The sequence below is a fragment of the Xyrauchen texanus genome, chromosome 14 (assembly GCF_025860055.1).
Source record: "Xyrauchen texanus isolate HMW12.3.18 chromosome 14, RBS_HiC_50CHRs, whole genome shotgun sequence".
Lineage (NCBI taxonomy): Eukaryota > Metazoa > Chordata > Actinopteri > Cypriniformes > Catostomidae > Xyrauchen > Xyrauchen texanus.
In genome coordinates, this window is record NC_068289.1 from 17,007,408 (window position 1) to 17,151,586 (window position 144,179).

The 144,179-nt window shown below is 39.1% G+C and overlaps 7 protein-coding genes across 12 annotated transcripts in view; 2 read left to right on the plus strand and 5 right to left on the minus strand.

The window, feature by feature from the left end:
• Positions 1-39,578, minus strand: part of LOC127654861 (disco-interacting protein 2 homolog A-like) — a 201,834-nt gene extending 162,256 nt beyond the window's left edge. For 2 of the 3 annotated variants that reach the window (XM_052142366.1, XM_052142364.1), the window contains exon 1: positions 39,109-39,577. In XM_052142366.1, coding sequence (XP_051998326.1) covers positions 39,109-39,232 — 124 coding nt within the window. In that variant the 5' untranslated portion in view covers positions 39,233-39,577. Of the gene's footprint in view, positions 1-39,108 lie in introns of all 3 variants that reach the window. The other variant, XM_052142367.1, reaches the window with a different exon arrangement.
• A 1,021-nt stretch (positions 39,579-40,599) lies between these two features.
• LOC127654635 (CASP8 and FADD-like apoptosis regulator) lies at positions 40,600-48,708 on the minus strand. 2 transcript variants are annotated; one of them, XM_052141858.1, is made up of 10 exons: positions 48,605-48,708; positions 47,747-48,048; positions 47,547-47,652; positions 47,303-47,438; positions 46,965-47,032; positions 46,811-46,874; positions 46,152-46,198; positions 45,226-45,301; positions 41,865-42,375; positions 40,600-40,974 (listed from the first exon to the last, which is right to left on the minus strand). In XM_052141858.1, exons 2-10 carry the CDS (start codon positions 48,031-48,033, stop codon positions 40,845-40,847), a joined length of 1,425 nt encoding a protein of 474 aa, XP_051997818.1. In that variant the 5' UTR covers positions 48,034-48,048; positions 48,605-48,708; the 3' UTR covers positions 40,600-40,844. The 2 variants fall into 2 exon arrangements, with proteins under 2 accessions (XP_051997818.1, XP_051997817.1); XM_052141857.1 differs by having other exon boundaries at positions 45,226-45,304; positions 48,605-48,707.
• A 6,044-nt stretch (positions 48,709-54,752) lies between these two features.
• Positions 54,753-61,894, minus strand: LOC127655048 (NADH dehydrogenase [ubiquinone] 1 beta subcomplex subunit 3-like). Of its 2 annotated transcripts, none has more exons than XM_052142641.1 (3): positions 61,808-61,894; positions 58,461-58,602; positions 54,753-55,094 (listed from the first exon to the last, which is right to left on the minus strand). In XM_052142641.1, exons 2-3 carry the CDS (start codon positions 58,592-58,594, stop codon positions 54,944-54,946), a joined length of 285 nt encoding a protein of 94 aa, XP_051998601.1. In that variant the 5' UTR covers positions 58,595-58,602; positions 61,808-61,894; the 3' UTR covers positions 54,753-54,943. The 2 variants fall into 2 exon arrangements, with proteins under 2 accessions (XP_051998601.1, XP_051998602.1); XM_052142642.1 differs by having other exon boundaries at positions 58,461-58,599; positions 61,808-61,887.
• A 242-nt stretch (positions 61,895-62,136) lies between these two features.
• Positions 62,137-64,316, plus strand: ybey (ybeY metalloendoribonuclease). Of its 2 annotated transcripts, XM_052141735.1 has the most exons (4): positions 62,137-62,548; positions 62,795-62,926; positions 63,025-63,093; positions 64,174-64,316. In XM_052141735.1, the coding sequence occupies exons 1-4, from the start codon at positions 62,339-62,341 to the stop codon at positions 64,258-64,260; spliced, it is 498 nt and encodes a 165-aa protein (XP_051997695.1). In that variant the 5' UTR covers positions 62,137-62,338; the 3' UTR covers positions 64,261-64,316. The 2 variants fall into 2 exon arrangements, with proteins under 2 accessions (XP_051997695.1, XP_051997696.1); XM_052141736.1 differs by lacking the exon at positions 62,795-62,926.
• Positions 63,536-95,778, minus strand: LOC127654534 (ubiquitin carboxyl-terminal hydrolase 37). The gene is made up of 24 exons (XM_052141733.1): positions 95,510-95,778; positions 94,312-94,552; positions 94,022-94,184; positions 88,556-88,650; positions 88,353-88,468; positions 88,091-88,168; positions 87,903-87,991; positions 87,728-87,821; positions 87,453-87,608; positions 87,241-87,372; positions 84,040-84,163; positions 83,734-83,939; positions 78,620-78,737; positions 78,402-78,481; positions 77,463-77,627; positions 77,340-77,387; positions 77,133-77,250; positions 70,077-70,284; positions 69,357-69,517; positions 66,578-66,638; positions 66,352-66,467; positions 66,193-66,262; positions 65,921-66,059; positions 63,536-65,668 (listed from the first exon to the last, which is right to left on the minus strand). The coding sequence occupies exons 2-24, from the start codon at positions 94,483-94,485 to the stop codon at positions 65,587-65,589; spliced, it is 2,793 nt and encodes a 930-aa protein (XP_051997693.1). The 5' UTR covers positions 94,486-94,552; positions 95,510-95,778; the 3' UTR covers positions 63,536-65,586.
• LOC127654535 (E3 SUMO-protein ligase ZBED1-like) lies at positions 90,003-91,351 on the minus strand. The gene is made up of 2 exons (XM_052141734.1): positions 90,968-91,351; positions 90,003-90,700 (listed from the first exon to the last, which is right to left on the minus strand). The coding sequence occupies exons 1-2, from the start codon at positions 91,346-91,348 to the stop codon at positions 90,308-90,310; spliced, it is 774 nt and encodes a 257-aa protein (XP_051997694.1). The 5' UTR covers positions 91,349-91,351; the 3' UTR covers positions 90,003-90,307.
• A 150-nt stretch (positions 95,779-95,928) lies between the features above and the next one.
• LOC127655156 (insulin-induced gene 2 protein-like) lies at positions 95,929-105,244 on the plus strand. Its single transcript, XM_052142801.1, has 6 exons — positions 95,929-96,015; positions 100,477-100,786; positions 102,844-102,968; positions 103,683-103,849; positions 103,927-104,026; positions 104,216-105,244. Exons 2-6 carry the CDS (start codon positions 100,540-100,542, stop codon positions 104,255-104,257), a joined length of 681 nt encoding a protein of 226 aa, XP_051998761.1. The 5' UTR covers positions 95,929-96,015; positions 100,477-100,539; the 3' UTR covers positions 104,258-105,244.
• The last annotated feature ends 38,935 nt before the right edge of the window (positions 105,245-144,179 follow it).

Below are 144,179 nucleotides of genomic sequence, written 5' to 3' on the forward strand. Positions count from 1 at the left end.
TGAAATATTGTCAGAAGGTCCCTCCTGTCTGGAATCGGCCAAGGCGAGCCGTCGAGGACAGACATTATCTCCGAGAACCAAACCCTGTTCGGCCAGCATGGCGCTGTAAGAGGCAAGACACTTGCTGGCGAACTCTGGCCAAGACTCCCGAGAACAGAGAAACAGGGGGAAACACATACAGGGGCATTCAGGGCCATGTATGCACCATCGCGTCCTGACCCAGGGGGGCTGGGTGACTCAGAAAGAAGTATAGGGGACATTACGCTGTCTGTTGAGAGCCGAAGAGGTCCACTTCTGCCCTGTAAAATCTCACCCAGATTTGTTCCACTAACTTGGGGTGGAGTTTCCACTCCCCTGTTGGTATTATATATATATATAACAGTCTCTGTCATTTTTTAAATACAATTCACTGGTGTATTTCAGGCTTGTTTATACTTAAGTCCCACGTTATGCACAAAATATTATATTCTGGTTATTATTAGAATTTTCTACTGTGCATTATAATGTTTTGATTTCAGGTGTGTGAAAATAATGTGGTCCTGTCAATTCAAGCAACTTCTCTGCCAGCACTAAATCCTGCCTTCCAAATGTTCAGATCTACACATCAAACACACCAAGTGAAAACATGCTTCGAATACAAAAACAAGAAATACTATATATTAACTGTGGCATAAATCAGACTCAATGCCAAAACCAGAGAGCATGAATCTGAACATGGCTTGCTTATCCATGCGTTCAAGTTTACCTCCCATCACACAGGCATTCCAACATACTGAGGTGTTTCTGGCTCAAGAAAAGATTTTTATTTCTGCGATGTGTGCACAATAAATTTAATCTTTACTATAAAATAACAGCAAACTTTCTATTGCTCTTAGATTACTGGGAACCTTAAGGGCTTTTTCCAGTTCTGAGCATTCCAGCTAAAGCCAGTGTTGAAAGCAAACAGAGGATCGCACTACAATTTAATTGCTTTAACAGCGGATGGTGGCAAGATGGAATCTAATAGGGGTTCCTCATTGTCCAATGCTCTCAGTAACACAATCAGAGACTGCAAGAGGCTAATGGCGCCACATTACAAATGATTTTTCCAAATGATGAGGAATTGTATCTTTATGTTGTCATCAAACACTCGCAATTGCCTCTTATAAGCTTGGTTACAATTATTATTCATTTAAGGGGTTGTGTTGAAGATGTATTTTGGTTTCTCTTCCAGACAACAGTATTATGGGAATTAAAGGTTTGTAACTAGTGGTCAACCAATATAGTAAATAAAAATCAAATAGTTAGAATATATTTATTAGAATAATTATAATAATTAATATACATAAAATTGCACCAAAAAAAATGAAGAATCTCGTATTTAACACTAGGCCTATATTAACTCAAAATTTCACACAAAATTTTAACTTGTAAAAAAAATATATATATTTAAATGGTAGATGGCAGTTTCGGTTTAATCACCCAATTTTAGTTATTCATTTGCACATAGATAAATTGTTAATGTATAAGGAAGAAGGAAATAACAGTACACACAGTAGACCAGCAACCACAGATAGCATGTGCGCATAATCAATCACATTTTCTCACAAAAGACAGAATCAAACTAATTGTTTATACAGTGCATAGTGAATAAGACATTTACTCATAGCACGCCCAGTCTCATGAGCTTGTGCAGATCCAGCAAGCAGCAAATAGCTTACACGGATTGGATCACCTGCTTGGAATGTCACAGACTGACACAAAGCCACTTGAAGATGTGCGATAGCTCTGTGAATCACAAAAGGATGTGTTTAATAAGTAAATATATAAAATGCACGTTCAGGTCCAGCATGTCAGTGAATTGCGCTGCTCTATTTACACACACACTCGCGGCTATTTTTAGCCTTCACAGCCGTGCGCAATATTTAAGCACTACTCACGAACAACATCTCAGATGTAGATGCTCAAAAGTTTGGTTCACTTATAATATGCATATAGAACTGCACTGGAGGTGCATTTTACCAGAATTTGAAGAAGCGAATTAAACTACTGTGAACTTGCCTACAAACAGACATACTTACAGGACTTCCTGGAGAGTTCAGAATGTCAAAATAAAAGCCAGATGGTTTTAAAGTTAAAGGTTCACGATTGAGATATATTACAATATATTACTATTATAATATATTATTATTATTATCATTTGCTTACAAATGATAATAATATTTAAGTTAAATGGGTTCCAAAAAATAACTTGTGAATGAAAAGTGAGCTGATATCTTACTAAAGTAAATTGAACAAAAAAAGAGATCTAAATCCTTTAAAGTCCAGATACAAGTTGAAACAATTGTGAAAAAAAAAAAAATGGCTTCTTTTCAAAAGATTACTTATTCTGGAATTACTGTTAATTTTGCTGCTACATTATCCAGTATACTAGTAAATAATAAAGTGTTTCTTAATACGCTATACATTTATATTGAAATAATGTGTAGTTAGAGGTTTGTGTATCTTTACATATTAAAGAGTAGGCTGCACTCAATTAGTTCCACACAGTAATGTAAAGATATTTTAAACTTATTGTGCATAAAAACAACACTGGCATTAGATCAGGATCGGACGAAAAGTGGTAAAGGGGCATCCCTAAATAATAGTTTTGAATCTATTAATTGAAGTGGACAGTTTGAACTGATTCATGGAAATTAGGCTAACAGAACTCAACAACATAAATGCAATTTTTTCCCCTCAGTTTAAATAGTAAAAACATTGCTGTCTTCTTAACGCTCTCTTCTTCGTCACCAGACAGGAAAGAATTGTGAAACTAGTCAAATAATAGTCTTTAGGAAACTTGATGACCAAATGAAAAATCTTGCTTACTTTTATTTCACCAGCACAAAAAACATCACAAAAATATATATATTGATTTATACAGTGAATATTCTATTTCTCACCCACCCTTAATAAGCATTTCTAAAAGGCACTATGAGAATAAAATGGAAAATTGTCATTGAAACAAGAGGAGTTTGAGTCAATCTTCAAGCTTCAACTTGTTAAAATAGCATTTCTTACTCTGCACCTCAAACTGACAGGATATTCTTTAAAAAAAAAACATTTGAATAATATTTTGCTGAGGCAGCTGGGTTGAGTCTGTTATTCTACTTAAGCAGGCTGTGGACTGGTAAAAGGCAAAGCCAAAACCTCTCTCAATAAACAAGCACAGGCCGAGAGGAAATCAGAACTCTTAAAATAACACACTCAAAAATAAAGAGTTATGGGCGAGTCAGTGAGCAAATACAGTGGCAGAATGAGTGACTGAATCCATAAAACAGTGACAGTCTGAGTCAGATAGCTTGTCTAAGGGTCTCTTGGGGCTCCAGAGGGCAGCAGGCTACATGCTGACCCTGTATAAAAGTCAAAGGTCAGGACTGTGGTTAAACCTGCTCCCTCATTTATGTGTTTGTATTTGTGTGAAGATGTCAACTGTGAGGGCCCCTCTGAGATTTTATTTTTTAATTATTATTTTGATGCTTGATAAGATGAGTTATAACTTTTACAATTACCCATCAGGTTTGGGATTTGAACAAACTCCAAACCCAATCTTCAAGTGATATCATCAATATCTAGACACCAGAATATCTTACTTAGGGGTACTTGAATGCTCTGTTGCATATGCAAAAACAAAACACCACTCAAAACACCTTCCCAACCACATAGCAATACCTTGGTAATCACCCAGAATAACCTAGTGAGCACAAAGCAGTGCTCTAGTAACCATTAATAAAACCCTAGCAACACCCTGGCAACAACCCACAACAATTGCATTGTGGTGGTGATATGTATAATCTCTAGTAAATGTTTAGATTTTTTTTTCCCTGGCTAGTATAGGACTTGCAGTAACCATTAAAAGAAAGTGTGATGTGTTCCATTGGGAAAGTAAGATGACTTCAAGGGTAATCCTGATCAATAAACAATTCGAGCTGCAGAGGATGCAATACTCTGAAGAACACTCAAATTCACACACATACAAATGCATGCGCACAGGTACTGTGAACATATCTGCTAGCCAAACAGGCTCTTGTCACGCTTATCAGCTGACATATACACAAAGAGGACAGATCACATCAGCACAAACACACATACAGTGGTAAGATCAGTGAGTGAGATCTAGCCCTTAGCAGAACCATTACACTCTGTCACTTCATATGTCACTGAACAACACTGAATACTAGAGGTGTAAAGGTTTCGGTTTTTCTTTTGGTTTTAGGGTCGCGGTTTTAGTACGGTTCTCTATTTGCTATGTTAAGGAAAAAAATATATTACTGCCAAATCCAAAGTAAGGGTATTCTATTTGGTAAACACTGGGTGATGTCGGTGTAAATTATTAATTATATTGATATATTACTGGTATGCAACACTCACGTCGTTGTCTGCAAACAGTGCCTGTTTTATAAAAGTTTTTTGACCATCGCTGTTGTAATTGACTGCAAAAAGAAAATGTTCCCAAACAGGATACTTGATTAACGCAGGAGTTTCTCTATCAGCAGCTCATTTTCTTCGCATGCCATTCTCAACTACACACAACATGTGCAGAACTGCGATGTCATCAAGTTGACCCACGTGAAAAACAGACGGTGCTTATCCATTCAGGTGTATTAGCAGAGGCTGGAACTGCACTTGTCTTTTTGACTTTGTTTTCTTCGCCAAACCTTGTGCATCAGATCCTTCATTAAACTTGAGGTGAACCACGATGCTAATGTGTACCGAACCATGGATGGTGAACCATATGGTTAGTTATTTTAACAGAGAACCGTTACAGCCCTACTGACTACCATCTCCTGACACATACCACAGACATGGGAAAACCGACTGACATGGGATGTGCAAAACTACATATAGCCTATCTATATTATTCTTGAGATGTCAAAAGTGCCGGTACTTCCAACCTGGTCTTATAAAACCACATTCATGTCTAGTAAATGTTTTCAGAAAAATATTTATGTGACTCTTTGTAGGTATCATGTTCGTTTTCTGATTATATAAACATTAGAGGCTAACAACAGCAATGTATTTTATTCCCTTTAATGTAAATCACATGCAAACGGCAGGTTATCAGTTCATTAACACTAACTTTTCGCCCTGTGCCTTACAAAAGTTCCTTACATATCTAATGATATCTAACCACTATTACTATAGTAGAAGACTACATTTTAACATTTGCATTACATCTCAACAACAAATCAACTACATTTGCAAGCTTGTTCAATTGCACGGTATATAAAGAACCGGGATAAGAGTACTAAACAGCATGTAAGTGTCATTGAAACAGCAAATAATGATGCGGTTGCTTCAGAAATCACACTTTTCAAGTCACATTTGCTTTCAAGACACTATCGTTTAGGTTTAATGTTTAGGGTAGGGAGGTCCATTTGTTGATTGAAAACTTGATAAATCATTAACATTGAAAACATAATCTGTTTTTTATCTGAAATTTGCTTTTATGAGACTTTCAGTTAGGTTTAGGTTTAATGAAGTTGGTTTTGTTGATGTAAAACTCAGAGCATTAACCGTATTAACCTTATCTGTTTTGGAGAACAGTTCAATCACTTTTAGCACAACACAGTGGACGCTTCACCTCAAAACTGCCTTGATACATGTTAAAAACGGCATTATATAAATTAGCCACATTAATTAATCGCTGCAATAATCGCCGAATAATTGTTCTAATAATCGATCGATTAATCGCTAATCAAAATAATCGCTAGTTGCAGCCCTAGTACGGACCCTCTCCATGTACAATAAAATAGCTTTTATAAGGTTACTGATATGACTGATTAATCTAACGATTATTAGAACGATTATTCGACTATCCACCGATTACTGAAAAGATTAATCATTAGCTCTTAACCGATGATTCAGCTTGTGACCCGGCTTAAAATGTTGGATTAAATGTGCTTATTAACACTAAAGAGGAAAAAAAATCATCTTTTAAAAATACCTCTAAATGACATTCACTGAATTAAAGGGAAAAAAAAATACTTTTTATTAGTTTAATTCAGTAAACAAATTCACTGCAAAAAATCCTATTGTTATCAATTGTTTTCTCTTGTTTTCCATTCAGTAAAAACAAAATATATGTATATTCAAGACCTATTCTCTAAAAGCAAGTATGAACTTTAATAAGAACACATTAAATATAGCTGCATTTAAGATGTAACGCCGGGGTGTTTCCTTTAAAGAGCTCCGGCTCCACTTATTCCACAACGAGAGTGCTTCTGAATTTACTTATTTGTTTATTTTTTATATATATAATTCCCTCATTCTTTGCAATCTACATCACCTGAAGCTGTTTGGAAAGTTTAGAGTGCATTTGGACAGTGAGCTGTGTAATTCTTCCTCTCCTCAGTCTTGCACGAACTGCAATGCTGCTCTCGCGCACCATCATTGCAGTTTAATGTGATCCCATGTTATGTTAAATGAGATCAAATGACTATTCGAAAATGGAAATTTTTGTCGGCAATTTTTTAATGTCGACGTTGCCGATAATGCCGACTAATCGTTTCAGCCCTACTAGCTATACTCAAATTGATTGAGGTCACTACACTACCCGGTTTGAGGTCACTCTTTTCAATGAGGTAAGAAAAGCGTAGTTAACGTAACAGGCCCTGATTGTTCAAAAACCTGGGTAGCTCAGCAAGTAAAGATGCTGACAACCGCACCTGGAGTTGCAAGTTCGAATCCAGGGCATGTTGAGTGAATCCAGTCAGGCTTCCTAAGCAACCAATTGGCCTGGTTGCTAGGTTGGGTAGAGTCATGTTGGGTTAGCCTCCTCGTGGTTGCTATAATGTGGTTCTCGCTCTTGGTTGAGTGTGTGGTGAGTTGTGCGTGGATGAATAGCGTGAATCTCCACACGCACTAGGTCTCCGCGGTAACACACTCTACAAGTCACGTGATAAGTTTGGACCCCCTCGAAAACGAGATGTTTCATCTCAAGGGGTTATCCTCAACAATACAAATTCAAATTCAATTCAAGTTTCACAGATTGACTGTCTCAGAAGTGGAGGCAACTGAGATTCATATTCCGCTACCCGGATTGAGGTCACTACGCCACCAAGAGGACCTATAGAGCATTGGGCATACCAAATTAGGGAGTAAAGGGGAGAAAATCTCCCAAAAATAAAACTTCCCTTCAGCACTCTCTACACGCTGGAGAGACCAACATCTGTGGGAGCTGTACAAACACACCTCTCTCTCGGCTTGAGCTTTCAGATCTGTGAGTCAGATAGGCCCTATATGGCAAAGACCTGGGGATGAATAACTAAGCATATCCATTCCCATCAAGCATTCAGCTTGCGGGCTGTTTCCTCAACTGCAGCAGCTGCTCCTAAGAGAGAAAGAGGAGGGCGGTGGAGGTGAGCCTGTCCTCATGTACACTGCATGACCCTACAGTTTGGCCTCAGGCCCATCATGCATGTTTCTCCAGAATTCTGGGTTCCCCTCATAGAGAACTAATGCTGCAGAACTAATCTTCTCCGGCTCAGCCAGGGACCTCTGTCCGAAATGTAGAGCAGCTGCAGGGGATCTGACAGAACAGGGGGGCTGTTTGCTTCCATAACTCTCTCTTTGATATATGGCTACAAATACTAATTTTATGGATTTAACTTGGAAAGGGTTGTGCTAACCTCAAGACAACTCTGTACATAACATACAACATAGACACAGAAACTGCCTGGATGGGCTAATAACAGGACCAAGCCCTCAAAATGCATGATCTCAAAAGGATTCCACACGTGACCTTGAAAGGGCTATATCTTTTAAAACAGAGTTTTATGCACTATGACAACATGCAGCAACTTTACAAATGCAATACTTCTTACCCAGTTCAAAAACACTACTAAATGAAGTTGCAAAAATTTAAAAAAATCATACCAAAATCTTTGTGGTTGTGATGTCACAGCCATGAAAACATTAACATGACTGCCATCATTTACATGTTAGCCCGCACAGTCATTGTAAGATACTATTTTTCATAAACCCTAGAGGATCCTATTATTGCAGTTTGTATACAGTAATAACAGAATCCATCTGAAGGATTCCAACATTAGAAATTAGTGGCTTAAGTTAATTTCCAACAGTTTGAGCCATTCATGTCAGCATTTTGTGAATCCATCACAATTTAATGCAGAGGGTTTTTTTGAAAGATGATGCAGTGCAAAGTGCATTGGACAAGTCAGCAAACCCATTACGCATTTCATCTGCAAAGGAGTTAGCCAATCACGACAGAGGTCATTTACATATACACTGATGAGCCAAAACATTATGACCACTCACGGGTGATGCAAAATATGTTGATCATCTCCTAAAAAGGCCACATGTCAAGGTCTGGGTAGATTAGATGATAAAAGAACAGTCAGTTCTCATAGTCAACATGCTGAATGCAGGAGAAATGGGCAGGAGTAAAGACCTGAGTGACATTGACAAGGGCCAGATGACTGGGTCAGAGCGTCTCTGAAACAGCAAGGCTTGTTGGGTGCTCCCGGTCAGCAGTGGTGAATGCCTACCAACAGCGGTCCGAGGAGGGACAAACCACAACCTGAGACTCATCAATGCGCTAGGGCAACGAAGGCTTTCCCATCTGGTCAGAACCAATAGAACGTCTACTGTGGCACAAGTCACAGAATATTTTAATGATGGTTATGTAGGAATCTGTCACAACACGGTGCATCGCACTCTGCTGTGTATGGGGCTGCGTAGACGCAGTCTGGTCAGAGTGCCAATGATGACCCCTGTCCAATATCAAAAGCACCTACAATGGGCATGTGAGCTTCATAACTGGGCCTTGGAGCAGTAGAAGATGGTCGGTCACCTGGTCCGATGAGTCCCGTTTGCTTTTACATCACGCGAACGGCCATGGACGGCCATGAACGTATGTGTGCGCTGTTTCCATGGGGAACTGTTGGCACCAGAATGCATTGTGGGAAGATGACAAAGTGGAGGGAGTGTGATGTTCTGGGAAATGTTCTGCTGGGAAACCCTGGGTCTGGCCATTCATGTGGATGTCAGTTTGACACATGCCACCTACCTAAACATCGTTGCAGACCAGGTACACCCCTTCATGGCAATGGACTCACTGATGGCAGTGGAATCTTCCAGCAGGATTGTTTGGGAATGGTTTGAGGAAGATGATGAATTCAAGGTGTTGCCCTGGATTCCAAATTACCCAGATCTTAATCCGATTGCGCATCTGTGGGATGTGCTGGACCAACAAGTCTGATCCACAGAGGCTCCATCTCGCAACTTACAGGACTTGAAGGATCTGCTACTAATGTCTTGGTGCCAGATACCACAGGATACCTTCAGGGGTCTTGTAGAGTCCACCTCTACAAGACCCCTGTTCAGCACTGTTTTGGCGGCACGCGGAAGACCAACAGCATATTAGGCAGGTGGTCATAAAGTTTTGGCTCATTGGTGTAGAAGTCTTAAGGGTAAAGTAGCAAAACAGCCTATTTAATTCTAAGACTAAGATAGATGGTGGAAAATTTTAATGAAAAACTAAATTTATTGCAAGATATCTTTATAGAGATTATAACTAGGCTTCATGGAAAAAATAAAGTATGGTGAGACATCAGTCCACACTCTATCAGACTTTGCAAGCCTGACTTAAGCACTCTGACAGTATCTGACCACAACATTCAGCATTTCTACCACAGCGAGGAGAGAGCAAGATACTGATTGAGGAAAGGCAAGTGAGAAGAGATAGGAACAGAGAAAAACAGTGAGATAAAGCAGCTGAAACATCTGATCAAATAAAGGACAGTGTCTCCAATTTGTTTGTGTTTTTTACTACTTGTTATTACAGAGATTAGAGGCAAACTCTAATATAGCACTTTTCCATGGCACAATATGTGTTCTAGAGAAATTGCAAAACAATGATATTATATTTATAATTATATTGGGACAGATTTAAAACTGTAAAGGGATGCATCGATCGGCCGATAGTGCTTAGATTCAGGGGCGATCTTTTTTAAATGCAGCACACAATCACACACTGCTACTCTAAATAATAAGCACTTGCTCAGCCCTCGGAGCATGACAGTGCAGTCACTGGAGGTTGAATTATTGGCCATTCTAAGTATTTGTGAGTTTACACTTTCAGACATGTTGTATTCAGATGAATATGCTGGTTTGTTGTTAAAATGTGTATGAATTACATGTGTATGAATATTAAAGTGCTCATTTTCAAGGGTCGTAATGCTAGTTCACTCATGACGACTCTGATAGATTTAGCATGCTAATGTGCATATGACATATTGATAGGATGTTGGTCTTGGTGGATTAGATCTGCTAATGCTGCTGCTGCTGCTGCAGAGCAAGAGCACAGAGACTTGCTACTGCTATTACAAACAAAGACATACTGTGTTAGCATAAGACAAAATGCAAGACATGCTGCATCAAGAATGTATAAAACATGCTGCTGCATAAACAGACATACACACAATCCCCAGGTAGCAGATCTAGACAGGTGGAAGCCAGGGTGGAGGTGAGTTTCAGAGAAAAACTCTTGCAGCGCTCTGCAGAGAAATCAGGCCTGTCTGCAAAATAGAGCAATTTAAATGTTACACAAAGAGAGAGATGATGACTGGCTAACTGATTACATGTGAAGGACCAGTCAGCTTACACTATGCAAGCCGATTGGCTTAACATGTCACATGTACACCTGTAGCGATTTTTAAATAATCATCTGATCATGGTTTTTTGATCGAAGTGTGGTTATTTGTGATAACTGCAATTATTGTGCACTTAAAATTCGAATTGGATTTAATTGTGCAAGTAAGGGAACTTTAAGCCAATAAAAATAAATGCCATGAACGGCGCATTTGTGTCTTATTCAATTGAACTCCAACCATCTCACTGAGTCACACCGAGGACCGCACTGAGAGCAGCTCCTGAAAAGCGTGTGCATATTAACCGCTTCAGAACCGTTGCGATGCACACGCCATCTGTGGAGGTCTGCGTCAAACTCCCACGAAAATATATACAAGGATTTTGATTGTGAATGCAAAGCACTCCGGTTTTACTTTCATTTAACTTTCATGTAATGTCAGATGCTCTTGGTCAATGGGGTTCATACACACTGCGTTAATTAATGACATTTAGTGACAGAGAGGAGGAGACACCCACTTCTTCTACAGCATTTCTGTGAAGATGATAACATAAAGAAACCCTGAAGCTTAAATATTTTCCTACATGCAAAATAAGGACTCATGGGTTTAATCAGAGAGCCTTAAATCTGCACTACGTAACTTTGTGCTCTCTAGCAAAATGAGACTGATAGCAAAGTTGCTATTTGCAATAAATGCAAAGCATCAGTCATGCGAGGAGCCAATCCACACTCCTTCATCGCCAAAAAATAATAATAATACGCATCTTAAGAATTACCATCCCGATCATTATGACCCATTTATGAAGCGAAAATAAAAAAACAGTGCCAGCGAAAACTCGTCAAGAGCATCTTCTGCAGACATTTGAAAAGGCCAAAAATAAAAATCAGCAGCGACCTCCCCAAAGGCAGAAGCTCTCAACAAAATAATTATTGAAATGATTGCCCTTGATAATCATCCCTTTAGCGTGGTGGATGATGTAGGCTTTCACATATTGATTTACTACTTAGAGCCACAGTATGGCTCTAAGTAGTGCCTAGCCATCGCTACTTTTCAGATGTGGCCTTCCTTGAACTGTATAGTGTCATCTATGTCAACATAGAGAAGCTCCTCGCTGATGTCACTTCTGTGAGCTTTTTCAACCTTTAAAAGACGGTTCTACACTCGCAAGAGTGCCCGAGCAGCAACGATTGCATCCACGTTTGAAGGTATGATTGAGAAGTGTAAATCCCCAAAGAGAAGGTGCATGTAGTGCTACGGGACAATGCATGCAACATGACAACAGCAACGGAGGAGTTTGGTGTTCCAAGTTTACCATGCATGGCACACCCACTGTAGTTGGCAGTGAATGAATGTGTCCTATCGCAAGCAGCAATGTGGATGTTGTGGCCTAAGGAAGAAGAACATTTCAGGCATTCGCAACTTGCATGCAGTCGCCTACAAGGGATACAGAAGGAGCTCGGGATGCCAATAAAATGACTTCAACAAGATGTCGTAACTAGGTGGAATTCGACATTTTACATGATGCAAAGCTTGGTCAAGCAGAAGAGGGCACTAGGAAGTTTTGAAAATATTATCACACTACTTGCCCTCTTTGAGCAGCTGACCAGAGAAATCAGTTCTGCAGCGACCTCTGCAGCTGATGTGATTCCCGCTGTTATGGCACTGATTCAGCTGCTTGGCAAGATCAGTGACATAGTCAGGCGTGCAGACAGCCAAAACTACCCTACTGACAGCAGTGAGTGATCGTTTCAATGGTGTCTAATGCAAACCACTTTATTTACTTGTAACCATGCTAGATGCCTGATACAAAGACCGGTATTTAAAAAATGTGTGCTACTTTGTAGGTATACGCATACCTGCATGAAGCCCTCCGGAAAGACAGTCCGTTGGAATACTGGAAATCCAGCCAGGCCCATTTTCCCTGCACATGCTTGTGCAGCACGCAAATACCACCAGGCATTGACATCGCACAGGCATTGACATCGAATGCCTGTTTAGCACAGTCTCTCATGTGAAAAAAAAAAGGAATCACATTGATGGCGAAAAAGCAGAGATGCTGATTTTTGTTCAGAAAAAACGATCTCTGCTTAATAAGGAATACGCTATAGTCAGTTTTAACATCGTTCATTGGTTTAGTTTTTACAGTTTAAAGTAGCCACTGTATGCTCCTATTTTTTTATTCATTTCATTAATATACTTACATTAAAATTACAGTGCTGCTGATGACCCAGCTTTAAGCTGTGCATCTTGGCCGAGTCAGCTCATTCATGGTTCATGTTTTTTTAACCTCATTCATTGTTCTCTAAATTTACATTTATTCATTTAGCAAATGCTTTTATCCAAAGCGACTTACAAATGAAGAGAACAATATAAGTAAATCATCTAACAAAATGGGCAACAATGTAATAAGTTCTGTAATACAAGTTTCACATAGCTTAGAGCAGTACACATAGCAAGGACATATAGCAAGGACATGCATTTTTTTTTTTAAAGAACAAGAATAATGGGTTAGGTGTTCATGAAAATGATGTGTCTTTAGCTGTTTTTGAAAGAGGCTAAAGACACAGCCACTGGGGCAGAATTAGGCAGGTCATTCCTCCAGCGGGGAACGGTCAAGGTAAAGGTCCAGGACAGTAATTTTGTGCCTCTTTGAGATGGCACCATGGGGCGCCGTTTACCCGCAGAACATAGGCTTCTGGAGGGCACATAAGTCTGAAGAAGTGAGTTGCAGAACTAGTGGTTGTTCTGTAAGCAAGCATCAATGCCTTGAACATAACATGTGCAACCATTGGCAGCCAATGCAATTTGATGAAGAGAGGCTTGATACATATTTTCCCCACATGATCAACTTTGGCTACATCAGCAGAAAACATTTTAAGTTATTTTAGAGGCAGAAAAAGTTATAACATTTCAAAGATAGATCATTGAAATCATTTTCTGTAAAATAATGTGCAATGATTAATTGTGCAAAATAAGTTTAGGGACATTTATTTAAGTAAATACAGTCCATTTGGACAGTCCAGTCTTAGAATGGTGCAGCTGCCTTAATAAATAAAATATTCACAATTATTAAGCTGACTGGCTCTGACTGCAGTTAATAATCTGACATGAGCCTCTCTCTTTCTCCCTCTCCTTCCTTCTCATGTACACCCAATTATTATCAGAGCTCTCATCCCTCAATCCTTTCTCTCAACAACCAGGTATTCCAGATCCCTTCAACACAGTCTAGATTTTCAAACTGAAACCAGTACACGTGTTTGTTACAACGAGGAAGAGGCCCCCAATCAGGCTAATCAGCCCGGCAACCATACCTCTCCTCGGCTGACTAGCCCGATTGGGGACCAGGCGTGCCAACTCACTGCCCGCCCTCCTTCTCGTCATGCTGTTTTAAAAACAGAAAGAGCATCTGGCTTCTCTCTCCCCTCAATTTCTCTATCTGGTATGTGCAATGCCTTTGCCAAGGTGAGTTTTTGTGTTGGCTGGCTTCAAACCCAAACTACAAACATAACTAAAGTCAAGGCTTTGTTTTCAATGCACAACTAGACACAATCTTCCGCTCTTGTGCCTTGCTATCAAGAGAGGACTTTGGCCGGCTTCTCTATAGAGCTGATTGGACCGGACACATTCCATAGATTTTCTGCCTGTTTGTTTTGCATGAGCCCCCACCCCGCCCAGCACTTTGAGATAGACCTCACCTAAGAACACTCACAGAAACACACGTCACCACAACATGCTTAGAGTAGGCTTATTTATTAATGAATACAATCAAAGCGATTTCTTCCAGCCACAACAAGAAAAAAACAACACAGTCTATAGATAATAGTCTATAGATAAGAAAATTCATTATAATTTGTACAACGTGGCAAAAACATACAACATTTATTCACATACATACATACCAACCAATCAACAAACACAAATTCAAATCTGTACTATACAAGTGCTGGGTATTGATACAGATTTCCCCATTCGGTTCTGAATCAAATGCTATTGATTTCATCCCAATTTTTATTTGTTTCAATATCGATTCATATGGGAAATAATGGTTATGTTTATTTTACTTACATAGGAAAGAAATTCTCTTTCGGCTAATGCTGTTCATTATAAAGAGACCTTCTAACCTTCTAGACAACCCTTCAAGGTACAATTTGAAAATATAAATTTTACAAATGATATTATATCATTAGTTTTACATCATATTGGTCACATTGTAGCTTTTGAAAAAAAATTCAAATTCAGCGTATTCCAAAAATAAATGTCTTGAAATTGCAAATAATATACTGCATATAAATTTTTGTTGCATTTTTATTGTTTACATGCATACTTTTTTACTATTTACAAGTATTTACATTGACGTGTTTAACACATTTTAAATCTGTACTGTCTCTTTAAGACTACCAGCATCAGCCAGTGAGCGTATATTAACGTGAGTGGAGTTGCGTGGTTTATTAAGTGCATCCGTGCAATGTGTAATTAGAATTAAATATTTCCTTTTTTGTTGTTTTTAAATCAATAACTGACTGTAAAGAACAGAAAAGATTTTAAAAGAGACATTTTTCAATGACAAATGAATTGCGTAGATCTTGTCTTTGGACACACATTCTCTTTCTTGCATGGTGCACAACAGTAGAACTCATATGATTTGTACGAGCCAACCCGTACAATTTCTTATGATTCCGAACATCTTGTACTATTCTTTAAACATGTTATAAGATCGGGTTGACAAAAAATTATAATTGTATTTATTTCAGAGCAGCAGTCAACTTTTCAGGTATGTTGGACTTGAATAATTGAAAAGAATGTCTCAAGAATTTTAAGATTGTAAATTGCCAGTTAATTATTGAAAATCAATTAAAACAATTCAAAGCATTTCCGGTGCCTAATCAGATCTCATAACAGGCTTTGAGTTGTTTTTACTAATTAAGCAGAATGAAAATGTTATGAATTTCTGGCAAAGTTCAGAGGACACACACAGACACTTTGCACTCTGATATGCCCATGAGAACAGAGTAAGATCTCAGACACAGTAAGTACCCCTCAGCTGAATTTAGACACAGAGTCCAGTCCTGTTGCACCTATAGTGTGATAATGGATTTTCTTTGTGGACTCAGACACAAAAGACCCATGTGTGAGCAGAGTGCTGGCCATTCACCCAGAAATTTCATACATGGAGAACATCTTCATGCATCCCAGCAGTCAAACTCGACATAAGGGTCGCTTAGCACAGCATTCATAAGGGAACGTGTCAATTTTAGCACTCTGTAACAGTTGTAACCTTCTGGACCATTGTTGGCTTTAATGAGATGTAAGACTACAGATCAATCAAGCATATGTCCATAGACTTCCAAAGACTTTGCAGGGCTCAACAATAAGATTTTTTTTCGGCTGGCTCTTTCAGGCCATACGTTAACATTTTTACTGTCACAACAAATACAGTTAAGTATTATATAGTTATTTAAATAGATAGATCAAGTTAATTAATTGACAAGATATGAATTTATATTGTTAATTAAATAGTCATTTTAGCAGCATATTTTCATGCAAAAAGTATGTTTTTATTTTTTTAATTACGTCTGGCAAACTTATAGATTTGGTTTTCTGTGTGTAACACATGCACACAAACACGCTGGTAACTACCAAAGATTATTTACATGAGACTTGAAATGATCCGTTTTTTCTCTGCTTTTGACATCAAAACCTAGTGCGACCCACGTCCACCAAGCGTGGGCATTGTATTTTGACTTGGCTATATGCAACACATAAATTAAATGAATAAAAACTGACTGAGTACTGTTCACAAGACTCTAGACTGTCATTTAAAGCTGCGTTCACACTGCCATCTACTTTACTGCTGCATGTCGCCAGTGGTGTGTATGGAGAGTCTGAACAACACTGTTTCTTTACAATTAATGTTATTTTTAAAATATGAGGATCACGTGAGCTCTATCATCTTCTCTCGTATTGGCTGTCGCTCCCGAAAGTCGCTCTTCATTTGCATAAACTTAAACATTTCTCAACTTTGTTGCGTCGCTGGACACGCCCACTTCCAGTCGCCAACGGTCGCCTTTGCTTGTGTTGCCGGAAGTCACAAGCTCTCATTGAAAGTGAATGAGGTGAGGTAGTTTTGTCACTGCGTGTCGCTGGCAGTGTGAACGCATCTTAAGGGTTAAACTTCTGCAGCACCGAGTCACATACCACAACAACATGCCGTCGATTTCCTTGAAGTGCTCCTACCGACGCAGCACCAACAAAAGTGCATCTGGTAAGAAATCTCTTTAAGTTTTTCATTGAAACCTGTTTGCATTCCTATATATTTACTATGCATTTTCACATTGAGAATAAATGGGTTCATCCAAAAGATGAAAAAATGCTTTCAGAGGCTTTATATGGAGTTATGATGAAAATAAGATGCATTTCAAACTATTCTGAGAACAGTGAAGACAGACAGCACACTGGAGATTAATTCATTCACTAAATAGGGAGCAAGGGAGCAACGATTCATCCTAAAGCTTTCTACGCAGCTAAGTGCTTTCAATCGTAAAATCCAACCAAAAGTTGTGTTTCAGGCAGCAGATGATGTTTGGACCACTCAACATGTTTGGCAGACATGGGACAATGGTAATCGGTACATAGATTCTGAATTTTACATGGTTGGCAGAGATTGGATAATGCTGGACATTACTTTGAATCTGAATTATTTTTCAGCTTTACAGAAAATCAGCTGTAATGTCTGTAACATCTCAAAAACATCAATAACAAACATTACTGCAAACATAATAAACAATTTAATTAAAAATGTGTATAGTATACTATAATTCCTATAGCTTGGTGTTATTTAACATTTCACAACACAGTCTCACTGTCCACATATGTGAACATAAATTTTTAAGAAAACTATTTGCTCAAGGAAAGAAATTTAATTTGGATTTTTTTTTTTCATGTTTATTAGGTGCTACAGTTACAAATCAAAAAGAGAAAATACACACAGCAGTCATGCTGGGTTTACATGCAATGCAGGTAATGTGTCAATCTGCCTGTGTCAACCGGTTTATGCTTAAAGCATTTATGTCCTTTTCCCTACATAGTACCCTATGATTTCTGCATTGTGGAAAACACGGGCGAAATTCAGTCAAAAAATGGAATTAACTATAAAACATGGAATTTCATGGAATTCATCATATTTGGTATTAAATTACTGTATAAATCCACAATTAATAAAATTAAAATAGTGATATATCCTAGTGTGATGAATAAACCACAAAAGGCTGAGATTTACGGTTTGCATGAGCGGCGTGCTTCAATAGTAAGTGAATGTGTGAAGCCACTATTATAAACTAATTGCAACATTAACATCATGTGCACGCTCTGTGTATTATTAACAAAGAGCAGAGCACTTATTCACTGTGAAGCGCGTAGCACATGCAGACTATATATACACTCACCTAAAGGATTATTAGGAACACCTGTTCAATTTCTCATTAATGCAATTTTCTAATCAACCAATCACATGGCAGTTGCTTCAATGCATTTAGGGGTGTGGTCCTGGTCAAGACAATCTCCTGAACTCCAAACTGAATGTCAGAATGGGAAAGAAAGGTGATTTAAGCAATTTTGAGCGTGGCATGGTTGTTGGTGCCAGATGGGCCGGTCTGAGTATTTCACAATCTGCTCAGTTACTGGGATTTTCATGCACAACCATTTCTAGGGTTTACAAAGAATGGTGTGAAAAGGAAAAGCATCCAGTATGCGGCAGTCCTGTGGGCTGAAAATGCCTTGTTGATGCTAGAGGTCAGAGGAGAATGGGCCGACTGATTCAAGCTGATAGAAGAGCAACTTTGCCTGAAATAACCACTCGTTACAACCGAGGTATGCAGCAAAGCATTTGTGAAGCCACAACACGCACAACCTTGAGGCGGATGGGCTACAACAGCAGAAGACCCCACCGAGTACCACTCATCTCCACTACAAATAGGAAAAAGAGGCTACAATTTGCAAGAGCTCACCAAAATTGGACAGTTGAAGACTGGAAAAATGTTGCCTGGTCTGATGAGTCTCGATTTCTGTTGAGACATTCAGATGGTAGAGTCAGAATTTGGCATAAACAGAATGAGAACATGGATCCATCATGCCTTGTTACCACTGTGCAGGCTGCTGGTGGTGGTGTAATGGTGTGGGGGATGTTTTCTTGGCACACTTTAGGCCCCTTAGTGCCAATTGGGCATCATTTAAATGCCACGGCCTACCTGAGCATTGTTTCTGACCATGTCCATCCCTTTATGGCCACCATGTACCCATCCTCTGATGGCTACTTCCAGCAGGATAATGCACCATGTCACAAAGCTCGAATCATTTCAAATTGAACATGACAATGAGTTCACTGTACTAAAATGGCCCCCACAGTCACCAGATCTCAACCCAATAGAGCATCTTTGGGATGTGGTGGAACGGGAGCTTCGTGCCCTGGATGTGCATCCCACAAATCTCCATCAACTGCAAGATGCTATCCTATCAATATGGGCCAACATTTCTAAAGAATGCTTTCAGCACCTTGTTGAATCAATGCCACGTAGAATTAAGGCAGTTCTGAAGGCGAAAGGGGTCAAACACAGTATTAGTATGGTGTTCCTAATAATCCTTTAGGTGAGTGTGTATATATATATATATATATATATATATATATATATATATATATATATATATATATTAAATCATAATTATATAAATATACTGTATATATCATAATGCTTGGTTTAATAAGCAAAGTAGCACCTTTAGTGAAGGAGGTGAGAAGTAAAGCAGTCAAAAGCATCTGGTTTTCCACCAAAACGCCAAAATAAAAGCTCCATTTAACTAGAAGCGTGAAATTTAAAACAATGTGACAGAAATACAGTACTTCTGTATAGTAAAATGTCATATTCAGTGTAGTAGTAGTAATAATAATGATAATAATATATCAATAATAAATACATTATATTTAAGCAATATATTAAGCAAGAGTTCCATCACTGTTTTCATTAATACTGTGATGCTCTACTGTGCAGCATTTATTACCAAATAATAAAATAAAAGAACAAAAAACTCACATTTTGGTTTTTGGATTGTGTGAGGATCGGTATGCTCTTCATTTAATAAAAAATAATGCAATGGTATGCTGAAAAAAATTGTTCTGTTTTAATTTGATTAAAATTATATTAATTAATTTGATTATTACGTTTTTTAATGATAAAATGTAATTATATTTTAAAACCCAGAATTCAGAGAAAATAAAACTGAATACACGAAATTTGGAAAAAAAATAAAATGCAATTTGGAAATATTTTTAAGGATTACATAGCTACATAAAATAACCATTTAAGGCATTTACACTAACTTCTTAAGCTAAATAAGCATTAATATGTAACATGTAAACATGCTCAGTAATAAATTCTGCTGATTAAAATATTTCACCAAGGTAACATTAGTTAAACTGGCTGATACGTATGAGATTTTGGTCAAATTGCAAGAATGACAGGATAGTCTTGGAAGCATCAGTTAGAATGGGTTGGAAATTCTAAACAAATCAGTAATCACACCCAAATGTTTAGCATGACATACTGCTTGCTACTGCTACTGCTTTTCCATCAACGGGCCAGCAGGCCGTCATTATTATTGAGGCCTGCATTGGAATCATTGATCACTGAAATTCTCAAAGGAGCTGCCATGCTGAACCTTTGATGCAAAGCCACATGGGCATTCCTAAATTATGCATAATATTTACCCATAAACTGTGAAGAGGGTAGAAAGGCAAACATCTCATTGGTTCATTTGGGTGAGGTCATGTGTCATTGTTCATAACAAAACGTTTTCTCTGCTGGTCCATTCAGGCAGACAAAGACTGGTTTTATTGTACTCAATAATCCAATGTCAAATAATGGTCTTTAGTGGACTGGTTCAGATCATGTGTTCTACATTAGTACAGGCCTACACTGGAGCCGACCAAACACAGGCCAAATTAAACCGTGAGTCTGCTTTGGAAAGGTGTCCTTGACTACCATCCAAACAACTCACAGGCTTCAGTCATGATTTGGCATGAGGAATACAAGTGTCAGAGACACTGAAAACAAAGCGATAGTTTTTATATATATATATATATATATATATATATATATATATATATATATATATATATATATATATATATATATAAAATAACTGACAAACCAAAAATGTGAGTTGAGATGTTTCATCCTTAGAGCTGTTAAATTGAATTTGGCCTCTGTTCCTCTTCCTGTGGTTCTCAGTGGTGATTATAGAGCCCATGAGACTGCTTTCTGATTGGTTTTCTTGTTGAGCTGTGGACCAATCAGAGGAAACCATGTGGTTTCTGTACCCATCTGAGGGGTTGAAGCAGACAGATGGAGACAACAAGGGATTCTGGACAGTGGACAATCATTGGTGTCTGCTTCTGCTGAGATCAAACGATGCTCATTTCCTTGTGGCAGTGTGACTGAAGAAAACTATGTTTAAAGACATGATCAATATCTGTCCCTCTGAGAACATCCTTTTGCAAAATCTTCAACCTCACTATCCAAACATACCTGTAACATTTAAAGCGTGAAGCTCACAAAACCTGTCAAGGACATTTCCGGGTCGTATTTCACTCATATAATAAATCATAGTTTGCCAAATAAAATGATGTAAATATTTTTTTGTATTGAGAAATAAGCACATTTTCTTCCATCAATTCTCATATAGTAATGTGTAAAAAATCTAATTCTCATTACTGCACTGTGAAAAAAAAATATTGTTTTATTGATTTGTTGTGTTAATGATCAAAAAAAAATACTGTATTACAGAAACATGATTCTGATGAGAATCAGCAATGAAAATAATGAGATTTACGTTGAGGTAGTGAGATTTTGGGGGGAGTGAATGTGCTTAATTATCATGAAATATTGTCACAATGTAAAACAACTTAATGGTTCTAAAAATAGGCTTATTTTCTTTTGTTCTTTTGATTTTAGGACTTTTCTCTTGATTTAAGCATTCAGACTCTCATAAGTTGGGAGTGATGCCATATACTGTAGACGAAAAGCCGCCCATTTTTATGCTCTTGGCAAAAACAATGAACCTTAAACATGTTTTATTTTTCAGTCTTGAGGATCAAAGGAAAAGTGTATTAAAACTCTTGTTCAATCTCACATAAGAAATGGACCCCTCTGATGTGACAGCAGTAGTTAGCTGAAAGCCAATGCAGAATCTTGGGAGTGAAATTAAAATGTGCACTCCCAATCTGCTTTGGGCTTTCAATCACACGCCCAGGACTCATGCCAGCAATAAATTAATCCACTAAAGAATACTGCCCCCAGTTCTTTTCAAGAGCACTGAAAGCACAAATTACATCCTCAGAGAGCAGGTGTAATAAAATAACACAAGCGAGCCAGAGAGTGTGTTTGAAGAGATGACTGATAATGAAAATACAGCATGAAACTGCTACACACTGGGTCTGATCTGCCCAGCTAGACCGCATTTTAATTCACCATGCATGATTCAACGCGAAGGCCATTACAAACAAGAAAACTATGCTGTCTTACAAGATAACATAATTCTGATTATAAATAAAACAGTATTTTATTCAAACTACAAAGAATACAAAAAAAGCCCCATCTGATTAAAAATGATATTATCACATGCATAATAAAGTATTGTGCTGTTGAGTGTTGAAGTAACACCATCAAACCAGACCAGGCTGAGCAGACTGTGAACTTAAGGGAATATTCCAATACAAATTCAGCTCAATCGATAGCATTTCAGGCATAATGTTGATTACCAAAAATATATATATTTTTGACTGGGTTACAGTGAGGCACATACAATGGAATTGAATGGGGGCCAATCTGTTACTGTTAAAATACTCACTGTTTCACCAAGACGTAAACAATATCCATTTGGCATATGTTGCCATCCATTTTTAGCTCTAGAGAAAATTGGTTCATGCTTTTATTAGATGCTATTAGTTACAAATCAAAAAGGGAAATGGAAAATGCACATAGAATTCACACACAGGTTTCAGAAGTTTAAACTCGTTTAAGATGTTTTTTTAAGCAGGAAAAGCTACTGTTAATAAAGGTTAGACAAAGAAACTGGTAATAAACCAATAATATGCATATAACAAACTGCTATAAAGGTCTACACTCCTCTAAAAGTGCTGAGAGATTCCATTAGCCTGGGATGTAGACAGTATTCACAGTCACATTGTTAAATAAAACATGCCTACCAAAAAACAAAAAGTGCACAGAAAAACGAGCATGCCTGTTGAAGAGTCATGTGGTATATCTTAAATAAAATAAACCCAAAGCTGCTGCAATGTATTTCTATATTGCTTTCACGTAGCACAGTAAATTAATTATTGATATTTAATCTTACAGCATGAAATGAAATAAGTTAGCCAAAAAATATACATCAGTGAAAAAAATGATAAAACCTTAAGCCGTCTGTGACCTAGCGAGGCATGCAGTGGAATTCTTGAATGTTTATAAGGGACTTGCTTCAACAAACAGAACAGCCCAAAAAACAACAAACCCAGAAATAAATACAAACACACAAACTCTCTTTCTCACAAAAACACCTATACACAACTGTGCAGTGTGCGGCATTAGACTCTGAAGTCTTCCCATGCTTTCAGGCACAAGCTTAAAAAATGTATGACCCCTTCAGAAAATCTATTCTCCACAGCCGCAAGCAAGAGCTGTGTATATCGCATGAGTTCTTGGATTAAACTAGCATATTACAGTTTATATAACTGGGATACTGTTTGGGTGTGATTCGGCAGCGAGGGACAGGCTTTCTTTTCGGCAGTTGGGACATGGTTGAATCCCAGAACAGAAGTGTGGCTCGGAGTTTAGCCAACATCTGTGTGGTCAACTTCATGTGTTTAGCATTTTAGAAACCTGAAAGTAAGTAATCATTGACAGTAATGTAAGTAATTCACCCAAAAGCCTTTAGGTATTTATTTGTGCATTTGGACGTTTATTTGTCTTTTTGTGTTTATTTTTTATTTTATCAGTTCATTTTCATTTATTAAAGCAAAGTAAAGTTGTATGTAACTTGCTTAATGTTTTGATATTGAGTCAGTAATCTTAAATCATATTTTGCACTTAAAAAAACTGTTAATTTAAAAGTTAACAAATGTTTAGGTTAAAAACATTTCCGTGTACTAATACTGCATTCCATTCAACGCGAAAATCAGAATTTCCAGCTTCCTAGTTGGAAAAGTACAACAGATCGCCACATGACTTGCCACGTACAGAAATTTTCAACCAAAGTAAATGAAAAACTAGTGGTCTACAATATATCGCAAATCTTTAAAAGATTGAATTGACGAACCTTACAAATTTTTGCAAATACGGTGATTTCTTCATGCGAAGCATATATTCCTGTGGAGCGCTCATAGATCTTCCTCTTAAAAATGCATTATATCAGCCTGGGTCAAAACTGTGTTCCTCTGACTCAGGAATTCTGTGTTGCGGTCAGTCCATGACAAAAGGCAATGATCCGTGCCGTGTAAACTGGAAGCGGTCAGTTGCTGTTGCTGGTTTCACACAAGAGAGCAACTTTAAAATCAAAGCGCTTCAAGTGTGCTATATATACAGTATATGGCTGCTATTTATGTCATATTTAGGGCTGAACGACTAATCAAAATAAAATAAAAATTGAGCAAGGGCTGCTATTTAATTAAATGAATAAATATTCTGCACATGCTGTTCACTGTGCTTACAGTATGTTTGCGGACATGGTGCTGTGTAGTAACTGATTACATGTAATCTGGATTATTTAAAAAAAATATATAGGCCTATATATTCAAGTACTTGTAATTATATTACATTACATTTTAAAATATTCACAATAAGATTACAGTTACTTTTTATGGATTACATGATTACATATTACTCAGGCAGGACATTTTTCATAATTAATTGATACCTCTTAATTCTTATTCTTTTTAAATATTTAACATTTTCATTCTGAAACAGCCTAAAGCATAAAGCATACGTTCGATTCGTCTTAAGACATTCAGTTGTGTATTTGCACATACAGACATCAGACATAATTACACTGGAGATGGAGCAGTAATCCACCCATGAATGCAGATCCGATTGCATTAGTGCATTAAAATTGTTTAGTTTTGCTAATTGCTTCTGTACTATATTTCAAAAATGTACATAAATGTGAGTTTGCAACTATTTTTGAGACCTTTTTTGCGATGTTGATTTAAAAACATATCTGGTCTGATCTGTTACCACACATTGATGATGTTTGCAATGGCAAAATTGCTTGAGTACTAACATTTTAAGTGCCTTTTTTATTTCCCAATCAATCTGATCCATTATGTAAATTCTGTGCTTAAAAAAACCCACAAAAATTCCTTCTCGTGCTCATAGTTAAAAGACATGCGTGAGTTCAGTTTGGTGTGCCAACATGCATAAGCGTTATAAATACAGTGCTCTATATTCACTAATTGCACATTTGTGTAATTCCAAATATGCTTGGCTGCTTGAAGTTACTATCCAAATCTAAAATAACCCCTTAATACTGGGTTTTTGTGGCTAGAACAATGAATGATAGCATCAATTCCAAATACTTCCTTTATTTTTCAGAAAAAGGCTTGGGGGTTTAGCAGGACTGCATAACAATGTCACATGCAAGTTATTGTGTAAAAATATTATTATTGTTATTATTATTACTATTATTATCATTATTATTAGCTATTGCTATTATTGTATTAGGTCTTTTTATGAGATAATGCGATTGCTAATGTGCACATACTGTCTGTGGTGACTAGATTATTAAGCACACTCTTCAGTTCCTTCTTCATTTTATGTTTGAACTATTTCTTCATGTATATGGGATGACTAAACAGATACCAGGAGAGGCTGCTATCTACTATCTAAAACACACAATAATCTTGTTTTTATTTTACTGATTTTATTTTTAATAAAGTTAAAGTTTTATGTGGAATTGAGAAAAATATTATGCTGAATAAAACTTCATTTAATTGTTAAATCATGTTTACTATGTGAAATCATATATAGCTTATCTCTGCATTATAATGGCCTATCGGTCATCCTGCTCTCTAGATTTGGCATCAGCCATTAAAAAAAAACATATTGGTTGATCACTATGAAAAAAAAAATGTTTAAGCAAATAAAATGGTGATAAAACCGGTTCATCCTAAATTTGTAAGGTGAGACAGCTGTGTAAACCTGTGAAATTATCTTCTTGATAATCATTGACAATTCTAGGCCATTGCCATTTCATTTCTTTATTCTTAATCTTCAGAGTTGGAGATGTCAAGAAGGAATATCCCATTTACAACTTTGAATGGGATGCGGTAATAATACCAAAAGACATTTCAACATGGAGTGACATTACAATCAAATCTTAAGGACTGAATTATTTAAAAATAGCAAGCAATACTAACATGTAATAGATGCAAAAATACTAACATGTAATACATGCATAAAAACATCCAAAATAAACATGGGGTTTCCCAAGAAGTTTCATGTTTTTCCTACACTAGAATTTCAAGTCATTTTAGGTACATTCCAAAAATGGCACATTCCAAGAATTACACTATGGTGGTGTGTTCTTGAGAATCCAGCCCGCCCCATTTGCTAAAGAAATGTTGACTCATGTGAGCCAGACCACAGCCAAGATCTGTTTTCCTCAGCATTCCAAGAGCGCCCTGACCTTTTCATTCCAATCCAGTTATTAAAGTATAAAATATTTGTAATAAAGTATAGAAAACTCCAACTTTGATTTCATGGGGATGCTCAAATTGAGTTTACTTTCTGGTCATTAACTAAGTATTGAAAGATTTACATTAATTCAATCATATTTTTTCTTACCAAAATGGCAAAACAAGGTATCTTAGAAGGCAGCATAATTATGCTTCCAAAGTTTTTGAAGAACCTTTGCGTCTGAAGCGAAAAAGCATTCCTGCCTTTGAACTGGGCCTGATTCAACCTCATAATCATCCTCAGGAAACCGCCAGAATCCAGTCAAACTATGCTCTTGGCCTACTGCTAATGAAGGCTCTATCAAAAGCCACATCCTGAGCCAGAAATATATAAGGCTTTCAGTGGAGTTAACAGTCTAAATTCCACATTTCCACAATGTTACACATTTCATTGTGTAACATTGTTTACTCAACAGTGCATACATTGTTCGATAAAAAACAACTGAACAAAAAACAGAACTGCTGGATGGAGCGAACTTGTACTCAGTACTGGTGTTGCCACAATTATGGCAACAATATGGGAATATGACTCTGACATTGTGTCCAGGGACAAGCAAAATGCAACAAACACACAAACCAGCAATAAAAAACAGTAATATATTCAGAGAGACACCAAGAAACCACCAACCCTGTAAAACAACTCTAGTCTTCAGTCGCCTGACCAACCACATGAGAGGGAAGTGTATGGAGAAACATCTAGAGTTGGACAACCATGACCATGTGATATAATGTTTCAGGATTCCACACAGAATTTTGCTTCAAATTCATCATGACTTGACACATGACTGTTGTCAGACAAGGCTACATAATCTTCTTCAAGAGGCTGATCAACAATAATGTGTGAAATCAGAGAGAGATAATGAATTATCTGGGCAAGTACAGCCTCGCCGCAGGAGTTAATGTACACTATTTGTCTTCCTGTGCTCATATACGCCCCATTTCTCCACCACTGATCCATGTCGAGATCAACAGATCTGCATGTCTGCATGCCTCCCTCACACCCCGTACCTTAGAGAATACAAGATCATGCCATTTAACTCCTCTCCTTAAGGTGGAAGTTTCAGTTGAACCTTTGGTCAATAAAACCTAAGAGCAATCAGGTTCCCTACAATTCTAACTCCTTAAATCTGACTTAAAGGTGCTGTAAGTGTATTATTTTGGAATACCACATATGAAATGCATCTATTGACTGACAGATATCACTGAAATAGCTGTGCTGAGAAATCACCAACTCAAACTTCTATTGAATAGGCTTAAATGATAAAGGTAGCTATAAATGTTCATGTAAAGACCTATTATACAATGTGAGAAATATAGTAAAAATAATATTATAAAGACAACATGTTGTTTACAAAATTGTAATAATGTCCAAATGAGTCAGAGGTTGCAGAAACCAATTGCAGAACATTAATAAGAATATAAATCCACAATGAGGCAAAGCGGAACAAGAAAACAAATAACTCAATATGGAAGAGCACATTACAAACAGACAAAGCTTGACAAAGGAACATGGGAAAACACCGGGGTATATATACAAATCCACAGACTAATAGAGAAACAGAGACCCAGCTGGAAACAATCAGGAAGGAAACAAGGAAAGGGGACAAAACAGGACTTGTAACCAAACTTCAAAATAAGAGTCTTGACATAACTGGAAACCAAAAGACACAAGGACACAAGATAAAAGATGTCCTAAACCCTAAAATAACTAGCTTTTATATTGTCGTCACACTAAAGCCAAACTACTGAATCAGCAATATGAAACATACAGCGCGATCAGTTTAGTCCGATTCCCAAACAAATTAGCCTTATGAGCCGGTTCGTTTAAATCTACAGTGTGACCAGTGCCGACCGATTTCCAAACAAAATACTTTTTTGAGATGCTTTTTTTTTCTACAGCATCAAATTGCTTTGCAAATGACTCATATGAGTCGGTTCTTTTGAATCTTCAGCGCAAAACATACAGCGCTTCCTACCAAACAAATGACTTTTATAAGTTTGTCATTTTTAGTGAATCAAAGACTTATTGAATCGCAAGTCGATCATTTTGTCATGTCTGACTTGAAATAAACAAGGAATTTAGAGTAATTACTGAATGGTTATTAATATGACAATGCTTAGTTAAAGATACAAATTGTGAGTTTTATTGTAATTTCAGTCTTTAATTAAACGATTAAGTAACAGGAATTGTTTAGAGGAATCAGAACCAGAATCATACAATTTCTTAAGATTCCCATCCCAACTGACAGATCTTTGGAAAGATGATTGAAAACATTCTTTTCGATCAATATACACTGTCAAGCACTGCAGTTAAACAAGTGAATATGATTTAGACTTTAGAAGTTATACATAGTCCTGCCTATTACACTACTCAGGAACATGAAATGTTCTTTGAGACATTCAAAACATAGCTAACAATGCAGTGTAGTCTGACATGCATCCTTATTGACAAGTGAGATGTATTTCATTCAGCACCACATATATCTACCTGCATGATAATCCAGAATCATCAGCAGAGTAACATCAATTAACCTGTGCCCCTTAAAAAAATAGCCTCCGGGCTGGATAATAAGGCATAGATTAACAGAGACCTGAACCGAACTGCATATTAAATTATGATTCTGCATTGCAAACACTAAACATCATGCAGTAAGTAAGAATAACAGTAAATATGTGTCCTTGAAACCATCTCATTGAGCTTGTTTAAATGCACAGCCATAAGCTAATAACTAAAAAATCAGACAAAGCAAGAAAAATGTGTTTGCATAAGATTTTAAATAAACAAGAATAAAAAAAAAATATCTGTGAATAGACATCCGCATAAATCTTGCATACATATGATAAGCAAGTAAGAACGCTGGTTAAGGTGTTTACATGCAGCACACGTTGTCAGATTATTATGCGTAATCGATGTAAGAACGTGCAAGTAAACACACTCAGTGTTATATCTCTATCCATCATGTTTTAGTTCCCACTACAATTAGTACCACATGCATCTGTTTTGGGAAGTCAAAGGTCACAGACTGGAATAAATGCCATGGCAAAGTGAGATTTAAACACTTGAATGCAGTAAATCATGATTTTGAAAGCCAGTCAGCGTGACAACCAAACATACTGTAGGCCATTAACAAAACAAGTGTTGTCTTATATATATTCTTATTACAGATGGTAACAGAGTTACTTTAAAAATATTATTTTAATATTTCTATATATCTATTTAATTGGATTACTACAAACTAACCTCACTCCTTTCTACTCCAATGGTAAAAAGAATGTCAATTTCCATCTATTCATTCTAATAAGGCATTCTAATAATGCCTTATTACAAAGAATCGAAGCTTGTCCTCTGAGAAATAAACTGACTACCACTGATACACTGATGACATTGAAAGAATATGAAAGTATCCTAACTAAGAGCATTAATTCTGTTGCCCAGTGATGTCAAAAAAGTCTTGAGGTCAAAATACTTTTAAACACCCTTTAAAAGCCTGAGATCCATAAAGTCTTACACGCCCATATTTCCACAGATTACACCTACATCTCCAGAGACCCCAGTGTTTCCCATTAATTGCCTAAAATGTGGCGGCCCGCCACAGTATAATTTGTCCCGCCACATTTTCATAATGAACCGAAAATATTTTTACACTTCTCATAATAACATAAAAGATCTCTAACTATATTAATTTCTACAGAGAAATGGTATATTTGAACAATTTCAGTCAGGATTTAGGCTCCATCACAGTACAGAGTACAAATTACTTGCTCTTATCATCTGATCACAGCTGCACTTCTCTTCTAGTGCTTTTAGATCTTACTGCTGCCTTCCACACGATAGATCACGACATTCTCTTGAATAGATTAGAGAATTATGTTGGCATTAGTTGACTTGCATTAGCAAGGTTTAAGTCCTATTTATCAGACCACTACCACTTTGTATGTGTAAACAAGGAATTATCAAATCAAACAGATGATAAATATAGAGTGCAACAGGGATCAGTTTTAGGACCTCTGCTTTTCTCTTTACACATGATTCCCGTTGAATCATATGACGAATCATGGAAATGTATGCGCAGCGTAGTTCCAGCGGGAAAACTATCAGCTGTACATCATCGCACCATTAGCTGGATAATTCCCAGCCAATCACATGTAAGACTGCACAGGGGTAGGCTCCTAGCCCCTGCCTCCTATCTCCGGCAGGATATGACGGTTCCGAGTACTACAACTTCAGACCGCCAGATGGGGCCTACGCCAAAGAGAGACATTACTTTTCTGTTTTATATTCATCAAATAAATGTCATCTTCAATTTCACTCAAGTCTGTGAGTCTTCCTGATAGAATAATTTTCAATGTTCAGACAATACCCAAATTTATATTTATTCTAAACCCAATGAAAATTAACAATTCTCCAAATTAGCTAAGTGTATCAATGAAATATGTAATGTTTGATGGAATGTTAGGAAGGAAGTCCCAAAAGCTGGATCTAGGTGCGGCTAAACAGAGTTTTATTAAATAAACAAAGTACAACGTAACAGTTTAAACACAGGAACAAAGAAATCATCCACGAAGGGCATCGGTCAAACACAGGAGGTCAAAACACATAACAACTGACACAGACTAAGCAAACAACAGGGCATTAAATACACAATGGGTAATGAGTAAATAGTAAGACAGGTGAAAACAATCTAGGACAGCTGGCAGGGATGAGGGCAGGGTATTATGGGAAGTGTAGTCTGGGAGGAACAGATGACAGGGGAGAAACACAAGGCAAACAACAGAGAATCATGACAAAATCAAAGAATGGATGGCCAGAAATTTCCTTCTACTCAATTCTGACAAAACAGAGGTACAAATTAAAGAACCAAAAACCTACTTATTAGCTACTAAAATATCATTTGACTCTCGATGGATATACTGTTACATCATCTTCAACAGCAACTTCTGTGTTATATTTGATACCAATCTGTCCTTTGAAAATCTAATTTCCAATGTTTGTAGAACAGCAATCTTCCACCTCAGAAATATTGCTAAGTTATGACACATGCTCTCTGTTACTGATACTGATAAAACGAATTAATGTGTTCATGACCTCAAGACTAGATTATTTTAATGCATTACTGAGAGGATGTACTGCAAGTTCAACCAATAAACTTCAATTGGTTCAAAATGCCAGAGTGCTTACTAGAACCAAGAAATATGATCATATTAGCTAAATTTTATCATTGTTACATTGGCTACCTGTTAAATTTCATATTCATTTTTAAATTCTGTTAACTACATACAAAGCTTTGAATAGTCTAGCTCCACAGTACTTAAGTGACCTTCTGATATAGTATATTCCGTCAAGTTCATTACAATCGCAAAATTCTGGCTTATAGAAATTACAAGAATATAAAAATCTGCAAAAGGAGGTAGATTCTTTTCAAATTTGCCTCCTAAACTATGGAATAGTCTCCCTAACACTGTTCGGGACACAGACACACTCCCTCAGTTTAAGTCTAGACTAAAGACTCATCTATTTAGCCAGGCATACACCTAATTTATCCATCAACTCACAATTAGTCTGCTTTAGATAGGTCTGCCAGAACCAAAAACATCTATCATGATCTATAACTCTGCATACAATTTAATGGCATCTACACTAATGTTATTCAATTTGTGTCTATGATTCATATCCCAAGGTTACCAGAGCCGGCCAGATCCAGCTCTGTTCCTGCTTGGAGTTGAACCCCAATGCTAGGTGCATCTGAGTGATGACGACAAACTACAGCCGGTGCTAGCAAGGCAAAACATCTGTCTTTTGACTTCAGAGGATGAACTGATGCCAACTCGAACTGTAAGACATCAGATGCTTCATACTTCACTGTGGCAGGGCGGAGGGCGAGGCCGGGTCGTGATTCTACACACCCGGTTCCTTATCAGGCTAATCAAGCCTTTGAGAGGGATAAAGGCCAACTGCAGAGGATTGTGCGGGAGAGAGAGATTTATATATATACAGAGTACAGCAAGAGATTCTACAGGAAAGCGCCCCGATCCACAGCAGTGCCACAACTAGCGCAGTTACACTACAACTTGAGACGTATTTAGCTGAACTACGCCAGAAGCGACAATCGCCTTGACTACGGTCGCATAAACAAAGACCGCTTTCCTTTGCTTGCGCGGATTGCACACAGCACAGGTATTTATATCAGGCCAAGCACCAGCACAGAGAGTGAGAGACTTTTCAGTGCAGCATCTCATGTTCTTGATGAGCTTTCAGACAGGAGAGACTGTCAGAAAGTTTAGCAACTTTTGTTCTTGAAGAGAAACCTGTCACTTGTACTTAAATAGAAAGTGGTCCAATTTGATGTGTATAGCAATTACATTACACTTGTTCTTCATTCGAGGATACATCTGTCGTTTACAGTTGAGGTTGGATTTAGTTCAATTACTGCTGTTTTGCACTGTTGTTTTGCACAATAATTTTCACTTAAAGAGTACATATGTTTACATAAACAGAATAGAGCACTGATCTATATATATATATATATATATATATATATATATATATATATATATATATATATAGATCAGTGGAATAGAGGCCCTCTGCCATTCTGTGTTCTGCCTTTTTGTTTGAATTAAAATTACTGTTGCATATTTAAACTTTTTGAAAGATGCTAGCTAAGTTCATTACTTGACTGTTGTTTTGCATATAATAGTTTTCTAAAACTTTACATTATTTGGATAATTGTTAATAAAATCTGTAAAATTAGATTTTTACAGAACTGAATGAAGAATAATATTTAATATAGTTTTAATATATTTTTTGTCCAATATTGGTGTGTTACGTTCAATAAAAGTGTGATTTATTTTATTGGTTTGTAGTTTTTCATTTATTTTCTTAAATAGGTAAAAAAAAAAAAAGAAAAAAAGTTAATTTCAGTTTCGGTTTCGGTTTTCGGCTAAGTGCATGCTGGATTTTCTGTTTCGGCCCAGAATTTTAATTTCGGTGCATCCCTAATTTTCATTATCTGGATGACAAGCACATGACAATAATTAATGTCAAGCCCTGGCTCAACTGTATGCTTTAGTTGATTTTGTGTTTTGACCATTAACTGCGTTAAACTCTGTCTCTTTGATCATGCTTTGAGAGTGAATTTTTTGCCATGTCATTACCATTTATGATCAAACTACTAGAGCACAAAATTGTTTAAAAGAACACAAAGTTCTTCATAGATCTAGCCTCTTAATCCTGCTCTCCAAGTGCACCAGATTGATGCATTTAACTTTAAAATTTACAAACTTATCTTACGGGGGGTGCCCTCGGACCCCCCACAGTCTCACAAAATCCTGTGGGAAACACTGGACCTTGATCATCTATGCTAACAAACATTAGAGAGTGAACAATACGACATTAAAAATCAAAGCAGGAAATCTAGCAATAGGCCTGAGAAGATTGCTAATTAGGTTACCAAATAGAATATAGATCACTATGAGCAATGAGTAAAGCTACACATTAAGTCCAAACTCATGAATCTCATGAATATCATGTCAAGAATATGTCTTGGTCATATTTGACCCCAGATTCAGTATATTATTATTAAATTTCATACAGTATATATATTATATACAGGGGTGTAGATTATATGGGTATAATCGAACCTAATAATCTAATAATCTAACTAATATATATATATATATATATATATATATATATATATATATATATATATATATATATATAGCTTTTTCATTGACATTATTTTGAAGATAAAGCATCCCGCTTTCTTAGCAAATTTCTTGTTATGTGAAAAATTATTTATATTTATTTTTATTTAATTGATATGTTATTTACATTGTAAAATATCAACCACACATTTTATGAGATTCACCCCTATATAGATGTAAAAATAGGCCTTCTATTATTTCACTACCATTAGTGTGAAGAGGGCATTATGAGCGAGCGTACCACTGTTCAAAATTATACTAAGGGTCTTTACCATCTATTTCGAGTTGAGCATCAGCAAATAAAGGCTAAAGGAAAACAATAGCTATCTGAGAGTTTGCAGGGCAGGAAGTGATGCACATGCAAGCAGGAAGCAGATAGGGGTTCGGCTGTTTTCTGCGACCCTGCTGTGTTTGTTTGATTTGTGTGTGTCATATGCGTAAAACCTTGAAACAATAAAATGTAAACATTTTGGAAAACAGAACCAGGAAAAATGTTGGTGTTGTATTGCTGTAGCAGAGCCTACTGGTGACACGGTATGTTAGCAGTATGAACAGCTGCTGTTTTGGATTCGCTCTATCTCCTTTTAAAAGATTGCAACAGTAAAACTTTCCACAGCCTGCAAAAAACTAGGTCTTATGCTGCTGTCCCAGAGCTCATCAAATGCAATATGGGTCAGAACTTGAGCACTGCATAGCTTAATACTTGATCTGTGTCAATAGGCACAATTTATCCCCAAGATGTCCCAACATTTTTTATCAATAATAGGGGTTGACCTATGGCTGGGCGATTAAAACGATATCGATATATTGGGGAAAATACGTTTTCTATATCGATAAAAACTTTTTTGTCATTTTCAATATCTAGACGATCGGATTAGTCGTCAAAAACGCAAGCAGTTCAGCAAAGATATACAGTACACACAAATGGCAAACAGAATCTCAGTCATGATGAAATCAGCCTGTTAGGAAGTATTAGCAAGCACCACTGCTGTCATGGAAATCAGTAATGAGGCTAGGTAGCTGCTAACTAACAGATAGCTATCCGGCTAATTTAACATTGTTGTGTACCAAACAAGATGGCACTGACAATGCAATACAGCCATCGACTGAACACAAACTCCGACATCAACACCATTGATGTTTATTTATGTACTATTTTGTTAAAAGTTATTTCATGATTCATAGCGCTGTCACAGGCAAGAAAGTGTTTCTTCTTATTGTGATGTTAATTGCCGGTTGGCAATCCAGTTTATGGTGCATTACCACCACTGGGAAATTTGATCGAAAAGAGGTCACACCCACCTTGTGTAGGATTAAATCCAAGGGGGTCATAGGCAAAGCACATGAATGGGGCCCTTTTTAATGACATTTACATCGATTATCTCTTAAATGTGCTGTAAGCTGTTTTATTAATAAAAAATAAAAAAGATTTATGGAATGGTATGGAGAAAATATTCCTACGTCCAGAAAAAGATATCACTGAAATACAGTAAGTGTCCTGAGATACCTCATCAGTCTCTGTGACAGCACTTGACTGTGCAAACAGCAAACAAAAATGTGTCTGCGGTTGTGTCTTTCTCCCTGGTTTTGCCAACTTTCTAAAAAGGATTGAATAGTAATGTCTGACAGCACATTATATAAAAAAACACAATCTGGCTACTATGAACTGCAATATATACTACTACAATTAATTTATTATTTCTCACTCTCCCTCTTTCTTTATGCAATTTTCCTCCATCAACTTGACCTTGAATAAACAATATCCAAAATATTAGACTAAAACTTGACTTTGCATGTTTCCAGAAAGCTTTGCTAAACTTTTACATTTGAACCATAAATAAGTTTGTTAGATTTACATTCCTAATTAAGACGAAAACATGTCTGATTTTCCATCAAAATGTTTAGCATTTTTTTATGTGCCTTTCTAAAAATTCAACTAAAGTAAATACGAATCATAGCACTTTTCCATCCACTACTATGTAATGCGCATTATCTTCAGGGAGCCTTGTCATGATAGAGCAGCTGAACAATCTCCTTGCTATTGTACAGTAATTAAATGCTAACAGGATGGGGCCTGGGTAGCTCAGTAATTATTGACGCTGACTACCACCCCTGGAGTCGCAAGTTCGAATCTAGGGTGTGCTGAGTGACTCCAGCCAGGTCTCCTAAGCAACCAAATTGGCCCGGTTGCTAGGGAGGGTAGTCAAAGGGGGTAATGTGTGGTTCTCACTCTCGGTGGGGCACGTGGTGAGTTGTGCGTGGATGCCGCGAAATATTGTCCTCCACCACCCGGATTGAGGCGAGTCACTACGACACCACGAGGACTTAAGAGTGCATTGGGAACTGGCCAAATTGGGGAGAAAAGGGGAGGACAAAATTTATAAATAAATAACGCTACCAGGATAGGCCGCAGAAAAGTGTAATATCTGATATATTGAGGGCTGAAATGGATGCGAGAGACTGTAGGTCTATCCCTCACAGCCTCGTTGTCATTCCCATTAAATATCAAAGATGGCACTAAGATGAATTAGGTCTAATGTGAATAGCAAGAGTAGTGCAAGGTGTGCTCGTGGGAGCAGCGGCGGTTGGTGGTGCAGGCTGTGCAGCAGTCTGATCCGTTTGGAAAGACAGGTATTAGGAAGTCTCAATTCCATTAAAATTTTTCTCTCCACAAATTCAAACCAAACTGAACTAGCAACAATGTAGCTTAACTTCTACCATGAAAAATTTCCGAGCAGTTTAGCTCACTTTCACTTATTTACAAACTTGTGTAGATGCAAATAAAATCCTTGGAATATTCCATTACAGCCTGATCTGAGGGGGAAGGGGGTTGCTTGTATTGATGGGCAGAAATTAACTGCAATATCATTCATATCTGTGTTGTTACAGTGATATAACAAATTTCAGCACACGCTATATAGCATTAATGATAATAGCAAAGCATATTATTTGTATTTTTAGGGGATCCTTGGCTTCTGGGGGCCCAAGGCGGATGCCTAGTGCTAAGTTGCCCCTGCCCTCTTGAATTTACTTGTAAACAAACAATTTATGTTTAATTCATTCTTGAGCTCTTACAAACATGCAGAATGCAGTTGTGCCCCTATTAATGGTATGAAATGTATATTGTGATACATATCGTTATCAAACAATATGAAAAAAAAATACTGTGTAAAAAAATTTTTGGCCATATTCCCACCCCTGGGTTGACCTAATATACCAGCTTTTACCGATTAATAGGCACTGATAGTTGCTTTCTGGAACTATTGATTATCTGCAAACGACCACACTGATAGTTGCAGATGTATTTGTTGTTGTTGCGATGATTGTAGGAGATGTTTTTTAAGAGTGCATGTTTTGTTTCCTTTATGTGTTTGTATGAGCTATGAGCACAGACATTTTAAAGTAAGAGTCCTCGATGTCTTTCGGGCTTGTTTATACATAAAGTCCCACGTTACGTGTTAATTTTCAGGTGATTATTTGGATTTTGGTTGCGTGATATATTCTGCATCTGAGATTTTTAAAATTCAGTAAATCTATTTTAAAAACTATCAACCGAATAATCGGTTATAGGCTGTTTCCACCACCTTAGTGATCGGTATTAGCAAAATCTAATACCGGTTGACCTCTAATTAATAGCCTACCTCTTCTTCTTGAACTAAATTAGTGCAAATGTTTAACTCCATTTAGCAAATAGTAGTTATAATCCCACAATTCTGAAACATTAATTACAGTAACACATCTGAAGCTTTATAGCACTCAGATTATAAAAATGGGTGTTGCCAGGGGTGCAAATTAAAAAAAATATGTAGCTAAAAGACAAGGAGGGGTAAGGACAATAGTCTGGATCCTTAAGTGTGGACCATTCCATTACCGCCCTACAAAAAGCTCATAGAGCATCACTCAGCAATTCCTAGAGAAAAAAGGCTAAAACCAAGGTCTTAAACATCATGTGAATGAGTACTGCCCATAATTTATTCTAATAACACAATCTTTAATAATAACATAACCCTGCAATTGTGAATTTCATTAAAATAACAGTCATTCAATCATACTGCAAGTTACTTTGGATAAAAGCATCTGCATCTGGGGGTTGTTGCTCCTAAAGGACCACCTATTTTTCCATTTCTTGCAACAATTCTCACACAGACAAAAATAACAATTAGAGTGGATAACTGATGGTCCAGTGATCTAAATATTATTGTATCCTGCTTTCAATGTCCATATAAGATAAGTTAGGTACAATAACCATTTAGTAATAAACATTACCTTATCTGAGAAGAAAAATGTTTGATCAATATTATAAAGGGACTTGTTCAGGGAAGCTTTGCTGGGCCAAAACATTTGCCACATGATATACAAAACATGCAGTTGTTCATGTCTGAAATTTACACTGAGCAAATAGCTTTAAAAAACAACTGAAACCAACTCTCCTTTAGTCCAACTCTCATGTAGCCAATGAATGGAAATACAGTTTACTATTAACAGTGAATCACAGTCATGCTTTTCCATTATCCAACACATTTAAAATCACAGCAGAACTATTGAGATGCAGCATGTTTTTTAGTTTTTTTTTTGGCAAAACAGAGAATCAGTTAATAAAGAGCTTGCATTGAGCCAACAAACAGAGTCTTTATTAGATGTCCATTAAAACGCTTTGCCTTAATTGTGAATAAGAGGTGATTCTGAATCACTGCTGACACAGCACTAAACACCTGCAGTACATCGACCTATCATCATCTTCATCAACTCCATGCATCAGATCATGGTATAGAGAGCTGCATTGAAACGTTTCGATGACAGATATGAATTATTTCAGAGCATGTGTGTGTCTAAACAGAAATCTGGATTAGCCTTTGCATGCCCACGTTTAAAAATAGTGCATGAAACATAAACAAATCCCTATTCATGATGATACTACTTAGATTTGCCGCAGGGCAGGCTTGTCGGGCAGGCTTCAAGACTCATACACGCGGAAAAGCAGCGACTCACCCTCGGAGAGCTCCAGCTCGAGCTCCGCCAGCTTCTCGCGCACCTCCGCTGGGAGAGTCATCGCGATCGCCGGTGACGGCTCCAACATCATCATGAGTAATCCGGTGGAATTGCGTTCTGCCATAATGTTCCCGGTGGAGTCAGGTAGATCCAGGTCCGCACCGGACAGAGGGTTTGTTGTGGCTCAGATGAGCTGGTCGGTGGATACACGCGAGCTACTCGCTTATCGCATGCAGATGTGAGAAGTATTCGGGGCGGTTGCATATAGGCTGCTGTTTGCTTTTACAGCCCGACAGCTCCGACCACCTGAGGTAAAATGTACAAATGCAAGAGCTACTCCCTTCTTCACGCCGGATTCAGCACTGGCTCGCTGTGCATGACTAAAGGTTTCCTTTTAATTCTCTGTAAAACAAAGGGAAACTCGCCCAACTCCGCTCTTCAATGCGCCGCCATCGCCATTGCAGTAGAGCAGCTGCGGGAACAGCGCCTGAATGATTCCTGACTCACCTACACAGGCTTGCGCGCGCGCGTCCGCGAGCGCACTTGAAATGAGAAGTACTCCAATAAAGAAGTAATAACAATCAAGACGAACTTTACAACATGACAATACACAGCCATCTAAACAACACTATATAATACAAACATTTGCACATTTTATTCTACGTCCCAGGGGTCATTTATGATAAACCATGGTTGATTCAGTATGTGTAGGCCTATACAAACTGAATATCCAAATTGACTGCGTGGTTTTTTTTTTTTTTTAGTTATTTTATTTTTATTTTCATTGATTTTAATTTTTACCACTGAAATTATATATATATATATATATATATATATATATATATATATATATATATATATATATATATATATATATTATAAATAATACCTAGTCAAACGAGTTGTGCAAGATGAGTCGTACAAAGTCTGTTAGTGGTAACGTGTACTGCCAGGTCAACACTGCCAACATGTGGACAATTAGGAAACTACAAACAATGAGGCATCATAAACATTTATTGAAACAATAGAACCTGATGCAAAGTCTAATTGATACAATTAATATCGACATCATTATGATATTATTTAAGCCAGGGAAAAAAAATGAAAATAGTCTAAAAATAAATAAGCAAATAAATATTTTCATAATTTGACAAGTATTGCCTGTATCGGTCAGCTTTGTAAAGACTATGAATACATTTACATTTAATTTAATAAAAATAAAAAAACATAGATTTTTATAGTCACATATTGGGCAGAAAAAAGATACACTATCAAATCAATACATAATAAGTGTTTTCCAAATAGTAATTTATTATTTGTGCATATATATATATATATATATATATATATATATATATATATATATATATATATATATATATATATATATATATATAATTAAATAAAAAATAATACATTCTTTTATTTATTTATTTTTGCTCAGTAAAATGTGAAAAACAATAATTTACTATTGCAAAAACATGTTGCCTTTATAATACTACACATTATTTTCTCATACAGTACAAATTGGTCTTTATATATGAAAATTTTTAACTACCTTTATGTTTTAGGAAGGTTGGTCATTTTTTTTAGTTGGATCATTATATTTGGAAGATGACATCAAAATAAAAATAAAAAAAACCCTGACTTAATCATTTGACATGTTCTGGCATACACATCTATAGTACCTTTACTTATGCATAACCCCACTAACGTTTAAACATAAGGGTTCATAATCATGACAAATAGACATTTTTCCTCAGAGTGTGTCTTAGATTTAAATAGTAAGAGAAATCTGAAGATTTGTTATTGTGCTCAAATACTGCACGATTCACCACCATGTGCACATCTACCAAATGAGTCCTCCTATAAAGAAAAGAAAAACATAGGCAATTAGTTAAACTGAAGGTTTTACTACAGATCAATAGAGATCAAATCAATCCCCTATTCCGAAATAATGAGCATACACTGCTAGTTAATGCCGTACAGTGCCGTACATGCCGTACAGTCCAGAAGTCTGAGATTACATTGAAAATCTGGGATACAGAATCTATTTTAAGACTGTAAATAAACTGAATGTATTAGGACTGAAAACAATAAATACTTACATGCATAATCGTAATGACAAAAAATTATTAAGAAATATTGGCAGTACTTTACAATAAGGTTCTATTTGTTAACATTACTTGATGCATTATCATGAACTAATTCTATTACAGCATTTATTAATCTTGGTTCATGTTAATTCGTGTAAATGCAATTGTGCATTGTTAGTTCATTATGCATTAACTCATTTTAACCTATTGAACTTTTCATTCTAAAAATGTATTAAATATGTTTAAATGAACATTAACCCAGATTGATATGTTTTAGAAGTATTGTTCATTGTTATTTCATGTTAAGTAATGTAGTTAACTAATGTTAACAAATACAACCTTATCGTAAAATGTAACTGAAATATGTAATATTCTGCACTAATTCTAGTTCACTTATGAATTGACCTTCCTTTGTACAAAAGCTCTTTTTTCCTTGCTTCCATTGAAGCACGCAAGATGCATTCTTTGGAACATTCACAAATCATGCTGGATTAACATGGATCATCAGGTTTTGCACAAACATGTGAAGTACATAAGTATTTTCACTGGTGGTCTCAAATTTTGGGAGCCGAATGTATGTGATTAGCAATCCCACTAGATAGTATTATTGACTACAGCACAGATTTAAATAAGTCCAACAGTCTGTCTTTGCTGACCAACCTTTTCTGTCCCTCAGTTAAGGAGGATCGCAGAGCTTGCAGGTACACAGACTGGTGGTTTGGTATCTCCAGTTTCTTCCCTCCAGTCCAGCAGTGGCTCCAGAAGATATCTGCATCAGCTGGGACAGTTCTCGCCCTGCAGTAGGTGACAGGCCCATCTGTCTCCAAATCTTCCAGATCTCCACACCCCATATACCCAGCACACCCCTGAGGCTCTGATACATCATAGCTCTGGATAAAGAAGAGTTTAGGCTTGCCTGCCAGGCTAGGGCATGAGGTTGGGGTGAACAAGTGCCTGATTGTGTCCAGGCTCAGTCCTGGGCCATGGGAGTCAGTGGCCAGCAGGTCTGACGAGTGGCTTCGGCTGATAATGCAGCAGACAAACACACATGTCTTGTAGTGCTCCCGCTGTCGGGCCACTTCCGTCAGAGTGGACAGCATGTCTCTGACACTCAGCAGCTTGTGCATGATTACATGGAAGTGTAAGCCCTTAAATGTTTTTGCCAGCTGGTCTGCATGGACAGGAAAGAAGTCATAAAGTTACTTGATAGTTTTCCTTTGAGGTTTTACTTTTTTATTGCTTTGGTACTATTTTCACAATGAAGTAGTACTAATAGTACAAATCACCAAACAGTTTATGCATACAGTGGCCCCAAAAAGTATGTCTAAACTTCACTGAATTAGATCTTCAGATCAGACAAAATGTCAAAGCTAGAGCCATCTGGATCATGAAATCTTTTAAAAATCCAGTTTAACCTAGTGCGTACATATGCATGGATGTTGTATCTTAGCTTTGCTAAATATAACGCATAATTTAATTTAATTTGATCTCAGTTCAGAAGACTCTATGCTCTCAGTAAAGGGTTAAACGAGTAATGTGACAAAACAACATGGCACTGATCACAGCGGAGTTTGTCTTTGAGAGAAACGGCTACAAAACTACATCTGTTAAGAAACCTTATTAAGACTTTACATTGAAACATGTTTGAGTCTCTAGTTTCATACAATATACCATTTTTTTTGAGCGATTAATCGCGAAACGCCAGACTGCTAAACACAATGTACACTATTGAGTACTTTAGCTAATGTTTTCCTTAGAAATCCAATATTTACAGTGCAGTATCAGACTGAGAATAAATGGGCTCATTCAAAAGCTGAAAAAATTTTGCTTTCAGAGGCTTTATATGAAGTTAGGATGAAAATAAGGAGCATTTCAAACTGTTCTGAGACCAGTGAAGACAGACAGCACACTGGAGGTTAATTCATTCACTAAATAGGGAGCAACAGAGCATCCTATATTTCACTCAATCCAAATTTCCTATCAAAAGTTCAGTTTCAGGCTGCAGATGATGTTTGGACCACTCAACATGTTTGGCAGACATGGGACAATGATCATAAGTACATAGATTCAGAATTTATAATGTATAATTTTATTTTAACATGGTTGGTAGTCATTGGATGATGCTTTACTTAGAATCCAAATTAATTATGCTAATTTCTGATGTAATATATCTCAAAAACATGAATACAATACCGTTCAAAAGTTTAGGGTCACTTTATTTTTTTTCACATTTTAGTATAATAGTGAAGTCATCAAAACTATGGAATAACATAAATGGGAACTATGGGAATTATGTTGTGACTAACCAAAATCCCAAATAAATCAAAACTATGTTATATTTTAGCATCTTCAAAGTAGTCACACTTTGCCAAGAATTTGGAGAAATGCACTCTTGACATTTTCCCCACCAACTTCTTGAGGAATCACCCGGGGATGCTTTATAAACAGAATTGAAGGAGTTCCCATCTATGTTGGGCACTTGTTGGCTGCTTTTCTTTATTATTTGGTCAATTTCAAAAACTTTTTTTTTTTAATGACATTTTAGTTTTATGCTGAAATAAATTAATATGTTGGCACAATTATATTTTTGTCTACAAAACTAATTTCAAACATCTACGCATAGGCCTTCAGATCAAAAGATCTTTAAGATCATGAGAAACATTTCAGTCGTGTTTAAAAACTTTTGACCAGTAGTGTATATATACTGTATGTATGTATGTATGTATATATTATACACTACACGTTGTTTTGAACACATGGAAACAAGGTCAGTGTTTTAAAGAAGGCCCAGTCAATTTTGGCTAATTCTAGCCACCCCCTGTCCAAGGAAGTTGCTTCCGCTTGCCAACATGTAGGACAAATAGAATAGAATAGACTAATTTGTTCCACCTGCCATTGGCTTTTTAAATAATTAAATATGATATTTTTTATAATTATTTTTGTTTATGTTCAGGGACTGGGAGTAGCGGAATACATGTAATGGGATTTTGTATTTAAAATACAAAATATAAGTAACTGTATTCCACTACATTTACATTTTAAATCATTGGTAATTAGAATACAATTACATTCAAAAAGTATTGAATGTAACATAATATAGTTGATTACTGAAGAGATTTATTTAATTCAAAACGTTTCATTTAATATTTAGTCCTTTCAGATGGAAAACATTTATACATATAAATTATGTGATTCAAAGTGTATTTGAACAGTAGTGAAACACTTTCTTATGATACGTTACATTCATACGAGCAGACAGAGAAGTAAGTTTGAAGTAAGTTTGGAGCAGAAAAAATAGAAATAAACCTTGTGTAAATCGTCAGCTTTACGCTAAGCTAAAATGATATTTTGTTATATATGTTACCAGACACGATCATATTTTATTATCAAGAAAATTCACATAAGATCATGGTTAATTTCATTAACTTTGATATTAGGTCAAAAAACATATTCTTGATAATATTTTTTTGTATTGTTTTCCTGTAAAAATATCTAAAAATCCTTAAAACAAGATCAATTTGATTAATATAGTTTTAGAAACAACACTGCAAAAGATATTTAGGTTTTTCAGAGAATATATTTTTAGCATGTGTATTTTGTCTTACTGTACTGGCAGAGTTTTTATAGTCAAAACTAGTGAAAAAATCTACTAGTGCTGAAGAACTAATCCAAAGTCTTTAGAATACATTACTGACCTTGAGTAATCTAACGGAATACTTTACAAATGACATTTTTACAGCATGTATTCTGTAATCTGTAATGGAATACATTTCAAATGTAACCCTCCTAACCCTGTTTATGTTGTATCTATTGTCCATTTATTAATGATTGTCTTATGTTTGTGTGTTTACTGCTGACTGTACAACAAATTGCCCCTTGGGGAAAATAAAGATATCCTTGATCTTGAAAAGAAAAATGTACATGATAGCATGTTTTGAATAAATGAACTGAATAAAATTATCAAATCTATTGATTATTTGAACAATATAAAAAAGTGTTATAAAGATCAGTGATTACTCACCTCCTTCAGTGCCGACACAGTCTATGATTAAACACACTCCCCTGGGATCGCTCTGCATACTGTATACTTCATCCTGCTGCTGGTTATCAAAGAGTACAAATCAACACACATCACAAACTGAGTATGACCATATTCTATCTGCAGCAAATCAATCACAGTCATGATTAAAAACTATGTATTTACAATGTTAATGAGTACATGTTGAATTTGCATTATTATTAACTAAATGTTAACTGTAATTGAGTTCAAATACAGACAGCCAAACCGAATGAGTCCCAGACAGAGGCACTGTCCAGTGAGCAAGTTTATATAGTAATTATTTATTACATTACAAATGTATGCATCTGCTTCCACTCGAAATAAACAAATCTGAACTGAGCGTGAATTCTTGTGTTAAACAAAAATAAATGTTTGAATAACAAATATGATCTGTAGACTAGAGGTCGACGATAGTGGACTTTGCCGATACGCTAACAAAGGCCGATAACCGATTAATTGGCCGATAGTTTTTAAACTCCATTTTCAGAAAAAAGAAAATGTCTTATACTTTCTTTACTCTGGCGGGCAAAGACAAAGAGTCCAAAATGAATAAAATCCCAGATGCAGTTTTTTGTTCAAACCAAATCTCAATTATTAACAGAAAATGTTCAGATTTGGTTCAACGTGTCATTTTTTAATATAAACAAGCCGGAAACAAACCGGGGACTATTATTTTGAAATGATGAAATTATTATAAATCAATCGGCAACTATCGGCATATATTTTTGCAGATAACCGATAGTTCCAAAAAACAATTATTGGCACAGATTAATCTGTAAAACGATATACTGGTCTACCTCTACTGTAGACCTATTTCTAATGTATACTAAATGAATGTTCATTCATATAGACATAACAGAAAACAGTCTTAAATCCACAATCATTACCTGGAAACAGGAGCTACTTGCTTCTTTCTTCACAGCTGTCTTCTTATCTAAGAAAGAAAACAAAAACAAATGTATTGTGTATAATATAAAGGTAGTTTAAAATGAGCAATATTTTGAAAAAGGATTATAATAACACAGAATTAACAGTATCAGTTTGGACACACCAGCCTGAGTATATATTTGTTGTGAACCTTAAGACCTTTTCATCTACAGGCATACATGCTTAAATGCTCAAAATTAGATTTGTAGACAATTACATTAATATGCCTAAAAATTAATTTACAAAACAAAAATGTAACTATATTTTGAATGAATGAGTTCAGGCCCGGATCTAGAATGGAAACATTAGGGGGGCAAGAATATATAATGGAGGGGCATTGTGGGGGGTGGGGTGTGTGTGTGTTCGCTTGTTTTCAGTAACAGCAAACAAAGCCCACCCCAGATCCCCCCTATATCTAGGCCTCGATGAGTTGCACCTCATGAAGCTGGTTGAGAAAATGCTCAAAGTGTGCAGAGCTGTAATAATATCTGTAAATAATAATAGTTGATAATAATATTATTCTAAAATATGGGAAATCGAATTAATACAGAATGAGTAGGTGTGTCCATAATTCACTGCTAGTGTATTTCATTGTTCTGCCCTCTTTGTATGTACTCACCACAGAGTTTAGGAACCTGCCAAACATTGCTGGAAACTGATGACAAACCAAATGGGTTATTCTCCTGAGGATAAAACAGTGAGAGTTTACAGGAAATACCAACACGTAATTTTACATTTAATATTAAGCAAAGCAAAGAGGCTAAATCTCATACAGATGCCTTTCTGCATCGGTCGAGTTTCAGTCTGTCTGATGGGGAAGTCCCTTGGTTTGCCATTAATCCTGTGAAAGCAATTCAATGTAAATCAATGGACTGATTCCATTTCCTCAAAAACTTTCCGTGAATAATGACGCAAAAGAAAAAAACTAAAGGAGGAACTGAATTTGAATGAAGTCAACTGACAATCATGTTCTCGTTTACCCTCTTGTAACCTTATTAATGATGTACTCAAAACGCCTCTCGATGAGAGACAAATAACAGGCCAACTATGTATTGTATCATTTTTCTAAATCTACAAAAGCCTTTTATTTTTAACCGACAATGAATCTCACCTCTCTGCTGGTAACGGCTGATCTTTTTAGCTAGATCAACCCTGTGAATGGACCTCAGGCAGTGTTCGATCATGTCCATCTTCTCACTGGAGAGCTGGTCGAGCTTCTCCAGATCCACCACAATGTCTAAAAAACTCTGCAATTGTGAATATTTTTGTCATTGTTTTTGATGGTAAAAACGTAACTATTCATACCGATGAAATTACACAACATGGCCAAATGTATGGCCACCATACCATCATACCTGGACATTTTCCAGTTTATGTTTTGGTAAAGTGTCTCTCAGTAAGAATGTTAATGACTTCAGGTCTTCAGTGGATATATCCTCACTGACATCAGCCATCAGTAATCTAAAAGCACAGAACACAGCTAGAAAGATCACTTCTCACACACGGAGTAAAAATCCCTATATATAGTGTGGGAAAACCCTATATGGAATGTTACCTGTATTCAGATACAGCATGTCCATGTTTTAACATTCCCTCAACCGTACTCTTGTTGGTACTCAGCACATTTCTCAGCAGATCACAACGTTTTATCTTCAGAATGAGCTCGGTGAGAAACATATAATCCATCCTTATCTGGCACAACACAGACTGTAACATTCCTCTGGGATCTGCAGAGAACGTGTCCGTGTCAAGAGTCCCACACAGGTAACAGATGCGCTTACATTCATCGGTGCTGAGCTCATCTATGATTTGAATGATGGTTTGATGCAACTGCCCAGACATTCTGCTTCAAATTTACTGAGATAAGAACAAAAATACTACTGTTATGTGTCAACACTTCGAATAAGCCCATTTAGTTATTCATATGCATATTTTTGTAGTATCATTTCTTGTAAAAACTAAACTGGTGAGCTTGATGATTCATCGATCACTTTCACATCTGAATTTGTGTGTTAGTCTATTTCTTCTACGTGTAGGCTATATGATTTGTCTGTTCGTCTACAGTTACTAGTGTACAATAATTACATTAATATAGGATATCCTTCAAATAATGTAAGCTTTTAGAAAATGTGTCATTTTGTTTCTTTATCAGACAGTGTTGGTTAAAAATAAGTTTTACATTTTACATTTCAGTTTTAATATAGTAATAACAGTCTATTTGTAAGAACAATTTTGTATAGTTATAGAGTATGTGTTAACGTATCGTTCTTAATGGCATTAGCCCGCTAGAAATAGTATTTTTGCGTCAACTATGATTAGCATGTGTTTTGTGACCACGCTAAATGTTATGTCATAACGTAAAATATTACAGATAAATATTATGCAATCAAACGTTTAAAAACGCAGACCTTACCTCGAGAGAGCTTTTCTTTTGGTTGAACGGGGTAATCTGTAAAAAAAAAAATCAGCTTTTACTAAGTAGCCTACAACTGGAAATCCGTGACGCAATGGTACATTAGAAAGAGGAAATTACGCGGGTAAATAAGGAGGGGGCGGACCAAGATGGCCGAGTAGGTAGACGCTTACTGTCGAGCTGTGCAACCGAAAATTTTGAATACGGTTAAAAACAACCTTTCTGTTTGGACCTTATAATCATTTATAGTGCTTAACGCTAAAGGAACTTTGTGAAGAGGATTTAACCTTTGAGATGTCGACCCGCGACAATAAAAGACCGCTGAAAAACCCAAAAGCAAAGTTGACAATGCCAACAGGTGATGCTAGCCACGCCGCCTCAGGAAGAAACCCTCTAATTGATAACATTCATGACTACACGACTGGCTCGGTGACTTTGCCAGTAATGGAGGATCTTATGGAAGAATTTCCTCCTCTGTCCCTGTCGCCCAGCCAATCTCCAGCTCCAAAAAAAACCGATGCTTTCTTCCAAGGTAGAAGACATAGATGTCGTCGCTTCCCTGTCGAAACTAATAAATGAAAGAATGGATGAGCTGGCGATGCAGCTAGATGGTGTTAAAAAAAACTGTGGACTTCGCGTGTGAGGAAATAAAAGATGTGAAAAAACGAGTGGGCACTCTAGAAAACAGGATGACTAAAGAGGAGAGTCGCATGGACACACACCAGCAACAGATCTTCGACCTGGAACGGTACTCTCGGAGGTGGAATCTGAGGCTCCTTGGTGTCAAAGAAGATGAAAAGAATGATGTCCGTCAGATTGCCATCGAGATCTGTCAAGCCGTTTTACCTGAATGCAAAAACCGCATCTGTGAGACTGTTGACACTGTGCATCGCAACGGCGCCAAGCTCCCTAACACCAGCAAGCCCAGACCGATTCTCATTCAATTCATATCAAGGGTGACAAGAGATAGCCTATGGAAAGCTGCAAAGACGTCACAATTTCTCAAAGACAACCACTGGAAGTTTGCAGAGGATCTCTCAAAAGAAGATAGAGAACGACGGAACAAGTTATGGCCCATCATCGAAAAGGCGCGCAGTGAGGGCAAGAAAGCTTACTACGTTGGATGTCGTGGATTCGTTAACGGGACAGAAATCTTCCCATCTTCAGGATAACCAAAGGTGGTAGCTTACATAGGCTATGTTCGCCTTGAATTGCTCTAAGTCATTACAATGTTAAACCACTATCATCACAATGTTACTGTGAAATGTTACTGTCTTTTTTTTTTTTTTAGTGATTATAACATTGCTTTCTATCTAGCACTATTCTGTAGCCTACATAAGCTGAGAATCTAAGTTTTGTTTATATTGTTTTTGCCAAATTGTTAGTTTATGCTGCAAAGCTCGATCCCTTTCTGAGGTAGATCATCTAAATACTTTCCTTGCCTTACACATAAAACAAATTAGTTTATATTTGTTATACGTTGTTATGTCACTTTCTATTGTTTCACTTAATGCCAGGGGGTTGAGACAAATTTGTAAACGTAAAGCCTTATTTTTGTATGCAAAAAACTTTAAATCTGATTTTTCTTTCTTTCAAGAAAGCCATTCAGTAGCTGCTGATGTAAACTTTTGGAAGTCCCAATGGGGTAATGATGCATGGTATTCGCATGGGTCAGAGAGGTCAGCTGGGGTCACAACTTTGAAAGGTTCTTTTAATGGTACTATTCTACATTCAAATTGTGATTCTTTAGGCCACTATATTTGTCTAACTACACTAATGAACACTAATTGATCATAACCACTCTATCTTTATTGTTATTAATATTTATGGTTACAATACCAAGCCTGAAAATGATAAATTAATTGATTCTATAGATACAAGGTTAACTTTTTGGCTCTCCAAATACCCTAGCTCATTTATCTTAATTGGAGGTGATTTTAATATTACTTTAAATAATTCAATTGATAGATGGCCCCACGTCCCAAATTCCAGAGATAATTTAAAAATGAAAACTTTTATGGAAAAATTTAATGTAGTTGACATTTGGCGAGAAAAGTTTCCTAATAATATATCCTATACTTGGAGTAACAGTTCAGGTTCAAGGAAATCTCAAATAGATTTTTACTTAATTTCTAATAATATACCGAAAGACAATGTAACAGTCAATATCCTTACAACACCACTTACTGATCATCAGGCAATCTATATTAAGTTCCAACTCTCTGCTCATAATAACAATAGATCCTCATATTGGAAATTGAACAGCTTGCTCTTAGGACATAGTGCAGTAAAATTAGAAATTAAGCGGTTAATAAAGCTATATTGGGATAAGGCTAGGGAAAATAACCTGTATTCTGCTAATTGGGAACTTTTTAAATTTGAAGCGGGCAAATTTTTAAGGCAATATGGAGCTAAAATGGCTAAACTTAAGGCAGCTGCAGAAGAAAAACTAATTGTTCAAATCTCTTCAGTATATCAACTACCACCAGATGGAGTATCAGAGGAGGATAAATTACATCTGAGAGAACTTCAATGTCAACTCAATGAATTATATCATGAAAAAGCTGAAGGAGCTTTTGTTAGGTCGAGAAAAAGATGGATAGAGGAAGGTGAACAAAACTCTGCTTATTTCTTCCGCTTAGAAAAGCACAGATCCAAGACAAATACTATTCATCAGTTGAATATAAACGGCACTGTCACGGATGATGCCCAAAGCATCTCACAATTTTGTTATGTCTTTTACTCAAAGCTATATGAGTCTAAGTACAATGCAGATACAGCGACTAAATTTATCAACTCTATAAATAATGTAAAAATGATAGAACACACTGATATGGTTTATTGTGACAGTCCACTTACAAAAGAAGAGGTTATTGGAGCTATTGCTCTTCTTAAAAATAACAAATCACCTGGCAACGATGGACTGGTATCAGAATTCTATAAGTAATTTTCTGATCTACTAGCACCTTTCATGTTACAAGTATTTGTCGAAAGTATCGAAAGGAGTACTCTTCCATCGAGTCTCACGCAAGGCCTCATCACTCTTATCCCAAAGCCTAATAAGGATACGCTTTTTATTGACAATTGGAGACCAATTTGTCTTTTAAACAATGACTATAAAATCATGGCTTTAGTGTTGGCCAGAAGAATAAAAGATGTATTAGATGATATTATAGACGAAACTCAATCTGGTTTTATGAAGAATAGGCATATCTCTAATAATCTCAGACTTGTTTTTGACATTTTGGATTACTCGGATCTGATACAGGATGACTCATTTATCCTCCTCTTAGACTTCTACAAAGCCTTTGATTCTATTGAGCATGAATTCATATTTCTCTCTCTTAAAAAAATTGGCTTTGGTGATATGTTCTGTAATGCTGTCTTGGCCCTGTATTCAAATGCTAATAGCTCCGTTAGAATGAAAAATGGCACAACGTCAAGATTTAATCTTAAACGCGGGATCCGACAAGGATGCCCAATCAGCCCTTATTTATTTTTACTTTGCATGCAAATTCTTGCCTCTCATATTTCTAATAGCATCATGAAAGGTATTAGCATAGCAGGTAAAGAAATACTCATCAGCCAACTAGCTGATGATATGACAATTTTTCTTAAGAATGCCAGTCAGGTGCCTATTGCCTTAAAAATTATTGAAGAATTTTCCACAGCTTCTGGCTTGACCTTAAATTTAAGCAAATGTCAATTATTACCTGTCAAAGATTGTAAGGATCAGAATATTTGTAAGATTCCCAGCTGAAAGGAAGCAAATTATTTAGGCTTAATCATTTGTAAAGATGAAAAGAGAAAAAATTCTATTAAACTTTCCACCGCTTATTAAAAAAACACAAACCAAATTAAATCAATGGTTGCAGAGAGACCTAACAGTAAGAGGGAGAGTCCTGCTCTCAAAAGCAGAAGGCTTGTCTCGACTAACATATGCAGCTCTTTCTGTTCATGTAGACAACAAAACTTGTAAGGATATCGATTGTATGCTATTTAATTTTCTTTGGAAGAATAGAACACATTACATCAGGAAAAATGTCATTATGAATAGCTATGAACATGGTGGGCTAAATGTGTTAGACTTTGATACTATAAACAATACTTTTAAAATCAACTGGGCCAAACAATTTCTTAAAAATCCTGTTTCCATTTGGAATTTTATTTCTAACTTTATATTTTCTAGATTTGGTGGTTTGAGCTTCATATTAGGTTGCAATTACAATGTAGACAAAATACCGGAAAAGCTCTCTTTATTTCACAATCAAGTTTTGTTAGCATGGTTCCTCATATATAAGCACAACTTTTCTCCCCATAAATATATTATATGGAACAACCGGGATATTCTGTATAAGAATAAGTCATTATTTTTTCCTAACTGGATTGAGAAACAGATTATTTTAGTGTTTCAACTGTTCAATAGTGATGGACAACTTATGTCTTACACAGAATTTTTAAACACCTATAAGTTTCCAGCCACACCGAAAGAATATGCAATAGTATATGATGCTATAACTTCTGGTGTCAAAATACTATTTAGAAGTGTTGATTTTAATATCTCTTCTGTTCCTTTCTATAATCCAATCGATTCAGATATAGGTAAAATTTGTCTGACCTCTTCTAGAAATAACAATAAATATGTACGGTCTTTGTTTCAGAAAGAAGTGATATCTGTCCCATATGTTGTTTCATACTGGAATTCTTTTGTAAATGATATTAACTGGAAAAAAGTATGGACTATTCCCAATAAGTTTTTTGTTACAAACAAGGTCAAAGAAATTTCTTTCAAAATTATCCATAAGTACTACCCTGCTAACCATTATATGACGAAATTCAAAAGGGACATTGATGTGAACTGTTCTTTTTGCGGAAATCACCCTGAGACCACCCAGCACCTTTTTTGGATCTGCACACACTCCACAACCTTCTGGAAAGACTTCTGCAGCTTTATTATGAAAGAACTTTACAAGGACTTTACTTTGAAGTGGGAAAATGTTGTGTTTTGTTTTTTTAGAAAACAAAGTAAAGAAGATATTTTCTTTATTATAAATTTACTAATTGTGCAAGCTAAATTCTATATCCGCAAATATGTCAAACAAAAACCGGCTTTTAAACATTTTTATTGTGATATGTTATCGTATATAAAATTAATTTGTGGTTCATTGAACAAAAAGGCTATGAAAACTAGAAATATTTGTATAACTTACAATTTGTTTGAATGTATGTGATACCTATCCCCCTGGCAAGGGTAATATTAAGTTGTATGTTTTGTATACTTTGTATACTGTTGTTTAAGTTTGAGCAATAAAAGAAAATAAATTAAAAAAAATATGCGGGTAAATCCGGAACATCTTGTTGGACGTCATTCATAATTTTTAATTTGACTAGAAATGGTTGAAATAATAATAATAATAAGAGCCATTCAATAATGAAAGCTTTTGTTGATAACATTGATGGGGGGCGGGTCTGGACATTTGGTAAATAACCGCGATAAAGATAGTTTGCAGTTTGAAATTCAGTCAGTCGTTTACATTTTATGACTCTTCATTTTCTAATCCAAATAGCTTAAAAAATTGACATTTAGAAGACAGAAAACACTCTCATCTTGACCAGTCTGATTTGCGAATTTTTCACAGTAGTTTGTTTTCCTGTCAGCTCTTTTTATGTCTCTTTTGGATGGTGAAAATAACACGTTGACTTGTGTAATAATAACAATATAGGCTGTGTCAATGGATAAAGCCATCAGAGAAATCCTCTTATAATTCTACAATCTGACATAGACGGGTCATAGTTGATCAAATAGACCTTCATGATTTGTGAATGTTTTCACATTATCAGTTTTTGTCTCTTAACCCTTTTTTGAGTTCTATAGTCAACGGTTTACCTGAAGTGTTCAATGTTTTAGGCTTTGAGGTCACATTCTGCAAACACATTATTTATGATATGAAAAACAATAGTTTAGGTTAGGACAGTAAATTTACACTGTTATACAGGCTGTACACTCACTAATTTACATGATAGCAAAGTGTCATTTCATCAGTGTTGTCACAAGAAAAGATATAATCAAATATTTACAAAACTGTGAGGGGTATACTCACTTTTGTGAGATATGTATATCCATAAAAACAGACAAAAACAGCCCAGCTGAATTCACTTATTTTTATTCTTTAGACTGGTCATTGGAAACATAATGATGATTGAACACATAAGTATAGGAAGCCCTTCACGGGCTAATGTCTTTATGGAAAGACAACAACAGGCTTAAAACCTGCAGGAAACAGAGTCTGATGGTGACTGGCTCTTCTGAGCTTTAACTACTGTAGGCAAGCCATGACATTAGTGCTCCGACTTCTTTGGAGGGAAGAAAGCATACTCCACTGCAAGAGCCACTGCAAATGCTGCGAATCCTGCCTTAAATCCACGGAGGAGAATATCTCGGAAGGTAACGGGGATGCCAAAACTGCCTGTATATCGCCATGCCTCATTCCTGCAAAAACAGAAGCGTTGTTGGTCTTTGTCACTCGCTCTCAGATATGACACAACTGACTAAAGGCGCTTCATTTCCATTTAATTCCATACAAAGCACTAAATTGATGGCCTCTAAGTCAATTGTGCTTCTCAAAGATACATCTTGCTCTGAATGAGCTTCACAAATAACAGTGCCTTAAAAATGCCTAAAATATTTAGAGAGTGGAATTTGTGATACATCATTGACTGCAACATATGAAAAAAATACTTGAAGTACAAGTGTCATCTTAGCTTGTCAGCAGTTTATAAATCAAGATCACAATCTCCTATCAATACAGACTGAGCGCTCAAAGCAAGCTCAGGGTGTTAAAACAGTATTATTGACAACAAAAATGAACAATTAAGTTCAGATCTTATTGAGATCTGACAGTGCAGCAGACTTTTCAAACTCTGCTGCACTGTGCTTCACTGAAACCTGGCTGAGTGAAGCCACTCCGGACAGCGCATTACATCTGCCGGGCTTCCAGCTGTTCAGAGCGGATCGCATCGCGGAGTTAACGGGGAAAACGAGAGGCGGTGGAACATGCTTTTACATCAACGAAAGTTGGTGTACAGATGTAACAACACTAAAGAGGATGTGCTGTCCTAATCTGGAAGCGCTCTTTATTAACTGTAAGCCGTTCTACTCGCCGCGGGAGTTTTCTTCGTTTATTCTGGTGAGTGTTTACATTCCTCCAAACGCGTCTGGGAACTTAGCGCTGCAACAGCTGGCTGATCAAATCTCAGACACAGAACAACAATACCCGGACTCAGTCATTATTATTCTTGGGGACTTTAACAAAACAAATCTCACACGCGAACTGCCCAAATACAGACAGCACATTACATGCCCCACCAGAGACAGGAATATATTGGATCACTGCTATACAACACTGAAGGATGCATATCGCTCTGTCCCACGTGCAGCTTTGGGACTCTCTGATCACTGTCTGGTTCATCTTCTCCCGACCTACAGGCAGAAATTAAAATCAACAAAGCCAGTTGTAAGGACTATAAGGAGATGGACTATTGAAGCAGAGCTGGAACTACAAGCCTGCTTTGACTGCACTGATTGGACTGTTTTTGAAGCTGCAGCTACAGACCTGGACGAGCTCACAGATACTGTTACATCATACATCAGTTTCTGTGAGGATATGTGCATCCCTACTAGGACATTTTTGTCATTCAACAATGATAAACCATGGTTCACAGGGAAACTCAGACAGCTTCGTCATGCCAAAGAGGATGCTTACAGGGGTGGGGATAGAGTCTTGTATAATCAGGCCAGGAACACACTGAATAGGGAAATCAGAGTGGCTAAAAGAAGCTACTCTGAGAAGCTGAAAAGCAAGTTTTCAGCTAACGATCCTGCATCAGTGTGGAGTGGCCTGAAACAACTTACTAATTACAGGACTCCTACCCCCAACCCTGTGGCGGACCAACGACTGGCTGACGACCTGAATGTGTTTTACTGCAGATTTGAAAGGCCCGATTTCACACCCCACATGCACTCGGACCTTCATTTCACACAACCATTAACACCTCCTGCAACCCCCTCCTCCCCCTCCTGCTACACTACCTGCACTCAAGATTTGTGAGGACGATGTGTGCCGCGTCTTTCGGAAGCAAAGGACAAGGAAGGCTCCAGGACCAGATGGCATCTCACCAGCTTGCCTTCGTTCCTGTGCTAACCAACTGGCCCCCATCTTCACTCAGATCTTCAATAGATCACTGGAGCAGTGTGAAGTCCCATGCTGCTTCAAACGCTCAGTTATTATCCCCGTCCCTAAGAAACCAAAAATCACAGGACTTAATGACTACAGACCTGTCGCCCTGACATCTGTGGTCATGAAGTCATTTGAGAGACTGGTGTTGGCCCACCTGAAGGACATCACTGGACCCTTTCTGGACCCCCTTCAATTTGCTTATCGAGCAAACAGGTCTGTGGATGATGCAGTCAACATGGGTTTGCATCATATCCTGCAACATCTGGACAGACCGGGGACATACGTAAGGATCCTTTTTGTGGACTTCAGCTCGGCTTTCAACACAATCATACCAGATATACTCCGGACTAAGTTAAACCAACTCCCTGTTCCCACCTCTACCTGTCAGTGGATTACCAGCTTTCTGACGGACAGGCAGCAGCTTGTGAGGCAGGGAAAATTCTCTTCCACCACCTGTACCATCAGCACTGGTGCCCCCAGGGATGTGTGCTCTCCCCACTTCTCTTCTCCCTGTACACCAATGACTGCACCACCAAGGACCGCTCTGTCAGGCTCCTGAAGTTTGCAGACGACACCACTGTCATCGGTCTCATCCGAGATGATGATGAGTCTGCATATAGAAAGGAGGTTGAACGGCTGGCTTTCTGGTGCAGTCAAAACAACCTGGAGCTGAATACGCTCAAAACAGTGGAGATGATTGTGGACTTTAGGAGGAACACCCCAACATTGTCCCCCCTCACCATTCTAAACAGCACTGTGGCAGCAGTGGAGTCATTCAGGTTCCTGGGCACTACCATCTCACAGGACCTGAAGTGGGAGATACACATCGACTCCATTGTGAAAAAGGCCCAGCAGAGGTTGTTCTTCCTTCGCCAGCTGAGGAAATTCAACCTGCCACCAGTGCTGCTGAAACAGTTCTATTCAGCAGTCATTGAGTCTGTCCTCTGCACTTCAATAACTGTCTGGTTTGGTGCAGCTACGAAATCAGACATCAGAAGACTACAAAGGACAGTTCGGTCTGCTGAGAGGATTATTGGTTGCCCCCTGCCCCCCCTTCAAGAACTATACACTTCCAGAGTGAGGAAAAAGGCTGGTAAAATCACTCTGGACCCCACTCACCCTGCCCACTACCTTTTTGAACTGTTGCCTTCTGGCCGGCGCTTCAGAGCTCTGAACACCAGAACCGTCAGACACAGGAACAGTTTTTTCCCTCAGGCCATCCATCTAATGAACAATTAAATTGCCCCATTGAGCAATAATTATGTGCAATACACAGTTTAATTTTAATTTATATTAACTGCCATTACTTACATTGCTCTGTACATAATATACTGTTTTTTGTTCTTTATATACAGATTGTATTAGATTTGCACTACGTGTGTGTATGTGGGTATGTATGACGGTGAGTGTATGTACGTATATGTATAATTATTTATTTTGTGTTCTTTTTTGTTTTTAATTACCAATGTCTTGCTGCTGTTTTTGGTATTGTTTGTATTGTTGTTGACTGGAAGCTCCTGTCACCTAGACAAATTCCTTGTATGTGTAAGCATACTTGGCAATAAAGCTGATTCTGATTCTGATTCTGAGATGTAGAGAAATAAAACTCATCATCTTACCGAGCCCAGGGGTCCCGGAGTCCTCTTCGAGCAAGCCTCTGCTGGGTCACTTCCAGTGGCGTTCCTTCCCATTTCCACACTTTGAAGTCTGGCATGGACAATTTGCCGTGCCCATGCCCGTGATCTCCACCCATGACTGCTGCTGAAGAGAAAACACAATTATTAATATTACAATAGCAGAAAATAGTATACATAGCTGAAACAATGTTTCTCAGTTCTGCTTACAGAGGTTTATTATCTGACATAACCAGCTCAGTCTACTAATGAGCTTATGGGTTTGTTAGATATGGGACAAATCTACAACGTGAATACCTCCAAAGAGTGCAACTGAGAAAGACTGAGCTAAAGCCTCTACAGAAGACCAAAGTGTTTGACAGTTAAAAGAAAATTCAGGTTTCAATACAAGTTAAGTTCAATCAACAGCATTTGTGGCACATTTGTGTCAACTTGTCCCTTATTTTCTTTAACCTTGTGCGACCCTGCATCTACATGTGTGGATGTTGGAATTTTGGCTTCACCATATGCAACACATAATTTAAATGAATAAAACCGACTGAATACTGGACACTAGACAGCCATTTAAGAGTTAAACTTCTGCCGCACCGAGTCACAACAGCATACCTGCCGATTTCCATGAAGTTCTTCAACTGGGACAGTGCCAACAAAAGTGCCTCTGGTAAGAAATCTCTATGTTTTTTCATTGAAACCTGTTTGGGTGTTAAGAGTAGAGTCTGGGCAATTCCAGCGTTATGGATGTGACATTTTCACTGAAAATGTTTTATATATGAAGTTCTCATTACCAGTATATCAAATCATTTTTATGTATAATCACAGACCCGTACAGATAGTCCAGACATCAGAAAAGTTTTAGTTTGGACAACTTTTTTTCCAGTTTTGATTGGGGAATGAACTTGCATTACGGATGTGACAAAAATTGTAAATTTTTTAGGAAACCACACACACTTTGTAAAAACTCCAGAAATAATAAAAGCCACATAATGTAGGAGGGTTGGCACTCCAAAGAACATGAATATTTATGTTTTATTCATTGTCGTTTTTTCATAAATGGGGAAAAACCAGCATTACGGATGCAACATCTCTTTGTTACAGAAAGTTGTGAAAGCAGAACTTACATCATGAGGGGAAATGCTTTAACTCTGCAGACTTCAACATCTGAGATCTCCTCCACCAAATTTCACAGTGGTTGTGATACACTGTGGCTTAAAGGCATCTTCGGGTCTCTGTCTAACCATTAAAAGACCAGGTGGAGGATCGTGATGATCTGGGGGTGCTTCAGCAATGCTGGAATTGGGCAGATTTGTCTTTGTGAAGGACGCATGAATCAAACCAGGTACAAGGTTATCCTGGAAGAAAACTTGTTTCTTTCTGCTCTGACAATGTTACCCAACTCTGAGGATTGGTTTTTCCAGCAGGACAATGCTCCATGCCACACAGCCGTCAATCAAAATGTGGATGGAGGAGCACCAGATCAAGACCCTGTCATGGCCAGCTCAATCTACAGACCTGTACCCCATTGAAAACCTCTGGAATGTGATCAAGAGTAAGATGGATGACCACAAGCCATCAAACAAAGCCAAGCTGCTTGAATTGTTGCACCAGGAGTGGCATAGTCATCCAACAGTAATGCGAAAGACTGATGGAGAGCATGCCAAGACGCATGAAAGCTGTGATTTAAGGTTTATTCCACCAAATATTGATTTCTGAACTCTTCCCAAGTTAAAACATTAGTATTGTGATGTTTAAAAATGATTAAGTTCTTTTTTTTTCTTTCATTATTCAAGGTCTGAAAACACAGCATCTTTTTTGTTATTTTGAGCAGTTCTCATTTTCTGCTCTAAATAACAATATTTTTTATTTTGAATTTTGGAGAAATGTTGTCAGTCCTTTATAGAATATAACAAACATTTTCATTTTACTCAAACACATACCTAGAAATAGTAACTCCAAGGAAACTGATAATTTTGCAGTGGTCTCTTATTACATTGAAAATCAATGGATTCATCCAAATGCTGAAAATTATTGCTTTCAGAGGCTATAAATAGGATAAAAATAAGGTGCATTTCAAACTGTTCTGAGACCAATGAAGACAGACAGCACACTGGAGGTTAAGTCATTCACTAAATAGGTAGCAAAGGGCGCATCCTATAGCTTACTATGCAGCTAAATGCATTCAATCCTAACATCCGACTAAAAGTTGAGTTTCAGGCTGCAGATGATGTTTGGACCACTCACCAGGTTTAGCAGACATGGGACAGTGATCATCAGTACAGATTCAGAATTTTATAATGCTACATTTCATTTTAACATGGTTGGCAGTGATTTGATGATGCTGGACATTACTTTGAATCAGAATTATGTATTCATATTTCTAGAAAATCAGCTGTAATGTCTGTAACATCTCAAAAACATCAATAACCAACATTACTGCAAACATAAAACATTTGATTTGAAAAATCTGAATTTCTATAGCTTGGATTTATTTAAAATTTCACAACTCAGTCCAGCTGTCCACGTATGCTGCCACACATTTTTAGGAAAACTATTTTCTGTAGGAAAATTTTTATTTTTGTGCTCGTTTATTAGGTGCTACTAGATAAAAATAAAAAAGGGAAATAGAAAATGCACACAGAAGTCATGTGGGGGTCTCAGATGGATTTAAAAAAAGCAAATATCTGTGTTACTGAGACAGTTACAATGGAAGTAAATGGGGGCCAATCCGTAAACTTTAAAATACTAACTGTTTCAAAAGTAAAGCCACAAGATGTAAACAATAGGCATGTTAACATGATTTTATTGTGAAAAATCACTTATTAACCTTTCCTATGTAAAGTTATAGCCAATTTTACAATTTTGTTGGCATGATGACGTAACGCATTAATGTATGCAAGTACTATTATAAAATGATAAGCTTCACGTTTATGCCTTTAAACCCTCCAAAAATTGGCCCCGTTCACTTCCATTGTAAGTGCATCACTGTAACCCAGATTTTTTGCAACCACCCAATAATCAAGCCAAGTCTAGCTTGCACTGAACCCGGAATATTCCTTAAAATCTTAGACGGCAAATGTCCAGTTTAGTTTTAATGAACTGATTTAAATCCTTACTTTTTTCTTCACTTTTGTTAAACATTAGCTTATATGTTCAGATACAAACAGAAACAACACAATCATACCAGCTAATGGTAGCCAACTACAAACATTGACCTCTGATGCTGTTTTCAGCAGCAAATAAATAGTGCCTCATGTTAAGACTCAAATTAAAACGGCATGAAAATCTGACAAGTGGTTTATAGATTGTGTTAGTGTGTTAAATAGCAGTATAACTACCTTTTTAAAGCAAAGTGACCTCCAATATTAACGCACAAGGAATACAGGAAGTTCCCTTTCTACTTCCTGAGATGAATAGTGTCGTCACTGCATAGTCCGGAGAAATAAATCAAGAGAAACAGACATGCATTCATTTTTAAAAACTGATATAAACACAATCATTTATTATTACAAGGATTTGTTATTGAAGGGAAATAAACTACCCAACGTTTTCATGAACTATTACGGAGCTTTTATTTTGAAATGTTCTCCAACCTGTCGTCCACGTGTGTGGTGACCGGTTCGCGCATGCGCAATAACAGTTTCAAATCAATGGAAGGGACAAATAACACACCAGGATCATAAATGATCAGTTTCACTTTATATTTTGGGAGCATAAACTGCCTTAAAACCTATAAGTCTGTTTATTCTGTCCGTAGAGGCGAAGTACATTAGTTTATACGTAATTATCTGATATAGTCACCTTGTGAAAGAGACAAACGCAAGAACACTATAAGAGGGAAGATATTTTATTTTGATTCTGTTTTTATAATGGGTGTAGTTCTTCGGAATTTGCAGAATGTGGTGTCTCTGAGACGCGCCAGGCTGCGCAAAGATGTGGAAACACTGAGACACATTTTCGGCGTTCAGAAGTTTGACTTGGGCATCATATGTGTGGACAACCGCAAGATTCAGCGCATCAACCACATCTACAGGAAGAAGAACCAGCCCACAGATGTCCTGTCTTTCCCTTTCTATGAGGTACAGCTGCTGTTAGCCTTTATTTTAATTCCAATTTATGCTCATGTCTGATAGGACACTGGGTCACTTCATTTACAGCAAACATTCAATTCCAGATAATAATCAAGTCCATATATATATATATATATTTATGAATTAATATTTCAATAGGCCAAATATAATGAATATGGAGCAGCCATTCAAAACTGAAGTACTAATTCTCCACATGTTAGGCCAATTACAAAGAAGTTTGTTTCATTTCTCAAGGATATGAGGCCAGGCAAACTACCATGTGCCCTCCAAAGAGATGATTATAATTTAGGGGACATTTTTTTAGGTGTAGAGTTTGTAATGCAACAGTGTAAAGAGACATCCCAGGATCTTCATGAAAGCCTTACAGTAAGAAATCTATAGTTTTATTATTTATTAATATAGACACACGATTCAGACAGTTTATGTTAAATAAATTGGCTTGTCTTTTTTGTGGTGCTGCACAGGTGGTCACAGCACATGGAATCTGCCACTTACTTGGATACAGACATGAAACTGAAGAGGAGTGGAATGAGGTTAGAAATATTTCACCCCAATTAAATTGCTTTAACATAGTCAGGCTTGTCATTACAAAGTATACCCAGACAGATTTATATTTTTATTTGAGGTTTTATTTTGAGAAAGTGACTGGCTGATGGTACATTATCTGGTTGATTCATTATATCTGTCAGGAAAATGCCCTGGTCTTTTCTTTACTAAATCAAAATAAATTATATATTGCCGATAGTGCCTAAATTAAAAACCAACATTTAGGGCCATTAATATTTCCACATTAACATTTTCATGACAGTTATACACATTTTAGCCTCCATTTCTCTTCATAGCAATGTGAAATAGATGTTCGTTATGATGTTAATGTTATCGCAGCATGAAAAATAATATTTTAATTGTAATGAAACCTAGTAGTACGCCCTCGATTGTGTCTTTTCATTAATGCAGATTTTAATAAAAACAAAATTGGCACAAAAACAGCATCTTTTTATTGTAATACAGTAAAAACATGATACAGTAATGAGAATTATTATTATTATTAAAAACAATGGAAATAGTGAAATGTCCAGCGACGTTGTCATAATGAGAATTGCACGGTAAATGTGCTTAAGTGTCCTGAAATTATTTGTCACAATGCAAAAAATCTTGATTATATTTTACAGTTAGGATCATTGATTTCTTTTGTATCGATAAGGGTTTAAATACATTTAGACATTTTTTTCACAGATTAAGTAAGAATTGACCAGGTAAATGTACAATCAGCCAGTCAGTACCAGAAAAAAAAATACCTCAAACAAAAATATCACTCTGTCTGGGTTTATTTTGTGATAAAGACTGGCTGATTGTACATTACCTTGCTTTTTCCTAAATAAATATATATATATACATATAAAAAGACAAAATATTTACTTGAATTAAAAACAAATCTAATGTGAAAATCACACTATACAAAAAACATCTGTTGCCTGAGACAACATTAAATTATAGTTTAGTGGTTAATGTAAAATTGACCACAGAATGCCATGATTGACCAAGTACTCCAGAAAGCTGTCTAATAAACATATCTGCATGTGTCACAAAGTATGTTTATCTTTTGTTGACAGATGCTACAGAAAGAAAGTTATATTCTCAGTGAGTTCAACAGGCTAACTGGCCGCCACCTCGAACCACTTACAAAGAGATGCACATAGGACATGTGACAATAGACATTGGAAGGATTCTTTACAATAATTGGTGGACTTCCTGGCCATGGAAAAACCAAGACTGCTGCTGAAATGCACTACTGGGAACATCTGGTTCTTGTATCATATCATAAAACAAGCAGTTTTTATTTTTTTTTCGAAATAAATTTTATTTAAAAATGTGTTTGAAGAAGTCAAAGACTGAATACTAAGCACTTATACCACTGTTTCAGAGAACACCATACACACAATTTCCAAACAAGTACCACCTCTTCCATGAACCTACTTAAACCTACCAGAACAGAAAACATAAAGAAAAGCTTACTGAAAAGGTAAAAACGAGAATGACAGTACAGTGTAATTAAACAGTGATTTACAAATTTTGAACAATGTCCAAAAATAAATAATCATATCAGCCTATTTTATATGAAGCTGTCACATAGCCATAACCTTCTATACTCTGTAAAATGTGTACAAGTTATTTGACTTCTTTCTGAAGACATTCTACACAATGGTTGTGCAACTTCACAATGTAAAGCTGTATAAAGTATAAGAAAATAGTTAACTAGGTCTGCAGGTGTTGGAGATCTTTAAAAAAAAAGACAAGCTACATCAGTACCAAAGAGCTTGTTAGATTAACTTTATAAAATAAAACAAAAAACAGTCTCCAGTAAAGCCTTGAATATAAACCGGAACTATTCCCAGTCTCTCTTCATCGCTATAGGACAGTTATTTAAAAGCCATCTGGCAAAAAGCAAATATTGCACCACATATTCTGCTGCATATCAAACAAGACAGAGACAACCCATATTTCTCATTCCACCCTTAGGTAAAACATATACAAGAATAGATTTTTATATGCAATAGATCAAAGAAAAAAAGTTTAAAATAGAGTTTTACAGAACAAGCTTTCTCTGACTTAATGCATAAAAGTTCACCAGAGAGACACTTTAAATGAAATGCAAACAAAAAGCAATATTCAAAACCCAAAGGAAAAAAAGAAAATAGAACAGCAACTTCGAGGTTGAAGTTATACTCTCGATAAACTCAAAATGCTTTCAATATAGATTTATTTTTCTTTGCTTTTCCCCATAAACATGTGGGTTTCTACAATATGTGCCCATCTAATCTGCAGTCTTCATTGAAACGGCAACAGTATTTCACAGGAAGAAATGGGAAAAATCGAGAAACAGAACAAGTGCCAGAAGTAGGTGTGTTGTGTGTTTGGGCAGTCTTCAGTAGTACTGATGAAGGGTGCCACTTTTACCCTTGGCTCAGTATAGCTTCTCATCAGTAGAAGGATCAGCCTGGATGGGATGTTGAGAGGGATGAGACTCATAACGGCTGCAGCACAGTTCGGCCAGCGTCACCGTTCCCTCCTGCCTTTTCCAGCTCAGACAGCTCCTCGAAAACATCTCTGAACACAGACAGATCTCAGATCACAGATCTGATGCCTTAAGGCTTAAGGGGTTCAGCCAATAACACACCTCAGATGTACTGCAACAGTGTTCTCAGATAATCTGGTGCTGATTTAATAATTTACCTCAAAAGGGGAACAAAATCTTAAGCTTACTTTAACTTCCAACAAGAATATAACCCTTCACAAACCTAACGAACTGTGTTCAAAATTGTGTTAAAATTGCATTTGATCACTAAAGAAAAGACTTACTTGTGCATGTAGAAGAAGATATATCCACTCCTGTCTCGATCTCTCTGGACAATTGACTCTTGTGTGCGGGAGACATCCAGATCATTGTATGTGAGCCAGGACTGTTTCTTCATGTCATAGACATCACTTATGTAATGCCCTATATGAGGGGAAAAAAAAAGACTAAATCAGTCAATTAACTGTGACTGCTAAAAGCAACAACAAAATTTGAAGCTAAAAGTATTACATAATTCCACCCATGAACACCTAACAGGACAGAAAAATGTCACAACCTGATGAAGAACTGCTACCAATGTGACTGACCACACTGATGAGTCTGAAAGAGTTGGGAAGTTCCCCAGTCTAGAGAACGGAGCATTAAACAACCATTAAAACCACACCCTGAAAAAATGAAATTTAACAGCATTTTACAGCAGAGGGTTCAGACCCACCTCAGCATTCTTCTTGAGCTCTTCAGCCTCAGCTTCACTGTACTCCATATCCAGACCATCTTCATTCCCAGAGTCATCATCAGAGCACAGCAGCTCAGGCAAAGAGTTATTGAACTCTACAAGAACAAAAAGAATAGAAGCACAGTGTCATACAAAAACATCCACATTAAAACAAAGACAATAGGATAATGACTGGAACAAAATGTTCAAAATTTGTCATACTGACCTTGCAGGCTGAGCTCAGTGGCTCTCTTCAGATCATCCTCTTCTCTCATCTCTCTCGCCTCCTGTGGAATCAACAGAAAATTTGATTCTTCTCTCATTTCACAACAACCATTGAAAATCAGTAGAAATATATTTAAGCTGAATTATATAAAAAAATAAAAAAAGGCTCTAAATAGAGGTGTGAATATTAGCTACAACAAGGATTCTTCTTTTAATTATTAAATCAAGAAATCTATAATTTGGTCATGATTTACCTCCATTATTTTGGTACAATCCATAATTATATGCAAAATTATGCTAAAAAGACACATACCAAGGAACTGATACCTCCCAATTTACCCCACAGAGGAATGCTGCCAAACACAATATACAAGGGTTCTACATTTAGTTTACCGGTAAGCTTGTGACAGTATTCTGTGATACAGTATGTTACGTTAATTAACTGGCACTAAATGTTATCGTGGTCACTTAAACATATCGTAAATAATTGTAGATAACCTTTTAGCCAAATTGTTTATTTTTCTGATAGCAAAGTTGCTTTCATTCCATCAATGAATCAAGATTCACCACACTGCGTACATGCGCCATAAAATGCACATTTAATATTTGGGTTTGGTTTCTGATGTAAACAAAACCAACGTAGATGAGAAGCATGGCTGGAGGAGGAACGGAGCCGACCCTTTATCCGCCTTCTAAAAGAGTTTGGTCGGAAGTGTTCTGGGTTCCATAAAAATGCAGAATGGATTGTTGGTTGAAGACCGTTTCCCTTTGTGTAAAAACATTTGGCAGAAAAGTGGCAGTGAAACATTAACACTTCCAACATGTTTGCTCATCTGCGGGACAATTTTCCAGTGCAATTCAGTTGTGACAGTTCCGCTCGTTTTTCCAATCTGAGAGACAAAACTAGCATGGCAAAGAAACTGTTGTTGCTATTTGTAGATAATGTGTGTGTAATTATATATATCTTCCCTTTTTTTTTTTTTTTTACATAACTGATTCAGGACAGACTTTGTTAAACCCTATTTAAGGGTGTCAGATAAGACTTTCTTTAGATAGTACCTCAGTAATGTAGAAGTGGTGGTAATTCAAATACATTTTTAGAATCAATGCACTGAAGTTTCATTGTCAATTATTACCCTATGGCGTTTAATGTTGGACAAAACAGCGCAAGCGCAAAACACAGCACGCAAGTGAATTTCAACAGTGTGAGCACCAGGACACAGCTCGCACGTAAAATTTAAACCTGCAGAACTTGCAAATCACAAACTCGAGCACAAAAAATATGATTGTGCACACAAATTAACAAATCCCACACACGCGCAAGTTATTTTCTGCACACAAGTCGGTTTTGACACTCAGGGGCGGGGACCAATCCTTTCTGTTAACAAATGCTATTGGCTGCTGACCAAATACTGTATTGATTGGCTGCATCTCTTCGAATCTCTCGTGATTGGCTGTTGTTGGACGAGAACAGACAGAAAGCGGGTACTTTTTATATATTAAGAAAAAAAATACAAAACTCTCTTTGTGGAGAAATAAGAAATATACATCAATTGGAACAATACAATTATTGTCAGTGTAAATGGAAAAAAAAAAAAAAAAGCATCCCCTACACAATACTGAACAACAAAAAGCAAACAACAAGGGGGTATTGGTTTAAAAAAAAAAGTCTAGAGATCAAAATTAAATTAAATAAAAGCATCCTTTAGACGTAGCATATAAGTGGATATTTATAGAAACAATTGTCTGGATATATCACTACACATCTTTCTTGCAATTTTACTAGACTTTACTTATTTCAGTGAGGAAAATACAATTTATAATCGTTCATAAACCATGAAAAAGAAGGATTTGAATATCTCCACTTACTATAATGAATGATATTTACCCATGAGGATAATCATATTAACCAAATCAGAAAGGGATGAATCTACATTATGGATCCATATAAAAGAGAATTTGTGATAAGTCATCAAACTTAAATGACAGCCAATTATGTAAATCAGACCAGAAGCTTTTGGCCATAGGACATACAAAGAACAAGTGTTCCAGAGACTCATCAGCTGCCTCACAAAATACACAGGGATCTACTTCAAATTTAAACCTCTTTCTAATTAAGTCAGCAACCAGATATATTTTATTAATTATTTTAAAGTGAGTCTCTTTGACTTTAGGGGAAATGGGCCATTTGATGAATTTGAAATGTGGTTTATCTATGGACAAGGCATTCATATTTGGAATTTGTACACACGTTATAATCCAAAAACATTTTGTTATATAAATACATTTGTTATAACATTTTCTGTAATGTAAATTACATTCATTAATTACTAGATTTGGTAAGGTTGGTAAGCCAATCACGAGAGATTCAAAAAGATGCAGCCAATCAATACAGTATTTGGTCAGCAGCCAATAGCATTTGTTAACAGAAAGGATTGGGCCCCGCCCCCGAGTGTCAAAACCGACTTGTTTGCAGAAAATAACTCGCGCTTGTGTGCAGTTCTACGCGCGTGCAGAAAAAACTTGCACGTATGTGGGACTTGTTAATTTGTGTGCACAATCATATTTTTTGTGCTCGAATTTGTGATTTGCAAGTTCTGCAGGTTTAAATTTTACGTGCGAGCTGTGTCATGGTGCTCACACTATTGAAACTCACTTGCGCGCTGCGTTTTTGCGCTTGCGCTGTTTTGTCCAACATTAAACGCCATATTACCCCTACAACTCGGCACCACCACATCACCAATATAGAGCAGGTAGAGGATGTGTAAAATTAATCTTACATGTTCCTGCAGGCTCTGGGCGAGGGCCTGCTGCAGCTCCTGTTCCTCACGCTCCTGGTCTAAGCTGTACTGCTTCACCCAGTCCAATTCTCCCTGCACACCATCAGGGGTCTGGTTCTCCTTGTTCTCATCCATTGTCAGATCCAGAGACTCCAACGCATCTACACATGAACCAAACAAAAATTATTTGTTAAAATGATTTTATCTTTGTGCGAAATGCTTTCAAATAAAATATTCACAGCTTAAAATGTACAACCATATGAAACCCCATCCCAAAGAAAAATGCAAGCACTGGTAATGCAATGTTTCCCCCAATTAGACTAAATACAAGTGTGTGCATTTTATTTTATCCCAAAGAGATTTGCCATTAAAATAATTCCATACAGATGCCCCTTCCAACCTTGGGCAGTTTAAATAAATTGTAGCACGCAACGGATATTGCAAATATCAAAGATAGTTGGAAAATAAATTTGATTTTTAGACATTTAAAATGTATAGATATATACGGTTTTATTTTTTAAGAGCACTTTAACAAAACAAGCCAATTTTGTACTTTAGTACTTACATTTCTAAAAGCTAAATTCAAGGACCTGAAAAGCCTGATGATACAATTCTAGACACTCAGAAGGTACAATAAGCATGTTATAGGAGTAATGCCAATTTGAAGAGTTGATTTACAGGCAAAAAATCTAGTTAACACTTCAGTTTGGAATAATGTACCAGGAGGTTGTTTGTCTTTATCAAGCAGATCCAAATGATGAGTCAGATCCTGGCCATCAGTATCTCCAAATCCTGTGTCAGGACTGCTGGTTGGCTCATCGTCAGGGCATGCGGAGAGACTGGTGTCATGACTCATCTCCAGCACAGCTGCCAGCATCTCGTCATCATTAATGGCATTAAACTCTGAATGATCTACCTGCCTGCTTTGCTGTACCCAAGGAGAAATGGGAAACAAATGACAAAAGTTACACCTCAAATACATTATTGCATTTTAAACTAGCATTTAAACTTGCATCCTTTTGGGGGCCTGGGTATTGACACTGACTACCACCCTTGGAGTCGCGAGTTTGAATCCAGGGTGTGCTGAGTGACTCCAGCCAGGTCTCCTAAGCAACCAAATTAACCCTGGTTGCTAGGGAGGATAGAGTCACATGGGGTAACCACCTCGTGTTCATGATTAATGGTTCTCGCTGTCAATGGGGCATGTGGCAAGTTGTGCGAGCCTCCACATGTGGAGTCTCAGCGGTGCCATTCACGTCGAACCGCATGATAAGATGCACGGATTGACAGTCTCAGAAGCGGAGGCATCTGATACTTATCCTCCGCCACCCGAATTGAGGCGAGTAACCACGCCACCATGAGGACCTACTAAGTAGTGGGAACTGGGCATTCCATATTGGGAGAAGATAAAACAAAAAAAATTTAATAAAAACTTGCCTCTTTCTTTTGTACTAAAATACATTGTGTATATATATATATATACACACACACACACACACACACACACTCACCTAAAGGATTATTAGGAACACCTGTAAAATAAAAAGAAAATCTGTTCTGCATATTGGTTATCGGATATGTAAACAAAAATATTCTTTATTGTATCCGTTTAAAATAATTTTTTAACCACGGTTTTTGGTTCAGTTCTGATAACTTGGCACTAGGGATGTAACGATATTGACGATATCGCGCTATCGCGGTGGTAAACGTGTCTCGATATCGTCGTGGTTGGGTTACAATATTAAAAGGACAGGTGTCCGTCAAAAAGCAAGAGGATTAAACACAGTCCCGCGGAACAAATCATTGTTAACTACATAGAGCATGATCCTTTGCGCTGCGTCGTCACAACAACCGTTGTTAAGCCAATAGGATTGCACGCTGTCCACACAAGCTCACAGCAAGCCAGCATGGCCGACAGCGATACTTTTAAGGATAAAAACAACAACCCCGAAGTTGAGATCGTGCCAGCCCCTGCAGCTTTTAAATCAGATGTCTGGAAACATTTTGGTTTCGCCGTGTCAAAAAACGCAAAAGGAGAGAAGGTGGTGGACAGACAATGGACTATGTGCAAGCACTGCCACAGTAAACTGCGATACAACACGGGAAACACAAGCAACATGCGAAGTCATCTGACGACCCATCATCCCGAAAAGTTTGCAGATTCTCTCACAAATCAAGTCCTGTCTGGTCAAAAAACCCTGAAGGAGGCATTTTCAACAACTATGCCACACAACAGCGCAAGGGCTCAAGAAATCACGAGGTACATCGCGGAATACATAGCGTGTGATTTACGTCCCTTTTCTGCAGTAGATGGCAAAGGATTTAAAAGGTTAGTGGCCAAGCTTGAGCCGAAGTATCACATGCCGTCGCGGGCTCATTTTAGTCAAACTGTGTTCCCTGCTCTTTACCGTGAAACAAAAGAACGTGTCATGTTGAACCTTAAACAGTCTGAGTGCATTGCTATTACCACTGATGGGTGGACTTCCAGAGCGACTCACAGTTACATCACTATTACGGCACATGTTTTGACGAGTGAATGGGAAATGCAGAGTTACGTTTTACAAACTAGACAGCTTAGCGAATCACACACTGGCGTAAACATAGCCGAAGTCCTTAAATCTGCAGTCAAAGAGTGGGGGCTGGACAAGATTGGAACAAGGATCGCTGTTGTTACTGACAACGCAAGCAAAATGCGAGTAGCAGTAAAGGAAGCCGAACTGTCCCCTCACATACGGTGCTTTGCGCACACACTAAACCTGGCCTCCCAAGCAGGTTTAAAGGTCAACGCAGTGAGCCGCCTCCTCGGTAGAGTCAGACATGTAGCAAGTTTTTTTCACCGCAGTTCTACAGCCACAGCCGTGCTGACCACCAAACAAAAACTACTCAATCTCCCTGTACATAAACTCATTATTGATGTAGTGACAAGATGGAATAGCTCTCTGGACATGGTGGAGCGCTACCTTGAACAACAACAAGCTGTTGCTGCAGCCCTACTGAGTGATGAACTGAGACACAAGTCACATGAAATTGACACTTTGGACACATCTGACATTGCAAATGCAGAGGATCTTCTGAAGATTCTTTTACCAATAAAAAAGGCCACAACTGTTCTCTGTGATGAGTCGCAACCAACAATATCTCTCATTTCACCACTAAAACAAATGATTCAAGACAGCATGGCCACAGATAATCACAGGTCAAATGCCATTGCTCAGATGAAGGCAGCCATTCTGAAGGATCTTACTGACAGATACCAAGGAGAGGATGAAAAGTTCATGCAGGAGAGCAGTGCTTTGGATCCACGCTTTCGGACCTTGCAACATCTAGGCAGTGGAGAGAGAGAGGACGTCTTTGAAAGAATAAAGTTCAAAGCATCACAGATGCAACAACAGGTAAAAAATGTTAACGCTGTGCCATAGAGAAAATTGAGAGAAATACAATAAAATGTAACCAAATGCTAATATAATGTCTTTTTATCATTTATGAACCAGGACCAAGATGTGCTGCCCAGGAGCCCACATCCAGCAGATCTGGACGACAGCAGCTGAGCTTTGTGCCTCCTCTTAAAAAGCATGCCCTTGAGGACCTCCTTGGCTCTTCTTTTAGCAGTAATCAAGTCACAGGTGGAATTCAGGCAGAAATTGACTCTTACTGCAAAGAAGCATTAGTTTCTCTGTCTGCTTGCCCTCTTAAGTGGTGGAGAGACAATGCAGGGCGGTATCCTATTCTGTCTTCATTAGCAAAGACCTACCTGTGTATACCCGCTACCTCGGTGTCCAGTGAAAGGGTATTTTCAACAGCAGGGGATATTGTAAATGCCCAGAGGTCTCTTCTCCCTTGCAATGTAGATCTTTTGATCTTTCTAAAGAAAAACTTGAACATAAGCTAAATGATAGGTCAGTGTTTTTTTAAAAGGCTTTTGACTGACTATTTTATTTAAGTTTAAGTTATGTTCCTAAATACCAGTTTTAAAAGGCTGCTTTTATTTGCCTTATGCATAAACCTGACTTAACTTGATCTTTGTTTGCACTTAAAGGGAATTCCCTATTGTTTACAATTGTTCTAGTTGCTTCTTAACTTGAACATTGCACAGAAGAATCAGTTATGCAACCAAATATTGGTTCATGTTCCTGACTACAACTTGCACTTTAAAAGCACTATGTGATCAGTGTTTTATGTTATGATCCATAAATACAACAATAAATTGCCTGTTGACTGGCAAAAGCAGAATAAATGTCAGTATTTTTTCACTATTATCATCACAAACACTATCGTGAGCTATTTAACAATACCGTGAGCTTTTCCACAATATCGCAATAAATATTGTACCGTGAGGTCAATATCGAAATTGTATCGTACCGTGAGATTTTGATATCGTTACATCCCTACTTGGCACATCAGTGTTTTTTGTTATTCTATGCTTGGGCAACAGGAACAGTAAGAGGTTAAACAGAAAAAAACAAAATACTATATTTTTTTTGGCAATATTCTTTTTTTTTTTACTTACACTCACCTAAAGGATTATTAGGAACACCTGTTCAATTTCTCATTAATGCAATTATCTAATCAACCAATCACATGGCAGTTGCTTCAATGCATTTAGGGGTGTGGTCCTGGTCAAGACAATCTCCTGAACTCCAAACTGAATGTCAGAATGGGAAAGAAAGGTGATTTAAGCAATTTTGAGCGTGGCATGGTTGTTGGTGCCAGACGGGCCGGTCTGAGTATTTCACAATCAGCTCAGTTACTGGGATTTTCACGCACAACCATTTCTAGGGTTTACAAAGAATGGTGTGAAAAGGAAAAACATCCAGTATGCGGCAGTCCTGTGGGCTGAAAATGCCTTGTTGATGCTAGAGGTCAGAGGAGAATGGGCCGACTGATTCAAGCTGATAGAAGAGCAACTTTGCCTGAAATAACCACTCGTTACAACCGAGGTATGCAGCAAAGCATTTGTGAAGCCACAACACGCACAACCTTGAGGCGGATGGGCTACAACAGCAGAAGACCCCACCGGGTACCACTCATCTCCACTACAAATAGGAAAAAGAGGCTACAATTTGCAAGAGCTCACCAAAATTGGACAGTTGAAGACTGGAAAAATGTTGCCTGGTCTGATGAGTCTCGATTTCTGTTGAGACATTCAGATTAGAGTCAGAATTTGGCGTAAACAGAATGAGAACATGGATCCATCATGCCTTGTTACCACTGTGCAGGCTGGTGGTGGTGGTGTAATGGTGTGGGGGATGTTTTCTTGGCACACTTTAGGCCCCTTAGTGCCAATTGGGCATCGTTTAAATGCCACGGCCTACCTGAGCATTGTTTCTGACCATGTCCATCCCTTTATGGCCACCATGTATCCATCCTCTGATGGCTACTTCCAGCAGGATAATGCACAATGTCACAAAGCTCGAATAATTTCAAATTGGTTTCTTGAACATGAAAATGAGTTCACTGTACTAAAATGGCCCCCACAGTCACCAGATCTCAACCCAATAGAGCATCTTTGGGATGTGGTGGAACGGGAGCTTCGTGCCCTGGATGTGCATCCCACAAATCTCCATCAACTGCAAGATGCTATCCTATCAATATGGGCCAACATTTCTAAAGAATGCTTTCAGCACCTTGTTGAATCAATGCCACGTAGAATTAAGGCAGTTCTGAAGGCGAAAGGGGGTCAAACACAGTATTAGTATGGTGTTCCTAATAATCCTTTAGGTGAGTGTATATTTTTTCTTTCATCCCCTTTTCTCCCCAATTTTGAAATACCCAATTCCGACTGACTTACTAGGTTCTTGTGGTGGTGCGGTTAATCACCCCAATCCAGATGGCAGAGGACAAGTCTCACTTGCCTCCATCTTATCACGTGGCTCGTTGTGCATGACACCGCGGAGACTCACAGCATGGAGGCTCATGCAACTCTCCGCAATCCATGCACAACTTACCACGTGCCCCATTGAGAGCAAGAACCACTAATTATGACCATGAGGATGTTACACCATGTGATTCTACCCTTTCTAGCAACTGGGCCAATTTGGTTGTTTAGGAGACCTGGCTGGAGTCACACCGCATGGCCTGGATTAGAACTCACGACTACAGGGATGGTAGTCAGCGTCAATACTCGCTGAGCTACCCGGGCCCCCTGAAATACATATTTAGATAAATACTGCCACTTATCACTACGTTTTGATTAAAATTTATAAACTGTGTCAAAGGAATTCAGTTGTGAATCAGACATCATTCGACAACGTGACGTTTGTTTGAAATCTTTGCAAATTTATTAAAAACAAAAAATCCACATGTACAGAAGTATTCACAGCCTTTGCCATGACAAAATTGAGCTCAGGTGCATCCTGTTTCCACTGATCATCCTTGAGATGTTTTGTAATTGGAGTCCACCTGTGGTAAATTCAGTTGATTGGACATGATTTGGAACGACACACACCTGTCTATACAAGGTCACACAGTTAAAAGTGCATGTCAGAGCACAAACCAAGCCATGAAGTCCAAGGAATTGTCTGTAGACCTCCGAGACAGGATTGTATCGAGGCACATATCTGGGGAAAGGTACAGAAAAATGTCTGCAGCATTGAAGGTCCCAATGAGCACAGTGTCCTCCATCATCCATAAATGGAAGTTTGGAACCACCAGGACTCTTTCTAGAGCTGGCCGCCTGGCCAAACTGAGCGATCAGGGAAGAAGGGCCTTAGTCAGGGAGGTGACCAAGAACCTGAAGGTCACTCTGACAGAGCTCCAGCGTTTCTCTGTGGAGAGATGAGAACCATCCAGAAGAACAACCATCTCTGCAGCACTCCACCAATCAGGCCTGTATGGTACAGTGGCCAGACGGAAGCCTCTCCTCAGTAAAAGGCACATGACAGCCCGCCTGGAGATTGCCAAAAGGCACCTGAAGGACTCTCAGATAATGAGAAACAAAATTCTCTGGTCTGATGAAACAAAGATTGAACTCTTTGGCCTGAATGGCAAGCGTCATGTCTGGAGGAAATCAAGCACCGCTCATCACCTGGCCAATACCATCCCTACAGTGAAGCATGGTGGTGGCAGCATCATTCTGTGGGGATGTTTTTCAGCTGCAGGAACTGGGAGACTAGTCAGGATCGAGGGAAAGATGAATGCAGCAATGTACAGAGACATCCTTGATGAAAACCTGCTCCAGAGCGCTCTGGACCTCAGACTGGGGCGAAGGTTCATCTTCCAACAGGACAACGACCCCAAGCACACAGCCAAGTTAACAAAGGAGTGGCTACGGGACAACTCTGTGAATGTCCTTGTGTGGCCAGCCAGAGCCCAGACCTGGAGAATTCGACTGAACATCTCTGGAGAGATCTAAAAATGGCTGTGCACCGACGCTCCCAATCCAACCTGATGGAGCTTGAGAGGTCCTGCAAAGAAGAATGGGAGAAACTGCCCAAAAATAGGTGTGCCAAGCTTGTAGCATCATACACAAAAAGACTTGAGGCTGAAATTGGTGCCAAAGGTGCTTCAACAAAGTATTGAGCAAAGCTGTGAATATACTTATGTACATGTGATTTCTTTTGTTTTTTTTATTTGTAATAAATTTGCAAAGATTTCAAACAAACTTTTTTCACGTTGTCATTATGGGGTATTGTTTGTAGAATTGAGGAAAATAATGAATTTAATCAATTTTGGAATAAGGCTGTAACATAACGAAATGTGGAAAAAGTGGAAAAACTTAAGCGCTGTAAATACTTTCCGGATGCACTGTATTCATTTTATCAATATTCATTAGCTCACCTCTTCCATCCTGTCATATTCTGGTTGATGTTTGCGACCAACTTTTCTGACAAGCTCCTCCTCACTATCAGAGTCACACAACATACTGGCTGAACTCTCTGGCTTTTGAGAACCTATTCTGTAAACAATAAAAATAAAGCAAATAATGTATGAATACTTGTCCATGACTGAATATATTTGAAGTGCACATATCAGGGCTGTTCTCACCGTAGTGTCGAAGAATTGACTGACTGTGACACCTTGAGTGTTCTGGAGCTGAAAATGGCATACAGAAGCATTAGCGAATGAGAAGGGCACGACACTAAATAAGAGTGTAAAAGTGTGGCTTACAGGGCTGTCTGGGCACTCCAGCCGAGGCTGAGGGGAGGGCGCGTGGCGTCTGTGCAGTGGGAGAGCAGCGTGAGATATTTGGGGATCAGCACTTGCTGGCCCAGCTTGCTGTTCAAAGACAGTTGGGTGTTGTAGCTGTACCGTTTGAGATGGAGGATCAATACCCTGAAGAGAGAATATTTCAAGCCACGTTTCTGGTTTGAATTTAAACTAAGTGAAAATTCAGTCAATATTTACTCACCCTCATGTTGCTCCAAATCTTGGTTTCTTTTGTTGAATACAAAATGAAAAAAAAAATAATAATAATAATTTCACACATCTTCATTCCATATAATAAAAGTGAATAGTGACTAAGCTGTCAAGCTCCAGAAAGGAAAAAAACAAAAAAACAAAAAATCAGGGGCCTGGGAAGCTAAGCATGTGCTGACCTGGAGTCACACCTCCAGTCACGCGTCCTATGCAACTAATTGGCGCAGTTGCTAGGATGGGTAGAGTCACGTTGGGGCAACCTCCTCGTGGTCACCATAATGTGTTTCTTGCTCTCTGTGGGGCACGTGGTGAGTTGTGCGTGAATACCTTGGAGAATAGCGTGAGCCTCCACACGCACTAAACAAGCCCTGTGATAAGATGCACAGATTGGCTGTCGCACCCAAACAAACCTCACTAGTTCTTGTGCTCTGACATTGTGACGTTCGGTCACGAAACACGTAAGCACCAATAAGGTGTGATGTTATTGACGTGTCGCTGTATTACAGCCTGGAGTCAAGTTCTACTCTTTCATTAACTGGCAAAAAGATATGTGAACATTTTTATTCCACAGAAGAAAAAAAATAAAATAAATCACAAGTATGGTGAGACATGAGGTAAGTAAATGATGAATGAATGTTTTGGGTTAACTATTCCTTTAAGACTTGACTGTAATTGTTTCTTAAGCCCAACCTGGGAAGTCGGCTGAATTTGTGTGAGACAGTCACTGTTTTTCCGCAGCACTTTTCACAGGAATACTCAATCTCCTCCATCTAACAAGGAATAGTAAAGACAACGGGTGATGAAAGCTAAAATGCCACATTGTGAAATAAAACTCAAACCAGAAATAAGAATCTGTGATTGTTCATAACATACAGCCAAGTGTGTTTTTACAAACAGCTGATGCTTACCCTGAAGAAAAGATCTAGAGAATCCTGTATGGATCTCAGATGGAGCGTTTTCTTTCTGCGAGGCAGGTCGATGGACAGGTCATTGAACTGTTCTCGCTTTGTCACCACCTCTCCACAGCTGTTCACCACAGGAATAGAGAGTAGTGTTAAAGCAAAATGTAGTTACTACAGCAATATTGTTTTAATCATATACATTTTTAAGGCTGTTGATTTAAAATATTAATTCAATGTGATTATTTCCATCTTAGAAAAGAAAATGTACCAATATAATGCTTTATCAACATTTTCCAAACAAAGCCTACCACAGTATAAAGATAGAAATGCACTAAACTTTCAGGATAATCGATGTGCCCAACAGCTGTAATATTTAAAAACACACAAGGGGTATATTGTAGTTGGTTATTTTTTTATTCCGTTTTTGACAGCAATTTCTCACCTCCGGATAAGCAGTTCGCTAAATGTGGTTATTAAACCCAAAAAGCTGTGATTTAATTTAATAAATATATAGTCTGTTTGTGCTGCATGCTTCAGAATGGTCTGTCATTGACCAAACAGACACATGATGATCATAATGCAGGGTTTTTAGTATACGAGTGGCTGGCTTCACACATTCACTTTGAAGCGTAGCACATGCAGATGATATATTTATTAGGTTTATTAATCACATTAGGACATATTGTGATTTTAATTGGATTAATTGTGCATTCAAACAATCATATTAATCTAAAATGTGTCAAATTTCTTGACATTGCGTTTTTATAGCCAATGCCATTTTTATGACTGAATTTAGCGATTCCGTTCCCGTTTTCTGCACCGTGGAAATCATGGGGCCTTACATATCGTAACTGCGGTATAAGCGGACCCCAACCATTGAATTATTACAAATGTATTCACATCCCGAGGTGTAAAGGCCACATAACCACACTTAACACCTCGGGGTGTGAATTAATATTCCCAAAAATCTGCAGTCTGACCATTGTCACTGAATGCACGTGACAGGGATTCATTCGTGACAATCAACTGTTGATGTTGTTCAACAGTTCACATTGCACAGCCGTGAAAAACGATACAGATTAGAGATATCCCGATCGATCGGCCGGCAATCAAAATCAGCCGATATTAGTCTTAAATCAGTGATCGGCCGATCGTGCCTAGATTTAGGGCCGATCTCTTTTGCGGCATGCAGGTAATCACAAATACACTGCTCCTCTAATGAATGAGTGCTTTCTAGATTCCATTTTCTAGAGTCGTTACGGTAGTTATAAGGACTCGTTGCACAGTGAACAGGATATAGAGGCTGCTAACAGGTTTAAAAACAAATTAAACAACAAATACATGATGTGAGTTTTGACAATCAGATGTTGTGTTGAGTGAGACTGTTTGCACAATCTTGAGCGCTTTTAGCTTTACTCTCTTTAACAGGAGCGCTGTGTCAAAGACGTGCACACTTCAGGTGCTCTTAATATCTCAGTCACTCATCCCAATTTAAATCCAATTAATGTTGGTCACAATACCACTAATAATAAATATAACTGTTTAACCTTCAATAACGACACCACGTCTTCATGCATTTGCTTAATATTTAGTGATTTGTTTTACAACAAAACTCAAAGACAGTAAACAGACCATAGATATTAATGATTTTTCACTGGAGCAATTTTAGAGCTTGTTATGAATATATTATTTTTGAATGCATCTCTGTGGATGTGTGATGCTTTCATGGTTTTTACTGGTTGTCAGTATACAGAACTATAAATTAATGTTTCATTATTGTTGAACTTGGGCCTGTTCAAGTGTAACTGTTTATGCCACTTTTAAAGTGCAATTGCAAAACTTTGAATTAGTTTTTACAGAATACATTTTTTGTTGTGACTTGAATGGCTGTTTACAACATTTGTAAGTGTATGTATGCAGAACTCAGTAGATTTGGGATTTATTTTTGTACCTGAATATTAAATTAAAAATAAGCCATTACACAATTCTAAGTAGAAGTTGACTGATGTGAGTTTTATAAAAACGCTAGCTGCACCAAGTTAAATGCATTAAGCTGAAGACATATTTTAGTTACTTTGTTTACCTAGTTATTTTTGTAAACAAACCAAAAAAAGTTTTCACCTCTATTATCAAGGCCAGAGGTTTTCAATTGGCGAGGCGTGTCTCCTCTGGGGGTGCCAGAGCGCCATGCGGGGAAAAAAACATAACTGATCACGTCTGTACACATCTGTCTAGCTAGCTTGTGTGTTAAAGTATGCTTTATGCATATTGCTAAATGGATCACTTTGTAGGTTCTACAATACAAAAGTGTACAGGAGAGGCAGATACTGAGCCAATCAAAAAATAAAAAGAGGAGGAAGTATGATCACGAATATTTAAAGTTGGGATTTTCGTGGACCGGTCCCGATGATGCGCCGCTGCCACAGTGTTATTTGCAAAGAGGTGCTAGCAAATAATAGTATGAGACCCTGTAAGCTCTGGCATCACATTGAGGTCAAGCTCTAGTCTGGGGGCCAAGCCACTGGAATTTTTTGAAAGCTTAAAGAATTGCAAACACAAGAGTAATCCAGACTTTTAGCTCTGTTAATACTAAGGCAACTGAAGCATCATATCGCTTTGCTTTACGTGTAGGACAGAGTTTCCCCACCTCTCTCGAAAGACAACAAAAGTCCTCATCCCCTTCACCTCCACTTACTTGGGTGAGTGCGGGTTTTCCTATTTGACCCTGCTTAAAAGCAAATACCAAATATCTGCAGGCGGAGGACGATTTAGCTTTATTCCTTTCTACTGTGCACATCAAATAGTCAGAATCATTGTTTCCACTGATGTAGGGATGATGAATATTATGAAGAAAAATCAGCAATCAGATTTATTTCTTTTTTTGCTTAACGTAGGCCTATATGCAAGTGATTTTTATGCATTTGGGAAGCCTAACTGGAGTTACTCAGGTATTTTTTTCTGTTTAATATTTTCTTTGTAAAATAAAAAAAGAAAACCTGTTCTGCATATTGGTTATCAGATATGTAAACAAAAATATTCTTTATTGTATCCGTTTAAAATAATTTTTTAACCACGGTTTTCGGTTCAGTTCTGATGACTTGGCACATCAGTGTTTTTTGTTATTCTATGCTTGGGCAACAGGAACAGTAAGAGGTTAAACAGAAAAAAACAAAATACTATATATTTTTTTGCAATATTCTTTTTTTTTTTACTTACACTCACCTAAAGGATTATTAGGAACACCTGTTCAATTTCTCATTAATGCAATTATCTAATCAACCAATCACATGGCAGTTGCTTCAATGCATTTAGGGGTGTGGTCCTGGTCAAGACAATCTCCTGAACTCCAAACTGAATGTCAGAATGTGAAAGAAAGGTGATTTAAGCAATTTTGAGCGTGGCATGGTTGTTGGTGCCAGACGGGCCGCTCTGAGTATTTCACAATCTGCTCAGTTACTGGGATTTTCACGCACAACCATTTCTAGGGTTTACAAAGAATGGTGTGAAAATGGAAATACATCCAGTATGCGGCAGTCCTGTGGGCGAAAATACCTGGTTGATGCTAGAGGTCAGAGGAGAATGGGCCGACTGATTCAAGCTGATAGAAGAGCAACTTTGCCTGAAATGACCACTCGTTACAACCGAGGTATGTAGCAAAGCATTTGTGAAGCCACAACACGCACAACCTTGAGGTGGATGGGCTACAACAGCAGAAGACCCCACCGGGTACCACTCATCTCCACTACAAATAGGAAAAAGAGGCTACAATTTGCAAGAGCTCACCAAAATTGGACAGTTGAAGACTGGAAAAATGTTCCCTGGTCTGATGAGTCTCGATTTCTGTTGAGACATTCAGATGGTAGAGTCAGAATTTGGCGTAAAACAGAATGAGAACATGGATCCATCATGCCTTGTTACCACTGTGCAGACTGGTGTTGGTGGTGTAATGGTGTGGGGGATGTTTTCTTGGCACACTTTAGGCCCCTTAGTGCCAATTGGGCATCGTTTAAATGCCACGGCCTACCTGAGCATTGTTTCTGACCATGTCCATCCCTTTATGGCCACCATGTACCCATCCTCTGATGGCTACTTCCAGCAGGATAATGCACCATGTCACAAAGCTCGAATCATTTCAAATTGGTTTCTTGAACATGAAAATGAGTTCACAGTACTAAAATGGCCCCCCACAGTCACCAGATCTCAACCCAATAGAGCATCTTTGGGATGTGGTGGAACGGGAGCTTCATGCACTGGATGTGCATCCCACAAATCTCCATCAACTGCAAGATGCTATCCTAACAATATGGGCCAACATTTCTAAAGAATGCTTTCAGCACCTTGTTGAATCAATGCCACGTAGAATTAAGGCAGTTCTGAAGGCGAAAGGGGGTCAAACACAGTATTAGTATGGTGTGCCTAATAATCCTTTAGGTGAGTGTAAATGCAAAAAAATTAATAAATAAAAATTCCACTTGTACGCATTCCTAGTTTATTGTAAAATATAAAATAAATATGTATAAACATTAACACTGGCAGCTCACAGCTGCTGGTAGCCCATATACAAACTGTGGAACACATGAATTCTTAAATTTGAAAAATAAACATACATTTAAACATAAATTGACCATTTCAAATAAACATACCTGTACTTCAGTACAGTAGCCTTCATTCAGAATGTAAAGTGAAATATCACTTAGGTCAGCAATCTGTTCCTATTTTATGTTAAAGCGTGAAATCTGACACCAGCATTGCAAGCATGGTTAAGCGCCCCTTAATTTTTGTGCATAGTGATTGGACATTTACTCGCGGGGAGGTTTCCTCAGCACACACACACAAACAGAGCCAATTCGGAGAAATAATTTAATGCAAAACCGAGAAATTCACCAGGGTGTATTGAACAGTGGATGTCATACTGAATTGTGGCATCCCTAATGGGAACCCTGTACAATGTACATGCAATCAGTTCAGCGTCTCAATTCTTAAATTTTTTTTTTTACCAATTCCAACATTACAGAGACTAAAATAGACATTTTCAGCTGTTTCAATTTCAAATCTGATTAGATGAGTCATGTTCGAAACCATCATACAGCTGATATATATATAGACACAAACGGGCTAACCTTTTACACGTTATGGTGTGCTGCACTTCAAACTCCATGTTGACCGTTACTGGACAGGTGTAAATTCGTGAGGTATCTGCCTCCTCTGATAACCGTGTGCTCTGTGTTTCCTCCCAGACAGAGGGCTCATTCTTCCAGCTTTTGTTGATCTTCTCCACATCCTCCTTCAGCTGGTCCAAGCACTGACTCAAGAACTCATGAGCATCCTGTGTAAAGACAGCTGATTGGCACTTGCTTCATGTGTGCAAAATGTGTCAGCAATTCAAAGGCATCTTTACTATGAAGAGAAGACATCACATCTCTTACATTCTGCATGTAGCCAGAGAAACGCTCAGCTGTTGAGGAAATGGCATTCTTCACTCGCCGCAAAAGATCTTTCTTCACATCTGGAGATGAGATGTCTTTCTTAGCCAGCAGGTTAGCAAAACGCCTGTTTAGGAAAACATAACATTAAAAAAGGGCTTCAGCTTGAAGTTAGTGAGCCATTAACATGCCCACTAAAATCAGCTTATTTAAAAAATCTGAAAGCTCTTCCCCCTTGAGTTGGTTTCAAAATCTACCAACGGCCTCCATCAGTGTATGACCATTTTCGGTTTTCATTTGTGAATGATTAAATACGGTGTAAAATAAGCACTTCTTTTGAAACATTTTGTGAACTTTTCATTTGCTAATATTAAATTGTAAAGCATTCACATCTAGTGTTGTCAAAAATACCGGTACCAAGTCGGTACTCAAACAAAACATTATTTACGATACCAGAATTTCTGGAGGTACCGGGGTACCGAGTCTACCCGGTACCCATGCAGAGTCGGGAACTTTCGAACGCTCACAACAAGAAAAAAAGATGACAAGCAAAGTTGCTGTGGAATCTCAACAGAATCTTGTCGAAAAGAAAAGTGGAAAAAGCCAGGTTTGGAAATTCATAGGTTAGGGAAACATCATAGATCAGCAAAAACCTATTTGTAAACTGTGCTTTCGCAATTTTAGAGGAAACACATCAAACTTAATGAAGCACAAGAAAGACAGACACCCGGATTTATTCAAGCAACTAAAGCAGGTTAGTTTAAAAGCATGTTATAATTTGCATTAGGGCTGAAACGTTTAGTCGACATTATCGACATCGTCAAAATTTTAAATTGACGAGAAAAATGTTTGTTGTAGAATAGTCGTTTGATCTCATTTAACGTAACATGAAATCACAATAAACTGTAACGATGATGAGTGAGAGCAGCAGTTCACCCCTGATGGAGAAAAAATTACACAGATCAGTCCAGATGCACTCTAAACTTTCAGTTTATTTTATGTAGATCCCAAAGTATTAGAGAATGATTAAAAAAAAAATAAGTACATTCAGAAGCATGTACCGTTGTGGAATAAGCAGAGGTGGAGCTCTTTAAAGGAAACATCCCGGCGTTACATCTTAAATGCAGTAAAAAGTAATGCGTTATAGCTTTATTAAAGTTCAAACAATACAGAAGCAGCTCTTAACTATAAACTCAGAAAATGGCATTTCCCTGTGTGGTCGGTGCCTCTTCTATGAGTTGCGTGAATGTCCCGATCTAAGGGGGAGAGATTGAAACTGCACCCGGCTGAGAGAGACTCTGCCTCGGGGACGCTCATCTCTCGAGCGTGCACGCTTAATGCAGCTAGATTAGAACGCATTTAATCATAATATCCATCTATCTAATATTATATATATATATATATATACACACACACACACACCTAAAGGATTATTAGGAACACCATACTAATACTGTGTTTGACCCCCTTTCGCCTTCAGAACTGCCTTAATTCTACGTGGCATTGATTCAACAAGGTGCTGAAAGCATTCTTTAGAAATGTTGGCCCATATTGATAGGATAAGCATCTTGCAGTTGATGGAGATTTGTGGTATGCACATCCAGGGCACGAAGCTCCCGTTCCACCACATCCCAAAGATGCTCTATTGGGTTGAGATCTGGTGATTGTGGGGGCCATTTTAGTACAGTGAACTCATTGTCATGTTCAAGAAACCAATTTGAAATGATTCGAGCTTTGTGACATGGTGCATTATCCTGCTGGAAGTAGCCATCAGAGGATGGGTACATGGTGGCCAAAAAGGGATGGACATTGTCAGAAACAATGCTCAGGTAGGCCGTGGCATTTAAACGATGCCCAATTGGCACTAAGGGGCCTAAAGTGTGCCAAGAAAACATCCCCCACACCATTACACCACCAACACCAGTCTGCACAGTGGTAACAAGGCATGATGGATCCATGTTCTCATTCTGTTTACTCCAAATTCTGACTCTACCATCTGAATGTCTCAACAGAAATCGAGACTCATCAGACCAGGCAACATTTTTCCAGTCTTCAACTGTCCAATTTTGGTGAGCTCTTGCAAATTGTAGCCTCTTTTTCCTATTTGTAGTGGAGATGAGTGGTACCCGGTGGGGTCTTCTGCTGTTGTAGCCCATCCACCTCAAGGTTTTGTGTGTTGTGGCTTCACAAATGCTTTGCTGCATACCTCGGTTGTAACGAGTGGTTATTTCAGGCAAAGTTGCTCTTCTATCAGCTTGAATCAGTCGGCCCATTCTCCTCTGACCTCTAGCATCAACAAGGTATTTTCGCCCACAGGACTGCCGCATACTGGATGTTTTTCCTTTTCACACCATTCTTTGTAAACCCTAGAAATGGTTGTGCGTGAAAATCCCAGTAACTGAGCAGATTGTGAAATACTCAGACCGGCCCGTCTGGCACCAACAACCATGCCACGCTCAAAATTGCTTAAATCACCATTCTTTCCCATTCTGACATTCAGTTTGGAGTTCAGGAGATTGTCTTGACCAGGACCACACCCCTAAATGCATTGAAGCAACTGCCATGTGATTGGTTGATTAGATAATTGCATTAATGAGAAATTTAACACACGTTCCTAATAATCCTTTAGGTGAGTGTGTGTGTATATATATATATATATATATAGATCCATATGCATTTCATATAATTTAGAAAAATGGCAAAATGCAGCTTTATTAATAAGAGAGCACTTTGCACATTAGTTTGGAAATAGTTTTTTATTCATTCTGTTGTATGCTTGTTTATTTAGGTTTTGTTTTTTAGTAATAGGTAAAAATGTAAAAGTTGCAAAAGTTGAAGCAAATATTACATATGTGTTCAAAAATACTTTAAGCATACATTCAGTTGTTATAATTAAAAAAAATAATACATTTAAATTAAAGTGTTGCTCAATGGCATATTTTTGTTCCTAGTTCTGCTGCTAATGTTTTGTAGACTTTGTTATTAAAAGAGTGTTGTTTAGTAACCTGTTTTTATGTTTTGGTACCGAAAATGGTATTGAGTACCGTGAAATTTCACTGGTATTGGTACCGACTACCGATATTTTGGTACCATGACAACACTATTCACATCTGTAAAATACTTTGTTGCATACTGTGTTTTTCATGTTAATCATGATCTTACTAATCTGATTTCATATACACAAAGACTACAGCATGAGCGTACCTCAGAAGAGCATTGATTGGGACTCTCCTCCATGGAATTCCTTGCTTCAACAGGTCATTTGAAAATGAAGGCAGGCTGAAAAGCGACTGGAGGATGGCATTCATGTAACACGTGTTCCCAAGGTTGGAGAATCTAATGTGTGTGCAAAGAAACTATGAACAAGATAAAAACAATACAAGGCTGTGTAATGTTAGCAAGGCTCAGACACTTACCCTTGTAGTGGTGGTTGTGGCTGAGCCAATGTGGACAGCCTCGGTTTGTTCCAACCACTGTAGTCCAAATTTGGACGCACTTTTTTAAACGGAGTTGAGTGATTGGGTAAAATCAAGCTTCTTTTGGCAGAGGGACTCTGGCCTGTACCGCTGGGTCTGTAAAGGAAAAGGTTATGAGAGGAATATTTAACCTCTTACCAGGTAACACTTAGGATTGTCATTTTGTTTTTCTTTTATCATTTATAATTAAGCAGTTTAAGCTCTTGGCTCTTTACCGGTCCAAAAATAAATGGGCTTGTGTGTAGTCTTTAGTTCCAGTTCTGCTTCCATAAAAGGATGTTGGCTGGAGAGGGGTAGAAACGAGTGGAGCTGAGGAAGAAAAGTAATATGCATATTTAATATAGCAGAGAGGAAACGTTTCCAGTAGATGAAACATGAATGGGCACCAACCTGATGCTCTGTTCTCCTCTGACTGCTTGAGCTTCTCTTTGCAGCTAAGCAGAAACTTTCTAGACGTGTCTGTGATGGCCTTATTGTTGCTGCATATAGGCAATGTTAGAAAAATGTGTTTATTCTTATTAAAGTATGCATTTGATTTTGAAGGAGATGAATTTTGAAAGTGAGTAAGGCTCATTAACCTAGAGGAGTCATTCTCTTTGGGATAGTCCTCAGTCATGTCACCATCAGAGTTCATGAGTCTCTTCCTCTTCTCACTCCTACAGGGGGGAGGTGCAGGTTTAAAATAACACAAATAGGTGCAATTAACAAAAATTATTTTCAAACTATCAAAACAATTTTAAATAAAAGTACTGTGTAACATGTTCAAGCAAAACATTTTCACTTGACACTACAATGATGTCTTTAAATTTGTAAAAATGGTGCAAAGGCAATTTTCCACACCTGTTTTCTGAGAGTCCATTACGGCTAGGTGTGGAAGTTACCCGACTGGGACTCCCGAGAGGCTTCCGTGGTGTGCTGTCCTCTCTGTTGTCAAGACTCGGGCGCTTTGGGGTGGTCTGAAAGGAAACCGAAGGAGAGTAAGAGCAGTTAGACAAGCATTCACGTCCATTTCTGGGCATATTTAGCTTACAATGCTGTGATACCTGTTTTTCTGACTGAGAGAGGCCGGAGTCATTCTGTGATGTACGATTCCCAAGGACTAATCCAAAACTAGCACTTCCCTGGTTTGTCTTTAACACTTAATGAAGAAAAAAAAAAATTTATAAAACATACAAGACTTATGTAACAACTTTGAACCATTACATATTATTACACCTTTGTAAGTCAATAATTATTTGTAAAGCACTTTTTATAATCGGGAGAGAGGGGTAAGCAGATTCATTTTTATTATATTTGTTCTTTAATCAAGGAGAAATTAGGTATAAGTTTGAGAGAGTTTGTTTTTTGTGAGTTAAAGATGGATAGAAATCAAGTGAACAAAAAGGTGAGAGAGGGTATCTTGGATCATCATACACAAAGTTTTTAATTCGAATTTTTTTCTCGTTTTCAATTATAAATATCTTCTTTAAAACTAGGTACATTTACTTGAGCTATACTGCAGAAGCATTTGTTTTCAGAGAATGTTAATTATAATATTAAATATAAGTGATTTTTTTTTTCTTTACAGCACTGGCAGAAGTATAAACATGAAAAAATACACTTGTATACAAAACACTTATTTTCAAGATCTATTCTAATCAAATTTTTTGTCATCGAAAAGTCGCTAATTTAAATGTAACATGAGATGACTTTAAACTCTAATGATGAGAGCAGCGCGCACCTGACTTAGGTGAGTTAGAAAACAGCTCACAGTCCAGATGCACTCTAAACTTTCCAAACAGCTTCAGGTGATGAAGATCGCAAAGTATGATGGAATTATAATGCAAAAATCCAAAGCAAGCACTCTCGTTGTGGAATAAGTGGAGCTGCCGCTTATGCGTGTCGAGCGTCTTTAAAGAAAACACACCGACATTACAAATGCAGTTATATTTAATGCATTATAAAAGTTCAAATAATACAAAAAGGAGATCATGCAAATAACTACAAACTACGAAACTGGCATTTTTTTGTGCGGTCAGTGCCTCTTCTAGGAGTTGAGTGAATGTCCCGATCTAAGGGGGAGAGATTAAAACAGAATCCGGCTGAGGCACATCCTGTCACGGAGATGCTCGTCCCTAGAGCGTGCATGCTTGCAGCAGCTAGATTATAACGTGATTGCTCGCGACTTAATGAATCACAATATATGCGTCACTATTAGGGATGCAAATTATCGATTAATTCATTAATCATTAGTTGATTTACCTTATCTATCGATTAACGATTAACTGATAAGCGGCTATTTTCCTGAGAATGTAAATTTCTCACAGTATCAATAGTGTCTTTAACATAAAAAGTTAAATATTGCTTATATACTGAATAAAAATGCATGTTATATTGCTCAATTGATGTTTTATTATAACAGTTGGGACAGATAATGGCATTTATGTATTTTAACAAAATAAAATATGCACAGGAAATTAAAATACATAAAAAAATAATTGTGCACTGGTTGACCTCTTGCGATTTAAACATAGAACTGAACAACTTAAATCATCCCTGAGGAAGGTGACAGTAAAATTAGAGGGCGTGACTTGGAACAGTCAAATTAAGATATAGGCTACCTCTCCTGAATCAAAAACATTCCTGTCTCAATGTGTTTTGAATAGGCTCCTGACCTAGACCCCTATATTTTTGTTCAAGAAAATAAGCATATTAACATGGTCAGGAGTAAGTCGTGTGCGCAGCCTGTTTACAGTGAGGCCAGCTGCTGAGAATACACGTTCAGATGGGACAGACGTGCCCGGTATGCACAGATATCATCGTGCCACATTTGCCAGCCTCGGAAATCTTCCTTCATTGACTTTCCACCATTCTGTGGGACTGGAATCAAGGAGTGGTGAGGGATCCTTCAGAAACATGTCCACTTCCTTTTCTATGTCATAGTTGCTGCTGGTGGTATAGTTTTCACCCAGTAGAAAAGTCATAGCAGAAGTGTGTCTCTGAAGTACAGCTCCCTGGACTGGCACATCATCTCCAGTGGTGGCTTCATTTGTTGATGTGGAGCCCACATGTTCTGCCATAGCCAGTTCAAGCAGTTTGGAATGAGCTGAGATCCTGCTTGCTGGGATCAGAAATCCCAGGTGCTTATGCCGAGGGTCCAGCATCGTTGCTATCATTGGTGTTGTTGATGTGAGGTCTTCAGACTCAACCTGTTAAAATAAATGAGAAAGCTAGCATCAGTTTTATTTAATAAGGTTTGACATGACAAGGGTACAACTGCATAAAAACGCAGTTTACACTGTGACAATGTGTTAGTGATAAGTTATTCACCCCATAATCTGTAAATAAATAAATAAATAAATATATTTATTTATTTATAGATTATGGGGTGAATAACTTATCACTGACACATTGTCACAGTGTAAACTGCGTTTTTATTCAATTAAGAGTTTAATTAATTAATCACCATAGCTTACCTTCATCCGTTCACTCAACGAAGTGCGCACTTTAGATTTGTATTCCGCCACTCTGCTGCTGTCTCCATCTGCCGTCTTGAGATGCGTGTTGATCAGACTGAATGTGATGGGGTACGTGTTGGATATGGATACTTCAGTATCTGCAGACATTACAGTAGTTGCACATTTGAGAGCCTCCAGTGCTGGCGCCATGTCCTCCATCAGCTGCCAGAAGTTGTCTCTCAACTCCAGCGTCCTCGCATCTGTAAGCTTGGTCTCTGAGCGGTCTGATAGTACAGCACACACGGCCCATCGCTGTTCTACGAGTCTGCCAAACATTTCATGTACAGAGTTCCACCTGGTTTTACAGGACTGAATGAGCCGATGAGCTGTTAGCTGCATTTGTTTTTGTTTTGCTTCTAGCGCTTTCATTGCTGGTGTGCTGTGGTTGAAGTGTTTGACCAACCTGCCAGCAGCTGCAATTACTCGGTTGACACCAGCAGCAGCGAATCCGTCGTTGACGGCCAGATTTAAAGTATGTGCAAAGCAAGAAACTGATTTCCAACTGACTCGTGCCGGATTGTTTGCTGAGACAATGTTCCGAGCGTTGTCATGCACACAGGCTATTACGCGCCCAGTGAGTCCCCATGACTCCACAGCCTGGTTGAGTTTGTCAGCTAAATTATCAGCTGTATGTCTCTCTGAGAGGCTCTCCGTGAGAAGGACTGCTGACTTTACCTGCCAGTCGTTTTCAATGTAGTGGCAAGTAATTGTAATGTAGCTTTCTGTAGTCAGTGACATCCAACAATCCGTCGTCAGAGCCACATTAGCCATGGCTAATTGTGTTTTTAGCTCAGCCTTCTTGTTTTTGTAGCGTGCTTCCAAGTGGGTTGTTATGGTCGCTCGAGAAGGGATATTATATCCTGGCTCCATGAAGTGTATTAACTCCCGAAATCCCTCACCATCAGTGGTGCTAACTGGCATCATATCTTTTTCGATCATGCCGCAAATCCTCTGAGTAATGCCCTCTGCTTTTCTGTGGTCACATACTCGCCTTCCCACCACAGCAGCGATTGTAGGTTGTGAAGGCGACAGACTTCCTCCCTGCAACACGGCTGCATGCAAGTTAAGAAGGTGGTATCTTAACGAACTCGTAGAGCTGTTGTACTTAATTGTAGTACCGCAGAGTTTACATTTGGCATCTGTCATCATTAATTAATTTGAAATGCTCCCACACTCCACTCCGTTTTGACCGCCTCATGTTCGTTTCTTTTTTGCCGCATCAAGTTTTTGTAGGGGCTCTAGCGAGTCGCCGCCCATGAGAATCTCGTGTCACGTTCGCAATGCCGATAATTAATTTAATCGAGTAAATTCTTGTCGACAATTAATCGATAATCGATTAACCGTTTACATCCCTAGTCACTATGCATTTCTTATCGTGAAGAAAATTGGCAATACGCAGCTTTATTAATAAGAGTTCAATTTTTTGTGAGTAAAGTTGGATTGAAGTGAACAGAAAGGTGAGAGTAGTCTTCACCCCATTATACAATAAAATAAATGTTTGTTTTGGCTTGTTTTCCAATATAAATATGTAAAACTCCTTTAAAACAATGTACATTTTCTTTACCAGCTATTCTGCAGAAGACAAAATTGTTATCTGAGAATGTTGAATATAATATAAAAAATTAATTCACCTGAGAAGCAGCATATAAGATATTTAGACTTGCTTTTACAGAATAGATCTTGAATACAAGTATATTTTGTCGTTACTGCACTTGCAGAATTATAACCAAGTAAATAATTCACTTATATACAAAATACACTTGCAGTATATTTAAGATACATTCTCTTAAAGCAAGTCTAAATATCTTATATGTTGCTTCTCAATTAAAATTATCTTGTTTTAAGGATTTTTTATACATTTTTAAAATGGAAAACAAGACAAAAACACTTGATAACAATAGGATTTTTTGCAGAGAATTTCTTTACTGAATTAAACTTAAGAAAAAGTATTTTTCCCCATTTAATTCATAATTAAGTTACATTCTATTAAGTCTTTATTGTTAGTAAGCACATTTAATACAACCTTTTTAAGTCAGGACACAAGCAGAATAATCGGTTAAGAGCTAATGATTAACGTTGCAATAATCACAGAATAGTCTAATAATTGTTAGATTAATAGATTATCAAAATAATTGTTAGTTGCAGCCCTAATAACATACAACAAAATAAATATAAGTGGCGTCATGTCATTTGGGCAAGGTGAATGACTGGGGAATATGTTAACAGTTTACAATTATTGTCAAGTATTTTCAGCATTTTTGGAAGCAAAGCTTGCCATCCCTATTACTCAATGGCACATCTTACCCCAAAGCATCCGACAGACTCCATACAGACTATTTTTAGCAAAATGCTTCATTTAAAAAAGTCAAGGCTATTCTGCGGCCAAATAATTTGCATGGTTTAATACAATGGCCATTAACTCTTTCCCCGCCAGCGTTTTAAAAAAAAGTTGCCAGCCACCGCCAGGGTTTTTGACGATTTTCGCTAAATTTTAATGGCCCGCAGAATATTTTCTTCCATAAATATATGAAGATGCTATATATCACAATAAAGATCTGAGCCTCTGCTTTTAGGCAAAAAAAACGATTTTATTTTATCTTCATTTGTTCCTTTTTTATTGCCACTTGAACAGAGGTAGGTTTTTGTCAAAAACAACATTTTAGACAAAAAGCTGAGAAAAAGGCATGTTTATGTCTGATATTTTGAGCTTCTCAATACTCCACTTCTTCATGTTTGAGACGATCGCAGTCTGTTTCTTTGATCAAAGAGTTGCGTACTCTTTCAAAACATGTGTGCGGGTCTTCCTTACCGTATAACACCTAAAACACGGATACCCGGAAAATTCCGTGTTTGGCGGGGAAGCGTTTTTTCATAAAACACGGAAAATTCTGTGTTTGGCGGGGAAAGAGTTAACCACAATGTATTAAATCCATATATAACATTTTGTTCTTTGAAATCAATCCTAAAAAAAGCAGTGATGTGACGCAATGCAAAGAGTAACAACAAACATACCGGTTTTCCCATGCTTCACCATTTCAAGATATTCCCTCATTTTCTTTGCAACCAACATTGGCAGTTTGTCCATCATGACAACACTTGCGTCTTTCAGGGTCAAAGTCACACGGTTCGGGCCGTGAATTGGAGCCCACGAAACCTGCTTTACATTGTGATTAAGCTGTAAAAAAAAAAAAAAAAAAATCTGTCAAAATAGCTTCTGTGTGTTAAAATTCCCAACAACACTGTGCATGTCTAAAGAGGATACCAGTGTAATTGTAGGTTAAGCAAAACGTAGGCATTCATACCTGAAAGCTCTTTGGAGCACCACCACTGCTGAACTTCACTAACAGGTTTATTTTGTTGTCTCTCTCGTGGATTTCAAAGATTCCCTCTTTCCATTTGGTGGTACCCAACTCCCCACACCTGATGCGGATGCGGACAGTGCCGCAGCTGGTCATCTTGGGCACTGCGACAGCCATTAGTGGACGAGGTGGGAACAAATTCGTCTCAGGACACAATCGAGGCTAAACAGATGAGGCCAGTGAACTGCAACAAAAGCCCGGACAAAAGACGACGGACAAGGTCCAACATGAATGAGGTTCTGAGGCATAAACGTACATAATACAACCTTATCTTTAGCATTACATCGAGAACAATAACAGTAATTCTTTTTTGTTTTATGACATTCTCTCTTCAAACAAAAATATCTGTTGCAAACGAGCCACTGCATGTCAATTAATATGTACATTATGTATCATTACGTTATGTATCAGTTTACGTATCAAACTGTCTTTACGTTTTAAACTACAACCTCAAGAGCAAGACAGGCAACCCACGTGTCGGACATGAATCTATTCGAAACATATAAAACTATAATGAATATCAGCGCTAAATACGCATCGCAAAGACATTTGTGAACTTTAATTTATATAATAACCTGTCTGGTGGTGTAACAACAGGTTTCAGGTAATGTACAACTACCCACAACCATTACCTTTCAAACAACTGGTGCACAAAACGGGGTTAATCCTCAAACCCTTTTCCTAAAACAGAGATTTCCTTGCTTCGATTTACTATTGCAAATATGTCACGTGAAATAAAGACCCACTTTTGACACTCTAAAGTTAACTAACGGCCCAGGTCATGCATCAAAACAACAGCAGGAGCTCTCATTTCTAACACGTTATCCCGAAAAAAAAATCAACTCCATTATGTTTAATGTAGTTTTAGTGAGTAGACTTTGAAGTACACAAGCATTACGCGCGCTCATAATGAACCGATTGACTAACTTCCACGTCATGCGTTCACATAAATAAAGAAAATACAATGCATTTCGCCAAAATACGGCTTTATTTTGCAGTACTCTCACACATCTCAATATAATAATGCCACACGAAGCTAATTAACAAGCAATGGCAGCTCAGGCCGTGAGACAGGCATTGGCTCCACTAACTGACCATTCTGATTAAATGTGGCCAAATTGAGCTAAGCCACTGCATGTACCTGCGGGAGGGTGATTCCTTTAAGATAGCGCCGGAGAATGAATATACCCTTTCAATGTGGAGCAGTGTCGGCGTGCGTAAGTTTTGCCGGGTATGATGTTATCTGCGCTCGAGCCCCACGAGCAGCCGATGATGGCGGGAATGTGAATATTTAGAGCGGAAATGGGAGGCGAGAAAATACGCGTGAAGACACGCGAGAGGTTGCTGTGAGGTTTTGCATTCATAGTTTCCCCCACTTTCTAAAATATTTGTGAATAAAACCTGAACGGTAATCATCTTTGACTGAAACCAAAAAGCCCACTTACCCGCTATGACACGTTGTTCATGCATACGGAAGGCTCGAGAACCTCTTTTTCATCACGTCACCAGCTCCTCCTCTGATTGGCTGCTGAAGTGCCGCGCGATCAGCGGGGCGGAAGTCCTCAGCATTATTCCGCAAAACAGGTTTCCGCTCAGGACATTACTAGTTCAGAAGGAGACAACTAGGTACTTTAGAGCAGTACAACGGTGAGTGGTTTGTGACATTGTATAAAACAAAAACTACAGTATAGACAGTTGTCGCAGATTTTGTAATCTAATCTGAATATAACGATGTAGCTTTTATTAAAGTAACACAGCTTTAGCTTTAGTTAGGGTCACAAAGTTTTGATACCTATTTTAACAAAAAAAAAAAAACAATATGCTGATACCGGTACAGATATTTTGACACTCTAAAGTTAACTAACGGCCCAGGTCATGCATCAAATCAACAGCAGGAGCTCTCTTTTATAACACGTTATCCAGAAAAAAATAAACTCCAATATGTTTAGCGTAGTTTTAGTGAGTAAACTTTGAAGTAAACAAGCATTATGTGTGTTTATAATGAACTGATTGACTAACTTACACATTATGCATTCACATAAATAAAGAAAATACAATGCATTTCACCAAAATACAGCTTTATTTTGCAGTATTCTCACACAGCTCAATATAATAATGCCATACACAGGGGTCCCCCTGTCAAGGGGACGTTGGGCCCTTGCAAAATTTAGCCAGAGCAAACTGGCAAATGTTTGAGATGTGTCCTGAGCAGGAGTCAGAGGGCATCAAAAGATTCATGGTAATGAGAGCTCCTGCTGTTGTTTTTGATGCATGACCTGGGTTGTTAGTTAACTTTAGAGTGTCAAAAGTGTAATATCAATATTCTCATCAAAAGAACTCAATGGGAATGTTGATATAATTCCTGATCTATCCATTCAAAGAATCAATCGATTTGAATCTAGTTAAAATATTGTGTTTAGATCAGATGCTCTCAATTTAGCATGTCTCTGATGTCTCTGAACTCTAAACAAAAATATATTTTCAATCAAGACATTGGTGCTTGGAGAAAGTTAGAGATGAAAAGCCAGAACCTTTCCATGTATTTGTTACTGGACGTAATGAACAGGAAAGTCACATATCAGAGGTATTTTAATCAGAGGTATTCATTATGAAGCAGCCATATTATTATCCCAAATTGTAACTGAACCAGACAAAGTTTATTTTCTAATGACCTACTGGAATTGCTGCTTTCAACTTGGGTGCCAAGACCATCCATAGTACATTTTCAATCGGGACAGATGTAAAATTCCCTTACTCACCTTTAGGAGAAGAAAGATAAATACAATGCGTGTGGTATAGTGACTTGCATATACTGATTATTAGGGCTGGGCGATATGGCCAAAATTGTTATCAGGATAATCTTTTTCATATTGTTCGATATCGATATTTATCACGATATACATTTACACATTGCACTTTCTTTTTTTTATTTCAAAGTTGATGGAAGAAAAGAAGAAAAAATAAATTCTAAACAGTCAAAATAGTCTCTACAATACTGCACAGGGGGTCCAGAGACGGCCAAAGCAGTGGGGTCTGTGGGATCTTTTACCAATTTTACCGTCTTTTACTGTTTATCAATTGAAAATGAATGTTAAAAGATCATATATATATATATATATATATATATATATATATATATATATATATATATATATATATCTCCGTATATTTTCATTAAAGTGAGAGACTAGTCTACCAACTAGTAATTTGAGTCTTTCCTTATCCATTCCAGACATCTAATTAATTTTCACAAAATTAGAACAGAAATCAATTTGTTTATTATTAAAGGCTCGTAACATGCTGATTAATAAAGATACATTTAGAAGGGAAAAACGTTATGTCTAAAAGGTGCTTTGAAACCACGTTAACTCATGTGGCGCTTCATGTCTTCACACATGCAGGGAAAACGCGTACGTAGTGGGACAGGGCAGAAATTATGCTTGTTTGGTGCTAGAAAACAATATTTAAGATTACAGCGCAGAAAAGTTAATAGCTGTTGTCCACATCACTGTTGTTCTGTCGCGCTCTTCACTAGAGACGATGAGAGGGCGCAACCATTGTCATGCGGTGCGTATGGAATCAGTCCGGTGTCAGACGTAGCCTAATCGTTAGCAATCAGCTAGCATTAGCAAGTTCATCCAGTCTGACCCTACGTTACCACTGGTGCGTTGTTAGCGAAGCTGAGAGCGTTTTCAATTAAATTCTGGTGGATCGTAGGATTGGCAGTGGTGCGGATTAAGCTCTCTCTTAGCGCTGTGAGCGCCTTTGACCGGATTTCGTTCCACCACAGTGGAAACGCAGCCTGAGAAAGCCAAACTGCTTGTGTTTTAGTGACACGCAGTAAATATAGAAAATTCCTCAAAAGCGTATTGTGGATTTTCTTTATCGTGATAAATATCGATATCGTTTTATTGCCCAGCCCTACTGGTTATAGATTACATTTCTATGGTAAACCACAGCCTACTAGCCTATGTCCATGGTACGCTTAGACAAATAAAGCAGACAGGTGACTACTCTCCGTTTGGAATTATTGCCACCTGTGGGAGAAAAACCATTGTATTTGCAAAACGCTCCATTGGATTTGTGGAACAGCACATTTGCACTGTCAGAATGAATAATCATCTACAAAAAGACTCATAATAAGACTCAGAAATATTGAATAGATTGGGCGGGAGTATTTAAGGAGAGAAGACGGCAGACAGGGAGAGACAGATGCATGAGCTGTGACTGTGCCACAGTGACTACTGAAAAGCAAGGTTGTTAAGTGTTATTGAATATATAAAGAGATATAAATATATAACTTAATATATATACAGGGCTCAACAATAAGGACTGCCCGATGGCCTGGGGCCAGTTGCTAGAACTGTCACTTGCCCAATAGTGCCAAGTGTCTTAGCAGCAGCTATTGCCAATGTGTAGAAAATAGCAGGAAAAACCCCACTTAATGAATTTCGTAGTGGGATTTAACATCTTGTGCAACATTTTAAGTATCCCTGCACACAGTGCGCGAAAACCCCACATTTTTCATTTGACATTTTGGTGAAAATAAGTAATCCACACATTGGAACACAAGAAATCAACAGTTTCTTTTTATAGGACTGAAAATCCATCACTCTCCGTGCATATGTCTCATCAGCACCTTTCTCCATTTAGCGTAGTCTGTTTAACATGCATGCGCTCTCATAAAGGGACAGAGCACTAGTTTTATTCCCACTGTAAAAAAATTATCATTCATTCGCCTTTAGAGATGAAGCGCCGAATGAGACGTAGTAAACTTTGTTAAACTCCAGTTATACACGTGTCTGGAAATCACGAACTGCTCAATATCCAAAATGTAAGTATAGGCCTACGTTTAATTAGGTTATGTTTCAAAACATAAACATTCATTCAACATGATAATGGCGTTTGATATGAAAAGAAGCAAGATCACTCTGGCTATTAGGCTATTATTATCTATCTGGGCGGTGGAGGATTTATCTCAGTTGCTGAGACCATCAACCCGCGCATCTTATCATGTGGCTTGTTGAATGCGTTGCTGCGGAGACGTAGCGCATGTGGAGAGTCACTGTGTGTTTGGGAATCATTCAACAATGGAGCTTGGCTGACTTCTATTGGACATTTCTTGTAATTGCCACTTTTTATTTTTTTTAATAAACCAGGGTGTGACAGGGCGGGTCCGAGTCATGATGATACACACCCGGCCCCTAATCAGGCTAATCAAGCCTCAGAGAGGGATAAAGGCCGACTAGAGACTGCAGTGGGACGGAGAGAGAGATTTCCATTAATCCCTTTTCAGAGGAACGAGTCAATTTTTTTTTTTTTTTTTTTTTTTTGTGGTAATCAACATTATGCCACAAATGCTGGTAATAGAGCGTAACTTTTTTTAAACCAAGAATAATTATAAAAGCTGAAGTGTGTAGCTTTTTTGTTGTTAAAATACTTTCTCAAATCCCATCTTAATATTCAGTGATGACTTTTAAGTAAACTATTTGATTTCCTCAAAAACTGTAAACACTATGTCTCTGTGGCACTATAAAAATTTCTCCATTTTATTTGAGCGACCCGTTCAGCAAGATGCAACAACCATTGTATCATTGGCTTGAGTTTGGGGCAGGGCTATCTGTGTGGTCGAACTACGGAAGACGCGGAGTGTGTTCGAAAAAGCTTTTGCAGAAATGGCTCCCTTTATCTTTAAAGGGGAGGAGGAAACGCTTCCGACATCTTTTATTGTAAATGTTTGTGAAGGTTGTGTGTCCAACCAAACAGTACAATATTTTGGCTTAAATTAATCTGTCACTTGGTAATATAGCTATTACTAATACAGTTGTCTCTGTGTGTTTGTCTTGTGAATCACAGTTTTAAGTATTTACAAAATTGCCAATTTTCCTATTCATCCTTAATAATTTAGCATATTGACAGGTCTATGCATTATGGTTATATTAATACATTTCATGTTTGATTTTTAGATAATTTTAGTTACTTTTGAATTAAGTTAATTCACTACTCCAGAACCTCTGTGTGTTAATACAGTATACTGCTATTATTAGTTATTGCAGTTATTAATGATTATAGAGCATGACACTATCCTCATCATCATCTCGTCTGCAGGCATGTGATGTCAGCTGACAGCAGCAGAGGTAGCTTCTCTGGGTTGTCCTTGTCACAGCAGCCATGGCGGAGATTTCTGCAATGGGTAGTGGTGCTCCGATGCAGCGGGGGCCCTACATCAGCATGATCACGAATTGGATGTTGAACCTGTTGATTCGCGCCACCATGCTCTTTATGGTGGGTGTGTTCTTGGCACTCGTGCTAAACCTGCTACAGGTGCAGCGTAACGTCACTCTTTTCCCTCCTGATGTCATCAGCAGCATTTTCTCATCTGCCTGGTGGGTTCCACCCTGCTGTGGAACAGCTGCAGGTAAACACACATACATATACAGTACTACACTAACAGATGCTCAGTACTGAAACACAAATGGAAATATAGCTGCAAGCAGCGATGACGGGCCCAAGCATAACTTGTCCATTTCCACCCGGTGGCTTTCAGAAAACAATGCAAGGTGGACAAATTAAATTGGCATTATTTTAAACAAATTTGAAGCAATTTGAGTAAATATAAGAGGACTATTTTAAAGTCTGTTGTAAAAGCCACACCTCCTGCTGCCAGGTGGTGGCGCTATGACAGTGACCCACATAATAGTCACATCTATGTGATTAGCCCCCAAGACTAAACATACATCTACATTTTTATCTAAATCACACATTGCACACAGAAGATGTAAGACACTTCCTGTTTCCCATTTTTCATCATTAATTGAATGCCTCGCCATGGCTACACCATTCAAAATATAAAAAATCTGTTTGCAATTTAGCATCTACGATATCTTGGCATAATGTTGTCAAATTTGAATCCCCTAGAAGTATTTAAAAGTTCAGAGCCTGCGATTTTCAAAAAATATAAAATGGCCAACTTGGGCGGAGCTGACAGCTATAATTATGAAAGATGTCCTGCTTGGTGAAAACTATATATGTACCAAATTTCGTGACTGTAAGTGAAAATGGGGGTGCTACAGAGGCCATCTTACAAGCCCGTTTTAAAGGGGAGTCCTTCAACCCCGAAAATTTTGCCCAGCCCTATTGGCCGGCGACTCTGATGTGTGCGCATTGTTTTTTTTAAATTAAGCATGTTAAGTGCCTAAAAAAATAAAAAATATAGGAAGGAATAATAAAAAATGTGCTGCCATGGCAACATTATTGAAAATATAAAATATTCCATAACAATTTCAGCAGTCTTGACATTATTCTAAAGATTTTTGAAGCAATTAATGTAAACAGAAGAGGCCTATTTCAAAGTGTGTTAAAAGTGCCATACTTCATGTTGCCAGTTGGTGGTGCTATGACCGTGACCCATAATAGCCAAATCAATGTGATCAGCCCTCATTACCAAACATACAGCTGAATTTTCATCAAAATCACACAATGCACACTCACTTCCTGTTTTCCATTTTTTGCCATAAATTTATTGCTTCGCCTTTGCTACACATGTTCAAAAACTCGTTCGCTCGCAATTTAGCATTTACATTATCTCATGATGTTGCACAAATTTGGTGCCAGTCACATGAATCCCTCCGAGGAGGAGTATTTAAAATTTCAGAGCCTGCGATTTTCAGAAAATCCAAAATGGTCGACTTCCTGTTGGGTGGAGCTATTTTGAAAGTTGTCCGGCTTGATGAGAACAATATTTGTAGCAAGTTTGGTGACCGTAGAAGAAACTGACCGCACCATTTTTGTCAAACGGTGGTGCTACAGAGCTCCCTAGCCACGCCCATGTGTTAACTATTGCCCAGGCCTAATGGCCGACAACTCTGAAGTGTGTGCAAAATATCATAAGAATTTAAGCATGTCAAATACCTCAAAAACTTGAATATACTTAAAAAGGAATAATGACATTTAATGTGTTGCCATGGAAGCACTATTTAAGATATCAAGTATCCCTTATGAATTTTGTCTGTCTTGACATTATAATTTTTTTTTTAAGCAATTCAGGTAAACATTTGAGGGATATTTCAAAGTCTGTTAAAAGTGACACACTTCCTTCTACCAGTTGGTGGCACTACAACCGTGACCCACAATAGCCACATCAATGTGATCAGCCCGCCAGGTCAAACATATGGCTCAATTTTGATGTAAATTACACAATGCATACAGAATATATGAGACACTTCCTTTTTCCCATTATTTGACATTAATTTATTGCATCACCATGGCAACACCATTCAATAAATTAAAAATGTGTTTGCAATTTAGCATCGTCAATGTCTTGGCATGATGTCTCCCACATTTGGTACCTCTAACATGAAATTCCTAGGAGGAGTATTCAGTCATGAAAATACATTTTTCTGTCTTTCCCCACACTTTGCATGGCCTGTGAGATTCATGTTTTTATGAGCCATTGAATCCTGTTCTTTTTTTCAGCATTGATAGGTTTGTTGTATCCCTGCATGGACCATCGTCAGGGGGAGCCCCATAAACTTAAGAGGGAGTGGTCTAATGTGATGCGCTGTGTGGCCGTCTATGTGGGCATAAATCATGCCAGTGCTGTATCCTTCTCTGCTTGCACATCTTGTTTTTTATTTTTTACATTTAGCAGAATCATTTTGTGAGCTACATTTTGTAAGCTGCAGTAGTTACATCCTTTCATGCAGTCAGTTTTAGGATCAGTGTGAGGGTGTTACGATTTCAAAAGTTTCTGAAAGTAAATTTAAAAGAAAACAAAAAGAAAAAACAAGTGTTAAATACAGGTTTCACATCGCGTCTTTTCAAGTGACTGTTATGATCGTTTGCCTCTTCTGATTCACCGCCTCGACAGTTTTCAATCAAATTAATAATTTAAACATCTTTTTTTAGAAAAAACGAGTTGACTAATCTGTTTTAAAGATAATACTATAGAAATCAGACGTGTTTCAGGGGGTAAATATGAATGCTAAGCGCAGCACATCAACATAACTAAAGAATATTCAACAAATAAACAGGCTAAATAACCATACCATCTTATTGTACATAACAATCAAGGTAAGAAATAATAAAGGCTCCAACAAAGAGAGGCACAAAACTGCTTATGAGCATCCTGAATGCAGCATGATGTGCTTCAATGTAACCATAGTGCTTCTGGGTGATCTTCACTGCACACTCAAAAGCGTATAACCATAAGATAGCAGGTACAAAACAATTTTTCTGCACACATATGATAGTGTTTATTATGGATTGAGCTTTTGTTCTGTATGAATTGTTGCCTTTAACACTGTTGTAATCAGAAGGTGGACTTTGAAAATAACGTGCAGCTGTCACTTACTCTGGCTGCCTTATCTGTTGGCCTGTGGTGGATGTTTGATCGTTCACGCAGTGGTTTTGGGCTGGGAGTCGTCATTGCAATACTTGCCACACTGGCCACTCAGCTACTGGTTTACAATGGAGTCTTTCAGTAAGTTTTGTCACACACTAACACATTACAAACATCTACTGCTCATACAGTTTGTGCATTATTGTGAATATATGCAGATATACCTCTCCTGACTTCCTGTACATTCGGTCCTGGCTGCCATGTATCTTCTTTGCGGGTGTGATAACTGTGGGGAATATCGGAAGGCAACTAGCTCTGGTGAACTGTCATACATGTGCACACACATAAACACTTAAGTTCTGTTCCAAATCCTAAGACATTGAGAGTGTGCTTATTGTGATGCCTAAACATGTTGCCTGGATGGGCAGATCACTATTTTTTAAACAGCACTTTAGAGAATATTGTTTAAGTTTGTTAAACAGTGTCATATGTCTTTTCTTCCTACAGTATGAGTATAAAGTCAGTCAGGAAAAGACCCACCAGGATTAATGGAGAAGCGTCTGCCCACATCGGGAAATCCAGGATAAAGAAGCATGGGATCATCTGATGGGGCACCATGACTGACAGAGTGATCCATCGCTAAGGAGGGGCAGCTCTCTGTGTTTGTAGATGGGACAGTGTTAAGATGTATGCCTGCGGATATGCTGTTTGCATGCTCTGGTTCTCAGAGTGTGTATAACGACAGGATATTACATCGATTACACACCCATACTGTCTTGGCTACAATAAAGTGCCAAACTGACTTTTATTGTTCATATTGAATGACTGTTCTCCACTCATAATTGCAGGCATAAGTTAGAAGGACAATGTATTGTCTCCTCCATCCTCTGTGATGGGTGAAGGAGTGTCGTCTGAATGCAGCACCGCCATCGGTTCTCACTTATCAATGTTTAATACAGAAACATTAGCAGTAAAGGGGAGTTTGGAAAGTAATGTAGAGTATTATGACAGGGCACCCCATTCTTAGTGAGGAATCAGTTGCATATCACTACATTAAAGGGCAGCTCACTCCTGCTGTCTATGATCACCACCAGAGAGCGTCAGAGCACAGCTGACTCACACCAACGAAAAGCAGATTCAACAGATTCCACATCACACCAGATTCTACAAGATGTTAACTGTTCACCAGTGTGCTGTGTTCATTAGCTAAAGGATTGGTGTTTATTAATGGTTTTATTGGTTCTTGCATACTTAAAAGTGATTGTATTTCTTGTAATAACCAGATAAGTTCCTGCTAGACCAAAAGAATTCCTTTGTTCTGAATGATTGAGGCATTCCTTAGCTTCAGAGATTGCTTTGTATTAAGTTGTTTTGGCTTCAGAATAAAATCAGAATTATTTTGACACACAATGACAATCCGTTTATTTTTACCAAAGCCTTAACATGACAGATATGTTTGAGCTTGGAATAAAAAAAAAAATTACAAAAAAAAATATATATTGGCAGACCACTATCTGTGCACTGGTTTAGGATAAATTAGGGAAAATTACTATCTTAGCTTTTTTATTTCAAGGATATTTTATGAAAATAGTGAATAAGCGCAAAGTGAGTGTTGCAATGACATTTCATATCTTAAAACAACTGTAGACTTGCAGGATGTGCTCTGCAGTTAATTTGTGATCATCTGAAAGTGTTTTGGGATGTTTTATTCACGCATGGGTGATTGCTTGACCCACAATCTGTATTTAATCACATTTAATGTATTTGGAAGTTGATGTTACTTGTTTGTTATTGGCATTACATCTGCATTATTAAAAGAGACTATTTGTTTGAAATGTATTGATGATTTGTTATTGTGTGTTTAAAGTTATAATAGTTAGTGTATGTAGTGTGTTTCTGTTGCTTTAGGGTTTTATACCAAGAGTGACAGTTTGTAAGCCTGCAGGACCTTCGCAATAGGGGGAAGTAGCCTGATTAGGATCTGGACTCATAACAGGGCAACAGTTGCATATTTTAAATGCTTACTCGTGGTTGGGTACACTTTCCCCATATGCTTTTATCATTCACTGCCAACTGTGGGATGAGTCAAATATATTTTCAGTAGCAATAAATGTTATGCAAAGATACTGTCAATAGATCTTATTGCAATTTTACTTATTTGACACAAAATCGTTCCATTCATTCAGAGGCTACAAACCAGAGAGGTTGTATTGTGTTTAATAGAATTCTGTTCTGGAAATGAAGCTGATGGAAATTACATTTGTAACATTTTTTAAATAAAATGTCCAACTTTCAGAGATTAATTTAATCTCTAACATTATATGTAGAAATATGAAAGTACAAAAAGGCACCACAAAAGTAATCCATAAGGCTCCAGTGGTTAAATCTATGCCTTCTGAAGGGATAGGTGTGGGTGAGAAACTGATCAATAATTAAGTCTTTTTTAACTTTTAATTTTTAACTATTAATTTCTACTTTCATATTCTTCTTTTGGTTTTGGTGAGTCGCATTCTTTGTGCATATCGCCACTTACTGGACCTGGAGGAGAATTTATCTACACCTATTATATCGCTTCAGTAGGTTTACTTTTGTGATGCCTTCATGTGGTTTTCAGACCTTCAATGTTTTGATCACCATTCACTTTTATTGTATGGACATACAGAGCTGAAATATTCTTCTAAATCTTTGCTTGTGTTCTAAAGAAGAAAGTAAGTCATACACATCTGGGATGGCTCAAGGTTGAGTAAATGATGAGAGAATTTTAATTTTGGGGTGAACTTTCCCTATAACAAAAAGAAAAAAGGCTGAAATCTGTTAGTTGTCATAAAAATTAACCTCTGGGACATAAAATCCCCAAAGACATATTCAGAAAGGGAGCATACAGCGCCAGAAGCAGACTTTTCTCTCCTTTTTCTTTTCTCTCCCACAAAAATTTTTATATATTCAGCTGGAGCCATATGTATTCATGTCGGGGAAGCCGCTTTTCCCACAGGGGAAGACACAGCGGAGACCACATCCTGCCTGAAGGGGAGGTTAACATGTGGCGAATATGTCACATGTGCTTACCAGCCGCAAGTGGAAGAAGCCCCGTGGTAGGTCCTACCCGGCGGGGAGGAACTACACAGCATGGAGACCGGTGGCAGGAGCACCTACCCCAGTACAGGGCATACTAGCACACTGTAACGAGTTTCCACTGAGGAAGGGACGGAAACTGCAACAGGATTCAGGTAAGGTTGTTTTTAATTCTCACACACTAATTCACACACTAATTCACTCACTAATACAACACACTAATACAACACACTAGCTTCTTGGCCTTCGTGTCGGGCTCTCCCCTGGGCTCTGTTGCTGCTGCTTTTTACGCCGCTCTCCTCAAGCTACTGCAATTAGAGACAGGTGTTAGACATAATTTAGCTCAGGTGTGAGCGCCCTTACCGCTTTTCTCTCCCGGACGGGCGCTTGACCACGCCTCCGCTGCCACATACCCCCACCGCCCGACTCAGGCCGGTGCGTCATCCGGCCTGCCTACCACCCCCCCCATTTCTGGAGAGGAAGTCAGCGGCAGCCATCTGCACCCCCGGTCTGTGGACCACCTTGAACTTAAAAGGCTGGAGGGCCAGATACCAACGGGTGATCCGGGCGTTAGTATCTTTCATGCGGTGGAGCCACTGCAGTGGGGCGTGATCTGAGCAGAGGGTGAAGGCCCGCCCCAGCAGGTAGTATCGGAGGGTGAGGACCGCCCACTTGATGGCCAGACACTCCTTCTCTACGGTGCTGTACTTAGTCTCCCTCAAGGAGAGCTTCTGGCTAATGTACAGCACCGGCGTTCCTCTCCCTCCACCACCTCGTGAGTACGGCCCCCAGCCCTCTGTCTGAAGCGTCCGTCTGCAAAACAAAAGGGAGAGAGAAGTCAGGTGCATGCAAAAGCGGCCCCCCACAAAGTGCAGCTTTAATCTGTATAAACGCCTATTGGCAGTGCTCCGACCATTGGACCGGATCTGGAGCCCCCTTTTTAGTGAGGTCAGTCAGCGGGCTGGTGACATCCGAATAATTAGGCACAAATCTTCTGTAATAGCCAGCCAGGCCCAGGAACTGCCTCACCCCCTTTTTGGTCTTGGGTCTAGGGCAAATCGCAATCGCCGTGGTCTTGTCAATTTGGGGACGCACCTGGCCATGACCCAAGTGGAACCCCAGATACCGTACCTCCACACGCCCAACCGCAGCACTTTTTGGGTTTGCCGTGAGCCCGCCCGCCGCTAGCGATCTCAGGGCGGCCCTCAGATGTTGCATGTGCCGCTGCCAATCATTGCTATAAATGATGATATCGTCTAGATAGGCAGCGGCGTAAGCAGTGTGCGGTCTGAGGATCCTATCCATGAGGCGCTGAAGCGTGGCTGGTGCCCCGAACAAACCGAAAGGAAGCGTCACGAATTGGTGTAATCCGAGCGGCGTGGTGAAGGCCGTTTTTCACGGGAAATTGGTGTCAAGGGGATCTGCCAATAACCCTTCGTTAGATCCAAGGTCGAATAAAATCGAGCCGTACCTAACCGATCGAGCAGTTCATCAACACGGGGCATTGGGTACGCGTCAAACTTAGACACCGCGTTGACTTTCCTATAATCCACACAGAAACTTACAGACCCATCGCTCTTGGGAACAAGGATGACCGGGCTGGACCAATCGCTGTGGGATTCTTCTATTACTCCCATCTCAAGCATCGCATCCAATTCTTCTCGAACTACTTTCTTTTTATGTTCGGACAAGCGATAGAGGCGACAGCGTACCACCACGCCCGGCTCGGTCTCGATATGGTGATGTATGATGTTTGTGCGGCCCGGTAGAGGAGAAAACACGTCTGCAAACTCCTTTTGTAATTCGGAAACCTCTGCGAGTTGGCGCAGTGAGAGGTGGTCTCCACAAGGAACCGGGGTGTTGAGATTGCAGGCTTTGTTTACCTCGGTCCGAGCTCCACCCTCTCGGAACTACCGTTGCCAGCGTCACAGAGGCGCCTCTTCTCTCCACAATTTCAGGAGGTTGAGGTGATATATTTGACAGCGCCCCCTCTATCGGTACGTTTAACCTCATAATCGAGATCCCCTACTGCGTCGTGTGACCTCAAAGGGCCCTTGCCACTTGGCGAGTAATTTCGAGCTTCGATATTGGGAGTAATACAAGCACTTTATCTCCGGTCGCGAATTCCGTAGCTGGGCACCCCTGTCATACAGCCGGCGTTGGCGTTCTTGAGCCTGGAGCAAATTCTCCTGTGTTAATTTCCCCAGTGTGTGGAGTTTTGCTCTAAGATCAAGAGCGTATTGAATTTCGTTTTTACAATTAGAAGGTCCCTCCTCCCAAGCTCGCGGATGGCGTCAAGGACCCAGCGTGGGCGTCGCCCGTACAACAGCTCGAACAGTGAGAACCCCATGGAGGCTTGTGGGACCTCCCGTACTCGCGAATAACAGGGGTCGAGCCACCTATCCCAATTCCTAAGCGTCTTAGGTATGCGAACTTACGAATCATATTTTTTTGTGTTTTATTAAATCGCTTCACTAGGCCATCAGTCTGCGGATGGTACACGCTAGTGCTTGAATCGACTTAATGCCCAATAGTTCAGTAAAGCTCGCGAAGTGTATGCGTGACATAAACGTTGTGCCCTGATCGGTGAGGATTTCTTTCGGAATCCCCACCCGGGAGATTATTTTGAAGAGTGCCCCTGCAACACTACGTGCGGAGATGTTGCTCAGAGGCACTGCTTCCGGATATCGTGTTGCGCAATCCACTAGGACTAACACAAAGCGATGTCCGCGTGCTGTCCGTTCTAATGGCCCGACGAGGTCCATTCCAATTCTTTCGAAGGGGACCTCGATCAATGGAAGGGGGCGCAATGGCGCTTTTGGGGTGGCCGGTGGGTTTACCAACTGACATTCACGGCACGCCGCACACCACCTGCGGACGTCACCGCCAATGCCCGGCCAATAGAAACGGGCTATTAGACGGAGAAGTGTCTTTCTTTCCCCTAGGTGACCGGCCATAGGATTATAGTGAGCCACCTGGAAAACCATTTCCCGGCGGCTCTGTGGAATCAATAATTGTGTCACTTCCTCCTTTGTTTGAGCGTCCTGCGTCACTCTGTACAACCGATCTTTAATAAGTGAAAAATATGGGTATGCAATGGCGATGCCCGGCCGGAGCTTTTGACCATCAATTACTCTCACTTGGCCAAGAGCATGTTTAAGGGTTTCGTCCCGCGACTGCTCTAGAGGGAAGTCCCCCTCAGGGAATTCCCTGAGAGGAGGGGCGGCCACCTCGCCACTTCCCTCGTCATTCCGAGCAGCCGAGGACGGCCCCGGCTCCGCCTCCCCTGCCAAAGCATCACACACATGCAGGACCCATCCGCACAAATACCCTCTAAAATATCTTTGAAATTCGGCCAATCAGTACCCAAGATTAGCGGATGGGTGAGGCGGGAACTAACCGCTGCCTCCGCACTATGGTTTTTTCCCTTGAATTTAATTGCCAAATTCACCATGGGATACTTGTGAACATCCCCATGCACACACCTCACCCTCACCAGTTTAGCTAATCCCAAAGCCCCGGGTTGAACCAAGCATTGGTGGATGGTGGTCTGGTTACAGCCGGTATCCAACAATGCTTGGTATGTACCCCCCTGGATCCTTACCGGAATACGGTACGCTCCAGCCCGATCGGGGGCAGCCTGCGGGAAGTCGGAGACCTGCACCACCGTCCCTATTTCCATCAGCGGACACTGATCCCGGAAGTGGTCCGGGTCTCCGCACCTCCAGCAGACCGACCCAGACAAACTGCTCCAGTACCACTTGATCGACGAGCTCCCCGACGTCGCGGTCCCCCGCAAGCAGCCACCTCTGACAGGCATCACGGAGCCGTTGGGCGAATGCAAACGGGCGGTCGGATTTATCCAGTTTCATGGCCCGGAAGAACTGGCGACTTTCTTCCGGGGTCCGACCAACCCGTTGCAGGATGGCTCTCCTCAAGTCGGTATAAGCCAGGAGGCTTGTTGCCGGAAGTTGTTGTGCCGCGAGTTGTGCTTCCCCGGACAAGAGAGGGACGAGGCGGGCTGCCCACTTGTCGCGTGGCCAACCCCAAATTTCCACCGTGCGCTCAAAGAGGTCCAGGAACGCCTCTGGATCATCTGCCGGCCCCATCTTCTGTAGCGTGGGTGGGGGCAGTGTGGCGCGGGTGTCCGGGGGAGAGGCTGAGGAGGCTCCGGATGGCAAGCCGGTCCTCTGCTTGAGCCCGCATGATCTCAAAGAACCGACGATCCTGGTCCTGTCGGAGCCCAAGCAGAGACTGTTGGTGGCCCTGATGGAGCGTAGCGAGGGACTGGAGGACTTCCGCCAGCTGGGAGGACTCTATGGGGCGACTCTGTTCCATAGCTTGGACCACTGTTCCTGCAACTCCCGGGTTTCGGCACCAGTGTAACGAGTTCGGCACCAGTGTAAAGGACGGGCGCTTGACCACACCCCCGCTGCCACACACACGTAATGGGCCCGGCTTCAAATTCTTCTGCCAAAAAATCGGGCTAAGGAGGAAGTACAATCAGGGTTGACCCGTCTCGAGAACTCGAATGGGGGTAAAAAGCGCACGTCTTCCCCTCAGGGATGGGAAAGGCGCTGTGCGCAAGCGGTACACCCGGCCAGCTGCCCGCACACTTACCTGTTCTTAACTGTCAACACACAGGACAAAACTAGCTCAACACGGAGATTATAAAATGTCACAAAGGTATTGGGTGTTGCCCAGCCCGCTTCTCTATAGATGTCTGCTAGAGAGGCGCCGTTGGCTAGTGACCAGGAGGACGCCTAGTAGAGTGTGCTCGAAGCCCCAAAGGGGGTGACACACCCTGGGCCTGGTATGCCAAAGTGATGGCATCAACAATCTAGTGGGCAATCCTCTTTTTGGAGACAGCGTTTCCACCAAAACAGACAAAGAGCTGCTCAGATCGTCTAAAGCTCTCATGCAGTCCAAATAGTTATGCAAAGCGTGCACCGGACACAGCAACAACAAGGCTGGGTCTGCCTCCTCTCAGGACAACACTTGCAGGCTCATCACCTGATCCCAGAAGGGGTTGTGGGAACCTTGGCCATGTAGCTCGGGGTCTCAAGACCATGTGAGAGTACGCCGGACCGAACTCCAAGCAGGTGTCACTGACAGAGAACGCCTGTAGGTCCCCAAGTCTCTTGATGGACGTAAGCACAGTCAGGAGGGCCATCTGCAATGAAAGAGCCTTTAACTTGACTGACTCTAGAGGCTCAAACAGGGCTCCCCGCAGGTCCATCAGGACCACGGAGAGATCCCACGAGGGAACAAGGTGTGGCCTAGGAGGATTCAATCTTCTAGCACCTCTAAGGAGCCTGATGATCAGGTCATACTTCCCTAGGGAATTGGTGTGCCACTATAGTAGCAACGTATCCCTTCAAGGTGGAGGGGGACAGCCACCCCTCCAGCCTCTCCTGCAGGAATGAAAGTAGTGACCCGACTGCGCATCTCTGGGGGTCTTCACCTTGGGAAGAACGCCAATTCACAAACAAAAACCATTTCAAGGCGTACAGCTGCCTTGTAGAGGGATACCTGGCCTAAGTGAAAGTGTCTACCGCTGGTGGTAGACACCGCTGGTAGTAGGCCACTTAGGTCTTCCTTGTTCCGTCCAGGGGCATGATGTGGAGATTCCAGATGTCTGGGCATGGGTGCCAAATGGTGCCCCGTCTCTGAGAGAGGAGGTCCTCCCTCAGGGGAACTCACCAGGGAGGGGCTGTCACGAGGAGCGTGAGCTCCAAGAACCAAGCCTGGGTGGGCCAGTATGGCACCACCAGGATGACCTGTTCCTCGTCCTCCCTGACCTTGCACAAAGTCTGTGCAAGCAGGCTCACTGGGGTGAAAGCATACTTGGGCAGCCCCCAGGGCCAGCTGTGTGTCAGCACGTATTTGCAAAGGGGAGCCTCAGCCAGGGTGTACCAGAGCGGGTAGTGGGAGGATCCCCGGGAAGCAAATAGGTCTTCCTGTGCTTTGCCGAATTGACTCCATTCTCCCCTGAGCGTGACCTGCCATGACAGTGCATCCGCTGCATGGATGATTGGTCCGCAACAACTTCAGTTGCTGCTGACACCAGGTGGGCGAGTAGCGACATGTGGCACGAGCGTAAACCACCTTGACGGTTTATATATGCAACCGTTGCTGTGTAGTCCATATGGACCAACACATGCTTGCCCTGAATCAATGGCTGAAGCCTCTGCAGGGCCAGCAATACCACCAGCAACTCGTGCCCGTTGCACACAGCACCCCAGCTTAATTTGGAGGTGTCTGTCATAAGAAAGACACGTCTGGACATTTGCTCGAAGGGAACACCTGCCCGCAGAAATGCAAGGTCCTTCCAAGTGTTGGCAGATCGGTGTGATAGCCATGTGGGACTCGAGTCTGAAGCAAGTGTTGTTTCAGTGGGGCTGCTGTTCTCCACCTGAACGACTTCATACAGTTCAGCACCGACTGCTTGCCTTCGTTTGTGAGGCGCGCTGTCACAGTGACCAAGTCTAACTCCATCTCGAGAAAAGAGATGCTCTGATCTTGGGTGACCCAAAGGTGACTTTTCCCAGTTGACCCAATGCCCGAACCGGCTGAGATGCCTGAGCACCAGGTCCCTGTGCGCACACAACAGGTCTCGAGAGTGAGATAGAATCAGCCAGTTGTCAAGATAATTGAGGATGTGGACGCCCACCTCCCTTAGTGGGGCAAAGGCTATCTCAGCGAATTTGGTAAAGACACGAGGTGACAGGGACAGACCAAAGGGGAGAACCCTATACTGATACACCTGGCCTTTGAAAACGAACTGAAGAAAGGTAAAACTAAGACATGGAAGTACGCGTCCTTCAGGTCTGCTGCCGCAAACCAATCTTGATGCTGGAAGCATGACAGAAAGTGCTTCTGAGTCAGCATCTTGAACGGGAGTCTGTGCAGGGCCGGTTCAGCACTCGCAGGTCCAAGATTGGTCGCAACCCACTGCCTTTCTTTAGTACGATTAAGTAGAGGCTGTAGAACCCCTTCTTCATCTCGGCTGGAGGGACTGGCTCTGCAGAAGGATCACTATTTCCACACACAGGGCAGCATCCTCATCAAGTTGAAACAGATGCCGCTGAACCCGGCTGGGCGCCGGGTGAACTGAATCGCATAGCCGAGTCGGATTGTCTTGGCCAGCCAGCGCAACGGGTTGGAGAGCACTAGCCACACATCGAAACACAAAGCGAGGGGCAGCAAGGGGATGATGATATTTGACGTACCTTTTGGTGGGGCCTCGCGGCAGAGAGGAGAAAGAACTGCCACATTAAGGAGCCTCACGTCCTGAACTTGTCGCTGTGCTGAGGGAAAAGTCAAAGCACTTACCTCCCTCCGCATACCCACCATAGGACCGGTAAGCGACAGGGGAGAAGGCTGGGTGCCCTCGTTCATAGCGACCTGGAGTGTTCAATGTGGCGATCATGACAACGACGGCCATAAACACCAAGTGTATGACCCAGGGATTGAGGAATCTAGTGACCGCTATATTTTGCAAATGTGGGTGCTGCAGCCCCTTGGGCATGTGGCGAAATCAAAACAAATGGTAACAAAGTATTCTCCTCCCGGCCCTCCACCGGGGGATGGAGTGGTCTGTGCACTGCCTCCGGGATTCCAGTGGGTTTCTACATCCCTGTGTCGTCCCTCTCAGGGGCACGTGGAGGCCTTCTTGGGGTGTCAGCTTCCTTCGGGTGGCTCTACGCTGGGGTCGAGCATTTGGCCCAGTTGCTGTCACAGGGAACTTGAACTGCACCGGGGCAGGACATGTTTGATGGCCTCCATCTGCTTCTTAACCGCTGAGAACTGCTGGGCAAAGTCCTCAATGGCGTCGCCGGATAGGCCGGTCTGGTAGATGGAGGTGTTGAGAAAGTGAACCTTGTCGGCATCCTTAATCTCAACCAGGTTAAGCCATAGATGCAATGTGTCACAGCATCTTATTGGAGCTCACGCTCCTCGTGACAGCCCCTCCCTGGTGAGTTCCCCTGAGGGAGGACCTCCTCTCTCAGAGACTGTATTTATCGGCATATTGTTCTTGATTGGTAGCATTATTTGAAATGCACTGCAGAAAAAACTAAACAAAGGACAATCCTTCTTTTAATCACACATTGTAAGTGACTTTTATATCAGAAAATTAGTCATTAAGTTATGATTTTACATTATGTTTTTGAGGTAATATTTTGATTGGATGTATTTTCCAATTCAAATATGTGTTAGACATGTAAAGCTATTTTTAATATCTGCTCCTGTATTTTACCTCTATAATAGTGTGAAGTCAACACACTGAAGGGTAAAGATAGATCTGCTGTTTTCTTAGAACACTTTTTACTGAAGTGATTAGATATGTACATGCATTTTATACATGAAAATGTACAGATGTTATTGAAACTCATAATTTTTTGTAAAGTATCCAGGTCAGGTTTTGGGAAATGTACAATTAATTTCAATGATCGTAATCAGTGATTAATCATACGGTTTGACCCGGATACCAATACATACAAAAACGCCCCAAAAAGGGCTTATATAGTCCAAGAGTCTGCTTCAAATATATATAGATAATTAAACACAACGAATTATAATTAATTAGGAATATACATTATATGCAGACAGGCTATATTAATTTAATTAAACCCTCAATGGAATTGACCGTAGAGCTACACGCAATCAGTCAGTTCGTCCCGCGAACCGCTTTGCTAAATATTCCTGATCAATTCCCTTGAAGGTTTATTCTTAGTTATAAGCTCACTCATCAAAGCACGTTAACTTACTTTGATAATATCAGCTCATAGCTTAAAATCGCACATTAAAGAGGCTTTGTTCTATGACCAACAACCACAGACAATCAAGCATATAATTGATTTTAATACAAGGTACTAGGATATATCACTACACTTGACAAACAGACACTTAACATGTAACATAAAATAAACATAAAATAAACAGAGTAGAAGCAGTAAGGAAAATAAAGAGATTATTATAAGGATAGCCAACTTATTACAACAATTAACCCTTAAGAGCCAGCAAATGGAATTACACACTTTAACGCGTTTGGATTTCAGATGAAATAATACTTGCAAAATGGACCTTAGCGTGGCTGAGCAAGACTGCGTGTATGTCGTGTCCTCGTGGCGTTCTTGAGACAGAGGATTTCGGTTCGGTGTTTCCAGAGCGTGGAGTTGAAACTCACTTGAAGAGAGATTTGAAGGGTTGTTCCGAGAAGTTGCAATGTTCAGCAGAAGAGAAGAGAGAGGGGTGCCGGGGGGGGGAGTCCAAGGGGAAGGGAGGAGAGATGAAGTAAGTTGGGAGTTGGGAGCAGCCAAGAAGAAGGAAGAGATAAGAGAGCGAAGGGCCAGTGTGGATGCAATTTATAACCTTAGAAAACGTGTCCCACCTCTCATTGGCTCGACCAATAAGAAGGGTGGAAGTTCCAGGCGGGAATGTGGTTTATTGCTCTTTGTTCTAAGGGTGCTCCTTGGTGTGCACCCTGGAGGGGTGGTAGCCAATGAAGAAACTAGGAAATATTCTTGTAATACTAATATGTTGTTGTTATCGACATATCATGTACACAGTCATTTCGATCTTCAAAATACCAAGTTATAGAGACCAAACGTGCCACACATATGATTTCGGTTAACCATAGTATGCAAAGTCTGAAACATTAACCCATTAGAGTTTGCAAGAAAACATAGACCAAACAACATAAAGGGAAATCATGAGATGGAACATTAGATACATGTCAATACATTTATCACATGGATATATATATATAGAATATATAGGATTAAAAGGGTTCATTTCTCCTTCTCAGTAAGAATTAAGTGAGAATCAGCAATCTCTGCACATTCCTTTGGAGGTCATAAAAGTCTGCCTTATTTTGGGCATGAGATAGTCCCTTTGTCCCGTCAAGGCTCATTTGCATGACCGGGTCCGGCTTTGGCTTGAATAACTCAAAAGATGGTAAAACATAGCAGAATACAATTCTAAGGTAATCTTCTATTTATATTCAGCTAGGACAAGTCGTAAGGTTTAATTTGATACCAAGAAATGTGTATTTAGTACACTTAAAAGTGGATATACACTCTTAGGCTATTAAATATACGGCCTCAGAGTTTTACTACACAACTAAACAAATTTCCACTAGTTTTGATCTATCATCAGAAATACACAACGTACAGGGATTACACATATTTCCTTAAGAATAAACATTTCTAGGTTTTAACTGAAAGACACACACACACACACACATTTTTACGTTCAAAGTCTCACATGGCTTTTCTCACATGGTAAAGCACGCGGTGTGAGGCGAGTCACATGGAAAAGGGGGGGGGGCTTGGCAATAGCTGGAGTGTCTCTTTGTCAATAGCGCATTGTGCTGTGGAGACTAGTTGGCGCTATTTCAGTGATTAGGGGAGTTTTAACAGTGGGTTCTTTGTTATTCAGAATGATTAGTCCATTGATTCCTCCAGACGCTACATATTATAAGACTATTGTTGTTGTCTTTTGATAAAAGTCAGAAGCTCATTTGTCACATTCAGGCATCACCAGAAATGGTCACTGAATCATTAAATGGAACTGAATGATATTTGGTGAACGTAGTTAAAAAACTCGAGCCACTTGGATACATTTAAATCCCACAATGCACAAGCACAGAGTAAAAAAAATGTATTGTGCACATGTACAATTGTAATTATTGTGATTGATTATTTATTCGACCAGCTTGTGCTCAGTCTTTTATTATCGTGTATGAAACAGAATGAAGTGCTCCACAAGATGCCCTTTATTTTTGCAGCTAATTTTGCAATACTTGCATTTTTTAAAAACTACAAATATTAAAAGTAAATAATACATATATATTAATATAATTCTTATATCAAACATACATATTAATGTATACTGTAATATATTTATACTGCAATGTAAATATTGGGTCTGTGCTCCCCCCCACCCCCACACACACTTTTAAAATTACTGCTAGGCCCCTGTTTGTGTGTGTGATGGGAGATTTAGTGGGTGATCTTCAGCATCACTGGCTCCTACATATCTCAGTAACACTGACTGATACAATCCCACAGTTATGGATTGTGTGCATTTAATCGATTTAACTGTGTCAGTCTGTGTGGTCCCATTATACTGCTCAAAGCCTTTACAAATGGTGATCACTAACTCTCAAGGTTGTGTTATCCAGCAAAAATATTACTTCTGTCTTACACACACATGCTGCCTCATTCTATTAAGATTCATGCAGAAGATCTTGGCTTCTTGCTCTAGTTAATCCATTATCCTCGGCTCTGTGTGTGAAGGAAGTGTGAACAAACTGCACTCATCCCACTGATCTAAAACAAATGTGTGTTTCCCTCTCTCTCTCTCTCTCTCCTCCTCCTCCTCCCCATTTCACTCTGAACTCCTTGAACCTATAAAATTCATATTCTGTTTAATTTTGCCAATATAAGGAATTTTGTCCATTAATTTTTTATTGATGTATTTATTTTTTTGCCAAATATTCTGGAAATCTGTGCAGTTGTTTTCATTACAGTTTTCAGTACAGTTTTATATATATATATATATATATATATATATATGAAAATGTACTTGCCAGTTCTCCGATATGCCGTAGCTTGGTCCTTGGCCACTCCTCCACCCTCTAATGGACGACAGCCGTGCCTCCCCGGGTGGATCAGAGGCAGTCCTCCAGCCCCTAGTGGACGGAACGCCCCGCCGTGTTCTCGGGGAACAGAAGGGATCACCCCCGCCCCTGGCAGTGGTTCTCACACTCTAAGGCCTCGCCACTCCATGTGGTCAGTTCGGAACTCCTTCTCCCCTTGTGGTCAGCGACCGTTCCTCCGCTTCCAGGCGGCCGGGCTCCTCCGTCCCCCGGTAGATGGCCGCGGCTGCTCCGTTGGGGTAGATGGTAGTGGCGAGAACTCTACTACGGCGTATCCCTCGTCCTTCCTGGGTTTCGGCACCAGTGTAAAGGGAATAGGGGAAGGGAGGAGGTGAGAACCGGCTTGACAATATAAATAATAGTTTAATGAAGAACTAAACAAAAAGACACAAACACACACATGATGGTCAACTGACCGTAAACGATCTCTCTCTCGTTGCACAACCTTCCGCAGTCGGCCTTTATCCCTCTTGGAGGCTTAATTAGCCTGATAAGGGACCGGGTGTTTATAATCACGACCCGGCCCAGCACTCCGCCCTGTCACAGTTTGGTTGTTTTGTTTTGTTTTGTTTTGTTTTACCCAAGAGCTATCAGAAAATAAATTAAAATTGTATTTAGGATAAATTTGTAGGATAAAATTCACAAAATATAATCTGATCAAAGGCAGTTTTGAACTAGGTCTTCCCTATTTGTTTTACAGCCCTCAAATTCCAAGGGAGTCTGATGTGCACAAGTAACACAACATCTCCTTGTGAACACACATAATATATGATCTGATCTTAAGACATGAAATAGGCCCTGCTCTACAATATCTAGACTCAAAAGCCCGTTCAGACACGTCACACATTTGAAGAGCAGAACTGTTTTCCTTGTGTATTCTTGTGTGATGGCTGTTTCTGACTCCTGACCATGATAGTATATGTTGATGTGCCCTTAAATTAACACAGAGAGAGAACAGCCGGTGCATCCTGATTGACAGCAGGCCTTATTCTGCTCGCCACACGATTGATCATGCAGGGGGTAAATTTGTCGAGTTTGCTGAAGGTCTCTGACACAAACAAGCACTATAGGAGACAGTCTGTATCTGTAACGGATTGCAGTGGCTCTAAAGGGGAAACAAGGATGTTTTCAATGGACACAATACAGCATTAGGAAGAATGTGGACATCCATGACAAGTAAAAACAACAACAAAAGGCCTATGTCAGTCAAAAAAATGTATGCATCATGATACATTAGTATAATAAAGTTGAATCTAAAAAATAAATAGCATAGCTGCTGTAAAGCAACAATAAATTCAACTAAAAAAAGTACCATGGTACAATGTTTGTATTAAAACAATTTTTTGTTTTAATTTTTTGTGTATATATATATACACAGAAAGATTAAGTTAATTTTCAAAATGATAAACAATAGATTTACTGCTGTTAAAAATGAAGATAAAAAGTTTTGAATCACTTAGTTGAACAAACATGTCAACACTAGAGAGCACTGAAAGACAAGTGGTTGACAAAAAAAGCCCATATATTACACAAAATATCCTTTCTTGTTCATTCATTCAGTCAGACAATTTTGTGTGTGTGTGTGTGTGTGTTTTGTAATGTTTCTTTTTATCAGACACCATGTCAAAGTTAAGCTCTGTTTCTGGTTTGCTCCAGAGTCAGTGAGAGTGCATTTTACTACTTTGAATGAATTAGAACCAAAGACGCACCTCTCTCTGCCATGGGTTTACACACACATAAACACAATTCATCTTTATGTTCATTTTGTTTGAATTTTACAGAAAGAATGAAAAGCCAAACACAAACAATTTGTGATCTCTTTGGTTTTTAAAAATTGCAGTAGTGGCAGTTTGTAAATAAAAATCTGTCTGAATGTTGTCCCTATAACACAACAATGAACATATATTTCAAATACATTTATTAAAAATGACTGTGTGAATAACTCGTGTGTGAATAATTAATTTGAAGATTAACTGACAGCTGAGTTGTTTTGGTTGATTAAAGGTGCGCTATATACTTTTTGAGGCAATCAGTCAAACTAAAATGTTTTATTTTATTTTAATAGATAGACAGACAGATATATAGATGATACCCCCTCATCAGATAGTCCCCAACCCCTCACCTCACACCATTAGTTGAGTAAGGTTGTTGGGGCCAGTCTAATTGGGTCACTCAAAACAAAGGAATTTGTATAGTGCCACAGAGACACCGTGTTTACAGGTTTCGAGAAAATTAAACTATGAATGGCTTTCTTATATTTGTCTCTGCATATTAAGCTGGGATAAGAGAAAGTATTTTAAGACTGAAAAAGCTACATACTTCAGCTATCCACCTTTTTCACTGTTTGTTCTTAGATTAAATCTCAACTGCATCTGGGAGAAACAGTGAGCCGGTTTTGTTTGTGCTTTCTTTGTCTTTATGACTTTTTTGCGGCTTACTATCGTTCAGTAACACACTGATATATTGATTGATGTAGGCCTACTGTATGTCCTCATAAAATCATACATGTTTATCTCAAAATACCAACACCAGGAATAAAAAAATAATGGATGTACACCGCAACTACAGCTGTGTTAACGTGACAGTGGAAGTAACACCCATATTTCTCGCTAAACATCACGGGACGTATGAAAAAGTGGATTAAGGCTACGCGTGTTTTGTTTTTAAATTTTATAGTTGGAGTTTGAATTATCAAGCATTCCATTGGCCCATTTGAACATTCCATCAATGTAATTCTATGGGATTTCGCGTCAAGTTTTGATCACCTGCTGTGCAGACAATCATAAGTCCGACCAGTTAGAAAATACATATAACACACCAAGTCTGAACAGTCTGAAGGTCTGTACCGAGTTTTGTGGAAGTAGCTAAAAAGCAAAAGTTACAATTGATAATTTAGGTCTTGGCATAAACTGTAGAATAACAGTCTGTTGCCAACAACATTATGGTTGTAATGATTGAGGACTGAGGCTGACAAAGGTTGAGGATCCAAGTGCAGTTAACTTTATTTAAACGAACGGAAACAAACAGAGATGAACAAACAAAACTACCACGATGGGCAAAAATGAAAACAGAACACTGGAACTGGGAACACAGGCATGGGAACGAACATCACCAACATACAACCACGTTCACAAACAATCAACGAAAGACAGGGACTGAACCAAAAACCAGGGTATATATACATGAACATAGAACTAAGGGGCCAATGAACAAACAGAACACCAAACAAGATAACAAGATGACAAACAGAAGCAAATGGCAAACTTAACTAGGGCAGGTGAAAACAATGAACAGTGAACACGAGGGCTGACAGGAAGATGGAGGTACAAGGGTGACAAAAGTGAAAACTAAGGAATAACAAAAGTGACAAAATTACAAACAAAGGGCAACAGTGAGACAAGACAGGGTAACCGTTACAATGGTATATACAATTATTTACAATAGGACAAAAGGAATTTTTGGGCAGAATTGAAGCCTCAGTCCCTGTTCACTTTCATTTGTATATAAAAAAAAGATGCAATAAAAGTAAACGGTGATGCTTACATTCTGCCTAACGTCTCCGTCCTTTTGTATTCCGCAGAGGAAAGGTCATACAGTTTTGGAACAACATGAGGGAGTGTAAATAAGACAGTATTGTCATTTTTGGGTGAACTATCCTCTAAGCCAAGACCAGGTCTCAGAGAGTAAATAAGATTTGTGTAAAAAATGTTTTAATGCTACACATACACGCATGAGTACAGAATTCAGGGTGCTGGGTAAATGTCAGACCGGAAAAGTGGGTGGGGCTCCAGGTGTAACTGTGCCTGTGGTGAAGATGTCATCACTTCTTCACAATTTCCACCCTTAAAATATGTGTGTGAGGTGGTGTACGTGTGTGTGTGTGTTTGTGTGTGTGTGTGAGTGTGTATTAATCACTTTGTGGGGACCAAATGTCCACATAAGGATAGTACAACCTAAAATTTTTGACCTTGTGGGAACATTTTGTCGGTCCCCTTGAGGAAAACAGCTTATAAATCATACTAAATTATGTTTTTTGAAAATGTAATAATGCAGAAAGTTTTCTGTGAGGGTTAGGTTTAGGGGTATGGTTAGGGTTAGGGGATAGAATATATAGTTTGTACAGTATAAAAACCATTATATCTATGGAAAGTGCCCATAAAACATGGAAACACAACATATGTGTGTGTGTCTAAGTTATTTTGTTTGTTTACAGTAATAGATGAATTTTGCATTAAAAACAAGGATGGTGAATTGGGTCTATACATGAATAATTTACTAGCCATTTATTTACATCCTTTCTATTTAGTTTCAAATATGGTTGTAGCAGTAAATTCTAATATCCCTGGAGAAACTATCCACCATCTGGAACTGCTAGTGCATTGCATCTGAACAGCTAGTGCATTAAGTTCTGAACGCATGTGAGTCCTATTGTGACATCTTTGCATCATGCGTCAAAAATGTTTTGAGCCAATCACCTGAACCATAAATGTATTGCTACTTTTGAATGATCGTCCAAGGAAAATATGCTTTTTGTACACATAATGTTGTAGTTACAACATCTACAAGCAGGGCCTAATTTCAGATGCCAACCAACCAACCAAACAAATCTTTTGTTTTATTTTGGTATTGTGTTGTTTTGTTTTGTGGCCTATGTCACAAAGCAGGATTAAGCAGTGTAAGGAACCCTTAACTGGACCGCTATTGTTCTACTGGTCAGCAGGTGGCGCCTCTCACCTGACTCCTGCTGAACACACCACTCATTATGCCTGATGTATCACACCTGTGTATTGCCCTATTTAAGTGTGTTTGTGCCATGCTTTATTGTTCAGTCTTGAGCCTATGTTACCTGCTGCAAGCTAGTCTGTGTAAAGTCTATGTTTATTTCATTGGATCCTTGTGTCTATCTTTCTTTTCACTGTTTCTTGGAAGCCCGGCTTCCTTTGTTTTAAAATATAAAAATTCACTGCACAATATACTGTAGATATATCAGAGAAGTGTGAATGCTAACCAAACCCCTTCTTATTAGGATTTAGGGGCAGAGATGCCATGAATTTGCAGTATTTCACTTGAAGTTCAATCAAAGTACACTAGCACACCAAATATGTCTTTATTGTGTCTTATGCTGCTAGAAAGAAAGACCAAATAAGTCTTTATTAGTTCATACCATCCACTCATTTTCCAGTTACTCACATTTTATTATTTTATTAAAATAATTGTATTATGTATTCATGTCTAATAGCATTAAATTATATTTAGTAATTTAAATTAATACTAAAGCTTTTCATTTAAATTTCAAATCAAGATATTAAACTTTTAAAATTACATGCCTGATTGATCTGGTTGTGGACCTATATAAAGTTACTTTCACATCGATAAAATATATAAAATATATGATCTATTTTAATATTTTCATCACAATCAGATTTTTTGTCGTGCTCTAGCAGCAGCATTTCTTCTTGCTGTGTAATTGCCTTTAAATTCTTTACCATTTACTAATGAACCTCTGTGCTGTGTGAATATTTTGTATTTATTCATGATTTTATAGTCATCATTTGTGTTGTGTAAATGTGATTTTTTTTATCATGTTTTTTTGAACGTCCTCTTGTGCTGTGTTTAAATTCTTATAATTGATCATAATTTTCATAAACATCTTCAGCAGAGAATAATCTCTCTGACTCTCTAACGAGATGTGACTCACACTGATTGGCTGTTTCGGTTTGGTCTGTGCTGTCCTGGTCTGTTCTGTTCTGTTTTGAGAACTACAGGCTTCTTAATAGCTAAATGCATAATCAAATTAGACAAAATATTTATTAATAAGGGACAGGGGATGTGTACAAATTTGTGGGCATTCAAATTCTACAGAATTGTGCGGATCTTTCTGTGCACACAAATGTGGGCCAGCTTACACCCATTTTTAGAACTGGCTTCTTAACATTTACTCATATCTAAAAATCTATTTTGATTGGGTGCCAACTGCATGGGCCCTGCTCATCCACTGTTACACAAACCATAGTTACACAGTTGTATATGCCACATTTGATCAATTAAAACAAACTAGGTTATGTTAGGCAAAATCAAAAAGGTAAGCTCATCCTCCCTCTAAAGCTGCCAAATTTCTGTTTTGCAGTTTACAATATTAGCTACAGAAAGACACCACATGTTCTTACAGGAGGATCTGTTTGTGAGTTTGCTGAGAGTAAATACCTGACTGAGTGGAAGGTTTGCAGTGTGAGTAATGAACACATCTGAGTATTAGCGGCGCTAAGATTGCCCGCAGGTCTGGGATCATTGGCAGAGGGTGATCATTGCCATTATAATTAGAGTCCTGAGTGGATGCAAATGTGGGATGAATTTGTTACACCCATTTCCAAGAAATGGTTCTATTTTGCCTGCAAATTTCAGAAGTTTAAATAAATAAATAACAGCTGTAAAGTGTTTAATATCTGTTGAAAGACACATATGTGATGTCAGAATGAAAATTTCAAAAGGGATGAGAAACCAACATTTAAAAAATAAATACATTTTTGAATCTATGTTGCATTATACATTAAACAAAGTCCATCTAAATGTCACCAGTAAATAAAATAAATAATCCCGCATTTCAAAAAGAGTCAATGAGGAATGGCTGTTGTTTTGCATATATCGGAAATACTCACAATTGAATGTTTCACAGTTTATGTTCACAAAGGACATACCATAGACTTCCATTGTTTTATACTGTTTAAAGCTCTTTAGAATTACTACAGACTAAGCTTCATTAAAACCCTAACCCTAAATGAAAATTAATTTTTATTAGGATGAATAAAAAAACAGAATAAAACTATATGATAATGTATAATAATAACCACAGTTATATAATAATCTTGGAAAAATGTTGGAAGTATATAAATACTGTACATTTAAGATTTTATATTTGCATTTCGTAGCAGTGAAAACAATATGAAACCAATTTAATTAACAGCAAAATAAATAGATAAATACAAAAGAATGTTCATGTATTCAGTTGTATACCTCCTCAGGATACGAGTGGCACTTCTTTCATTAAGAATATTTGTTTGTCTATGTGTGTGGTTTCTTTTGCTGTTCCTGTCGAGCATGGGTGATCAGAGTGTCCCCTACTGCATATATGACACAACATGGCTAGACCTCTGCATGTTTAGGAAGTGCAGAAGCCTGATCATTCTTTACACTCTGCAGGAGGGACCACACAAGAGAGAAAGATAAATCTTATTGAAGAGGACACAGAGCGAAACGTCTAGACTGCCAGTCTGTACATTGGGGCACCTCCAATTGTCCCCTCAGAATTTCTCTGCATGGCCTGAGCATCTCTGTTTTCATATGTGTGCAAATAATTAAGCGTATATAAAAGTCAGAACAGTCTGAAGGTCTGTGCCGAGTTTGGTGAATGTAGCTTCAAAGTAGGAGTTACAACTGATAATTGGCTTAGATGTTGGCTTAGTCTGTAGAATTGCAATGTGTTGCCATCTGTTTCTATGTGTCTGTACATAATAAAGCTTACATATTTTGCTATAGCTTGGGGATGAATGTGTCTCAGAAGTCAACAAAAAAAAAAAACATTTAGGGATGTCCTCCTTTGGAAAGATTATAAATAAAATATATAAATAATAGTTTGTTTGTGTTTTTCTTAAAAATGGAAAAATATTTATTTGAGGGGTATGGGTATAGGTAGGGTTTGGGTTAGGGTAAAGGTTAGTCTATAGTATTTATAATTAGCTATTTATAAAAACAAGTCTATAGTATGTCCACATTTAATCCATATGTGTGTAAAGCAACTTCGTTCACCACTGTTGAAGTGAATGAGAATGATTTGTTTACTTATAAAGTTCATCTACAAACAAAAAAACACTAGAAACCAGAAGTATAGCAATGCAGAGAGCGAGCTGTATTTTGGAACTATTTTCAATGGCGTAGAATAATACAAAAAATAACTGACCAATTCTTGTCTGAAACACAAGTTATTCAATATTATTTACTTACTTGTTGAACTGTACTTGTTAAATTTATAAACGTAATATCATATTTGTGATCAAGCTGTTAGTTTGAATATTAGCACGCCTGTGATTCAGCACTATTGCTCATTTAATACTGCTTAATTCTATGCAGTAAAAACACAATAAAATTTTTGTTTGATTGCTGTCACCCCTCACTCTTTGTATTGTCAGATAAATATTGATTATGAACAAATGCAAGATGTGCAAAATAACCCCTTCTTTGCTGCAGTTGATTTAACATTAGTGCAGTCTTGCTGCATCTGTTTACATGTTTAGTGTGTTTTCATACTCTATATGTTTTTCGTTTGAATCAAGTGTCTACTGCAGAGCAGGTGGGGAGGGGAAGTGTTGTGAGGTCCCTATCCTATTTAAAACAGTTACTAACCTGTTTCCTAATAAAACTTTCCCCTTTGACCCTATTTTGGTCACATTACTCATAACAACTGTGTAGTCCTTGCACCCACTGAAGCTTAACATGCTAGGGGTTGCGTCGACCAGTTGACTATAACTAATATAGTCGACACTGTCAGTCTAAAGTCATGACTCGGGATTGCGTCGACTAGTCGACTACAGTAGTCCACACTGTCTGTCTAAAGTCATGGCTAGGGGTTGCTTCCACCAGTCGCTTTTCACTTGATTTGCAAAACACTTCTGTAGGAAATACAGTGGGTGGCGGATTTCAGAAATGTAAGACTCGTGCATTTGAGGAAAACTCTACATTATTTGTTAGGGTTAGATTTAGGGGTTGAGTTGAGTTTCTCTGACCAATCAGGTAGTGTTTTCTTGATGAATATTACTGAATCAGTCAATCAGTTATTGCTCTATCGTGAATATAAACGACTCTTTCCCTGCCATCCTACATTTAGAAAAATAAATCCAGCAAGCATTGAGGTCAAAGTCTCTGCACTGAAAGAGCAAAGTAGCTCAAATGTACTTTGAAAAAGATGACACAAATGTTACAGTAACCTCCAATATATGCAAAGTGGCCTTCAAAGATAATAGAAATATTAGTGCTATGCACAATCATTTAAATAGGCACCTGATATAGCTAGTTCGTTAATTTCAACAGGATCAGCACAACTTTGAGCGTTTGGACATGATCTGACCTGGTTGCTATTCGCTCTATCAAGAATGAGATTTTGTGACACTTACAAAAGTGCTTCTAGTTAGAGTAAGATGAGATACAATGAGAAGGCATCCCCATCCTGCACACTCAATCCATGTCCTCATGTAATAAACTGTGCCTGCAAAAGGATGGTGAACTGCCAGCAGCTACAGGTAGTTCAGGCTACACTAAAATAAGTTCAGATACTTATGTTAACTTTTAGCTACGTGACAGATTGACATATGCCTACTTATTGTTGCACATTTCTAATAAAAAGGTGCTTATGAGGAGATGGCATAATGGTTGATGTTTATTTCATTAGATGTTAGGATAATTTAATTTGAATCAACTTATTAACTTATTTGAATCAAACTTATTTAAAACTCTGTAGTCGTGCAACCCTTATAACATGCTAACACCTTGTAGTAGCCAATAATGTAATAACTACCGTTTATGTAATAACTGCCAATAATGTAACACATTTTCCATTCTTAATGTAATAAAAGTCAATAATATAATAACTTACCAAAAATGTAATAACATTTTTAACCAATAACGTAATAACTTTTTACCCATAATGTAATAAGTTCTTACATTATTGGCTGGGTTAATAAAAAAATAATACAAAATGTATTACATTATTGGCAGTTATTATATTAATGGTAGTTATTACATTATTGGCTGCTACACACCTAATACACCTAATGCAGACACATGCAGTAGTCATGTATTTACACAACATGATGTAAACCCCAGTAGAGGTGATTCACAGATGAAAAAGATCAGATGATCCTAAACTATTTTTCTATTAATTTATTTAGGAATTTTATATACTTTTTAAACAGTATGTTGCAACCTTTCATAAACCAGACCAGATGGATAGATTTAATTTTTTGTTTTATTATAAAGAAATCTAGCATTTTGAAGTGATGCTAAATTTAGCCACAGTCTTCTATTGAGTTAGCCACCGAACATGTTTTCTCCATAGTTTTACTTGTGGGAAAAATAACATAAAGCATAATTATTTGTGCATTTTTGGCAATTACAGATAAACTCATTGGCTAATTAAACCAATGAGGTCAGATTACTGGCTTGCACTGTGAGAAAACAAATCACAGTGGAATCGAATATGCTTCATGTGATAACATCTCAATTAGACAAAAAAAGAATAAATTTGAAAAAATGTATTTTGTGGTGAAGTAAATCTAACAGAAACAATCAAGTACATTCTACTCTGAATAAGTATGTTTAAGTGTGTGAACTTGAACATATTAAGTATATTTTTCATTTGTAAATATTGTTTATGATTGTTTGTTAACTTTATAACGCGTAATCATGTATCAGTCATAAATTAGAAAACCTTATTAAGTAAATTTCACAGGTAAATAAAATTGTACTTAACTTGCACGTACAGGCAAGGCTCCAGGGCCAGATGGTTTTGCCGCTGAGGTTTCAGATCTAATGCAAAAGAGCTGGCTCCACTTTTTTTTAGATGTTTTTACAGAATCATTTAAGAATGGAAAGCTTCTGCCAACCATGACACAAACCCGGATCAGTCTGATTATTAAAAAAGACAAAGATCAAAGAGTTATCGTCCAATTTCCCATATCCAGCTAGACATAAAAATATTGTCAAAAATTCTGGCTAACCGATTAAGTTAAGTTATACTACAGGGCTGTTGAATGCTTGATTCTGATTGGTTGAGAACGTTCTAAGGTGTGCAATTATTTTCAGGGAAACGCACGGCTAAAGTAGTTCCAGGCATGTCTTGACCGCATTACAGTTCCATATCACTTCGCGTAGTCAGCTGTAATAACGGAAAATAGGATACAATTCATAACAAGAAGTGACAGCGACAAATCCACTTTAACTTCAAGAGGATTTGTCACCAGACACAGCAGCCCAATACGTCGTTGGATGATTTGAATTCTGTCAGCCCAATGCGCTTGATCTGCCATTTTCGATGTCTGACTTCACCATCAATGGAAACGTGCAGTTTAATTTTAATAAATAAATTCGTTCGAATTAACGAATGAATTATAACGTATGAATTAATAAATAAATTAAATAATATGACGCACATGATTTTCTGTCTCATTATTGCAACCTCTGTCTCTCTAATAACTACACTAATAACTGCATTAGTCTGCTGTCAGTGGCTCAAACCTCCGTTACTAACTCTAAAATGACGCTTTGGAATTAGCAACGGAGGCATGGGATTAGATGCGTAAGAAATTAGTCCTACATACAAGAGCGTTTTAATGACAAAAACTTGACAAACGTCTAGAATCACATCATCTGAACAATGTTTCGAGGTGTGGTAACTGTAGTATAAGCGGAATAATTGACTCGGGTCGTTGAATTATTAGAAAAATAATGCACACCGAGGTGTAACTCCGCTTCGCGTCGTGACCGCATTACCACCCCGGGTGTGCATTATTTTTCTAATAATTCAACGGCTCGTCGTCAATTATTCCTTACTTATTAGTGGTGCTTGCCAAAGGCAAGGCATCACTATTGTTATTCGCCATACTTATTATAATTAGTGGTGCTTGCAAAGCTTATTATTTTTTTTATTTTTATTATTTTTATATCTCCGTACAAAACTTCGGCACCTAACTCGTCCCGCACCGTTTGGCGTAGACCCACGAATGAGGTGTCAAATCGAACGGCCTATTGAGTACACGTGTGCTATGACTTTTATAAGCGATCGGGGTACGCATTTGCCCCAGGGGCAAAAAAGCGGCCGAAAAATCCCATAGACTTAACATTGCGACAAACTTTGACGCATCACAGCTCCAAGCGAGGATTTCGCAGAAACGTGTGATTTGCTACATTTGTAGAGGCTGGCAGGCTCTGTACAATGGTGTAGGACGGCCCATGAAATGAAATTGCATAGGGATTTTGTATTGAACATAGCTCTGGATCACAGTGTCATACAGACAAGGGGGCGGGCTCATTTTACTCAGACGACCAATCAGTCTCTCAGGATCATTTTGAATCTATCAAGCCACGCCCTAGCAACAATTTAGAGCACCTTAGCAACAAGTCCCATAGACTTCTAATGAAAGACATCAAAGGGATATCTCCGGATAGAAGTGTCATAGAAACACAAGGGTGGTCTCGTTTGACTCGGGGCAGCAAACAGCCAATCATGAATCACCTCAATACTTCCTAGCCCCTTCCTAGCAACCATTGTCGAAGCACCTTAGCAACCAAAATCCATAGAGGGATATCTTCCATTCTGAATGTCACAGAGGCATGGGAGTTGGTTTATATCATTCATACTGACAAGCAGCCTTTGGAGTTTCATGATTGGCAGCTGCCAAGCCACTCCTAGCAACTAAACAGAGTACCCTAGCAACCGTTTAGCAATAACTATATCTCTGCACCAGAAAATCAGAGAGACTTCTGGGTTGATTTATTTCAAACAGGATGGCAAGGAGACTTGATAAGTATCACTATGGTAACTGCCTAGCAACCACATGGGGTTACCCTAGCAACAGAGTAACAAATCACATATCTCTGCATCAGAAAAACGTAGAGACTTCCGGGTTGACTTATTTCAATCAGGATGGCAAGGAGACTTCATTAGTATCACTATGGTAACTGCCTAGCAACCACATGGGGTTACCCTAGCAACCAAGTAACAAATTACATATCTCTGCATCAGAAAAACGTAGAGACTTCCGGGTTGACTTATTTCAATCAGGATGGCCAGGAGACTTGATTAGTATCACTATGGTAACTGCCTAGCAACCAGATGGGGTTACCCTAGCAACAGAGTAACAAATCACATATCTCTGCATCAGAACAACGTAGAGACTTCCGGGTTGACTTATTTCAATCAGGATGGCAAGGAGACTTGATTATTATCACTATGGTAACTGCCTAGCAACCACATGGGGTTACCCTAGCAACCGAGTAACAAATCACATATCTCTGCATCACAAAACATAGAGACTTCTGGGTTGACTTATTTCAATCAGGATGGCAAGGAGACTTGATTAGTATCACTATGCTAACTGCCTAGCAACCAGATGGGGTTACCCTAGCAACCGAGTAACAAATCACATATCTCTGCATCACAGAAAACAGTAGAGACTTCGGGTTGACTTATTTCAATCAGGATGGCAAGGAGACTTCATTAGTATCACTATGGTAACTGCCTAGCAACCAGATGGGGTTACCCTAGCAACCAAGTAACAAATCACATATCTCTGCATCACAAAAGCGTAGAGACTTCTGGGTTGACTTATTTCAATCAGGATGGCAAGGAGACTTCATTAGTATCACTATGGTAACTGCCTAGCAACCAGATGGGGTTACCCTAGCAACTGACTAGCAAATCACATATCTCTGCATCACAAAAACTTAGAGACTTCCGGGTTGACTTATTTGAATCAGGATGGCAAGGAGACTTGATTAGTATCACTATGGTAACTGCCTAGCAACCAGATGGGGTTACCCTAGCAACTGAGTAACAAATCACATATCTCTGCATCACAAAAACGTAGAGACTTCCGGGTTGACTTTTTTCAATCAGGATGGCAAGGAGACTTCATTAGTATCACTATGGTAACTGCCTAGCAACCAGATGGGGTTTCCCTAGCAACCGACTAGCAAATCACATATCTCTGCATCAGAAAAACGTAGAGACTTCTGGGTTGACTTATTTCAATCAGGATGGCAAGGAGACTTGATTAGTATCACTATGGTAACTGCCTAGCAACCAGATGGGGTTACCCTAGCAACCGAGTAACAAATCACATATCTCTGCATCACAAAAACATAGAGACTTCGGGTTGACTTATTTCAATCAGGATGGCAAGGACACTTCATTAGTATCACTATGGTAACTGCCTAGCAACCAGATGGGGTTACCCTAGCAACCGAGTAACAAATCACATATCTCTGCACCAGAAAACACTACAGACTTCGGGTTGACTTATTTCACTCAGGATGGAAAGGAGCCATGTATTGTATTACCTTGGTAACTGCATAGCAACCACATGGGCTTACCCTAGCAACCGAGTAACAAATCACATATTTCTGCACCAGAAAATCGTACAGACTTCTGGGTTGATTTATTTATGACCATAATTTTGTTCTTTTCAAGTTATAACATGCTGTTTGGCCGAGTTTTGCCACGGCAAGCACCACTCACATTTTCTTCAGGAAATGTACCTATCTAGTTATTTTTATTATTTTATTTTCTTATTTTATATCTCTTAACAAAACTTCGGCACCTAACTTCGTCCGCAGCCGTTTGGCGTAGACCCACGAATGAGGTGTCAAATCGAGCGGCCTATTGAGGACACGTGTGCTATGACTTTTATAAGCGATCGGAGTGCGGTATTTGCCCCAGGGGCAAAAAAGCAGCCGAAAAATCCCATAGACTTAACATTGAGACAAACTTTGATGCGTCACAGCTCCAAGCGAGGATTTAGTAGAAGCGTGTGATTTGCCACATTTGAAGAGGCTGGCAGGCTCTGTAAGAGCATACCTCAATATGGGGTAAAAGTTGCACCCCTGGGGGCAGGAGCTGCCCAAAAATGCCCCAATTGACTTATAATGGTGTAGGGCTGGCCCATGAAATGAAAAGGCATAGGGATTTGTATTGAACATAGCTCTGGATCACAGTGTCATAGAGACGAGGGGGTGGGCTCATTTTACTCAGACGACCAATCAGTCTCTCAGGATCATTGTGAAGCTATCAAGCCACGCCCTAGCAACCATTAAGAGCACCTTAGCAACAAGTCCCATAGACTTCTATTGAAACAGATCAAAGGGATATCTCCGGATAGAAGTGTCATAGAAACACAAAGGGTGGTCTCGTTTGACTCGGGACAGCAAACAGCCAATCATGCATCACATCAACACTTCCTAGCCCTCCCTAGCAACCATTGTCGAGCACCTTAACAACCAAAATCCATAGAGGGATATCTTCCATTCTGAATGTCACAGAGGCATGGGAGTTGGTTTATATCATTCATACTGACAAGCAGCCTTTGGAGATTCATGATTGGCAGCTGCCAAGCCACTCCTAGCAACTAAACAGAGTACCCTAGCAACCGTTTAGCAGTAACTATATCTCTGCACCAGAAAATCAGAGAGACTTCTGGGTTGATTTATTTCAATCAGGATGGCAAGGACACTTGATTAGTATCACTATGGTAACTGCCTAGCAACCAGATGGGGTTACCCTAGCAACCGAGTAACAAATCACATATCTCTGCATCAGAAAAGCGTAGAGACTTCGGGTTGACTTATTTCAATCAGGATGGAAAGGAGACTTCATTAGTATCACTATGGTAACTGCCTAGCAACCAGATGGGCTTACCCTAGCAACCGAGTAACAAATCACATATCTCTGCATCACAAAAACATACAGACTTCGGGTTGACTTATTTCAATCAGGATGGCAAGGACACTTGATTAGTATCACTATGGTAACTGCCTAGCAACCACATGGGGTTACCCTAGCAACCTAGTAACAAATCACATATTTCTGCACCAGAACATTATACAGACTTCTGGGTTGATTTATTTCATGACCACAATTTCTGTTCTTTTCAAGCAGGCTATTTGACTGAGGTTTGCCACGGCAAGCACCACTCACATTTTCTTCAGGAAATGTACGACTATCTAGTTGATTTATTTAGTAGTGCTTGCAAAGCATCACTATTGTAATCTCACATACTTATTATACTTTTTATTTTTATTTTTATTATATCTCTTAACAAAACTTCGACACCTAACTCGTCCGCTACCGTTTGGCGTAGACCCACGAATGAGGTATCAAATCGAGCGACCTATTGAGGACACGTGTGCTATGACTTTTATAAGCGTCGAGTGCGGTATTTGCCCCAGGGGCAAAAAGCAGCGAAAAATCCCATAGACTTAACATTGAGACAAACTTTGGCGCGTCACAGCTCCAAGCGAGGATTTAGTAGAAAGCGTGTGATTTGCCACATTTGAAGAGGCTGGCAGGCTCTGTAAGAGCATACCTCAATATGGGGTAAAAGTTGCACCCCTGGGGGCAGGAGCTGCCCAAAAATGCCCCAATTGACTTATAATGGTGTAGGGCGGCCCATGAAATGAAAAGGCATAGGGATTTGTATTGAACATAGCTCTGGATCACAGTGTCATAGAGACGAGGGGTGGGCTCATTTTACTCAGACGACCAATCAGTCTCTCAGGATCATTGTGAAGCTATCAAGCCACGCCCTAGCAACCATTAAGAGCACCTTAGCAACAAGTCCCATAGACTTCTATTGAAACAGATCAAGGGATATCTCCGGATAGAAGTGTCATAGAAACACAAGGGTGGTCTCGTTTGACTCAGGACAGCAAACAGCCAATCATGCATCAAATCAACACTTCCTAGCCCCTCCCTAGCAACCATTGTCGAGCACCTTAACAACCAAAATCCATAGAGGATATCTTCCATTCTGAATGTCACAGAGGCATGGGAGTTGGTTTATATCATTCATACTGACAAGCAGCCTTTGGAGATTCATGATTGGCAGCTGCCAAGTCACTCCTAGCAACTAAACAGAGTACCCTAGCAACCGTTTAGCAGTAACTATATCTCTGCACCAGAAAATCAGAGAGACTTCTGGGTTGATTTATTTCAATCAGGATGGCAAGGACACTTGATTAGTATCACTATGGTAACTGCCTAGCAACCAGATGGGGTTACCCTAGCAACCGAGTAACAAATCACATATCTCTGCACCAGAAAACACTACAGACTTCGGGTTGACTTATTTCACTCAGGATGGAAAGGAGCCATGTATTGTATTACCTTGGTAACTGCATAGCAACCACATGGGCTTACCCTAGCAACCGAGTAACAAATCACATATTTCTGCACCAGAAAATCGTACAGACTTCTGGGTTGATTTATTTATGACCATAATTTTTGTTCTTTTCAAGTTACAGCATGCTGTTTGGCGAGTTTTGCCACGGCAAGCACCACTCACATTTTCTTCAGGAAATGTACCTATCTAGTTAGTGGTGCTTGCAAAGCATCACTATTGTAATCTCACATACTTATTATACTTTTTATTTTTATTTTTATTTTTATATCTCTTAACAAAACTTGGCACCTAACTTCGTCCCTTACCGTTTGGCGTAGACCCACGAATGAGGTGTCAAATCGAGCGACCTATTGAGGACACATGTGCTATGACTTTTATAAGCGTCGAGTGCGGTATTTGCCCCAGGGGCAAAAAAGCGGCGAAAAATCCCATAGACTTAACATTGAGACAAACTTTGGCGCGTCACAGCTCCAAGCGAGGATTTAGTAGAAGCGTGTGATTTGCCACATTTGAAGAGGCTGGCAGGCTCTGTAGAGCATACCTCAATATGGGGTAAAGTTGCACCCTGGGGGCAGGAGCTGCCCAAAAATGCCCCAATTGACTTATAATGGTGTAGGGCGGCCCATGAAATGAAAAGGCATAGGGATTTGTATTGAACATAGCTCTGGATCACAGTGTCATAGAGGCGAGGGGGTGGGCTCATTTTACTCAGACAACCAATCAGTCTCTCTGGATCATTGTGAAGCTATCAAGCCACGCCCTAGCAACCATTAAGAGCACCTTAGCAACAAGTCCCATAGACTTCTATTGAAAAAGATCAAAGGGATATCTCGGGATAGAAGTGTCATAGAAACACAAGGGTGGTCTCGTTTGACTCGGGACAGCAAACAGCCAATCATGCATCACTTCAACACTTCCTAGCCCCTCCCTAGCAACCATTGTCGAGCACCTTAACAACCAAAATCCATAGAGGGATATCTTCCATTCTGAATGTCACAGAGGCATGGGAGTTGGTTTATATCATTCATACTGACAAGCAGCCTTTGGAGATTCATGATTGGCAGCTGCCAAGCCACTCCTAGCAACTACACAGAGTACCCTAGCAACCGTTTAGCAGTAACTATATCTCTGCACCAGAAAATCAGAGAGACTTCTGGGTTGATTTATTTCAATCAGGATGGCAAGGAGACTTGATAAGTATCACTATGTTAACTGCCTAGCAACCAGATGGGGTTACCCTAGCAACCGAGTAACAAATCACATATCTCTGCATCAGAAAAGCGTAGAGACTTCGGGTTGACTTATTTCAATCAGGATGGCAAGGACACTTCATTAGTATCACTATGGTAACTGCCTAGCAACCAGATGGGCTTACCCTAGCAACCGAGTAACAAATCACATATCTCTGCATCACAAAAACATAGAGACTTCGGGTTGACTTATTTCAATCAGGATGGCAAGGAGACTTGATAAGTATCACTATGTTAACTGCCTAGCAACCAGATGGGGTTACCCTAGCAACCGAGTAACAAATCACATATCTCTGCATCAGAAAAGCGTAGAGACTTCGGGTTGACTTATTTCAATCAGGATGGCAAGGACACTTCATTAGTATCACTATGGTAACTGCCTAGCAACCACATGAGCTTACCCTAGCAACCGAGTAACAAATCACATATCTCTGCATCAGAAAAGCGTAGAGACTTCGGGTTGACTTATTTCAATCAGGATGGCAAGGACACTTGATTAGTATCACTATGATTACTGCCTAGCAACCAGATGGGGTTACCCTAGCAACCGAGTAACAAATCACATATCTCTGCACCAGAAAATAGTACTGACTTCGGGTTGATTTATTTCACTCAGGATGGCAAGGACACTTCATTACTATCACTATGGTAACTGCCTAGCAACCAGATGGGGTTACCCTAGCAACCGAGAAACAAATCACATATCTCGGCACCAGAAAAGAGTACAGACTTCCAGGTTGATTTATTTCAACCAGGATGGCAAGGACACTTCATTAGTATCAATATGGTAACTGCCTAGCAACCACATGGGGTTACCCTAGCAACCGAGTAACAAATCACATATCTCTGCATCAGAAAAGCGTAGATACTTCTGGGTTGACTTATTTCAATCAGGATGGCAAGGACACTTGATTACTATCACTATGGTAACTGCCTAGCAACCAGATGGGGTTACCCTAGCAGCCGAGTAACAAATCACATATCTCTGCACCAGAAAATAGTACTGACTTCGGGTTGATTTATTTCACTCAGGATCGCAAGGACACTTGATTACTATCACTATGGTAACTGCCTAGCAACCAGATGGGGTTACCCTAGCAACCGAGAAACAAATCACATATCTCGGCACCAGAAAATAGTACAGACTTCGGGTTGATTTATTTCACTCAGGATCGCAAGGACACTTGATTACTATCACTATGGTAACTGCCTAGCAACCAGATGGGGTTACCCTAGCAACCGAGAAACAAATCACATATCTCGGCACCAGAAAAGAGTACAGACTTCGGGTTGATTTATTTCAACCAGGATGGCAAGGACACTTCATTAGTATCAATATGGTAACTGCCTAGCAACCAGATGGGGTTACCCTAGCAACCAGTAACAAATCACATATCTCTGCACCAGAAAACACTACAGACTTCGGGTTGACTTATTTCACTCAGGATGGAAAGGAGCCATGTATTGTATTACCTTGGTAACTGCATAGCAACCACATGGGCTTACCCTAGCAACCGAGTAAAAAATCACATATTTCTGCACCAGAAAATCGTACAGACTTCTGGGCTGATTTATTTATGACCATAATTTTTTTCTTTTCAAGTTACAACATGCTGTTTGGCGAGTTTTGCCACGGCAAGCACCACTCACATTTTCTTCAGGAAATGTACCTATCTAGTTATTTTTATTTTTCTTATTTTTTATATCTCTTAACAAAACTTGGCACCTAACTTCGTCCGCTACCGTTTGGCGTAGACCCACGAATGAGGTGTCAAATCGAGCGACCTATTGAGGACACGTGTGCTATGACTTTTATAAGCGTCGAGTGCGGTACTTGCCCCAGGGGCAAAAAGCAGCGAAAAATCCCATAGACTTAACATTGAGACAAACTTTGGCGTCACAGCTCCAAGCGAGGATTTAGGTAAAGCGTGTGATTTGCCACATTTGAAGAGGCTGGCAGGCTCTGTAAGAGCATACCTCAATATGGGGTAAAAGCTGCACCCCTGGGGGCAGGAGCTGCCCAAAAATGCCCCAATTGACTTATAATGGTGTAGGGCGGCCCCTGAAATGAAAAGGCATAGGGATTTGTATTGAACATAGCTCTGGATCACAGTGTCATAGAGGCGAGGGGGTGGGCTCATTTTACTCAGGCGACCAATCAGTCTCTCAGGATCATTGTGAAGCTATCAAGCCACGCCCTAGCAACCATTAAGAGCACCTTAGCAACAAGTCCCATAGACTTCTATTGAAACAGATCAAAGGGATATCTCCGGATAGAAGTGTCATAGAAACACAAGGGTGGTCTCGTTTTACTCGGGACAGCAAACAGCCAATCATGCATCAAATCAACACTTCCTAGCCCCTCCCTAGCAACCATTGTCGAGCACCTTAACAACCAAAATCCATAGAGGGATATCTTCCATTCTGAATGTCACAGAGGCATGGGAGTTGGTTTATATCATTCATACTGACAAGCAGCCTTTGGAGATTCATGATTGGCAGCTGCCAAGTCACTCCTAGCAACTAAACAGAGTACCCTAGCAACCGTTTAGCAGTAACTATATCTCTGCACCAGAAAATCAGAGAGACTTCTGGGTTGATTTATTTCAATCAGGATGGCAAGGACACTTGATTAGTATCACTATGGTAACTGCCTAGCAACCAGATGGGGTTACCCTAGCAGCGAGTAACAAATCACATATCTCTGCATCAGAAAAGCGTAGAGACTTCGGGTTGACTTATTTCAATCAGGATGGAAAGGAGACTTCATTAGTATCACTATGGTAACTGCCTAGCAACCAGATGGGCTTACCCTAGCAACCGAGTAACAAATCACATATCTCTGCATCACAAAAACATACAGACTTCGGTTTGACTTATTTCAATCAGGATGGCAAGGACACTTGATTAGTATCACTATGGTAACTGCCTAGCAACCACATGGGGTTACCCTAGCAACCTACTAACAAATCACATATTTCTGCACCAGAACATTATACAGACTTCTGGGTTGATTTATTTATGACCACAATTTCTGTTCTTTTCAAGCAGGCTATTTGGCGAGTTTTGCCACGGCAAGCACCACTCACATTTTCTTCAGGAAATGTACCTATCTAGTTAGTGGTGCTTGCAAAGCATCACTATTGTAATCTCACATACTTATTATACTTTTTATTTTATTTTATTATATCTCTTAACAAAACTTGACACCTAACTCGTCCGCTACCGTTTGGCGTAGACCCACGAATGAGGTGTCAAATCGAGCGACCTATTGAGGACACGTGTGCTATGACTTTTATAAGCGTCGAGTGCGGTATTTGCCCCAGGGGCAAAAAAGCGGCGAAAAATCCCATAGACTTAACATTGAGACAAACTTTGGCGTCACAGCTCCAAGCGAGGATTTAGTAGAAGCGTGTGATTTGCCACATTTGAAGAGGCTGGCAGGCTCTGTAGAGCATACCTCAATATGGGGTAAAAGTTGCACCCCTGGGGGCAGGAGCTGCCCAAAAATGCCCCAATTGACTTATAATGGTGTAGGGCGGCCCATGAAATGAAAAGGCATAGGGATTTGTATTGAACATAGCTCTGGATCACAGTGTCATAGAGACGAGGGGGTGGGCTCATTTTACTCAGACAACCAATCAGTCTCTCTGGATCATTGTGAAGCTATCAAGCCACGCCCTAGCAACCATTAAGAGCACCTTAGCAACAAGTCCCATAGACTTCTATTGAAAAAGATCAAAGGGATATCTCGGATAGAAGTGTCATAGAAACACAAGGGTGGTCTCGTTTGACTTCGGGACAGCAAACAGCCAATCATGCATCACTTCAACACTTCCTAGCCCCTCCTAGCAACCATTGTCGAGCACCTTAACAACCAAAATCCATAGAGGGATATCTTCCATTCTGAATGTCACAGAGGCATGGGAGTTGGTTTATATCATTCATACTGACAAGCAGCCTTTGGAGATTCATGATTGGCAGCTGCCAAGCCACTCCTAGCAACTACACAGAGTACCCTAGCAACCGTTTAGCAGTAACTATATCTCTGCACCAGAAAATCAGAGAGACTTCTGGGTTGATTTATTTCAATCAGGATGGCAAGGAGACTTGATAAGTATCACTATGTTAACTGCCTAGCAACCAGATGGGGTTACCCTAGCAACGAGTAACAAATCACATATCTCTGCATCAGAAAAGCGTAGAGACTTCGGGTTGACTTATTTCAATCAGGATGGCAAGGACACTTCATTAGTATCACTATGGTAACTGCCTAGCAACCAGATGGGCTTACCCTAGCAACCGAGTAACAAATCACATATCTCTGCATCACAAAAACATAGAGACTTCGGGTTGACTTATTTCAATCAGGATGGCAAGGAGACTTGATTAGTATCACTATGGTAACTGCCTAGCAACCAGATGGGGTTACCCTAGCAACCGAGTAACAAATCACATATCTCTGCATCAGAAAAGCGTAGAGACTTCGGGTTGACTTATTTCAATCAGGATGGCAAGGACACTTGATTAGTATCACTATGGTAACTGCCTAGCAACCAGATGGGGTTACCCTAGCAACCGAGTAACAAATCACATATCTCTGCATCACAAAAGCGTAGAGACTTCGGGTTGACTTATTTCAATCAGGATGGCAAGGAGACTTCATTAGTATCACTATGGTAACTGCCTAGCAACCAGATGGGGTTACCCTAGCAACCGAGTAACAAATCACATATCTCTGCATCAGAAAAACGTACAGACTTCGGGTTGACTTATTTCAATCAGGATGGCAAGGAGCACTTCATTAGTATCACTATGGTAACTGCCTAGCAACCAGATGGGGTTACCCTAGCAACCGAGTAACAAATCACATATCTCTGCATCACAAAAACTTAGAGACTTCGGGTTGACTTATTTCAATCAGGATGGCAAGGAGACTTGATTAGTATCACTATGGTAACTGCCTAGCAACCAGATGGGGTTACCCTAGCAACTGAGTAACAAATCACATATCTCTGCATCACAAAAGCGTAGAGACTTCGGGTTGACTTATTTCAATCAGGATGGCAAGGACACTTGATTAGTATCACTATGGTAACTGCCTAGCAACCAGATGGGGTTACCCTAGCAACCGAGTAACAAATCACATATCTCTGCATCAGAAAAGCGTAGAGACTTCGGGTTGACTTATTTCAATCAGGATGGCAAGGAGACTTGATTAGTATCACTATGGTAACTGCCTAGCAACCAGATGGGGTTACCCTAGCAACCGAGTAACAAATCACATATCTCTGCATCACAAAAACATAGAGACTTCGGGTTGACTTATTTCAATCAGGATGGCAAGGAGACTTCATTAGTATCACTATGGTAACTGCCTAGCAACCAGATGGGGTTACCCTAGCAACCGAGTAACAAATCACATATCTCTGCACCAGAAAACACTACAGACTTCGGGTTGACTTATTTCACTCAGGATGGAAAGGAGCCATGTATTGTATTACCTTGGTAACTGCATAGCAACCACATGGGCTTACCCTAGCAACCGAGTAACAAATCACATATTTCTGCACCAGAAAATCGTACAGACTTCTGGGTTGATTTATTTATGACCATAATTTTTGTTCTTTTCAAGTTACAACATGCTGTTTGGCGAGTTTTGCCACGGCAAGCACCACTCACATTTTCTTCAGGAAATGTACCTATCTAGTTAGTGGTGCTTGCAAAGCATCACTATTGTAATCTCACATACTTATTATTATACTTTTATTTTTATTTTTATTTTATTATATCTCTTAACAAAACTTGACACCTAACTTCGTCCGCTACCGTTTGGCGTAGACCCACGAATGAGGTGTCAAATCGAGCGACCTATTGAGGACACGTGTGCTATGACTTTTATAAGCGATCGAGTGCGGTATTTGCCCCAGGGGCAAAAAGCGGCCGAAAAATCCCATAGACTTAACATTGAGACAAACTTTGGCGTCACAGCTCCAAGCGAGGATTTAGTAGAAGCGTGTGATTTGCCACATTTGAAGAGGCTGGCAGGCTCTGTAAGAGCATACCTCAATATGGGGTAAAAGTTGCACCCCTGGGGGCAGGAGCTGCCCAAAAATGCCCCAATTGACTTATAATGGTGTAGGGCGGCCCATGAAATGAAAAGGCATAGGGATTTGTATTGAACATAGCTCTGGATCACAGTGTCATAGAGGCGAGGGGTGGGCTCATTTTACTCAGACAACCAATCAGTCTCTCTGGATCATTGTGAAGCTATCAAGCCACGCCCTAGCAACCATTAAGAGCACCTTAGCAACAAGTCCCATAGACTTCTATTGAAAAAGATCAAAGGGATATCTCCGGATAGAAGTGTCATAGAAACACAAGGGTGGTCTCGTTTGACTTCGGGACAGCAAACAGCCAATCATGCATCACTTCAACACTTCCTAGCCCTCCCTAGCAACCATTGTCGAGCACCTTAACAACCAAAATCCATAGAGGGATATCTTCCATTCTGAATGTCACAGAGGCATGGGAGTTGGTTTATATCATTCATACTGACAAGCAGCCTTTGGAGATTCATGATTGGCAGCTGCCAAGCCACTCCCTAGCAACTACACAGAGTACCCTAGCAACCGTTTAGCAGTAACTATATCTCTGCACCAGAAAATCAGAGAGACTTCTGGGTTGATTTATTTCAATCAGGATGGCAAGGAGACTTGATAAGTATCACTATGTTAACTGCCTAGCAACCAGATGGGGTTACCCTAGCAACCGAGTAACAAATCACATATCTCTGCATCAGAAAAGCGTAGAGACTTCGGGTTGACTTATTTCAATCAGGATGGCAAGGACACTTCATTAGTATCACTATGGTAACTGCCTAGCAACCAGATGGGCTTACCCTAGCAACCGAGTAACAAATCACATATCTCTGCATCACAAAAACATAGAGACTTCGGGTTGACTTATTTCAATCAGGATGGCAAGGACACTTGATAAGTATCACTATGTTAACTTCCTAGCAACCAGATGGGGTTACCCTAGCAACCGAGTAACAAATCACATATCTCTGCATCAGAAAAGCGTAGAGACTTCGGGTTGACTTATTTCAATCAGGATGGCAAGGACACTTCATTAGTATCACTATGGTAACTGCCTAGCAACCACATGAGCTTACCCTAGCAACCGAGTAACAAATCACATATCTCTGCATCAGAAAAGCGTACAGACTTCGGGTTGACTTATTTCAATCAGGATGGCAAGGACACTTGATTAGTATCACTATGATTACTGCCTAGCAACCAGATGGGGTTACCCTAGCAACCGAGTAACAAATCACATATCTCTGCACCAGAAAATAGTACTGACTTCGGGTTGATTTATTTCACTCAGGATGGCAAGGACACTTCATTACTATCACTATGGTAACTGCCTAGCAACCAGATGGGGTTACCCTAGCAACCGAGAAACAAATCACATATCTCGGCACCAGAAAGAGTACAGACTTCCAGGTTGATTTATTTCAACCAGGATGGCAAGGA

Bases quoted from the DNA above. Each gene is read 5' to 3' on its own strand.
- LOC127654635 (XM_052141857.1), bottom strand. From the start codon at position 48,033: ATGTCTGGGCAGTTGCATCAAACCATCATTCAAATCATAGATGAGCTC. The intron at 47,653-47,746 runs GTAACATTCCAT...CTGTGCTTTTAG, and splicing joins CATGCTGTATCTGAATACAG to ATTACTGATGGCTGATGTCA. The intron at 46,199-46,810 runs GTGAGTACATAC...TTTCTTTCTTAG, and splicing joins GCAGGTTCCTAAACTCTGTG to ATAAGAAGACAGCTGTGAAG.
- LOC127655048 (XM_052142641.1), bottom strand. From the start codon at position 58,594: ATGGGTGGAGATCACGGGCATGGGCACGGCAAATTGTCCATGCCAGAC. The intron at 55,095-58,460 runs GTAAGATGATGA...CTGTTTTTGCAG, and splicing joins CTCCGGGACCCCTGGGCTCG to GAATGAGGCATGGCGATATA.
- ybey (XM_052141735.1), top strand. From the start codon at position 62,339: ATGGGTGTAGTTCTTCGGAATTTGCAGAATGTGGTGTCTCTGAGACGC. The intron at 62,549-62,794 runs GTACAGCTGCTG...TCATTTCTCAAG, and splicing joins TGTCTTTCCCTTTCTATGAG to GATATGAGGCCAGGCAAACT. The intron at 63,094-64,173 runs GTTAGAAATATT...TTTTGTTGACAG, and splicing joins CTGAAGAGGAGTGGAATGAG to ATGCTACAGAAAGAAAGTTA.
- LOC127654535 (XM_052141734.1), bottom strand. From the start codon at position 91,348: ATGCAGCTAACAGCTCATCGGCTCATTCAGTCCTGTAAAACCAGGTGG. The intron at 90,701-90,967 runs GTAAGCTATGGT...TTATTTTAACAG, and splicing joins CGTTGAGTGAACGGATGAAG to GTTGAGTCTGAAGACCTCAC.
- LOC127654534 (XM_052141733.1), bottom strand. From the start codon at position 94,485: ATGGCTGTCGCAGTGCCCAAGATGACCAGCTGCGGCACTGTCCGCATC. The intron at 87,609-87,727 runs GTAAAGAGCCAA...TTTCCTTTACAG, and splicing joins GCCCATTTATTTTTGGACCG to ACCCAGCGGTACAGGCCAGA. The intron at 66,639-69,356 runs GTAAGATTAATT...TTGATTCCACAG, and splicing joins CCCAGAGCCTGCAGGAACAT to GAGGCGAGAGAGATGAGAGA.
- LOC127655156 (XM_052142801.1), top strand. From the start codon at position 100,540: ATGGCGGAGATTTCTGCAATGGGTAGTGGTGCTCCGATGCAGCGGGGG. The intron at 103,850-103,926 runs GTAAGTTTTGTC...GAATATATGCAG, and splicing joins GTTTACAATGGAGTCTTTCA to ATATACCTCTCCTGACTTCC. The intron at 104,027-104,215 runs GTGAACTGTCAT...TTCTTCCTACAG, and splicing joins TCGGAAGGCAACTAGCTCTG to TATGAGTATAAAGTCAGTCA.